The sequence below is a fragment of the Anastrepha obliqua genome, chromosome 1 (genome assembly GCF_027943255.1).
Source record: "Anastrepha obliqua isolate idAnaObli1 chromosome 1, idAnaObli1_1.0, whole genome shotgun sequence".
Classification (NCBI taxonomy): Eukaryota; Metazoa; Arthropoda; class Insecta; order Diptera; family Tephritidae; genus Anastrepha; species Anastrepha obliqua.
In genome coordinates, this window is record NC_072892.1 from 80,255,049 (window position 1) to 80,399,227 (window position 144,179).

The 144,179-nt window shown below is 36.2% G+C and overlaps 3 protein-coding genes and 1 long non-coding RNA gene across 4 annotated transcripts; 2 read left to right on the plus strand and 2 right to left on the minus strand.

Annotated features, from left to right (window-relative positions):
- Positions 1-41,031: 41,031 nt before the first annotated feature.
- On the plus strand, positions 41,032-101,989 carry LOC129235536 (homeotic protein proboscipedia). Its single transcript, XM_054869430.1, has 6 exons — positions 41,032-41,263; positions 94,350-94,507; positions 94,608-94,722; positions 99,781-99,912; positions 99,997-100,166; positions 100,246-101,989. The coding sequence occupies exons 1-6, from the start codon at positions 41,032-41,034 to the stop codon at positions 101,776-101,778; spliced, it is 2,340 nt and encodes a 779-aa protein (XP_054725405.1). The 3' UTR covers positions 101,779-101,989.
- Positions 101,990-131,564: 29,575 nt separating this feature from the next.
- Positions 131,565-132,084, minus strand: LOC129236375 (uncharacterized). Its single transcript, XR_008581661.1, has 2 exons — positions 131,959-132,084; positions 131,565-131,783 (listed from the first exon to the last, which is right to left on the minus strand). It is a non-coding gene; the product is annotated as an uncharacterized LOC129236375 (long non-coding RNA).
- Positions 132,085-135,583: 3,499 nt separating this feature from the next.
- LOC129245258 (larval cuticle protein A2B-like) lies at positions 135,584-136,256 on the minus strand. The gene is made up of 2 exons (XM_054883328.1): positions 136,197-136,256; positions 135,584-136,114 (listed from the first exon to the last, which is right to left on the minus strand). The coding sequence occupies exons 1-2, from the start codon at positions 136,206-136,208 to the stop codon at positions 135,584-135,586; spliced, it is 543 nt and encodes a 180-aa protein (XP_054739303.1). The 5' UTR covers positions 136,209-136,256.
- Positions 136,257-141,691: 5,435 nt separating this feature from the next.
- On the plus strand, positions 141,692-142,393 carry LOC129245247 (larval cuticle protein A2B). Its single transcript, XM_054883298.1, has 2 exons — positions 141,692-141,703; positions 141,797-142,393. Exons 1-2 carry the CDS (start codon positions 141,692-141,694, stop codon positions 142,391-142,393), a joined length of 609 nt encoding a protein of 202 aa, XP_054739273.1.
- The last annotated feature ends 1,786 nt before the right edge of the window (positions 142,394-144,179 follow it).

Consider the following 144,179-nt stretch of genomic DNA (forward strand, 5'->3'; position numbering starts at 1 on the left):
TTATTTTAACCGAAGATATTCAGCTTATCAAAACATTCCAGTACCAGTTGGGATGTAATTTGGAATGAGTTGAGCGCTGCGATTGGTGTCTGGCTGTCAGCAACACTTCTGTGGTGCTGCCGTGCTTCTGCTGTTAAGTGAGAGCATTTTTCTAGAGTTTTTCTCATTTCGTGTAAACTTTCTCTTGAAATATATTAGTTTGGGGAAAAAGAAATCCGTTACTTTTACGTAAAATTCTCACTCAAATGGTTTGGAACTGCTTTATTGTCAATCTTTAGTTCCTGGGCTACGCTGCGACCACTAACGTCAACTTGTTTGAACGGAATCAACGAAACGAAAGTTCTACGTAATTAGCCATTACAGTAACGGCTCCTTAAACAGCATTCACAATTTCAGCGGCTGCCTGGCTTGCTTTTAACAAAGAAAAACTGTAAAATATACTGAATTTTCTCTTTGTTGAATTCCATTCTTAAGGTAGTAGTCTGGTGACTTACATGTTTTTTGAGTCCATTTTTTGGAAGGGAAAATAAAATTCAATCGGTTTGATTTTCTGATATGTTATTAAAGGTATCAGAAGGTGTACAAAAAAAATATGTTTTTTTTTTTTTAATGTTTTGATACTATTTTTGTACACTGCAGCAAGCGGCAAAAAAACAGGTACAGTGGCTGGCCGGCGTGATTTCGTCACGTGTGGTCATCTGAAACAGAAAAAACAAATTCCTTATTAATCAGTGCGCTTGTCGTTCTGGTATTTATATAACGTTGAACAACGTCGAAATTTCGACGTATGGGCGATCTTAGTATTGTATATATATAATACAATTTGGAATAAAAATTTCACACCACTAAAGAAACAATACAAAACCGCAATGTCTATGAAATAGTTACATGATCTGTTACGATGCCAATCAGTGACAAATTGCAATGATTACGAAACTTATCTAAGAACTGAGTTAGGTAATGTAATTCGGAATGGCTGAGCTCTTATAAAATTCAAACTTTTACAGATATGTATGTGTTTAATTGTGTGTAAGGTATTATATATGTACATACATTTTTATTGTGTAACTGCTAACAGCTTACATTATAAAAAAATAATTATTAAATAAACTATATATAAGAAACGCAGCGCTAGCTACACAGGCTCTTGGCATACAATTTTTCTGTAGGTATATTTTAAAAATATTACGACGAAAACATGGAGAATAGTGTATCTCGCATTCTATAGATTCGATGTTTAAAGGTGCATAGTTTTCAACATAAAATACGTGTTTATTCCGTATGCTATTTGTGTGTAAACAATGACAAAGACCTTTAACAAATAGTCATTGGCAACGTCAGCAAGTGTTAAGATTATACAGTAATGCCTTTGGGCATACACACATTCACACATACGCATGTCTATTTTGCATAAACAAGTACATGTGACTACTGTATTTTCGCAACACACATACACATGCATTAGAAGTTTTTGCCTAAGAGATACAAGTTTGTTGGGTGATTTGCACATTCTAATATAATAGAAATTATAATATTTATGAATTATTGAAATGTCATCCATTCTACGCTACTCACTTTGCAAATTTTCGAAATAATCTTTATAAGCAAACTAAATAGGAGTGTTTATTGTCTAGCACAGCACACAGACTTTCAGAGCTTAAATTTTGAAATTGCAATCCATCATTTAAAAGTGAAGCTAAGTTAAAAAAAAAAAACGTTTGCCATCCTTAGATAACATATCCGTATAGATACTCATACGCATATACTTACATAAACTCGTAGGTATATGCATAAGTATATTTGTACGACTAAATATAAATATAAAAAATAATATTGTGCAGCAGTCACCAGAGGCCAATTCAATCATGTCATATATAATGAAATTTTGAATGCAAATCAATCAGCAACGACACAACGATTTGATGTATTGTTCTGACTTTCAAAGTTGCCGGTAAAAAATCTGCAGGCATGTGACATTTTTATCGATGACAAATTCATTTTTAACTCGCCTGACACCGAGAGTACAAATGTCAAGCAACGCCGAAGCAACACTGGTGCAAGAGAGGGCAAGGGCGAAGTTATAATATACGAGTATATACATACATATGTGAGGGGTAATTTTACATTTGTAAATACATAAATACTCGTACATCTCATTTATGCAACCAACTTGGCTTGGACACGTGGAAGCTCAACCTGAAACAGCGCTATGCGGAACACCCCAAAATACAACAAAATATACTGCATTACAAATATAAATATACATACATATACATATATTCATAAAGTTATAGGTCTGTACATTTGTGCAGTGTGCCAAATGATGTTCAGCTGGCAGTGCAGTCATTTAGTACGCAGACAATCTCTATATTACTATCTGACTTGTTGGTCATACCTCACATACGAGTACAAACAAAAATGCTTCAGAAGGTTCTTAGAAGAGCTTGTAATGCTGCTGAAAGATATGTTCATCCTTGGCATGCGCTTATTTAAATCTTAATTCGGCCTATTCCATGTTTGCTCACCAATAAGTAGATAAATATATACGTATGTGTAAAAAAAATGATACGTTTTTTATACAGGAGATAAATACCGAAAACCAAGATTCCTATTGCGCCAAAGCTTACAATTTTCTACATACATACATGCTTGTGTGCATATGTGCACGTGTGCATGTGTGGCAAATGTATGTGTGTGAAAAAAGGTCAAGTCCAGAATGATGGATGATGCTGTTTCGACATTTGATGTAAAGCAGACAGTATTCCAGACAGTATCAACGGATGTGAGAGCGTTGAAGATTTTGATGGTTTAGCAAAAGTGACAATGACGATGCCGATGTATCACGTTGAACGGTTGATCTTAGCCGATTTGGTTGAGTGACATCTATTTAGTATGCAATATTATTACATACACATATATACTACCTAGTATATGTATATTTCTGCATCCATGCAGAACTTTTCCTGTGAAGACTCGAAATTACACTTAAATGTCTTAGTCTTTGATGGAATTCTTCTCCATTTAGCAGTTATCAAAATTGGATATCACGCACTCATTGGCATAATCACATCATGTGGCATCGCCCCTTTTTCAAATGACTTTATGACTTTATGCACACTTCTGGCACAACACTATAGAAACTATGTCCCATTCCAGTCTATAGGAAAAAAAGTTGCTCAAAGAAATTCGCTGATTTGTTCACACGCGTCCTCAACGCATTCAAATATCACACAATCGCTCGCGGAAATATGATACCTTCGCACGAGCGACTATAAATTTCGTTAAACTTTCAACGCTCACTAATTCAAAACTACAAACACTTAAAATCCAGCGAAAATTTATGATCTCCGAATCACGTGCGAACCACGCGATTCGCCCCAGTCATATTGTTTCCGTGGTATGCACCTCAGATATGATGTATGACTCGGCAGAAAACTCATTCCCCGTTAGCCACAAAAAGCGCACATACACATCCGTTGGAACGGATGTTTTAAAATCTGTTTTCGAATTTGAATAAAAAATTCTTTATGCGGTTTCATGTTTGAATATAAAATAAGTAGCACCACAGTTAGGACATTTGTGTACGAGGTAGAGACGCAGTCACACAAAAACAAATATAGTTCTACTGCGAAACAAAGTCAAGGGATTCATTCGCTGAGCACGATGACAAACGGAAAATCCAAGCCATATTCACGTTCACATTAGAATCATTTGAAATGCACATAAACACTCAACCGAACACACTTGCTCAAAGGCACCAGGACAACCGCCGCATCGTCAATGTCGCTAGACATGTGTTTGCGGTGTTGTTGACTTTTCATGCTCTTTTAAGCAGCGATAAACGTTTTCACGATTCGAAAACTTTGCTTCATCCCTTTAGGTTGTATTTATTACACTTAAAAGTGTGTGCATTTGTTTGTGATTGAATTCTTTGCATGAAATAAGTGTGAAGGTTATGCATACGTACTTACATATGCATGCAAATTATAAATATTATTTCAGTGCTTTGAAATTAAGTAGGACGGCACATAAAATTTATAAATAAGAATCTAAAATTTGAAGAGCCAAGGCAGGTGATAGAGAAAAACTTAACAGTAATATGTACCTGCAACCTAATTATTGTAAGACATGGACTTATTGGGAAGTATCCACAATTGATTTGTTTCTCATTCAATTCTAAAGTGTGATCAGATTGGAGGTACTTTTTCACACGTGACTACTGTCAAACTAAATACATAATTGTATTCAGTATTCATTGACATTTCACCATGGAAAGATTTACGCCTGAACAACGTTTATAAATCGTAAAATTGTATTACAAACATCGAAGCTCTGCCCGTGCGGGAAACTTGTAACCCCCATCGGGCGCGTCCCCAGGTGGCGGATAAGGGAATGCTCATCGGCGGATTAGGCTACTACATAGTCTGCTGACCGAAGGGTAAGAGGCAAATAAAATACCTGTCGTGGACCAACAAGCAAAAGGTTTTCCTTTTTAAAAAATATTCGTTAGTCAGGCTAGCAACCTACTAATATGAAAAAATTGCTCATAGAACCACACAAAGCCTCGGATCGACGCTATGTGAAAAGTGTGCATCGTGCGCTCAGGGCAACTTAAGGTGTACAGCGATGAGGCCCATTTTTGGTGGTGGGCAAGTAAAACCGTTGTGCGACGCTTTATTGGCTGCAGGAGATCCCGATCATGTTTAATACGACGTAAAACACTCATATTAGAGACACACTAAGTTCAGATAATTAAAAAAAAAATTCTAAACGCGCACATTTCAAAAGCCTCAAGATTGAAAGACCTTTAACCTTTTGCACTGGAAATCAATTTCCGGTGACTGTATCGGGTAAACCAATATATGACGAGCTCTTGCTTAGAATAATTTCTATTAAAAAACACTCTGCTCGTTTAACAAATTCATATATACACAATATTTTAATTATTATAAATAAAATTAGTAATATTTTAAAGAATTTTACTAATAAGTTTTTACAGTGGGATATATCTCAAAAAAGTCAGGAAAGTGCAATGCAACAGGACATTTCTTACATTCGCATACAGTTTCACTGCGTTTATTCTGTTTCGAGTATACCTGACATCTTCGTTGAGGCTTTTGTTTACTTTGTGTAGGAGGATTTTTTCTTGGGAAATGTCCCACATGTTTTGCCTGCAAACGCAATGGTTTGGTATCTAACGAAGTTCTTCCGCGTGTTGGGTAAACAGGCATATTAACATTTCGCAGAATTTCTTCTGCAATGTCCAGCCGAAATTTTGAAAATGACTATTTCTTAAAAATTGGAATTTGTTTTGCTTTTCGAAATAAAAAAACATGCTTTTTTACACTTAATTCAGCAGGCGTACATTGCACGTCTTTCCAGCGCAAGAACTTAAAAAGAGATTAACGACGGAGTCATATAGAGATTGTGATGTTATTGCAGGCTAGCACTATATCTGAAACGTCGAGAATTAAAAAACAAATTTAATTAATTCCTATTTCGATTTAAAATTTACTTACGTACTTTGATATTATATTACTCAGTAAACATATATGTGCAATATATAATACAATATTGAAGACACAGTTGGCTTTTGAATGCTCTTAATTAAGTCTGATGTTATTTTTACAGTTCTTGTCGATGCTCAATTAAGATCCACGCATAAATTAAGAGCTATGAAATAGAATAACTGCTTGCACCCACTCCTATATTCGTAATTTTCTTCCATATATAAGTACATAAACAGAAGTCATTTATATGGAATAATATGCTCAACATGGTTTGCAAAAAATATCTCAAATCCATTCGACTTTTGAGCTGCTTCAAACTTACACTTTTCTTGTGCCAGAAATTTTCTAAAGATCCTGAATAGAAATAAAAATTTTTGATGACAATTTCGTAATATTCCTTAAATTTTTGTGAATTTTGTACGGAGTTGGGCACTTTGGTTCTGGTTATAAAACAAACAATATTTTTATTAAAAATTAATGAAAAAAATTAAAATCCTCTACTATCTAAAAACGGAAAATGATTTTTGTTAAATTCTCCCAGAATTTTACAATTTTTTTTATAAAAATTCGCTTGTGCATGTCCTCTCGGCATTAATGGCCACGAGTTTGGACATTTTTGTGAAATATGTCCAGAAAATTGTTTCTTAAAGCCACCTGTAAATCAAGTAAAGGCCAAGTATCTGATTAAGACTTTATAAGAACTTTTATGGGCAAGTTGTATAAAACGAACTTTGTGAATTGAAACAAAAAACAAAATTTAAGATTTTTCTGACCGACTTACCGGATAACATAAATAAATATAATTTTGTAGAAAACTAGCTAGGCAACGTGAACTGTCTGAAACGCAAAACGCTTTCTCATCCAGACTACAAAGCAAAAAAATGGGAATGCGGGAATTGAACAATGCCCGCAGTAGGCATTAAAAACGAAACTAATCGGTTACAAAAGCCGTCACCGTGTAATATTTTACATCTGATGGAATTTTTGTTTTGTTTGTGTTAATGTTTTCATGTGACATTTATTAAAGTATCAAATCCATTCACCTCTTCTTATAATCCTTTTATGACTCAGCTTTCTACTGACGAGGAATTTGTAGACCTTGGGTTCGTTTTTGATTCAGGGATTTCATTTTTAACCATTAGCTGCGTTACAGTTAGAATATACCTCATAACTTAGCTTTTCTCCAGCGCTATGCTAGGGACTTCGAAGATTTCTCTACTGGAAAAACGCTTTGCAATTAGTTAGGTCAAAGTTGGAATATGCATCGATAGTTTGAAATCCGAATTTTTCCACGCATTCTCATTCATTCATTTCGCCTGTCAACCTGTTCATTTTGTTGAACCTGCTCCCGGTGTATGTTCATAGATTTCAAGTCAGTTGCTACCACAAGTAAGATACTGTCCGTAATGTGTGATTACGATATTCTCTGATTGTTCTGTCCTTTTAGAGCAGATAAGCTTTAGCGTTCCTCGCAGAGCACTAACTTTTCTTTCTCCGTTTTATCTAAACGTTGCTAAATCAAGTTATTCTAATTTTTCTACCATTACAAGAGCTCCTAATGAGTTAAATAGAATCTCTAGAAGCATATGCTTTTTATCAGTAGTTCATGATTATACCTCTTAGCTTAGGTTAGGTTAGTCAAGTTTCTTGTTTAATGCAAGACACTCGGTGACACTATGGCCCATTGTGATACCTGCATTTGTTTTCCTCCCCCAAACTAAGTTGTTTAACCACTTAGATATTTTTAAGAAGATAACTAGTCCCTCTAGAGAGAAATTTCCCAGGTCATCAAAGAAACAATCGCCAAGATATTTGGCACGGCACGGCTTTTTTGAAGTGCAGGACATTCACAGGGGAGGTGTTGTACCGGCTCAATTTCTGCTTCATCTCCACAACTCCAGAGCGCTTTGCAGACCCTACAGTTAGTGGTTAGAGACCACCTTCTATTGGTATTCCTCTCAAGTCAATCGCAGTGTAGAACTCGTTTAGAGGAATGCTTATGTCCGCTACCACTCGGTGAAGGTTAAGCTCAGAGCCTTTCCCCGTACACTCATCCGCCCTTATTTTCCCCTCCACTCCACAGTAGCCGGGAACCCAACAAACTGTGGTGTTGTGTTGTTGGATGAGCGAGAGCGGCCTCCTGAATTTTTTAACACATCTTGAAATATTGCGCGTTGAGGCCAGTGCCTCGCTGCTTGACTATCAACAAAAATGGTAAGGTTTGTTGGAGGTAAGTCCATCAGCCTTATCGTTTTTGCTGCTTGGTCTATAGCGTAGATCTCAGCTTGGAAGACGCTACACCAGTCTGGGAGTCTAAATGAGCAATTTAAATATAACTGTTCCGAGTAAACTCCTGATCCAGTTTTATTAGCCATTTTGGAGCGGTTGGTATAAATATGGTGACCACTATCATCTGATATGACTCTGCTCTGTCAATCCTTTCTGTCGGATATTCGTATTTGTCGCATGCCTACTGCTTTAATCCTGGAATCAAGTTTGGCCGATATCCCTTGAACAATGGGTGGAATATGTAGGACCCTTCCAGCGTCGCCTGAGGTATCGATCGGAGCGCACCTGATATTCCAACGCAAACTAATTGTTGAACTTTTATGAGATTCTATAGGTGGGATTGTGTCTACACCGCCTCCACTAAAGTTCTTTAAATCAAAATGGGTCTGATAATAATATTGTACACCCAGTGGTTGATATACGGTTCCAGGCCCCATTTTTTGTCCAATGTCCTCTTACAGATAAAGAGAGATAAAGATAGCATTACAAGCTTGCTACATCGTTTCCTCCATTTACTCCATACATAGACGGTAACTGAAAACTCGGTATTTATATATCTTCTAGTGAACAGAACTAGTTCGGTCTTGGCTTGAGAGAAACTTCCCTGTCATCAGGATGACTACATTGTCCGCATAAGCAACTATCTTGATCCTTTTGTTGCTCATGGTAATTTTTTTTTTTAAGGAGGTTCAAATCAAAATGTCAGAAACATCTCAAAGGTGCCATCACACCAATGGTATGTGGGGCACGCTCCCACTAATACTATAACAATCCTCCACCTCGGCTAGTTCTACCGTGGGACCACAAAAGTATAACTTCTGGGTAGAGCCGCGTTTATGTCAGAAGAAACAACAGGTACCCGCGTCCAGGTTCCTCTCCTGAAGGGTATACACCGTCGATAGTCTCAATTACTCCCACTATGTTTATAGGTGGTCCAAAGTAAAGGAGGCATCGGAAAGCTTGCAGTAGTGTTATCTTAATTCACTACCGTCTTGTCTTCTGTATGATACTGTATTGTGTGTTTCACTTAAACGTCTGTGCTTGTTGTCGGTTCGTCAGAGGCTGTCCGCCTTCTCTGTTGCTGAAACGCTTTGCGTTCCCAAACAATATGGCGAAGTCGTGTCATAATCTTACTTGCAAACGTTTGCGTTGCCTCCCACTTACCGCTGGTTGCGCAAATATCTCGTATGAGGGTGCTGGAGGACGGTTGATGACCCAGGGATTGCTCCAGTATAGCTCATTTCTTTCTAAAGCGGTCGCAATAAAACATGACGTGTTCTGCGTTTTCGTCTGTATTCGGGCAGTTTGGACAGAAAGGGCTGTCTGCCAGCTTAAAACGGTGCAGGTTTTCCTGAAAACAGCCATGTCCGCTGACCAACTGTGAAAGGTGCTAGTCGATGTCTCCATGTTTTCTCAATAACCAATCATCAACACGTGGTATGAGTTTGTAGGTCCAACGTCCACCGGCCTATTGTCAGCAGTCGCTTCGCTGCTTTTTCTCCAGGTGTAGGCCGCGTTCCCTGTCTGTAATAGAGTCGAAACATTTCATCTGCCAAGAGATTTAGGGGTATCTCTCTCGCTATTACGCAGCAATAATAATAAGCAATTCATTTAAGACCAGAGCCCCTGTGGGGCTCCTACAGTAACTGCTTTCCTAGACTAGTGATGCCTGAGTTACTCTATTAGATAGCATATTGCCTATCCATCGAATAATATTTTCGTTCGTACCTATGTCCGTCAACACTGAATTTAACGATTTCGCATCAACATTGTTGAACGCTCCTTAGATATCCAGATTGTACCTCTAGTCTGTAAGACTTTGTAACCATAGACTCAAATAAATAAATAGATAATTTCCATATTAATAATAAAATCTATCCCAGGCAGTTAACCTTTCCTTCAGTATAAATGATAATGTATTTTAGGAACTCACTAAACTGATTCGAAAAATAGTTCTATTCGACACATAGGACCTTCCGTTTGTAGAAAATAATGCACCAGAGAACAAACAAGTATATTTGTCTATATATATGCAATATTTAGGAAAACTTTGCTTCAACCGCATTAAAAGAAAACTTTAAATTATCTTTTGGCACTTATATGTCTTATTAAAAACTAAATTGCGATAAAATTGAATTTGCATTCGAAATACATTAAACGCAGCAGTTGTCGACTGTAAAGAAAACTCAAAACTTTACTGCTGAGAGGCAATGACAGCAAAAATTACATTCAACTGGCAAAAAATTCCATGTCAATGGTTTCGCATGCAGCGCTGGCTTTGGCGCTTCAACTGGCACTCCCGCCACCGGAATCGGTCTCACCGCTCTACACCACCGTCAGATGTTGGTCGCCCTTGCCATGCCTTTAATGTGTTGACAAATTATTTTTCAATGCAAATTTGCACTATAGAAACGGGTGTGTTCGTAAACCACTCTCCACATCAGGCAGCTGCACCCGCAATTGAAGAGGCGACAGGAAGAACGCATTTGTATTATATCTTTGTATGTGTGCGCTTAAACGTTTTGCAAAATTCATTTAAAATTTTTAAAAACAAATCGTCTGAACACATAACAACAAAATTCTCTTTTTTATGCTAACTGAGGGCGCGCGAGCTAAAATGTGATTTTTTTTTATTTTTTGACTCGCTTCATCCAATATATTGTAATACAATATTAAAATTAATATTTCGCGCACATAATGCGAATAAAGTATGCAATATGGTGCCAAAAAAGAAAAGCTAAAGTTCTCCCCTTCAAAACGGGTATTTATTATTTTTACAAAAGATATTTATAATATTCACATTGATGCATTGATAAAGCATTAAATATTCACCATTCGCCTTAATTGCTATAAATATTTTAATCGTTGTTATTATGCACGCTCTGTATAATAGCTCCATAGTTACATATATACCATATATACTAGCTACATGTAGATAAAATTGAGCTTACATAGGTATTTGCATAAGTATTAACATTTGATGGTGTATGTGCTTAAATACATGCAGAGCGTTAAAACTTTTATTAAATTCAAATTGCACATCAATTTCACGCTTTTTAACAGTCAAGTGTATACTTTTCGTTTTGTTACGTGGTCATACTTTAAATCATACATACATACTTATATTAAATTTAAGTCATGTTTGTGCTTCATCGAGACATCAATACAATTAGAAAGCTCACACAAGCATGAAACCAGGCCCTTCTCTTCTCCCTATTTGTGTCTAATTGGGAAAAAACCAATGAGTAACTGGCAACCTCTCTCCCTTAGACCATACTCTCATGTTTACCATAAAGTACATAAACGTTACATTTGGGCCGAACACAGTTACAGGCAATACGACAAATCGTAAGCTATTGTTTTTTATTAAATTTTTAGTTGTTAGATACTCTACACATGTAAAATATCGAAACTAAAGAGTACTAAATGAAGTTTCTCTACACTCTTCTCTGATAAATCCCAAAGGTGATATTTGTGTTGACAGTACGTGTATAAGTGCTAACCCTTCTCTCATTTGCCGCTCTCTTGCTCCGAAGCATTTCATTTGCGGTAAATTGATATTCTGTCAGTGTTTAGGAAAATGTCTAAATTATGGTATTTATTGCATATTTTTCACAATTTAATTGCACAAGAGGAGCATTTATTTTGCCGGTATTGTAGTTCGTATGGTTGCAGTATTTAAAGCCATAATCATTAACGTTATTACACGGCAATTGTGTGTAATGGGCGGACATAACAACTATATTAGTTAAAAGTTTCATTTCGCATTGCAGCACATACATATGAACATATGGTACATATGTATGTAAAAATGAGCAGTACTTCAATATCTCGTCATCTAGGGATTTGCGAGAAGCAAGGTCGCACATTCGTTCATAATATTGGTTGATTCATGCTGCATATTGATATTTTATAACTCGCAATTTAAAACTCAATTAACTATTTTTTGTATTTGGTAAAAAAATGCGCTTTACCACAGTTAACATTTTTTGTTGTTGAAGAGCTTGAAATAGCTATTTCCATTTAAAGCTTAGTAAAAAAAATTGTAATATCACGAGAATCTTATGCTTTAAAAATATCAAAATCTAACAATTTATGCCGTTTTCCACCTACTTATATGGATCATTTAGGATATAAATATTATTAAGGACGTTTCAGCGAAAAACTAATCACAGAGAAATTTATTCGAATGGGAGCTTCCTGTCATAAATTAAGACTGAGTGAAAATCTTTTATCAAATATTTTAAACTGGATTTAGTTTATTAGTCAATATAGTGCTTTCACAAATCTATAATATTATAATATCATTTGACAAAAATTTATGTTTATAAACTTTCATTGAGATAGTTTTGTTCTCTTATTAACTTTGAAAGTATTAGAAATTTAGAATGGTAGCAAAGCAAATAGTAAGTAAATTTCGAAGAAAGTTTTGTATTTAATAATATTTCATTTATAAATTTATATCCCGTACTCACAATAATAGTAGTGGGAATGTTTTGACTATTTATTTAATTTTGTTTATTTTTTATAAAAATATAGTTATTGCATTTGATTTTTTAGGGAATTTTTTTTTTATATAAAAAAATATGCATCAATCTTCGACATGTCAATGATGCCAGATCCGGATTCAGGAATTCTGCTGGTGGGCCGCTCAGCACTGGCCATTGGCATCTACACTTGGGAAAAACTCCTTGCGTTTTAACTTTTCGCTATTATACCCGATTGTTAGTACACGGATTAAACCACCGCTGTGAGGATATTCATCCAATTCTAGTGCATAAGCGAGACGGTTGTCTGATATTGGTAATAAGCGTATATAAACGCGTGTTCAGCGGACATCGATAAGGTAATCGAGGAGTGCAAGTGCAAAACTTCAAAAGGAAATTTGAATGTACTACAGTAGTTAAACTTGGTATGAGTGAATCCGTAAGAATTCCATCTGTTGTGGCTCTGGTGTTCAAGTATGTCAACGGCATACGACCCACTGCTGAATTCAGGATTTTTCGAGTAAACTAAAATATATAATCCAAAATCGAAAAGTATATCACAAACCTTATCATGCATGCACGTAGAAAACATTTCTGGGCAAGAATTATGCGGTGCATCTGATCTAATAGCGACTCTGCATTAGCCAAACAATCCCTGCTTGACTGATACCAAGCGAGATTTCGGTGCTTTAAGAAGTGTTTTACTCATTACCTTTACTTCGACGAATATACCCGTTCAACATCCAGTAGCTCATCCGATTCTTTTTCGATATACTTTTCAAGCAAAGGTGTTTGCTTTGTTCCAACTGACATCATTTGTATTCGCCACTGAACCCCAACACTGGGCAAAGTATCCCGTGGTCAACTTTTGCTATTAGCTATTCGTTGCTCATCAGTCGTCAACCTTGGAAGTTCACACAATGCCTTCTCAACGTAATGAATAAGAGTTACGCTACCAAACCTTCTGTTTCGGTTGCAGCGATTCCGAGCCTCGCACAACCGTAGGATTGGATTTGGCTCTGATGTGTCGCCAAGTGGTCACATATGACTTCAATTGATGTTGCCCGAATAGTTGATTTTATGTATGCTACCTTATCAGTGACGTACTGTTATGTGCATAAAGGTTATGTGCTCTAACTGCAGATCAGAACGAATACTATTCATGACTGTAAGTAAAAGTTGCTAAAAGCTCCACACATAAGACGGTAAACTCCGTCAAAGGTGTCACCTTTGCGCAGGTGGTGTAAATCGAGGAAGTTCCCAGTGATCAATTACATATTTCTTCAAAAGCAATAAGTAAGTAGCTGTTCATAAGTTTATCCTCTTCAAATTTTAATATCATGCCGCAATATTTTTTTAGAGCTAGCGCTAAGGCTACTGCATACCGATGTAACCGGAGAAGTATGTCAAATAAGTTATCCTGCAATTGTGGTCCAGCGAATTGTGTGTATTTTCGTGAGACATGTTGTTTTTTTTAGTGAGGTGTGTTTTTGGAGAGGCATTGCGGAACCAATGCGGAACTGCTTCTGTTCTAAAAAAATATAAATAAATAATTGGCGCTTTTATAATTTTATAAATAAATAATTTGGTACACTTCTGTTAAGTGTTTGGCCAAGCTTCTACTCCTACCATATTTATGGTGTGCGTCTTGATGTTGTTCCACAAATGGAGGGATCTACAAATTTAAGCCCACTCGGAATAGCAGATATTTTCTATGATAAGCATTTCCATTGCAGAAATACACTCGGATTGCCTGTCGAGGGGCGACCGCTATTAGAAAACTGTTTATTTTCTGATATATCCTGTGATCTACCTAAGTAATATCCACCGCTTCCATGTAGCCTAGACTCAAGTCCCAAGTGTTCTCGCATACTTTTCTCTCATAGCAAAATCACATGTTTTCAAGTTTTCTCTTGCGCCTCTCTCCGATATAATTCTATTGCATGGCTATTTAAGCTCTAAGCACACTTGCAGAAATTAGTAGCATTATCTTCTTCAGATGCGACATTAATAAATGGGTTGAACCATGTGCTCGATCCTACTGAACCTTTTTCTATCCATTCTAATATATAAGCGTATTTAAGCATACAGTTAATTTTTGGTTTCGTCATTTGATATAAAGAACTGGCAGCTGGTTTTTATGAAAATATTATTTATGACAGGAATTCATTCAGAAGCTTGCCATTGCTTAACCAGAGACAACGGCTACTAACCATTTCACGCATATCTACTAAGTCGTTGATTTTTATTACGTACTCCTATTAAAACTTTTAGAAATATATAAATAGATAAATAAAATACACTATATGTATACCCTTACGCATATATACGCCAACGCAGGTACAAATTTATATGCCCTTAGTCTCGTATTTAAGTATACAAATGTATAATTTTCCTTGGAACTGGTCCTTGCGCTTGGCGCCACAGCTACAAAACATTCACCTCTGTGACCAATTCACATTTCACTCACCCAATGGCCGGTAGCTCAGACTCGTACCTAAGACCCAGGAAACCATTGTGGTGTGTCATACAAATGTCCTACAAGTTATTTTTGGACAAACACAAATACAGAATATATGTAATGCATACATACGCGTTTTACATACCTACACCAGTGCTTACCTTTAAATGCTTTAAGGCACTTGGTGGGCACAACCCACCAACTGTCTCTGCATTTTTATTTTATTTCGAAGTGCGCACGCCATAGCGGGAGGTGGGTGGAGAAGCTGTCAGAATGAATGAAAGGCAGAGACACACCCACTGCCAGTCAACGGCACACGATAAACTAAGCACTGAGCGTCAGGAGCGTTAAATGAGAAAAGTGGAAATGCGTCACATCTACTCACAAATACATATAGTATATATATGCATAAATATATACATATACACGCTCGAATATATACATTTTTTCTAAAAAAATTGACACTTTTAATTAAACCGTGGTGGCTTTGTCCATTAACATAAATTAAATTTCAAGCAAAACTTGTTCGGCAAATATTTGCCTTTATTATTGTTTAAGTATTAAAGCATTCCAAAAATTTGGCGAGAAACCAACCAGACAAATACTGTCTGTCATATTACTTCCTCAAACTTATTTAATAAATGCCCAGTCATTCCTTCCGAGGGTTACCAAATAAGCAGGAAATAGTTGCTAATCATTCGTCGAATTTATTTCACTTCTTTTGCTGAAATCGAATATCAATCCCATCTCCATATTGCCCTGCATTATTCTTATTACATTTATAATTTTGCCAGCAGACACTATTATTTCCATTAGCATGATTTTTGTTCACTTTCATGAACAAGGAAGAACAAGAGACTTCGAATCGAATGAGAGAAAAGAGCTAGAGCCAGCACTCTTGATTTACTTTTTATGCGCTGGATGATTACTCATGATATTTCACTTCAGCGCCTCCGACAGTAAATTTCTTTTTGGTTTTGCGCAAATAATGTTGTAGTTGTCGGACTAACAGACAGCGTCAAGGCAACGCTGAACAAACACCGACACTGCTATTAAAATAAGGTACTTTACTGCCATAGAGAAAGACAGCAACAACGATCAACATGCTTTTCTTACTCTGTACTTTTTAACGCAAAATAATACATATAGACAAAGGGTTCGAACTTTAGTTTACAGTGCATAAATAGTTTTCTGGGATATCTTCATCATATTCCACCAAGTTGGACAAGTTTTTGTTGTTGTGGCACAATATTCATAAAGTTCTACCAAACGAATTGAGCAAAAAACTATTGACCAATGTCCTTGTCGAAACATGTGGTCCACTTATGCACATATCTACGCTCACTTGCTCTTCAAAAATTGCTTCCGCGTCTTGGGTTAATGATTTTCTACGCAAAGGCCGGAGGTTGTCAAACTTTCAGTAAGCCATTTGTGCACTTCTTCGATAAACCTATGTACGGCACATTTTATGCACACTTGCCTTATGGGAAATAGAATGAGAAGTCTTACTCGTAAACAATAAACATGAGAACATATAGATTGAAACTAAAATTTGTATGTGTATACGAGTATGCAAGGATGTAGTCAATGGCGGAACAGGGCAAATCGTGAAGGTCTGAGTTATTGATAAGTTTATAAGTATTGAAACGTTTTTAATGATGAACGAAGAAGTTCACCATTTTTACTATTCGCGCATTTGAAAGATTTGTGTTAATAAAATAAATTTCGAAAGAGTAATAACTTCGAAATAGGGGAACTGGATTAGTTGGTAGAAATTTTTTGTAATACTTTAAACCTGAGGGTATAATCAAAAAATTATTAAAATATGTTTGTTTACTTAATAATTTAAGTACCTATAGAATTTGAGTGCTTAAACATTTTATTGAAATATGTTCCTTCATATTTTGCAAATATTTATTTTCGAAATTTCGTTTGTGTTTTGAAAAATAAATATTCAAAATTAAAATTTTTATGTAAGGGATGCAGATATTTTTGAAATTTCATGATTTGTACGAATTGACAGCGGCATTGCCATATTGGTAGTAACAAAATATAAATTATTTCGGGACGGAACTTTCAAGTACTTTCAATGGGTCGTAGCAAGGCGGGACTATAATTTTAACTTTTTTCATTCAAAATGGTCCATGAATTGTCATTTTTGTGCACACTTTATCCTCAAATGGCAAATTTTGTTCACCTCTTTCGATATTTTAGAGTACAAAACCAACCATACACGGTTTATTTTTGCTCGGCTACTGTGACTTGTTTATTATGATTTGAAGGTCGGCCCATTATAATAAAACCACACAATACATATGTATATGTAAAGGGTCTTTCAAAGCACTATTTTTATTCAAAATACGGCTCTTGATATTTTTTTGTTTTAACTCCATTTATTACATACAATCTGCCATAAATAATAACATTTAGTATTATTTATAGTTAAAGTTGAAAGAAATTTAGCTTTGCCCAAGAACACCCAGAGGAGTTCATTACATAATTCTGCACATTATAATGTACAATATAATACGAGACATATGTAGTTTTATACGTGTTTACACCATAATTCAGTGGGCATACATTTTTGCAATCTTCGTGAAGTGAAGTTGTCATTAAAAGGTTTAATTGCTCGAGGATTTGTATGAGTGGCAAACCGACTGCTGCATCGCTGACAGATTTTGCTGATTTCTTCGTAAATTGCCGTAGCATTTAGATTTCGGTACAGCTTCGTTTCGTGCGAACCATGGCGTACACTCCTTTGAGCGGAGTCTCTGCAATATTTCCAGACTAGATTTTGAGCCCGAATCCCATATTTCGACTCCGTATGCCCATAGGTTTGTAGGTGGTTTAATGATTGTTTTGAATATGAGGACTTTATTGTCCAAAATAAATGTTGATTTGTGGTCAAGTATTGGTGAACGGAGTTTCAGCCCAATTTTTTTTCGCTTCAACAATATTTGCGGTCGCTACTTGAGACGCCTTACTAGCAGAATACCTTAAGGGGTCCTGGTGGTCTACAGCTCGAAAATTTAGGGTATTTTCAGGAGTTTTTTACAATAAAAAATGCAAAATGATATTTAAATTTTGTAGGTTTTTTATTTAACTTCTTTGACATATGATACAAAAATGAAAAAAAAACATTGTTTCAAATTTTAAAAATAGTGCTGAAGTTGACCCTCTCGAATATTTGGACCTGGACGGTGTTGTCCATTTTGACTTTTCTATTTATCTGCAACACAAAAGCCAAAAAATATTATTAATTAGTATGAGTGTAGCTATATCCCGTACTACTCGTATTTAGAATAAAAAAAGGAATGACAAAATAGCACCGTTTTGAATTTGATACACTAGGAAGATTTTTTTGTTTCAGTTTTTTAATAAAAAAAATACAAAATAATTGAATTAATAAAATGATTCTAGTACGGGTGATAACCATTGATATTGTGAACAACACATTAAAATTTCAGACGATTCGGTTGAATAGTTTGTTTGGTTTTTGACAACATCAGACTGAACTGAGTAGTTTTGAGATGATTAAGTTTAAAGTTTTGAGAGTGGCCGCGTGACGAATCTGACTCTATCTGCTAAAACGGCTGTAGAATCGAAAATATTGGGAATATCCTTCCAACATTTTGACAGTATATTCTTAAAAGCCTTTACTTTCGAAATATAAAAGAAATCGATTTTTTGATTCTGAGGTATTCAATCCTTGTTTAGAGATACGGCAAGGCATGAGCCTTAGCGAAGCGTGAAAGTAATCTGCAAAGATTTGGTTTTGTTAGCTTTTATGCGCCAGGTTTTCATAACCAGGCGTGTAAAAATTATAATACACAATTTAAATGTCCACCATGAGCATGACAATAGGTAAAATCAGCCGAGATATCGATGTTGAAGGTTGTTCAACAACATTTTATCTACAGCAGCTATATTCTCAACAGAACGTCCCGTTTTCGGTCTGCCAGTCTTTTTCTATCTTTGAGAGATTCCGTTTCTTGAAATTTTATCAACGACGATCCTTTCAACCAAAAAAAATACGACTTTCGCCATTTTTGTTGGTCTTAAATATAAGCAATTTTCACAAAAGTTTTAATAATTTTAACGCGTTGTTCTATCGTGTAAAATTGCACGTCTGTCTACTTTAGAAATCCCAAAGATGGCATAAAAAAGATACCGTCTAGAATTTTATCTCTTCTCGCATCTAGTGGTTACCTTCAAAAGACCCTTTATAATAAATGCAAATCTTATATAAATAGAAAAATTTGGGTATGAAGAAGCTGATGATGTCAAAAATGATATATTCAAAAATATTTGGTTTAAATGTAACTCTTTCTAACTCAAGAACTCTTCAATAAAAGATAAAGAAGATTTTATTTGTTTACTTTGCATGCCTTCAACCATTTAATTATAATAGAAGAAAGCGTTGGATATTTGAAAAAGTTTAAACCCACAACCCATTCTTATTCTCCTTTTTTTCAAAGGGACTAATTTCTCTTGTTTATCTTTGGTTTTAAATTTATTCAAAACCATTTAGAAAGTTATTTATTTTTAGTACCTGATTGTGCCTCCATTTTGATGGCGAAGTCATAATGCCAGCAAACCTCAAATGGCGATCAAACTGAATGCGTCAATTAACGAATGACAAATTTTATTTTTCTATCAAAGTTTGTTCAAGGCTCTAAACTTTATACGCCCAAATATTATAAAAAAATCAATATTTTCCTTTTTAGGTAAAAAGAAACCAACAGTTTTTTATTACTTTGAAAGCAAAGTTTATTAAGGAATTGTAGCGTCATAATAACGCGCAGAGGTGGGTTAAAAAACTTTTTTTTCCATACTAGTGAATGTCTCACGCTAGATATTCTGAAGTGTTGTTAATTAATTCAAATCTAAAATTTTAAAAATATAGCATGATAAGAAAATCCGACCAACTTGATTTGGAAATACCTACGTTTTTTATTCTCTGCATATCAGACATAATTAAAACTGCGAAGTAGCTCAAACTTCAATACATAGATATATAGATAGATAGAGTTCTTTATTAAAACAAAACACTTTCATACACTTTAAACACTACACAAAACTTAATTAAAGAACATATGGCATTGACTCTAAGGTTGTTTGTCGGTAAACTAAATACAATTTCAATTTTATTACAACAAAGAGTTAACAAACTTCAATGGGCGAATTGTAATAAATTATAAAAAGAAGGGTTTTGTTGGCTATATTTATCACAGTTATCACATTTCGCATATTAAGTTATATCTCATATTCATTCAAAATCAGTTTTCTATAATCTGCATTATTTCCCGAAAACAACAACGGCAAAAATACTTCAATCCCCTGCAGATTTACTAATTCCTAAACGTTCGTCTGATTAATCGTACAGAAGAATATGTAAAACATATTTTTTTTTATTAAATACCCGCAATTTGAATTCATTTCACACATCTACACCTTACATTGATCCTGTCTTAACTTTTTTGAGCGGGCACTTCTCTTAACATTTTCAAAATAATACCAAACAGATGTCGTTAAGGTGAGTTGTCAAATGTTAAGATTTTCTATAGTCCTATAGAGATGCCCTTTATATATATACATATATTCCCGTAGTTTCTAGGTGGAACAGAGGGTCTCAAAGAGATGTCTTAATAGCAAAAGTTTGCGATCTGCTTCTGAAATTTCAGCTTTAACATACCTTTTTTAACATAACCCATAGAAGATGTAGATGTCGAGTATATTACTGAAAGTGGAACTGATGTTATCCACAAATTATGAGACCAAAGATAATATCCGAACTCAAGTACAAATTTTAAGGATTTTTTTGTTATTCCTTCAACTAATTTAATTACTTTAAATCCTCATTCAACGATTTAGTTAAACTCTTTGAATTAAACGAATCAAATTCCAACGCAAAAGAAACTATTCAAATCTCTATGTAATAAGATATGGCTCGGCAAATATATAAGAAGTATATAAGTATAAGCAGCCGCCGTTGCCGAGTGGGTTTGTGCGTGATTACCATTCGGAATTCACAGAGAGAACGTTGGTTCGAATCTCGTTGGTTCTAATAGCGGTCGCCCCTCGGCAGGCAATGGCAAACCTCCGAGTGTATTTCTGCCATGAAAAAAATCATAAAAAAATATCGGCCGTTCGGAGTCGGCTTGAAACTGTAGGTCCCTCCATTTGAGGAACAACATCAAGTCGCACACCACAAATAGTAGGAGGAGCTCGGCCAAACACTGTTCTGTTTATCTCGTCAATCGTAACGTAGCGTCGTCCTTTCATGGGCCTCTTCAGTTGCGGGTACAAGAAAAAGTAACAGGAGGCCAGATCTTGGAAATACGGTGGCTGTGGCATCATTAGTGTGCTGTTTTTGGTCAAAAAGTCGCGCATAGGCAATGATGTGTGAGCCGGGGCGTTATCGTGATGCAAGAGACTATTTTTGTTCTTCCACAAATCCGGGCGTTTCTGGTGCATTGCTTAGCGCAAATTGCGCATAACTTGCAGGTAATATTCCTTATTGGCGGTTTTACCCTAAGGCAAGAACTCGTGACGCACAGCGCCCCTGCAATCGAAAAAAACGGTAAGCAAAAATTTTACATTCGACCGAACTTGGCGTGCTTTTTTCGGTCTGTGTTCGTGCGGCAGCTTCCATTGAGATGATTGAGCTTTGGTTTCCACGTCATAACCATAAACCCACGATTCGTCACCAATTTTGACCCTCTGGAGCATATTTGGGTGGTCGCGGACAGAGTCCAACATCTCATTAGCAATGTTCATGCGATGCTGCTTTTGGTCGAAATTGAGCAGTTTTGGTACGAACTTTGCGGCGACCCGTCTCATGTCCAAATCATTGAAAAAAATCGAATGACACGAGCCAATTGATATGTCTAGATCTTCAGCAACTTCCCTAACGGTGATTCGACGATTGGCCAATACCATTTTCTTCGCTTTATCAATTTTTTCGTCTGTTATTGAGGTGCTCGGGCGTCCGGCATGCTTTTCGTCGTTCACATCTTCTCGGCCTTCTGAGAACATTTTGTACCACCGATAAACGTTGCTTTGGTCGAAAGTAGATTCTCCGTATGACACAGTCAATGCATTCGGAATGCATCCGCGCACTTAATTTCGTTTTTCACACAAAAGTTGATACAGGTTCTTTGCTCCATCTTTTTGAATAGGTAAAAATCGAAGACGAGCCGAAACACGTGCAAGTAAAGCAGCTGTCAACAATTAACTGAACATTCAAAATGGCCGAACTCGTCGGCATGAGTGAGAGACATGAGAACCAACATATCGCCACAAAAAAATCGATATTCGAACATACGTAGCCTGCGAAAATTTAAAATTTGCGATACATTTGGAACACACCTCGTATTTGTCAGATACATCCTTTTTGGTGTTTGACCGAGTGTCTACTCCAACCTGCGGTATATATCCTGATGATTTGTAGTACACTTTTGGTGGAACCCGGCTTGCCAATACCTGCCAAGGAGCGACAACAATTATTGCAGAACAACGTTTTCTATAATTTAATATAAACTATTTGCTGGCAATTTTGAAAAACAATTATTATTTAGAAGTATATAACACAAGACCTCTACCAAAAATGCCTTTTTTGTGCATTTTAACTTTTCATATTCCAAAACACAAAACTGTATACACGCTCACTAAAAAATGTGTGCAATATAAATATAAAACTGTTAGCCAAGCCCCTCCTTAAAGAGTTTCTTGGTGCGCCAGTGTATGAATATGCGTGTGTGTGTAACTGTTTATGTTCGTTCTTTAAGGTTCTCTTTTCACGATAGGCTCTCATCCCCTTAGCGACAAAGGAATTTATGTTTCACCCTAAAACAGCATCGCTTCCTCCAAGGAAACCTTTGCCGAAACGACAGGAAAAACGGAAATTCGTTTTTCTTCTCACTGACATTCCCTTCTTCTGCATATCTGAGCATTCTGAATATGTACTTACTGTGGCTGCGGTTGGAAGTTTACATTCTTGCACATTGCGTTACCGAAAGGATAGAAAGGTATTGTGCCACCTGCCTGATACTACTACATAAATATATATATGAATTTATACATACATACATATGAACGTAATTCTGTAAAAATTTATTTTGTATCAAAAGGTATACACAGTCATTTATATTTGAGCTTTAACATAAGGCGTTAAAAAAATAAAAATATTATCAAATATGTGTGTATGCAAAGAAGACTGCAAATTAAAAAAAATTGTTGAAAATAACATATTATAAATAGTTGGCGCACATTTTACAAACCGTAAGAAGTTGGTGTGTTTACTTTTCAATCCTTCTCACAAAACATATTTCTAAGAAAACATTTCAAGCATTTCTACTGCGAAATTGAAACATTATAACACTACCCACTGATTTTTGGGAAGTGTGAGAGTCTATAAAAAACAAAATTTATAGATTTCAGCAGCATTTTCGAATTCTAGATAAGAGGGAAATGTTGCTAACGGTGGTGTTGGGCTGGAAATGCTGATGGTATGCGGGAATCGCCGTTGGAAGGGTAGCGATGTTTGTGGGCGATAATTTTTGCCTCTAGCCGTGTCACCTGCAAGTGTTTATTAACTACTTTAAACGAATATGTTTGAATATAATTTGCGAGACCTTAAATTGAACTAAGCAGATACAAGCATAAATCTGTACGTATGTCTGTTTCAAAATATTATATTTAACTGAAAATGTTAAATTTATTTATTGTTAATATTTTTTTTTTTTTTCATTTCAGCCGATAATGCAATAAGTAAGTACATTTCACCATTTCACATTCAAAACTAATTGGCAAAAACAAATATAATTATATTTTATAAAAAATAAATTGCATTCATTTTTGGCGAAAAATTCTGTCTTCTGCAGCCTGTGTAGCTTGACAGAAAAATAAAAGCAATTTGCACGCCAGACTTTAGAGCGGTCGCAACATACAAACATACACGAATTTGTTATTTTAGATAATTGCAAAGTTGGCGAACGGAGCTTAACTGCGGTCAGTATATTTAATTTAACATTTTTGCCTTTCGTTTCTTTCTTACGCCATATTGCAATATTTATTTCTCTTTTTGACCAGCGTTTCTCTTCTCCATTCAGTATATTTAGTGCTTTTGCATGCATAAATAAGCAAATGCAGTAAGGGGAATAGTGCTAAAATAAGAGAGAACGATGTATGTACTCTGTAATTCGCATACAAGTATACCTATACTTTTTTTCTAATCTGCAGCCACCGAGTTTCCCATCTCTATTTGGATAATTTTGTTGAAGGATGGGCAGGGCTTTCCTTGATTCGGGTAAAAAAATAGCAATTTATTTTTGATCACGCTTGAAATAGTTCGTTTTCTGTTTTTCTGTCTGGTTAAATAATGTGACTTGGAAATTCGCGTGTTCTTGCGCGATAAGTGTATAATGGCATTGAAGGAGGAAAATAAACAAATTTAAAATACATAAATGTGATGGGTTTGCGTATTTTGTATGCTTCCTAAGTTTTTCTGGCCCCGCAAGGTGGCGCTGTAAACGATATATCTCTAGAAATCATATTTTTCATGCGATTAGTTTCATATTCAGAATATGTTTTTTTCAGAAAATGTTTTAACATACTACTTCAAATATTGAAGTTTTTTGCCCTCCTTCCACACACACAACCGTCCCTTCTTATTGAATTTGGGTAGCCTTTCAAAATTATTTCGTTAACTCACATAGTTACCAGTACTTCGTAAGGGTAAACTTTTTAAATGAACCAAGGCAAGCAAAAACAAAAAAAACACAAATGCTTCCCTCAGCTGTCAAGAAAGTGTTTCTACAAACAGATCCATTTTCGGCTTCTATTTCGGCAGCGTCAAGTTCGCAAAATACAACAGATTATATGTATTTTAGTCGAAGGCGCCACATACGTGCCATACATGAAGTAACACCTAATCACACATAATACATAATCTATTTTGCTCTCAGCCAAATGCCAGGAATGCAAAATATGAAATCGTAAATAAATCATAAGTAATGCAAAAATACATGAGGTTATTAAATTATACAATAGAAAAGAGTGTACAACAGTTATCAGAAATGTGTTATTTATAACGTAATAACTCGTACAATAACTAAAAATAGGCTGTAGCCAAAATCTTCAAGTGGAAGCCCACGAAAAATATCTGAGCGCGCCGAATGTATTTTGTTAAGAAAAGTTGGCGCAAACACTTAGATTTCGACAAGAAATCTGTCTAGTGAGCTTAGAGATCAGTGTGGGGTTCAGTTCCTTATAAAAGAACGCGCCAAGTTTTGCAAAAGTACAAATATACTTGCCGAAATGAAGTTACTTGAAAGAAGTCTTTGCCTTCTGCACAGCATATTGAAAAGCGGTTATCTACCGCTAGAACGTACCTAGTGCAACTAGATAGCTACTGGGATGATGGGATATTCGGCGATGAGACTGAAATCATACTGCATTACAACGATGGGCACAATAGAGTGTGGAGGCCATTTAAAGCATTGGAAAGGTGGAATATTATACCAACAGTGCAATTTTGAAATTCAGTCATTTTGGGAGGAGGCATATCGAACAAGGGAATGGCTGAATTGATATATATGCACGAAAATATTTCAATATTCTGCAATGCCATTTGTTATATAGTGCAACAAAATGTAGCTTTATTGTGACTAACAAACCTCAGTTTAAATTCTATCGAAGCAACGATTCAAAACATAGTACTCATATAGCCAAAATTTGTAAAAACACTCTCAAAAGATCGAACCGACATCAAATACCATAAAACTAATGTTCAAAAATGAATTAATTTTATAAGAATCAGCAGGCTACAAGGTGTTATAGATGCTCGGGGTAGTCATACGAAGTACTGGTTCAAATTTCATTTTTTAAAACATACATATGTATATCTTAAAGCTGTTAACTGCAAATGTAAAAACACTTTCTTGACAGCTGTGTTTTAAGTTTACTACTGTGGGCAAAAAGTAAGGTGAATTTGGTTGTAAAATGAAAAATCTTTATTTATTCTTGTAAATCAATTTCATCCCCTTCAAAATAATCCCCTCTCGATGAAATACACTTATGCCAACGATTTTTCCAATTCCCAAAACATTCCAAATAGTCCATTTCCGGTATAGCCATCAGCACCTTCTTCGATTCAGCTTTTATCTCCTCAATCGACTCGAAACGCGTTCCTCGGAGTGGTCTCTTGAGTTTTGGGAATAGCCAGAAGTCACACGGAGCCAAATCAGGCGAATACCAAGAGTTGTTGGCCCATAATTCTGGTCTTTTTAGACGAATTGCTTCACGTAAACGACGCATAACGCTCAAATAATATTCCTTATTAACAGTTTGGCCAGGTGGAAGGAATTCATAGTGCACCACACCACAAAAATCGAAAAAACTGAATTTCGCTAGATTAGTAAATAAATACCAAAACAATTTCTTGACAAACTGTATGGATATTAAATACATGGTTAGGTTAGGTTAGGTTGAAGCGGTTGTCTTATGGGACACACTCAGGCTCATAGCCCATTGTGATGCCGCGTGGGGGAGCTTTCCCTATTTCTCCTAAAACCATTGTGCGCTTTTCAAAAATTTTTGAAGATCTCCTATTTCTGTGGAACTGAGATCTTCCAATTCGTTAAAAAATTGTTTGCCTAGAATAGCAAATCTCCGTCTGGATAGAGCAGGACAATGGCACAGAAGGTGCAAGATTGTCTCCTCCTCTTCCTCATCGAGACAACTTCTACAGAAGTCGTGTGTTTGCACACCCATCCTTTGGGCGTGCCTACCTATTAGGCAATGTCCCGTTATGACTGAAATCAGTGTGCTAAGATTGTGTTTGTTTTGGCTTAGCAAAGATTCTGTGCGTTTAGCACTAAGAGTCGGCCACAGTTGACGGGCGATTTTGCAGGTGGCTTCATTGCGCCATCTCACGTTTGCTTTCCTTACGATTCCTTCGAGGATAAGTAGCTTACATGTTTGTAAGGGAATGCCTATGTCGTTGTCTATGCACTCATCGGTCAACTTGGTGCCGAGTCTCGCTAGTTCATCGGCTCTACAGTTACCCTCAATGTCGCGATGGCCAGGAACCCATATTATCCTTAGGCGAAATGACTCAGCCATCTCGTTAAGAGATGTGCGGCATTTCATGGCTACCTTGGAGGTTGTCGACTGTTTTGTGAGGGATTTTATCGCCGCCTGGCTGTCAGTGAAAATGTGGATGTCCTTTCCAGATATCGCATCACACTGTACCAGTGTCGCGGCTTTCGTTATTGCCATCAGTTCGGCCTGAAAGACACTACAGTAGTCGGGGAGCCGAAAACTGAAGGAGATCCCCAGATGCTCGGAGTATACACCTCCGCCCACCCTGCCCTCGAGCTTTGAGCCATCTGTGTATACATGGATAGACTCGCCCTGTCTTACATCGTCCCATTCCCACTCTTCCCTTGAGGGTAGGAGGGTCGTGAACGATGTAATGGCAAGTGTGGGCGGGAGTGCATAGTCCACCAACCCGGGAATCTCCGAAGTGCCAGCCAGGATTTTGCCGTGACCGTAGCTCTTATTTGACCACTTGCTTAAAGTGTTCAGCCTTATTGCCGTGCTGCGCGCGATATATTTTGCCTGCAAATCTACTGGCAGGAAGTTTAACGTCGCATATAATGCTTTCGATGGTGTTGTTGACATCGCGCCAGTTATGAGAACAGATGCTAGTCTTTGAACCTTGTCAAGTTTTTTGATGTTCACCCCCTTCTCAAGGGCATTCCACCATATTACAATGCCATAGTAGAGAATAGGCCTAACTACTGCTGTGTACAGCCAGTGTACCATTCTGGGTTCCAATCCCCATCTCTTCCCAATTAGCCTTCCGCAGGAGTACAACGCCATCATGGATTTGCGTACTCTATCTGCGACTGTGAGCCCCCAATTTAGCTTTCTATCCAGTATAAGTCCTAGATATTTCGCCTTTTCTGTTACTCTAAGTGGTTTCCCTCCTAGGAGTATGTGTTTTAGAGCAGGTGTTTTATGTTTCCTGCTAAATAGTATCAGATCCGTTTTCTCCGGATTTACTTCAAGTCCTCGACTTTTACACCAGAGTGATAGTCTATTGAGGGATCTTTGTTGAAGATCGCATAAAGTTGGAAGGTGCTTCCCCGAGATTGCTATAACAATATCATCGGCATATGAGATTATTTTCCCTCCCATTTTTTCAAGTTCTTGAAGAAGATTATTGACAGTTAAGTTCCACAAGAGTGGAGATATTACCCCACCTTGGGGTGTACCCCTGATCGGGAATTTCTTGGCGGATGTGTCACCCAACTTTGCGATTATTGTTCGCCCAGTTAGCATTCGTTCTATAAACGAGACTAGTGCCCTGTTTACACCCATTTCCGTTAGCGAAGTTGTAATAGCCTCCGGATGAATGTTATTGAAGGCACCCTCAATGTCCAGAAAGGCAGCGAGGGTGTATTCCTTATAGTGAAGTGATTTCTCAATCGTGTCGACTAGCGCGTGGAGCGCTGTTTCCACTGATTTGCCTTTGCTGTATGCGTGTTGGGACGGTGATAGCTTATTGCCAATTTCTCCTTTGATATGCATATCTAGTAAACGCTCTAGGGCTTTTAACAGAAAGGATGATAAGCTAATCGGCCTGAAGTCCTTCGGTTTCGTGTGTGTGGTTTTCCCTCCCTTGGGAATGAATACCACTTTTACTTCCGCCCATTTTTTGGGGATATAATTGAGTTGTATCGCCGCCTTGAAGATTAAGGCGAGTATAGGTGCGATCATATCTCTTGTATGTTGCAGATCAGCGGGGATGATTCCGTCTGGACCTGGCGATTTGTAAGGTCTGAAGCTGCCAATGGCGAAGTTTATGTTATCCTCCGTTATGAAATCTGTTGGGGGATTCCCGTTGTGAACTGTGGTTTGAGTTCTACTGTCTTTGTTGCAGAGACAACCCGGAAAGTGTGTCTGCATTAGTAATTCTAGTGTTTCTGCACTGCTAGTTGTCCAGTTGCCGTTCTCTTTTATGAGGTAGCTAGGGTTGCTTGGGCTCGTTGATAGGACTTTCCGGAGCCTGCTGGTCTCCGAAACACTTTCTATCTTTTGACAGAAATCTCTCCAAGACGTTGTTTTTGCTGCCCTTATGGCATACTTAAATCTACGTTGACATTCTTTGTATCTATCCCACGAGTTAGTTCTCTTCGCTTCGTTATACATAGTTCTACACTCCCTTCTAAGGTCTGCTATGTCAGTGGACCACCAAGGGGGTTTCGGTTTGCCTCTTCTTGTTCTCTGAGGACATGCTGCTTTCGCAGCTTGTTGAAATGCTGAGGTTATCTCGTCAACCGCTGTGTCGAGCTGTAGCTCGGAGCCAATTTGGTATGTCGCGCCAGAAAGTTTGCTGGCCAGTGTGGTTTCAAACACGCCCCAGTTTGTGAGTCTGCGGTTTATGACCGGCTTGCACTTCTTAGTTGGTAATGAAATATTGTACATTAGGTACCTATGATCTGAGAAGGAGTTGTCTTTAGACACTCTCCATTCTTGTAAGATTTGCGCCCCTTGTTCATTGACACAAGTGATGTCTAGAACTTCCCTTCTTGTAGTAGTTACAAAGGTAGGGGTATTGCCTATATTGCTGATGTAGAGATTGTTGCACATAATGAATTCAAAAATGTACTCACCGCGTGCATTTGTGTCTGAACTACCCCAGACATGATGATGTGCGTTTGCATCTGCTCCCAGTATGAATGGGGTACCGCATCTTGATGCTTGCTCAGTTGCACTTCTTATGAGCGGTGATGGAGGTGGTTGCTCCGCGTCATGTGCCATGTATGAGGAGGCAAGCCATATCGTCCTTCCGCAGGACTCCACCGATATGATGACGTTATCCGCATCGCTAAATTGTATTAGTAAATAAACATTAATACATTTCTTTGCTAGTATACACGACCTGGGTTTACCTTTGTCAGTGACATAGATCAATTTGTATTCTTTATTGCTCAAACCGCAAACCTGATCTTTTATGACCCATGGTTCTTGGATGAGCACTATATCCTCTTCTCTTTCTGCGAGACGGAGGATGAGTGCGGCCGAGGCCGCCTTACTGTGGTGAAGATTGATTTGAACAACCTTCACCATCGCTTGTATGCGTTATTGAAGGGCAGCCAACCACGGTTTGGTCGGCGTTCTCTTCATCGGATGTAGGGGGGAGAGACTCCTCATCCTCCATAGCGGAGAAGTCAGAGTACTCCCCCATATCCTCTAAGGTGACCCTTTCAAAGAGTTCACCAACCATGCCGGAGTTGGATGCCACCTCATCGTTGTCTGTGACTTCGCCCGCCTCTGCAGATGTGGTCGTATTTCCTGTGGGGGTGTTCTTATTAGCTACATCCTGTCTGTAGACATGGAGAGTTAATGATTGGAAGCCATAGTTTATCTTCCAGTTTCTTTTGGCGAGTGGGTCTAGTGATTCCTCGTTTAGGATTATCACTGCTAGTCTTCTTTTGCCGTCCACTTAGCCAATCTTTGCTACCTTCCAGTCGCTGGTAGGTAGCTCAGGATTGCCTAGTTTAATGTGTTCCAGTACTTCCTCTGTGTCAGTATGGAAGTCTGGTATCCAGGCTCTCGATCTTGGCCGGTTGGGAATGTCTTCTCGAGGAACGACATCAAGACGAGCCCCCGGCCAAGGTACCCCTATGCGATTAATCGCCAGGGTGTAGAGGTCTACGGATCGCTGATCAGCGCACCTTATTAGTTTGACGCGGGATTGAAACCATCCCGCATCCGAGCAGCTGGGTGGAGGTCCTGGATTCTCTTTCAGGATGTCCCTGTACACCTTCCAAAGACTCCTGTTTATCAGGTCCCAGTTTTCGTGAGAGATCGCACCATCATGGGAACTGCGATCAATCACCGCCCGTATGTAGCTTTCTTTCGCTATATCCGCGAAGGACTTCTTTGCCGTAACATTTATCGTCTGAGTGGCGAGCATCTTGGTTCTTTTGGCTACAGCCGATGCCCCTTCGCTCGATCGTTTGCGTTTGCCTTGCGCAGAGTCTATTTTGGCCTTCTCCCGGTGTTCGGTGATGAAAGCTTCAGCCCACGCCTTGGAGTCTGACTGTTCCTCAGTCAGGTCCTCTAGTTTGATGTCCTTCAGTCTCTCCAGGATTCTGAAGGCGGATCGCCTGGTACGATAGTACCTTTCTGAGGCACTTATTTGCTTCCGGGGGTGGGTACTACCCGGGGCAGTGATAGTGTCAGAAGGGCCGGCACCAGGAGCCATTGGCTGAGCCATGTGGTCCGGTGCTGCCGACGTTGCTGTGGGTGTTGCTCCTCCCGGAGCTCCCGTGTCACCTGGAGTGACAGGGACAGCAGGATCCGCTTGTCTTTTGACAGGGCAGATTTTGCTTCCCGAGAGTTGTGTTACGAGGGGGGGTCTACTGCTGGCACCAGACGTGGATGGAGTGTTATCCCCAACTTGTCTTATGACAGGGTTGGGGTTGTTGGTATGGAGGCCAGCAGGAGTCCTCGCTGCCGTGGAGGCAGTCCCTGAAGGGACGGAGCGGGAACTAGACCCTGGCTTAGCCAAAGGTTTCGCTCCGCTTGTGTAACTGGTCTTCTTTGTGGGAAGACCTGACCTTCCCGAGGGGTTAGGTTTTTGTTTGGTTGTGCCTTGGTTTTCCGAGGCTAGGTGTTTTTTATTCATTTTTAATATTCATAATCGTCCGCGCTGCTCGACGTGGCAAGCGTGGCGGACTAAGTTTTTTAGGGGGGAAAGGGGAAACGTCGACCATGGCAGTCCCCTCTACCATGGCAAGGTCATTTTGCCTCCTGAGGTGACCCAGTTTCAGGAGGGCGCCGTTCGAATACAGCCGGATACCCCTGGCTGCAAACCATCCATTGGGCACGGTGACGCGTAACACCCTGGATTAGGGGGGGGACAGGGGAAGGAAGTGATAGGATACCAGGCTAAGGAGTGGCAGTGGGATCGTCGGTACGGTCATCTCCGCATGGTGATTGAAGGGCCACCATCACCGTTTTAACGGATGGGTGGCTAGCCAATACCCATAGGGAGCTTCCCTCTTAGTTCGTGGTGGCTTATCCTCCATGAATATGGGAGTTAAACCAACACTTAAGCCTCATCCCCGCGGCAAGGAGACCAACATGATGAGGAATTAAATACATAAGACCAAATATTTTTACGAGAAAAAAACCTCCTTAAGAGGAATGCATATACATATGTATGTATACCAAACATATAGATATATGTATTCCAAATTGGTCAAATTGTTCTTATATCGGTTTAGTAGAGAAAAAATTAATCAGCTATCTTAAGCGAGAGATAGCACCAAAATGCGTTAACATTGCGATCAAACAGTCATCGAATTCTAGGTTCAGTACCTAAGTTAGTTTAAAAAGGTTGTTGGCTTAAACTTAGTTCTCCCATATTAATTGTGTACGTATTTATTGGCTAAGTGTGTTTGACCGAGTTTCTGCTACAATTTTTGGTGCCCACCTTGAAGTTCTACTCCACATCGTCCGATAGTTCAATGCCACCTCCAAATGGCGGTTGCTTATCGTGACCTATACCTGCCGAAGGGAGCTGTTAATCGAAACAACTTTTCCCACTATTTGATGCTTCATGTCCAGAGTAGGCAGCGAACCCGTGACCAACCAAATGGTAATCATAAATACGTGTGCCTGTTTACAAATTCAAATATGTATGTACAATCTAGATAGCTTAGTTTTCAAACTCATACTATGTGCGCCATTTTTATTTTCAACATATTTTTCCACCATTCCGTGTCTTAAGCTTATCATTTACCTGAATTGAATAGAGTACTGAAACAGAAAACACGTAACATTGTACATATGGCGCATATGTGTGTATTTATGTATGTACGCATATATTATTTATATGTTTGAGCATATGCATGTCTCAACGGGATATTTTTTAGCTCTTTTATGGGCTCAACCTGGCGTTTTTATCCAAAAAATGTATGTGTTTCTTTTAACTTTTATCGAGCAATGGAAGTGGTGGCAATAAAAGAGCTTAAAAACTTGTGTAAAAATAATATCAAAACACGCTAGAATCCTCCTTATCTACATAAGTATGTATGTATGTACACTCATTCGTTTGTTTGTATGCATAAACCATTCATTGTTTGTGTTTGTCTTTTGTTGGTAGTAGCTTTTGACGATTGTGGTTGCAGTGTTGTTGTTCGTGGCTATGGTGGTCGAGCTGTAGCGAAGTGGTTGAGGAACTAAGAGGAAATAATTACATGATTGAGGTACGAATAACAACAACATTTTACAAGTGTGATGCTTATTGTTGCTTTTCTGTGCACGCTGGTCAGGTTATTATTGTTGTTGCAGTATGTCAGTGGTGGACAGGCAGGCAATCCAAAAGAGCATATCCGCCGTCCCTGAATTCGCTACGACGTGAAGATGACGAAATTGTCGAACACCTATGTATGTATAAGTGTATATGTGAATACGTACATAATATGTATAGCATGAGAGCATTATTTCCCCGTGTGTCGGTCTCTACAAGCAATTGGTTGTTGTACTCTCCAATGAACAAACGTACGTCGTACACTTTGCTTCGGTTGCATGACACTCCGCGCTTTTTAGAAAATTCATGACGAAAAACACAATCGGAACGGCCACAACAAAAGGTTCACCAACAAAAAATAAAATAAAAAACACACTACAACAACAAATACTCGTATATTCAGTGGCAGTTGCAGGGCCGTCAACGACTTTGTCGTATGTTCTTTGTTGTTGGCGTTCTTGCCTTCGTTATAGTCGTGTAGTCGAGTGCTATGGTTAAGCCGGCCCCGATGTCAATGTGGTTAGCGATGACGCCGACGATGGCGATGGTGATGGCGACGATGATGGCAATGGCTACGGGCAATTATTGTATCATTTGCTGTAGGGCAGCACTTATGAGCGACATGGCGTGCAATGTGTGATTATGGTGCCGTGTTGTATGCGTAGATTCACGCCGATATCACCAGAACTCATATGTGAATTCTTGTTGTTGCCAACAACATAAATTTTGTTATTTGTTATTCTTGTTCTTGTATCCATTGTTGGTACTTTTCTTCCTTACAATTCACAACACAAACACGTACAACACGTATTCTTCTAAGTGTACTAAAATTATACTATACTACTTTTTATTTACATTAAATAAATAGTTTATTTGAAGCCACTCAAATGCATACACACACAACGTACTATTTGTAAATATTCACCGGCCTTACACCTTGTTTGCATTCTCATGAAATTCATATAAAATACAAAACTAACAAATATTTATGAATTTCCAAGCAAAAAGTGATTTAACATAAAGTAACTAAGTGCTGAATTCAGACCTGACCGAATTAATTTCTGGAATTAAACTAACGCATAGAAAATGGGAGTTATTACTTCTAGCATCAGTCGAAAACTTAGTCTTCACGTATAAAAGATTCATTCAGACCCAAATGAGGAGGAGAACAATGCGAGTGGCGAGTTTTATTAAGTCATTATCGAGATACACGCATTTATAGAAACATTGTTTTTAATTTTTAATTTGTCTTATTTCTTGATGTATTTCTTCGTTCGACGAACAGACAGACATAGCCAAATCGCCCTTCGCTCTATTCTGATCATTTAAGTGTATTGTATGTATGCGACTATAGACGCCTTTGATTCGCCACTTCTCTGCTCGCTTTGTTTGAGATCTGCTTGCTTGACAAAGAGTTTGGATGGGAAAGCAATAATAAAATTAGTAGTGTTGCCCATCATATTCCTATACCTTTCAATTGTTAGTTTTTGGTCTAAAGTCAATAACAATATTCATAAAAATGATTGAACACAAAGGATGTTGACAGGGTAAGAACATCTATGAACGCAGTCTTACTAATATTCATTGTGTTTCCAAAAAATTTTAACTTTTGGCAGCTCCTTTCAAGCGCTACCAAAATATGTTTATTTATTATCAAAAAGTATCGCGAATTTCGAAATTACGCAGGTTTTTTTGCGGCGAAATGTTGGTACTCATGGCTCTCACTCATGCCCACAAGATCGGCCATTTTGAATGTTCAGTTAATTGTTGACAGCTGCTTTGCTTGCACGTGTACCGGCTCGTCTTCGATTTTTACCTATTCAAAAAGATGGATCAAAGTATCAAAATTTGTGTGAAAAACGAAATTAAGTGCGCGGATGCATTCTGAATGTTGACTGTGTCATACGGAGAAGCTTCAACAATAGACGAAAATATTGATGAAGTGAAGAAAATGGTATTGGCCAATCGTCGAATCACCATTAGAGAAGTTGCTGAGAACCAAGACATATCAATTGGCTAGTGCCATTCGATTTTTTTCAATGATTTAGGCATGAGACGGTGAACTCTGCTAATGAGATGCTGAACTCTGTCCGCGACCACCCAAATTCGCTCCAGAGGGTCATAACTGGTAACGAATCGTGGGTTTATGGTTAATCTGAAAACCAAAGCTCAATTCTCTCAATGGAAGCTACCGCTTGAACCAAGACCGATAAAAGCACGCCAAGTTCGGTCGAATGTAAAAGTTTTGCTTACCGGTTTCTTCGATTGCAGAGGCGTTGTGCTTCACGAGTTCTTGCCACAGGTTAAAACCATCAATAAGGAATATTACCCGCAAGTTATGCGCAATTTGCGCTAAGCAATCCGCCAGAAACGCCCGGATTTGTGGAAGAACAAAAATAGTCTCTTGCAACACGATAACGTCCCTGCTCACACAACGTTGCTTCTGCGCGACTTTTTGGCCAAAAACAACACACTAATGATGCCACGGCCAGCGTATTCTCCAGATCTGGCCCCTGTGACTTTTTCTTGTACCCGGAACTGAAGAGGCCCATGAAAGGCCGACGCTACGCTACGATTGATGAGATAAAGACGGCATTGAAGGAGGAGCTGAAGAAGATAAAAAAAAAAAATTTTTTTAAGTGCTTCAAAGATTGGAAAAAACGTTGGCACAAGTTCATAATATCTCATGGGGACAAAATAGATAAATAATTTTTGAAAAAACACAAAATTCGCGATACTTTTTGAACACACCTCGTATTTGCCACTTACTAACGCTTGGCGGATCGAAGGTGCAGTATATCTACGCCGAATCCTTTGTGCTCTTACTCGTACATTCAACCATTATGTGAAAAAATTCGAATACATTTGTGCACAAGCGAGAGAGAATAAAAATATTGGAGAAAGTGGAGTTATAAGTGGCCTGGAGTACCTCCCTCCTTGACCAGCTGATTCTTACTTATTGTCACTTACGGCCACTTTAAGTTCATTCACTCGAAGATAATTTTGAATTACGAATATTACGACATCAAGTTCTTAGATTAGCCAGAATATAGGTACACTAAATATTTTTTAAATTTGTTAGTTGAAAACTTAATTGCTTTCCTTTCAAACGTTGAACCTGCTCACGCTTTGTTTATATATATAATTGGAGCGTACACTTCTGTTAGGTGTTTGGCCGAGCTCCTCCTCCTATTTGTGGTGTGCGTCTTGATGCTGTTCCACAAATGGAGGGACCTACAGTTTCAAACCGACTCCGAACGGCAGATATTTTTGTATGAAGCGCTTTTTCATGGCAGAAATACACTCGGAGGTTTGTTATTGCCTGCTGAGGGCGACCGCTATTAGAAAAATGTTTTTCTTAATTTTTTCTTGATGTTTCACCGAGATTCGAACCTACGTTCTCTCTGTGAATTCCGAATGGTAGTCACGCACCAACTCATTCGGCTACGGCGGCCGCTTTGTTTAGATGGCTTATTTTTCCGTCGCATTAGTTGCATTTTCGGGTTCGAAAGTTTAGAAATCTAGTCCATGGCTCGTACATGCCACAGGAGTGGTAAGTGCTATATGAAAGTAGATGTTCTTGTCAAAACAGTCATCACTTATGTACTGCCATCATATATATATTTATATATATAATTGGCGCTTACACTTTTTTGGGTGTTTGGCTGAGCTCCTCTTTTAATTTATGATGTGCGTCTTGATGGAGAGACCTACAGTTTTAAGCCTTCTCCGAACCGCAGAAATTTTTTATGAGGAGCTTTTTCATAGCGAAAATATACTCGGAGGTTTGCCAATGCCGGCCGAGGGGCGACCGCTATTAGAAACAAATGTTTTATTCATTTCGGAGAGATAACAATTTTTTCATTAATATCTATTTTGTCCCTTTCAAAGTAATCCCCATGAGGTATTATACCCTTGTGCCAACGTTTTTTCCGTCTTTATCTCGTCAATCGTAGCGTAGCGTCGTCCTTTCATGGGCCTCTTCAGTTTCGGGTACAATAAAAAGTCACAGGGGGCCAGATCTGGGGAATACGGTGACTGTAGCATCATTAGTGTGTTGTTTTTGGCCAAAAAGTGGCGCACAAGCAACAATGTGTGAGCAGGGGCGTTATCGTGATGCAAGAGACTATTTTTGTTCTTCCACAAATCCGGGCGTTTCTGGCGGATTGCTTAGCGCAAATTGCGCATAACTTGCGGGTAATATTCCTTATTGATGGTTTTAACCTGTGGCAAGAACTCGTGAAGCACAACGCCTCTGCAATCGAAGAAACCGGTAAGCAAAACTTTTACATTCGATCGAACTTGGCGTGCTTTTTTCGGTCTGGCTTCGTACGGCAGCTTCCATTGAGTATTGAGCTTTGGTATCCTCGTCATAACCATACCAGTTATGACCCTCTGGACAAATTTGGGTCGTCGCGGACAGAGTCCAACATCTCATTAGCAATGTTCAATGTCGAAACTGAGCAGTTTTGGTACGAACATTTTGTACCACCGATAAACGTTGCTTTGGACCAAAGTAGCTTCTCCGTATCACACAGCCAACATTCGGAATGCATCCGCGCACTTAATTTCGTTTTTCACACAAAATTTGATACAGGTTCTTTGATCCATCTTTTTGAATAGGTAAAAATGCCATTATATCTGTCGCTATTTACTCTAATTCTTACGCGATTTTGGCCGAATTTAGCAAAGCGCGCTAATCGTTTCTTTCTGGTGCTAACCGGCGCCAGTTGGACACACCAAGTGAAGTCAAGTATTTCTCTACCTTATCTTTCCAACGCCGAGGAGGCCTTCCTCTTCCTCTGCTTCCTCCAGCTGGTACTGCATCGAATACTTTTAGAGCTGGAGCGTTTGTATCCATTCGGAAAACATGACTCAGCGAACGTAGCCAAAATATTGTGAGAAAATATTCAAATTATATATACAAATTTAAGTTGAAAATAAAAAAATGTTTGTTTTGGGCCAAAAATTTTTGCACGTCACACACTGGGGATTTAGCGGAAGAAAGTCAAATTTGCAACATACCACCTACGCAATGTTTAATGGTATTTCTAAATTCCAGAATAGAACCAACAATAAAATCAAAAAGAATTACTAAACTGCGACTTACAGTTTTTTTTATATATATGTCAAAAGTATAATTTTTTTATAGTATTGAACTGACTAAGAAAAAACTTTAAAGCCCAAGGTGGTTTTTTTTTCCTTTTCCTTTTGCTTGAGCCAACTTCCAATTTTTTATTTTTCATTTAGGGTACGATATTTTTATATATTTTAGCCGGAAGAACAAAGGCTGTGAAGCATTTGATTATCTATTTATAATTAATTTTACAAAAACAAAAAAAAAAATCATATTCCTTCATATTCTTGGATCTGCAAGTTGAGCTACATTTACCTACGGTCAGAAACTAGTATCAACGTGTTGCTTAATAGCGTCTCTTTCAGTTTTAATCAATTGCAGGTGCCACCAGGCGCCACTGCCTTGTTTTTGGCAATGATAACACAGGGCAACAAAAAAAAAAAAAAATCTGCGGCAATAATTTTGTTAATGGTTTTCATTAGCACTATTAGCATCATTATATATATTGAGTATGAAATTACATTTTTTGAATTGACTCTGGTTCTTGAGATAAACGCAAAATTAAAAATTACTAAACAAATTTAAAGTGCCCTCCTACAGTTGCACTAATTTGATTAAACCTAACTACGGTTTCGTTATCTGTTTGCATATTTAGGTAAAACACTTTCTGCGGTTAGACTCAGAAGTTATCAGTTAGTGTCATTTTTCAGTTTTAAAGAAATTGTTGTCTCGAAAATATGAGTTCGTCACGAAAACCTTGTGTTAACGATTGCAACAGTTTTTGTTATATATGTGGCAAATTTTGTTCGCAAAAGCAAAGAAAACAGATCACAGAGTTTGTGAAAACAACCTACCAAGCATACTTTGGGATAAAGTATGTACAAAAGAATAAATATTAATAAATATTATTTTACGTATGCATCTAAAATGTATAACGGAAACAACAAAAAAACCGGTTTTCATGACAACAATTTACTCTTTTAATGATACTAAGATATTGCATGAAGTTTTTTTTAACATAACTATGATAATTCTTAGTGTTTGTAAGAAATAACAAGGTGTACTTAAACTTTATTGACTCACTGTACATGTATCCTGTGCGTAAATATTTGCTGGCTTATATATTATATATTAACCAGTTAACTGTGGCGCTCCCATTTAAAAGTGCGCACAGTTTTGTGTCGCCAGAATTGAGCTATGACGGCAGTCCATATAAAAATTTTCATATTTTTACAAATAACGCAGTAGTATATATTTCTATATGGAAAAAACATTGATTTTCAACATTTTTTTAAAACAGTTTTTAAACATTGTTTTAAATCATGTTCTTTCCATATATTTTTAAAAACAAAATTTATGAATTTTAAAAAACATGATTTTTTAAAATTTTTAAAAAAATTTTTTTTAAAAAATAGTTTTAAAAAATAATGTTTTTAAACATGTTCTTTTCATACACAAATATATACAACTTCGTTAGTAGTAAAAATGTAAATATTTTTTGGTATGTATACTTTTTTCCGCATCTCAGTACAAAAATCCCCAGTGTGCGTCAGCAGCGTCGGTGAAATTCGCAAGAACTTTTCCAAAGACTGGCTTTATAATATTAAATTATGTATAGTTTTAGGCCTTTTGGAGCTCTTGATTTGTACCAAATTAGAGCAATTTTCTTAATTTATAAAAGAGATGTCACATGGTACACTTTTTTGAAAATTACCGTTAAATGGCAGGGGGGCGCACTGTCTTCGAAGATCGCATTATCAGCCGAAATTCTGATATCGTTTGGCCGCCTCGGAGCTGCGATTTGACGCCGTTGGATTATTATCTTTGGGGTGCCGTCAAAGACCAGTGTTATGCCAACAAACCAGCAACATTTGATGCACTGAAGACCAACATACGCGATGTCATAGCTGAAATACAGCCGCATACAATCGAAAATGTGTTGAAAAATTGGACCGATCGTATGGGATGGTGCATGGCTAGCCGAGGCAGCCATATGAATGAAGTGGTGTTCCATCATTAACCGGAAGGATTGTACTTCAAAATAAAAAAAAAGTTTGGAAAAATATTGAGTAGTTTCTTTTTTATAGCATTTTTAATTCCGTAAAGTTATATGGCGGACCCTGTATAAGCTTTATTTAAATATACAATTTTTTCCTCGATTTACCGTGTGTACGGACGGACAGACATTTATCTAACTCGTGTTCATTCATTCATTGTAAGTGGGCGCGGGTGTAAAAACTGCAAAACATAAATTATAGAAAAGATTTTTGCAATTCTTTCGAATGCACCTCAATAAATGTATACTTAAATTTGAAAGACTTTTCGTTATTTCTACAATCGGGCAAATAATTGTGAATTAATGCTGTTGACCAATATTTTGACTATCTCATATTAGAAAAAATATATAATGCACATACGCATGTACATATTTATTGGATTAATCACTATGCTTATACTCGCACATACATGTGGATTAATTTCTAATTTCGAATAATACAGAAGCGAAGCAAAACGAGTTTATATTTCCTTCTTTACCTTCTTATGCTTTATCGATGGCAGGACATTGCGAGCGGAGGCGAGGGTTGCGGTTTAATTTACCTTGATAGAGAGAACTCCGCCTTCGCGTATCACCCACCTACAATTTGTTTGTTTGTCTGTACGGACATGTGCATGTGTGTGCATATGTATTGAAGCTCATCCACCCGTCGGTCAGCGCTAAGGTTATTTGTCCAGAAGTTTACATGTCGCCGGCTATTTCGAATGTGTTGTTATTTTCGTTTTGTACGAGTATTGCCTCAATCAGTTATATGTATATGTATATGTATGCATATAGTAGTATTTGGGTGCATCCACATAAGTATTTGTGCTGGCGTATGGACGCAGACGGTTCAAGCCCACATGTTAACATCATTAATCATGACATTTCAGGGCTGACAGCGGTGGCCGATCAGCGGCGCATCACTGAGACGTTGAAAGAAAAGCATTTTTTTGTTTTGAGTGCAACAATAGCCGAGTTTGCGGCAGCAACAGAGGCAATGACAGCGGCAACGGCAGCACACCACCAACAACAAGATAAATTTGCTCAACATCACAGTCCGCATTTAAGTAAAAGGTAGCGAACAACATTTGTCATGTGATTACTACAATTTCCGAAGATAAATTTAATTAGGCCGTATTGTGCTAGTAATAAGGTGTTGGTTCGAAGTGAGAGTAGAAATTGACTGAGAAAATTATTCACAAACGAAAACATGTAATTTTTGGCAGACTAGATCTGCAGACCTGGATGCGCTATTTAGATGCGCACGTCTAAAAATGGTTGCCTGCCCAATTATTCTTACATATCAATGTAGGAAGGAAGGGTATGTAGGTCAATCAGGATGGTGGTCACCCTTTTGTTGTATATTAAGAACATTCTTCAATTTCATATAATATTCGTCATAATTTAAAAGAACTTATATGGTTCCCTATATCGAGAATATAAAATGTCCTAAAAATAAGCACAAATAAGTTACAAATACAAGCGTCAGAAACGTGGGGTTTTTTATGATTATCGGACTATTGGAAGCGTAGTTCAGTTGCCTGAATGGAAAGAAAGTTTGTCAGCATCGATACTAAAGTGAATAAAAACAAATGGCCAAAATCATGAAAAAATAAGTTCAAAATTTGGGTGCAGATTTTAAAAGCTGATCGTACTTCATTTGGACCTTCTAAATTCAATGGCGCCTCCAGTATGTCCAGATTGACGAGAGTTTTCGAGGCAACAGTATTTGAAAACTTATTTAAATTTACACATGGGAATGGCTGAATATGAAAAAGCAATCTTCCGGTCCTGCATACTTTTTTCATCAATTCAAATGTTTCGGAAACCGTTTATCGATTTTAAAACAAATTTTAATATTAGTTCTTTGTTCGAAACTCATTTTTGTTCTGATGACACAAACATGCTCAGCTAGGGCTGTAACTTCTAACCCACAAACTCATTAAAAAGATGGCGCCACCAAAAACATTTTTATGACGCCAGTCTTGTTTATTTTGGACTTCACCTTGTATAATTGGCACGTACACCTATTTTGGGTGTTTGGCCGAGCTCTTCCTGCTATTTGCGGTGAGGGTCTTGATGCTTTCCATAAAGGGAAGTACCTACAGTTTTACACCACCTCTGAATGGCAGATAGTGTTTTATGAGGAGTTTTTTCAATTGGTGCTTCATACCGATGTTTCGAACCCGTGCACTTCGGAATGATAGTCACGCACTAACTTATTTGAATGCGGTAACCGCTATCAGATATATATAGATTCTATAGCAAAGACCATAATAAACCAAGTTTCAAACTTTGTACATGAATTATAAAATTTCATTAAAATTTCATAACGTTTTATTAGAATTAAAAAAAAATTGCGATTATAGCTAATAAAATTTTAATGGAACAAAGTGCAAGTCTCAAGTATGTGAAACTTGCGTTTACTTTTCAATACTTTTTGTGCTTTTTCCCCATGAATCCAACGCACGAAAAAATGATCAAAAATCAACCAAAATGTTTATAGTTTTATAATTTCGGAAGGTGTAATAAAAAATAGTATAAATAAATTAAAGGCGTTTGAGATGTGGTGCTATCGGCGGATGACTAAAACATCGTGGCCAGACAAAGTTAGTAACAAAAAAGTTAGAAAGCATAGAGAGCCGTTATTAACAATAAAGTGCCGCAAAACCGCATATTTTGGTCATATTGTGCGTGATCCTAAATATGAGTTTTTGCAACTGATTGTGCAAGGTAAAATCGAAGGCAAACGAGTAATTGGGAGGAAGCAAATGTCTGGGCTACGTAAAATAAGAGAGTGGACAGGATTAAGGACTATTGGGCAGTTGGTTGAAGCAGCCCGAAGCAGAGAAAATTACCATAATATTATATCTAATATTTTATAGTTTTGTTAAATGTAAAAAAGAAGAAGGAATTATTTATCAGTTGTGTACTAAAATTAGTCAGCAATTTATTACTGTGATCGCTTGCATTCGGTATTAAGAATTTGCAAATAAAGAAGAAGAATAAAAAATATTATCCCGAGAGCTTTATATCTGAACAATCAGGTGTATGTCGGCTGCAGCTTATAGTGAAGCGATTTAAAATAAATCGAAATAAAACAATCACAAGCAAAAGTTTAATCAAGTAATTTAAAACCTGAGCGAGTTATTTACAAAAAGGTAAAATTTAAGCATACTTCCAAGTACCGTTATATCAAAAAATAGAGCAAATCTGTAAAATCGGGTGACGCCATTGAATTAAGAATGCATTAATTTCAGTTATTATCAAAATCTTTTCCAAAAATAAAGTTCAAAGTCTGAGATCAGTGTATTTATTTTATTCATCATATTTGAGCTATCGAAACCCATGGCTATTTTCCGCGGTCAATTTAACTGTCAAACACTCCTCGTATTTATTTGAAATGACATCGTGCTACTTCTACAATACACACAACATTTTCCCAAAACTAATTATGTGTAATCTGGTATGAGCTTCTATGAAGCCAAGTGACACTGTTACAGCCGTACCACAAATAATAAATTGAATTGCTCCAAAAACGGCCACAACATTTTAAGAGGCAACATAAAGAGGTCCTTCTCGATGATGTATCTTCCCAGCTGCCAAAATTTGCGAAGGAAATTACAGAGGAGTAATCAGGAAGATGGGAGCAATCAGCCTCGTGTAAGCCGTAATCTTAGCTCCATCTGATTACACAAGATAAGAAATAATTAATATGTTTTTATCCAAGAACCAAACCACAACCAGATGACTTCCACTACGCCTCATTCGCTACCTTATTATGTCCGCACGGCACACTTTTGACGCCACCTTGTAACACTTTCCGCTACAGACGCTTAAAATCCGGCGCGAGATCTTATCCGAAAACTTAGCTTGTATTTTCTGATCAACGTATAAATCTAAACTCGAGGTGCTCTGGTATGTCGCATCATCTTCAGGTGTGAGCTGCATGTCTCAAAAATTGCGTATATTTTCGATCACTATAATCTTCCAACAGAGTCTGGAATAAAAAAGTTAATGGAACAATGTTTGCTCACTGATCAGAATAAGACATAAAAATAGCAGTGCACGTTTGACCCGACTATTTGGTGCATATAAGTGGTTTAATAGTGTTATTGGGTAATTTTTCTTCGAAAATGCAAGTGGAAATGCATATAGCCTTAACAAAAATGTTCACAACGTTGAAGAATATTCGAATATGTTCATTTTAATGAACAAACCTTTAATGATTTATAGGCAGTCTTCTTACATTTCAGTAACTTTTTACGTTTTAAACTTTTAAATCTGTCAAAAACCCATTTGTCCTTGTGCCAAAAAGGAAAATCCGCTAAATCTGGGTTGACTTATATACTTCCGTTTCCGACTAAAATACATACATTTTAAATTCACTTCGGTTTACAGCATTTTACCACCTCCACACTTACATAAACACACGCATACACACACACATGTTACGCACCCACAAAGCACAGGAGAGTACCTAAGCACACCGACAACACTGCAGAAAATTTAAGCAGATTTTTATGCAAATGTCCTAATCAAATTCACATTTCAAAGTTGAGCTTGTTATCCAATCTGCGCTGCGTCGGAGTCGCAGAAAAACCAGTTTGACGCAGAATATCGTCGCAGCAGCAAAGGATGGGAAAACTTTTTCAACTCAACAGCAGTTGCAGTGGCAAAGAGGAATATTCCATGAGCCTTCTATTCATGGTCATGTACATACACACACAAGCGTGCAGCATTCATATGCACATCGGTATCATTTTACGCGTAAGTATGTGTGTATGGATATTCTAGGTAATTGGTGGAAAAAAGTATCGACGACTAAGAAATTATAACCAAACTTAGGGGGAGAGGTGAATCTTGAATGCGCGTTATTCGCCTCTATAAGTAAATGGAATTCCACCCATTTTTAATTTATTCTCACTCAATACAAAAAAGAAAGGAAGTGGGGCTAAAACACATACACGCGCGTTGCTGGGATTGGTTGCTGATAAAAATGCTTGGCGAAGAAATTGCATCTCTTGTTTAGCCGTAAAGGTGTCCTCGCGATTCTATCACTCAGCGAAGCTTTGAAATCTTCTCCTATAGGCATCCACACCCAAGAATTATTGCTGCTACCCTATCTTATGGTGATTGAGATATGAAAAGCGGCACGCAGAACATCACTTGCAGGTCTGTCAGTAAACTTCCAATTATCATCGGTAGCACCAAACCAAGCTTCAACTCACACGATTCTACCAAGCAGAAGTATGCTTATGTACTCGTATTCGATGTGTACGCCGGGTCAGGAGTAACGAGAAATGCATAAATTCTTATTCTGTATTTTAATCAAAAAGCAGCCAGCGACGAGCTTAAGGACTTAAATCTGCATGTCGAAAGCGATTAAGCAATTGCGATTTCTCCCCATTCGGGTTTGTGGTTGGCGTTCTATTTGTTGTGGTTGACGTCAATTATTTTCGCTGGGCCACACATTAAACGCAAATGAAGAGCGGAAAAAACGGAAAACAGCACAGAGGAGGCTTTTTAGTGAACTCTTAATTTCAGTTAAATTGGCTGAGTTGCTGTAACGTGTTGGAATTACGAAATGAAAACAAAGCACAACGGTGTTTCTGTGAAAGGATAAAATTAGAGACCGCGGTGACAGTGTCTGCATAAGTGTCAACCGCATACTCGTAAAAGATGCTCACGGATAGCTCTATCCACCCGCCCATCCCTTTAGCTAATTCGGAGAGCATATTTTTTAGGATTGCTGCAGATACTCGCTGTTGTAATATATATTTGAGTTTTTTTGTATGAATCATGTGGAAAGTACAGTGCGGGACGAAGTCGCATAGAAATTCGTTTCGCCGTTCAGCAACAACTGTGTTGCTCTCTGGTGCAAGGTGATTAATGGCAATTTAAACGCTTTCAATTAAGCAATTTCGCATGTAGCTCCTGAAAGTGTAAAATGTATCTTAGGATTCGCGGCCAATGAAGAATTTCTAACAATAAATATTATATGTATGCCCAATGCAAAAGTAACAAATATGCATGAAAATAATAAGTTATGTTGAGAACATTAGCAACTATCATAACGGCAATTATGCGGCAAAAAGAAATAAATCAATATCTACTACGTTGCTTTTTGCCGATAAAATGAAATGTAATATTATTCTGAGAATTAAATTTGATAGCATTGTAAATTTCACAAAAATTAACCAAATTCAACAGGCTCGACATGTTCCATGTTCCCCGGCGGATGCGAAAACTTTGAAAACTGTAATTATGCTCTTCTGCACAGGATTATGAAATCACACAAAACCACGAGCACCTATACATCAATTTTATTAAATTATTAGCTGTGACTAAATAAATATTTTGCATGTAAAGTTTTTTTAACGTCTAGAAGCAGGAGCAATCAGCGTCAATCAGAAAATATTTGTGATAAAAGCTTTTAATGGAGCAGCAGCTTCAAGTGTGCAAAATACTTATTCCTATAATTTATTTATTTATTTTTCTGAAACTATTCATTATACATAGCTTTATACAAGCTAAGCTAATACAATTCAAAATGGGTTAACAAAAGAATAACTTTGTCATTATATTTTTTTAATAAAGGATAGCCTATACTGATTTCTTTTGAAAGAGCAAACATTCCCATAATTTATGGAACACGATTTCTTTCATGCGGCTGCCTTGGAAATTTTCGATGTTTGCTTTAGGGCCTAAATTATTGATGAATTGTTCGCATAACATCGGTTTTTCACAAACCTCCTAAACAAGGTCTAATCAAAGCTCCGATAACACGATTGCAGGACTTGGCGTGCAAAAGATCGATTGTGGCATGCGCGCTATCCTGTTGAAACCAAAGATCATCCAAGCCCATGTCTTAAATTTTTCGACCACAAAAAGTCATTTATCATATCTCTGTAGTGCTCACCGTTGACCAAAATGGAGTTTCCAGCAGCATTTTCAAAGGAAAATAAGCTAATGTGCCAGCACTCCAATATACGCACCAAACTGTCGCTCTCTGAGGATACATTGGTTTCCCTTCGATCACCTGCGAAACTGTTTCGATGGTGTAATCTAAGATGTAATTATGATAAATTGAATGTCGACAAGGCCATGCAATCCAATAAAGCACTCTGGAACAATTCAATTTTAAAAGCAAGCAAAGTCGTTTAAATTAACTATTGATGGTTTGCTTAGAAGACCTCTTAAAATGACAACCCCTTATGAGTCAATACTTTCTCCATTCAAAACTATATTCATAGACTGTGCATATACACTTTTGAAAATATTAATTTACAAAAGCTCCGCAGAATCATAATAACAAACGCTTGTTTCCTTCTTGCTTGAACGCATACGTATGCATGTAAAAATAGTTAGTTAATTCATATTTCAAGCCTAAGGTTATTGAAAAAATTATTATATTTTTCCTGGACTAGCTGATTTTACAGCGCGACTACGTCTAAGGCAGCTGGTCACCAACACACCCGCTAAGCATCTGTTTGTTCAAAATTGTTTCATATCTCAAAGTAAGGCGTTTTGAGCGCTCTGCCTAGCGACAACCATAAATAGTAATCCACAGCCAAGCGCAGTTGAGGGGCGTGGCCGGCATATCTATCTATGGCCGACAGTGGTGGCACTTTTAATTGCCGCTTGTGGCCGTAAAGCTTTAACAGTTGCGCTTACTCCAAACATGGAAACACCGATTGAGAAATGTTGGTAATTGAATTTTACTCAATTCGAGTTGAATTTCCATCCTCCTTTCACTGCGACTTGGCGGTGAATGTGTCCCCAAAAACTTGTTACAAGTGTTATTACAAACAGTAGATACTTAATGGCATTCACTCCGTTAGTTATCAAGCGTATATTTAGATATTGGACCATATAAATATATGTAAGTGAATATGAATGTATGGGCGAGTATGCGCTTTTGCCGTATGCTAATATTAACCCTCGAGCCCCCAAATCGTCAAACATAAATCATCTAAATCACTTAAACATGCATACTTGTAAAAATATATGTATGCGAGCATGTAACTATGTGCTTATGAATGTAAGCGAATGTGCCCGACTGCTACGACATTAAATAAATCGCTGCTTGCCAAATGTTTCACATGCGATTTTTCTTCGAATTTCCTTCTTCGAAGCCCCATTAACGAACTTACGAATTGTTGCACCGGTAGCTGTGAGTAGTTTTGTTTGCGACCCGTACATAACCAATATGTAGGTACCCAGCAGGAAAATACACAGGTTTTTATCTCATGTTCTTTCAGGAATTCAGAGGTTAGATTAACGCGCTTCATTTTTGGTACTTAGTGCTTAATATTGTATTTATAATTGGCACTTACGCCCTCTTTGCATCCTGATGTTGTTCTACAATTGGACAGGCACATAGTTTTAAGCCGAGCCCGAACGGCAATGGTTTTTATGAGGAGGTTTTTTATGGCTGAAATAAACTAGGAGGTTTGTCATTGTATGCCAAGGGGCGACAGCTATTCCAAAAACTTTTTCGATTATTTGGTGTTTCATGCGCGGAAATTCGAATTTGCGCGCTTCCGAAAGGTAGTTACGCACCAACCCCTTTGGCTACGACGGCCGAGATTTGTGGCCTAGGAATTCTCTACCGCAGATTAGTTGAAAAAAAAATTTTATTGTGAAAAGTTGTCTACTCTGTTTACAGGTGGCGATTTTTTCTTGAATAGGAATTAGGAATTAGGTATTTAGTATGTGAATCGTAGACAAAATACAGAATAATACTCTCAGCATAGCATAAATTTTGCGATACTGATTTTATTCATCTTAAAATGTATTATAATAATAACAATCGTAAACAAAGCTACTCACTACTACAATTTCGCCTTTAAAATGGATGCACTGCAGTGATGCCAGACATTCTTAATAAAACTTACCACGAAAATTGAAAAAATTCCCTCAATTACCTACAGAATTCATATATACAAAAGTAGATACGTATATATGTATATATTGTTTTATGGAATAAGCTTAACGCTGTTGCTCTTAGGTGAATCGAAAACTGCATTTGGATCTAAATACTGCAATTCTTCGAAAATGTCATCAAGACTTTAAGAAATGTCTCGAATGCGGTTTGTATTGATGTGCACATTAGTAATTGCCATCAAAGTATATTTCGAATAAAAATATTGATTCATACAATGCAATGAACGAATAACGATTATTCTAAGTTGAGTTCTGGTCACATGAGCATCGAGAATTTTCTTACAAGAAAATCCCATTAAATGTACTCGTACGGGTGAACGATATGAAGTTTTTCCAACTTCACACTGCTTGTAACTGTAAAAGAGCTCATGACATCAACGTCAAAATTGTTCTAATGACAGTTCAATATATTGTTTATAAGCCATCAAAAGCATTTGCGTCTCAGTTTTGTTGAATTTTTTTTTTCTGTGATGGAATTCAAACGTAATAGTGTGATTGCGTTATATTTGGCTGGAAAATCACAACCAGCCATTGTTCGTGAGCTCAGTCACCTCAAAGTGAATAAAATGTTTGTGTATCGCACTATAAAACGTTAGAATGATACTTGTAGCATTGCAAAAGGCTATGGAAGTGGACCAAAAAAAACCGCCACAACGCCAGAAATGGTTCGGAAAGTGAAGGCTCGACTTGAACGAAATCCACGTCGAAGTGGAAGAAAAATGGCCAAAGAACTGAAAATAACGCAAGACAGCATTCGACGCATATTGAAAAATGAGCTCAAGGTCAAGGCTTACAAGTTCCAAAGAGCACACGATCTTTTACCCTAGCAAAAAAAAATTCGGTGCGAAAGAGCATAGGAGTTGTTGCGCTTGCACGAACGTGGTGAATTTCCTAACATTGTGTTTTCTGATGAAAAAAATTTCCGAATTGAGCAGTTCATAAACACTCAAAACGATCGTGTTTACTTGACCGAAAGCTCATACGAGAATTTGAGCCTACGTATGGTCACTCGAAGCAATTTTCCATCGCAAGTAATGGTTTGGGCCGCAGTTTTTATCGAGCCTGGTGTCAAAGTGAATGCGACTTATTATCGGGAAAGTGTTTTAGAAGCTGCTTTAGAGCCGTGGACACGCAAACATTTCGGTCGTAGAACATGGACGTTCCAACAGGACTCGGCACCGTCTCATAAAGCTCGTGTGAACCAATAATGGTTAAAAAATCATGTTCCACACTTCATTTCGGCCACACAATGGCTTTCGAATTCGCCAGACGCAAATCCGATGGACTATTCCATCTGGTATATTTTGGAGAGCAAGGACTAAAGAATGGAAGTGGATGCGCTGAAAAAAGCGATTATACGAGAATGGGCCAAAATACCTCAAGATCACATTCATACAGCATGCAACTCATTTTTTGACCGTTTGAAGGCTATAGTCAAGACAAAAGGTGATCATATCCAGCTAAAGTGAATAAATTTTAAAATTGTAATTATTTTTGAACAATTTTGTTTTTGAAGTGAATAAAAACTAATTTCACTCAAAAAAGTTATGGTGTTTTGAATAGGTAACACTTCATATCGTTCACCCTGTAGAAATGCCCCATTTTCCCTCTTAATACTTTTTTTTAAAGAATGTCTATCAAATAGGGAAATTCCCCACAATCTGGTGCCACTGCGCATTTGCACTACAAAATGTAAAAAAACCCGCAGTCACTCGAAGAAAAAATTGAATGGTTCAAATTTGGCTGGCGACTTTGTTGACAGCGATTAGTTTGCACCGCCGATTTTTGCTTTCAACTAAAAGTTGCCTGCATAATCCCCTTAAGTAAACATCCCATAACTTTATAATATAGATTATTTTCTATCTTCGATAGCGTAGCTGGGATTAATAATAGAATTATTAGTTTCTGACAAGTAAAAACTATCTAAAGAAAATTTAATTTGTGCTTTTACATTGAATATATATGTAGTTTCAATCTTGTCTACACTTTAGAGTCAAAACCTCTCGCAGTATGTCCAGTGCTTACATGGCTTGTATAAAATAACGCTCCGCTACATTTGTTGTTAGCGAGTCTAAACATTTAGCTACAGATAGGCCAACATGTATGATTTTCCTTCTGAGATGACACTTTGAAGAGCTCACACGCGTTCGCTCTAATAACTACTTCATATTATTTTAATGTATTGCATACAAAGAAGTTAAATATGTGCTTATAGCGTCAGAGTTTCTTTCGACAAACACAGAATCACAAAAGATTAAAAAGAAAGAAATGGATCCGAATTTATGTATAGACATGTAATTATTTTATTTATTAAAGTATTTATTTAATTAATATTATTAAATATTATATACACTAGGAACTCAACTCGCTGGCTCAATTTTCCCTGCAAGGTTTGTTCAGCTCAAGTTAAACAGGAAGATAAAATTGGCCTAAGACTTTGGTAAGAATAAGTTTTTAGCCGGCCGTTACGTACAGATGGCACATGCAAAATGTCAATGGCAAAGCAAGCTGGTGATATGAGAGCATATCATGCAATATGTAAATTTCTAAGTTCTTGGAATAATTTATGAGCACTTTCTATTGGGCGGATTTAAAACTAATATGTATATGTATGCATTATAAATTAAAAAACGCCAGCATATGAGGTGTGGCAATTTTCCTAGTTATAACTAAATATCCCTATTTAAAAAACGACTGCATGCACATGTGTATGCATGTATAAAAATTTACAGCATTTTTATGCAGAGTGTACCCTTAAGTAAAAATCGCATATTCTGTATTCTAATCAAGGTAACTCCGTTTTTATTCGAAAAATTGTGATGTTTTTAATACATAGGATTCAGAAATGGAGTAGAAGTTGGTAATTTTGCGAAATTTTCGATAACATTCTAGCTTAGGGCCAACTCATCTCATCATCAGTCAGTACAGAAATTCTCATAAATAGACGACATCGACAGTTTCCTCCGGCATAGCTTGGCGCACCGACATTTATCATCAATGATTCAGTGGTACTGTGTTGTCTACCACCATTTCGCAAACTCGACTAATGCATTATTATTATTTTTATTTATTAGAGAAATATAAAATATTGCACTAACAATTTTAACACACTGGCTACATTGGCCTTCGGTCGAATGTAGTTTCAGTATTTATTACCTTATCTCACCTCGTTGTGGTGATCATGACAGGATGCGTTCCCTGGTGAGCAGAATGATTTCTGGTCGTTCACCTACCAGCCAACGCTTCGCATAACTTTGTTAAGCTTTAGCTGTGCCAACTGTGTGCTACGTGCTGTTACAATAACGATAAAAGTAACATGGAACGTGCTCCGACGTTTTCATGCGTATCGTTCTAGAGGTCCCTGTACTGCTCTACAGTTATTCGTTTTTTACACTGTCCCTGCGTTGACTCTTTATCTTTTTATTTGACTTTAAATATTTTCAGCAGAAATGGAGTAACACTACATTACATTTTATTGCATCGGGTATATCGCTCCATATGACAGAGTTAAAAGCATTCTTAACAGCTACAATCACCTCGGATATGGCGATGAATTTTCACAAGACAATGTTCACTCCGCGGCTCATCTCCAAAAACCGGCTCATCTCCAGTTGACCGAAAGTACTTGATTTCCTAAACACTAATATTAACGGCCGCCGTAGCCGAATGGATTAAAGCATAACTGACATTCGTACGTGCACATGTTCGAATCCCCGGACGTGAAACCCCAAATGATAGAATGAGTTCAATCTTATAGAGGTTGGTCCTCGGCAGACAATGGCAAGCCTCCGAGTAGATTTCTGTCATGAAAAAGCTCCCATCGCAAACCATCTGCCATTCGAAGGCGACATAAAACTTTATGTTCTTCCATTTGTGGAATAATATCAAGACGCACACCCAAGAAGTAATACCTAGTAACACTTAACGGAGCAACAGCGCAGATTTTCAGGTAGAGGCAATAGGCCGCTCTCCCTCCCAGAATTAATACTTAATGGAAATTAATTACCAAGCTGCGACGTGCTGAACATCACCAAACATTTCATGAAGAGGCAATAGGCCTCCCCCTCCCGTGAAGTATTACCTAACGGTCGTCCAGCCGGAGGGAAACGGAGCTGGGGAGGGGTTTTAGTGGGTGAGTCAAAAGACAAGTCCCACACTTTTCGGCTTTCAATGCTGTTTGCCACCTCCAAAAAAAAAAAACAACCATCTTCTCGACATCGTTTACGGTCATTGACTAAATAAATTGTGTTATGTAAAATGAATGTTGTCGTTTGGGGGTTAGTGTTATTTACGCAATTGACACCCAGGCATAACTGCATGGATTTTAGAGTTAGCAAACTACAGCAAGCAGTGCCATTGATCTTGTGCTGTACACTATAATGGCAGTGTCTGCTCTATAATCAAGTAGTCTGGGCTTACATTTTTACTCATTTTATTATATTTTTGTATTTTTTGTTATCATTATTATTATTATTGTTTGCATTATTATTATGTATCTTTACCGTGGCCTATTGTGCTTGGCACATCCGATAAAGTTTACTTCGGGTTCGATGACCACTGACGAACCACGGATGACGGACAATAGCATCAAGTGATTTTTTTCCTAATAATGGTCGAAACTCGGCAGGCAATGGTGAACCTACGAAGGCCACACTAAATTTCAGTGCAACTCCCCCAAACGCCTAGCAAAGGATGTACAAATGAAAAAAGAAACACGTTTAATTTTATTTACAAACATACATACATGAAAAAATGTAACTATGAATATGTAAATACTAGAGTTTAAATGAAATTAAACGTGTTTCTTTTCCTCTCTAAATATCCATTCCTTGATCAACAACAGCAAAAAAATTGTTTTTCAGCTCGATTACGTTTCCATTAACAAATATTTGATTTGCAAGTAATATGGCTAGCAGAAAATTCACAATCACAGAATTCAAATTTTTAATGGTAGGAAAGCGAGAAACGCCACATCATTCTATAAAAAGTTCTACAAAATAAAAAACTGCAAATGACTGAGTTGAAAATACCTACAATTTTGTTTTATGCCCATTGCGGTAATACCTTACTCTCCCTTTTACTTGTGAAGTTACTTCCCATCGTCTGTAGCTGGAACGAGTGGTCCTCCGACTTGTTAGTATAGCAGCTTCATTACAAAAGTTCCATTGAAGAAATGCTTAAGGCGAAACTCAATAGAAATAAATAAAAATATAAACGCCCGTAAACTCAAGAAAAAATGCAGAAAATCCCCTCAAAGAAGATGGTGTAAAATTCTCAACTTACCATACCATAAAAAAGAATAAATGCTTCATCTTTTCTTATCGCATGCAATAAACTAAAATAAACGCTTCATTTCCATTTGTCTCGCTACAAATTCGCCTTCAGACATTCACGTCAACCCAAGTGCGTAGTGCTGAATAAGGACCGTCTGTGTTAACTGAGAGGCAGTTGGCCCTTAAAGCGTGCACGCAGCTTTGCAACGTCACTCTGCCATTCAGCGGCCTCAAACAGTGCCATCGATGCCGGTGAATGTTACGTTGCCGTTCAAGATTCTAAAAACTCGTTGCCGCAAAGGCGGTCATGGTATAAACTGTTGGGGAATGCAGCGGAGGAGATGTTGAAAGACCAAGAAAAGTTATAAGGCAAAACAGGGGAGAAGGCCCACCCAGCTCGGACAGCAGCGAGCGAGAGACCACGCGATTGGACTGGCCAGGGGCCATATCTTATGCCTAGAAGTCGCATCATCACGCAAAATAAAAAATGCAAAACGTTTCACCTTAACCTTTCTACTTATTTATTATTTTTCTTGAGAATATACTGCGGTTTTGATTTTATTTTAAATAAGTATGCATGTACGTACGGCAATAAGGGAAGGAAAATAACAGCAACTAGCAGCAACAATTATATCAGCAGTCATAAAAATAAACTGAAAAAAAAACAAAGCGTCATTTCCGGCGATGAACGGACAGAAGAAAAAATTAGTGAGCTAGACAACTTTAAACAAAGTTCCGACTTTTAATTTGACAAAAAATGTGTGTGCTTTATTACGTAATATGGTTTGAGGGAAGATTAGATACATACAAAAAGTGCGCTTTAAATTTGAAATAAATATTTGTACATTTTTCTGATTTTCATACATTGGATTTAATGCGAAATTTTCGACACCAGGATTTCTGTTAATCATAAGCGAATACAGTTTTTAGTGCGGCCTCCGTAACTGAGTGCATTTGTTTGTGACTACAATTCGGTGGGACCGAGTTCGAAGCTTTTTTGGACATGATTAAAGAGGAGTTTTCTAAGCCTTTAAGGCTAGTACTGACTCCACCGAAATTTTTCCAACAAAATGCATTTTATTTGAAATGGTGCTAGCAACATTGATAATCAAATGAAAAGAAATAATAATTATAATATAATAAAAGATAAAGCGCTTGGCAAAATAGTAATTATTATCATAGTTTCCGATTATGTGGGGCATAGTGCAAAATTTATAATTTCCACTTATTTCTCTTACAAAACAAATTATAACTGGGGGAAACCTGAGTGTATGAGTTAATCATACATACAACAAAATTAAGAACTCGAGTATTTTGAAATGAAACCGAATTCCTTCTGAGGAGCAAACTATGAATATGCATTGTTGGCGCTACTAACTTTTTCATTAGGTGTACATGTATCGGGTGTTTTTTAGCTGTGTTGGCACACCTTTCTGTTCAGTAAAGTTTGACAAGTCATCATGAATCGTTCGAGGCCAGAACAACGCTTCCAAATTGTGGAATTTTCCTTTGAAAAAATAAATAAATCTGTTCCTGAAGTTCGCGCTCGTTTAACGTGCGGTTCAAACGCTGTCGGCATCATCGGTCCTTATTCGTGTCATTACGGCAACTGCTATTGAGCCATGTTGACTGAATTTTTGTTTCCAAAAATTAATCAGCTAAACATCGACGATATTTGGTTCCAACAAGACTACGCAACTTGCCATACAGCGTGCTTAACAATCGATTTATTGAACTGATCGAATTGGCCACGTAACTCATAGCTGCGGCGGACGTACATATAACTAGTACACATGCGGGATATCATATTCAAAAAATAAATTCCATGCAATTATCTACCAAATTATGATATATATTAATAAAAAATTCTCACTACAACAATATTTCTGTTTTGTAGAATATTATTATTTAAAGTTCTCAAGTTCTTAAAAAAACACCCGATATATTGCACTTACATTTGTCAGCATGTAAAAAAATACGTATGTATACGCTCGTAGATATTCATTCGTAAGATTGTTTACGAGATACTGTAGAAAAGCGCCCACAGAAGTTAAGCTGCTACTTTGAATGAAGTCATAACAAAAGGAATGTGAGCACAAAACTTGAGCATCAATCGCTCATAAACGCAAATACGAGTATAAAAAACACCCTGCAGCACCTGCGGCTGCCTCAGCGTAAGCGACAAATGTTAAGCGGCACCTGAAAAAAACGAAGAGATATTGAAGCGGGCCAAATCAAAAACTGATCATTAATTATTTTCAACATTTTTAACATCCAAGTTAAAAAATACCAACAACTATGCATATGTATATGTATAGGATTGTATGCTTTCACCATTGTACTCGTAATACATATTTTCTATGCGTGCATGTGGGCACATGAATGCGCAATTGTTAAATTGCTGTCAACGCCTGTAGGTCTGTCAAATAATGCTATACAAAATGATAAAAAAACGTTTACATCGCTTGCATTTCTCTTATGTCTAAGAGTGATAAATTTATAATAGTTCTTTGAAAAGTTTTTGTTTTGCTTCGTAGTGAGCTGTTATTGCTCGGACATTACTAACTATTCATAACTGGAAAGCAACGCGTTGGTTATTTTGCCTTTAAAATGTGAGTAGTGGACCATAGATCTACTTTGTAAGCTACAATACTGTTATTGTTAGTTGGAGTCATGCTCGGCAGCGAGCTCAACTTTGTTTAACTATGTATGTCGCAACAACAGCAAGCACTAGACATGCCTTCAATAGCATTAACAAACGCCAATCCCTGCGTGCTGCTATAGGATGCCAAAATTGTGGCCGAACTCCAAGGCAAAGCTATATTAGGAAGTAAGCTTCTTCAGACGATACCGCATCTTTTCATGAGTATTATTTTTAAGCTCATTGCTTTGTAGACCTTGACAGTAGATTGCTTGCGATCATTTTTCGTCAGCTTCCCAACCACAATTCAAACCTCCACAAATAATCGATTTCGCAGCGTATCAGGCGTGTCTTCGCGTTCCGCAATTGTCAATTTCAATTGTTGTTCAACTTTATTAAAAATATGCTTTACTAAAACACAGATGGTAAGGCACATATGTGACCTTCCTATAGCGCTGCTAGTGACAGTGTGATAATAACTCCTTAGAAGCGACTCCAATCGCTTTGGCCGTAATCGCATTCAACCGTTGAAGTCAAAGATACGTACGAAATTCAAAAGTAACCATTTCAAATGGTTGTCATTCCGCTTGACGTACTTTTGACGAATTAGCGAATGACTAAGCAAACACGCGCTCCAAATTTGCCAAGTATTGACACTGAAGAAGGTTACTGAACATTTTTTTTTTATAAACTACCGCAATAAAAAAGGGTTTGTTACATTTCATTGGTTGGCCGAAGATCACTAATTTCAGAATGAAATATAACATAATGAGAATAATAGTTCAGAATCATAAAAATTAAACAGCTACACAAAACAAAAAGAAGTGATCAGACTTAATTTATGTATTTTGAAGAAGAACAACATCAAGACTCACACCGCAAATTGGAGGAGGAGCTTGGGCAAACACCCAACAAAGAATTCGCACCATTTATGTATGTGCATATATATATAAAATTATGAATTTAATGTCAGATTTTTAAAATTAAAAATAACGGCCGACATAATTGTTGGGTTTCAATAAAACTTATTATCTAAACGGAGCACCGCGGTGCTACGATAAATTTTACTTTTTTGATGAGATAGAAAAAATTGAATTCGATTTGAGATTTAACGCATAGTTCGAACGTCCGCCGCGGCTATGCATGGTAGCACGAATCCAAGAAGTGCAGTTTTCAATGACTGCCTCATAAATCATACGGAATTTTAACAGTAGCTTATGTTATTTGGACAAACCCTGGCGACATCGGTTGGTGGCGGCTTATTGGCATGGACCTTCGAGTTCCGAAAACTATATGAAAAGAATTCTAGACGGTCAAATCACAACTTCAAGACTCCTCCAAATCATATTTTTATTTTTCGCAAAAACTGAAAATTTCCAAATAAAAATGTATTTTCGCCCAAAAAACTATAGTTTCTTAAAGCGAAGATTTTTTTTTGAAAACTAGGCTGTTTTAATTTTATGAAACATAAATAACAAAAGACAATTAATTTAAAATAAAATAACATAAACAATTTAACTTAAACTTAACTAAACAAAAATATTCTTTATAAACAAGAATATTTAAATTAATTCACATTTAATTCGCAATTCAAAAAAAAAATTAAAAAAATTTTACGATAGTTGATTTTATTCATTCAAATCAGAAATTCCTGAAAAATTGTAATTTGTACAGTAGCGTAATTTATGAAAATCGCATGCTTGTCTCAAAAAAAATATTTAAAGTAAAACTGTGAAAAAAGTTTTCCTCCACGAGAGAGGTCTGTGTTGTTTAATATTTTTCCAGATAGAGTTTACCCCATCTTCTTGCACGGCACCTAGACAACCCAGTGACGACGGGTTCTGATGCTCATTAATAAGAATCACGGCATAGATGCCGTCATGACAGGCAGAGGGGAAAAACATTTATGGGAGAGCGTGAGTGAGAGTGAGAAAACCTGGACTACAGGCCAGATCATCATCTGACCGCAGCTTTACTTTTGTTCAGATTATAATGTTTTTTGTTACACTTGCCACAAATGGAGCTTTGAATGAAATGTTTAGTTTGGAAATGGATTCCTAAATCATCTGTAACAGTTTCAGAAAGATACTGAATCGGCGAAAAGATCAGAGTAGAAAATATATCCAGCAATCTGTGGCAAAGGTTTGGGAATGTGCTTACCATAAACATGGTTCTTTTTTTTGCTCAAATAAATGTCGAATAAAAATGTCCGATAAAAATCGAAAAATCAGATAGTTTATACCAATAATAACCCCTAGTTTTTACTCCACAATTACAAACAGAGTTTGGCCTTGTGCATGAGGGCTACGAAGGTTTGAATTAAATAATACTTGGCATATCTAGAGATTATTCTGATATGTTTGCTTCATTTTTTCATTTCCGTTTAAAAAACTTAAAAGTGAGTTAAAATGGTAAATCCCAGCTCCTTTAGTCTACTTTATTGCCATGCAGGAAGAATTGTAAAATGTGAGTCTGCTGTTGCAAAAATTAGTCACAATTCAATGGCATATTCGTAAAAAATTAAAAATATTGAAAAAAAGTGAAACACGCTTTGAATTCATAAATCATCCTTATAATTATTGCTTGAGCAACAGTAGAGATCGTGGAAATCATTATAACAACAAGTTACTAAAATCATCGCTCACATATTGAAGTTTTTAGGAACTGTAACTAAAATTCTGGAAGTTTGGCTAACGAAGCAGTTTGTAACAGCGATTGATAAAAATCGGCAATTTTTTCAATATATCGTAAAACAGTTGCGGTATCTCTCTGAGCTCAGAAGTGAAAGAAGGAATATTCAACAGACAAAATCAGAAATGCGTTTAAGGATAAGTGAATTTGAAAAAGAAGCTTGGCTTAATTTTAAGTAGCGACACTCTTTTTTTGGGGAATACGAAGTGTTCTGTATATACCTATTCAAATCGAATTTAGAATCGGTATTTTTCATTCCCATCTTGATAAATCTCCCTACTATGTTGAGCATTTTAACACAGGGCAAGAAGAAGGACTCCGCCTAGATTTCAATATATTGAAATCTTATTGCCATGAGATATGAAACCGGATTTTGGTTAGATGCCGAAGAAAGCCAATGAGAAATATGATAGAAAGTGCAAGCAAAACCCCTTGTTGATTGAAAAGTAATGAGCATTCCCGCGCGGAGCGTCTGTACGTCCAGGAAGCACTGTATACGCGGCATTTTACAAAGAAGTGCTCCTTCGGCTGAAAAACCGTGTCGCCCGGGCTCGACCCGACCTCGTCAACAATTGGACCCTTCCTCACGACAATGCGCCGGCGCACACCGCCTTCCTCTGCACCTGGGCATTGGCCAAGATGAGGTTTCCGGTGCTTCCTCACCCTCCCTACAGCCCAGACCTGTCCACTCCGGACTTCTTCTTCTTCTCGCGCCTGAAAAGAAAGCTGAAGGGGAGGCGTTTCGACTCCATCGAGGCGTTCCAAATAACTGTGACAGCCGAATTGAACGCGATTCCGGCGAATGAGTTTAAAAATGTTTCCTGCAGTGGAAGACCGCAACCAGCGGTGTATTGACGCTCAAGGGTCCTATTTTGAAGAATATTACTTGTATAAGCCAAAGGTTTAATAAAACTACTTAACAAAAATAAGGCTCATTACTTTTCAGTCAAACACTGTAGTTCTTTGTTATTTATTTTTTAAACAACTTCCGCTTACATTAATTCCCACCTGTAAGTATGCAGCAAGTTGCATTTTTGTTCATAATTTCATTTGCCGAAAAATTTGCTGCGTCTCTCAAGGGCTTATAAAATGGTTAACTTATAGCATAAACTGCGTGCATATTACACAAGGATAATAGATTTGATCATTTGGCCATCCGAAGCAAACTTGTGAGACTAGTTTCGGCAGCCCCGTCATTAAGGATTAATCAGTTCAATCAGATTTTTTCTTTTATCACCAACCGCCGTCACATCCCAAGTGACATCAGCAAATCAGCTGGTGCCTTAAAATTCGCTAAGAGCCAGTTAAAGGTCTGATGTTGGACACACCTTCTGAATTATTATCACTGTGACTTTACGACTCACTCAGCCACAAGACTTAATAATTTACCCGAGGCTGTTAGCCGCACCTAACTTGGTTCTCCCACTCTCACTAATACTAAACATTTATAATTAAAGCAGTTATTACTCAAAGTTATGGATGAAATAGTTGTATGTTTAACGTTTTAGAATAAAACAAACTTTGGATTCGATTTCAGTGACTCCGGGAATGACTCCAGGTACCAAATTCCGTACAAATCAAGCGGTAGTTTTAAATCTGTTTTTAATCTTCCTCTTTGAATTTCAAAATCTGGCTCTAGATTTATAGTAGAAAAGAATTCTGAAGTGAAGGAGCAAAAACAAACTACAGTACCCCTTTCTGTAAGAAAATTTCATGCACACTACTCGATTGATCAAGAAAAAGTCTTTTTGTAACCTTTGTAATCATTAAACTGTGAAACAATGAGAAAATCGGTGTGCCAATCGACAAGCACCGTATGAAATGGAATCGACAATTGTTTGTGGCAACATTGAGAAAAAATAAGCACGAAACCAAAATGTGTATACAGAAATTTTAATACTGATAAATAACTATTGATTTGAATGGAAGAAAGGCTATATGGAATTCCATTTCATAATAATAATTATTGAGTATATTTACAATTCATATTTAAAATTTAATAAAGCATGATTTTTATTGATTACAACAATAAACAGTCAGTATATGTAGTTCCTTGATTACAAACTCTTTTTAAGACTTTTTTATAAAATATTCGCTATGTATAATATTCAAACATATGTATTTCATAGATGTATATTAGCACCAAGTTTAATTTAATCTACGTTTAACGTATGTAAATATTATTGTAAGTAAATAATAGAAATAATTTGCACTTCAAAGGTATCATGAAATACAGAAAAAATTAATTTTAATTAAATGTGTGTTGCCCCCACCCTCAGGCCAAATGAGAATAATGATCGACACCACTTCACTACATTTCGTTACAGAAACTCTTTCAATCGAGTGTTTGTACTGAAATGGAGTGAAACATTTTAGTTGACTACCATGGTTGTCGATTTTTTACAGAAGCACACAAGTGAGTGTGAAGGCACATCGACTATTTTAATAGAGAATAGTTGAAGCATCGATCTACAGATCTATATTCGGTGCACCAAAATGCATAAGGAAAGATAGTCTGCTCCCAGGGCTCCAACACTTTAGTTTTGTATGGCTTTGTTACTTACTCTGTAGCTTTTAATTTCGGGATTTTCAAATCGACTAATTAAAAAGTAACTGCTAAAGAAAATTGCATACTTGGAATTTTAGAAGAAATTGTGCATTTTTGTTTTAATCCGATAAAAAGTGAATAGTAGTAAAATTTACCTATAATTCCTGTTCCGTATAATCGAAATATTAAAAAATTCTGTATTTCATATATTTTTGAATTAAAAATAAAATAATGCACAAATTTCTTGCAAAGAAAAAAGGTTTATATGATACATGGGAGTAGATATTCTATCTGTTGGCAACACTGCTTCTTTTTGTGGTGAGCGTCTTGGGTTGTTACACAAATGGGGGGACCTTCAGCTTTAAGCCGACTACGAACGGCAAATATTTTTTATGAGGAGCTTTTTCATGGCAGAAATACACTCAGTGGTTTGCCATTGCCTGCCGAGGAGCGACCGCTATTAACTTTTTCTATCATTTGGTGCTCCATGCACCGAAATTCGAACCTGTGCACTTCCAAATGGTAGTCTATAAGTATATTATATAAGACTGAAAAACAAAAGAAAAAAGAAAGTAATTTATAGAATCGACTAAAAACATATGAATTGGATGAAAATAAGTTTCTCATTTCAAACAACTTTAATTTGTTTATTGTGTTGTAAACCTATTTCAAGTTCCTATTAATTTTATAACAAATGTTTCTAGACATTTTATTGACTCAATTTTCTGCAAAACTTGTATAAAATATAGGAAAAGTTACATCGTTGCTGTATTCACTCGCTCCAGAACTAATATTCGAATATTCGAAACAGCTCTTTTTCACCAACACCTGCAGGGCTTGTAAAACTTAGAAAATGTGGCTACTTCGTTTACGAAGGTATTTTAATATATATATGTAATTGGCGCGTACACCCTTTTTGGGTGTTTGGCCGAGCTCCTCCTCCTATTTGTGGTGTGCGTCTTGATGTTGTTCCACAAATGGAGGGACCTACAGTTTCAAGCCGACTCCGAACGGCAGATATTTTTATGAGGAGCTTTTTCATGCTTTTGCCTGCCGAGGGGCGACCGCTATTAGAAAAATGTTTTTATTAATTTTGGTTTCACCGAGATTCTTTTTTTTTTTTTTTTGTAAGTATTTTATTTGCAATCTATCTTAAAATAATGATATTCAGCAAATTAGGTCTTATTATCTAATAGCAGCGGTAGTATTTGCACAAATGCAAAACTACTTATAAAATTGCGATATTTGTTCTAATATTTGAAGCACAAAAATAGTCGTTTGCATCACGATAACGCCCCGGCTCACACGTCATTGCCTATGATGACTTGATGTTGTTCCTCAAATGGAGGGACCTACAGTTTCAAGCCGACTTCGAATGGCAAATACTTTTTTATGAGGAGCTTTTTCATGGCAGAAATACACTCGGAGGTTTGCCATTGCCTGCCGAGGGGCGGCCGCTATTAGAAAAATGTGTTTATTAATTTTGCTTTCACCGAGATTCGAACCAACGTTCTCTCTGTGAATTCCGAATGGTAAACACGCACCAACCCATTCGGCTATGCCTTGAATTGTGATATCTGTTTTTATTAAGTGTTATTAAGTTCTTAAATTACCGCCAAAACACTGTCACTAAACAATATTTTTAAAACGAATTCGAGAAAACTATTGAATTTCACACGGTACGGCTATTTTGTATTTTGACATTCAAAAATCGTCACAGTAAATTCTAAGGGGTTTATATTTCTCGGGTTAAATAATTTTATTTTTTCTTTTAGAAGCATCAGTCTTATTAAATTTAAAAAACTAGTATTAATTGTTCAATATAAAAAACGATCTTCTCCTTGTGTCTTATGCAAAATATTTACTTGCATGAACGACGATTTTCATTTTCCTTTTTCATGTTTCTGCGAATTGAAATTCAACCACCCCAAAGTGGAGTGTCTCCCTTAAACAAAGTTGAATGCAAATTTTCTTACACAACCACACATTTATATTAGCATATGTATGTGTATATATTTATATATATATATTTACTCATAAAAACGTATAGGTAAAGTTTCCCTCATTTTGATTGACAGCTCAGCATCCATCCCTGATGGATTTCATATTTTTATACCAACCCGTCAATCTGAAAGCCATGCCAAAGTGACAGCGTCAAATATGGATGAAAAAAATTCGAAAATAAAGAGACAATATAAGCTGGGTCTTTGAGCTGCGAAATTCTTTTTCTATCGTTTCTGTCATAATTTTAAAGGCAAGTAAATGCATACACAAGTGTTCGTGTTGGTATGTATACGAGTATATATGCCCCAATAAATAAATATATAAGTACATACAAATATTTGCATCTGAATTTCTAAGTCGCTTCATACACACTTACTCATACATACATATATATATGTACACATATCATATAGACTGTTTGTTAGCAACTTTTGCAATTTTATAAGATTTCAAGTTGTGCCATTCGCTTTAAGTTTTATAACTTTAAATCCATGTTTTAATGGAAAAAACATTAAATAAAATGTGTTGTGGTTTGAACAAGTTTATAGAAATTTAATAAAAGCAAAAACTACATTAAGCCAGGCTTTATTTTGGGAAAGTATCCAATAAGGTGGGCCGTGGAGATTTGAGTTGCTTTCCTCGTTTATTTTTACAGCTTTGAGTGTATGCACATACGTACACATGACAGTCACCACCAAAGCGCCGCAACCCACTTAATGGTTTTTTAATAAAACACAGAAAATGACTTTGAGACAATGACAACATCTACTTATATTTAATCGCAATTTTTTGCAGAATTTAAACTTTTGGTCAAATTTGAAAGTGGAGAAAAAAATACATTGCAATGGTTAACGAGTAATTCGCAACTATACAAATTTTAATTGCATGCAATATATGTAAATTTATAAGTATGTACCAGAGAAAATATAATTGGCGCTTGCATCCCTTGTTGAGTGCTGCGAAAATATTCCTTTCAAATAAAGTGCTGCTTACAATGTTTTCTACTTATTAACTTATACCGCTGTTGTTGTTTAATGATTACCGTTTTAAACCTCATTCGCTATAAATACTTAATTGCATCAGATATAATCACTCAGATACAAATCTACCATTTTTAAAATTATTTAAACGACTATAATATTTTGTTTTATTTCTCGAAAGCTAAATCACATGCAGTGAAAGAGGAGGAAAAGTCGAATTCTCAGACTCCAATTGAAGATTTTTTGTATCCAAGATAACAGTGTAGAAAATAATGCTGCAGCTAATTATTTATTTTATGAAATTTGTATTGATCATAACACATTAACTCTAAATGTAGAGTTCATTTAATAACCTCAGAGTTGCAAATTCGTTAAGAAAGCTGCGATTGCTTAATAAAGAACTCCACAGAAATAAATCAATGAAAATGTCATGATTATTGAAGGGCATTTATTTATGAGAAGATGCAATATCTGTGCGAGTGTATGCAAGTGTAATTTTCGTTGTTTAATTCCCCGACGTCAGTATCAAAAACTTTTCAAATTTTTGTATGTCTTGGCCGCACTGCAAATGTAATTGCATTCCGAGTGCTCCAAAGAATTTTTGTTAAGAATCTATTTTCTACCCTTTTAATTAAGGAACTGGCAATGAATTCTCAAAGCTTAACTGTGTCAAGAATAGTTTATATACAAAGCTTGGTTGAGATATATGGTATTTTCCTCAAATTATTGTGTGAATGGACGGTCAGACAGACGCTCCATTAATTATTTTGAGCAACTTGGATTACATTATGATATATTGTCTGCCAAATAAATATAGCACAGGGACAGAATTTGTTTGTTTTATGTGTAATTTAATTAGTTTTTTAATGAAAATATAGTACATTGTCCTACAAAAACCAATATAAATCGAAGTTCCAACTTTGCGCAGATTAAAAAAATGTTTAAAATAAAAATTAAAAGAAATTGTAATCAGAATTTTTAGAAAAATTTTGGGGCATGCAATTTTTTAATCCATTCGATTTTAGTATACAAAAGTGCAAGATTGAAGCGGCTCAAACTAGCATTTATTTTTGGCAGCTATTTTTTTGGGCTGGCGGTCTTATGCACTTTCTCCATATAAAGAACGCTCGATATATTTTATATAAACAAAAAAAAAACACCCAATTTGATTATACTTAAATACTTTAAAATTCCGTGGCCGAAATTTTTCTGAAGATTTTTATTAAAGAGTTTGAAATTTTGATGAACATTTTTTAATTTTGTTCTGTTTTTTTCTTCGCATAAACTTTGAAATTCAAAGGTTTTTTGTAGAAGAATTTACTATATTTCCATAAAAAACAAAATAAAATTACATGACAAACAAATAAATTGCCAAAATTCGTCAATAGGTCCCTACGCTATAGTTGTTTATCAAAATGTAACACATAGGGCGAAAAGTTCCGGGTCTAACACATAGATGGCACTAGTTTTACAAGTATTACATTCAACTATTTTTCAGTTAGTAGTAACCTTAAAAAGACACCTGTTAAAATTTTATGATATTCTATTCATTAGTTCAAGAGTTATTATAAAGTGGGCGCTGCGTTTGCTCACTGTTGACCAAAAACAAGAAAGTCACAAGCCAATCAAAACAATAGCAAAACTACATGAATTGAACTTCGAATTGCTCCCACATCCACCTGATTTGCCAGACTTGGCTCCTAGCGACTACAGGCTGTTCGCAGGCCTAAAAAAATTGCTTGCAGTTAAGAAATTTCGGTCGAATGAGAAAAGATAAATCGGCGCTGGAAAAACTGCGTTATTCTTGATGGAAATTACGTTGATAAATAGAGCTAATTTTGAACAAAAAAAGAGAAACGTGTTTTCGTTGTAAGGCCCAGGAATTTTTCAGCCCATGTGTTATGTGCAGATATTCTCAAACATTTCTATATTAAGTTTAGCGCAGCTTAAGAAACCAAACGATTTCGTAAATAAAATTGTTTGTTTTTTTGAATTAACATTAAACGTAATGTTTTTAATTAAAGCTCGATTTCCGAAAGAAATAATTAATTTAAAAAATCTACACGAAACTTTATTAAACCTAAGACTAGAAAAAACATATTAACGGGTACGTGGTTCATAATGCAATAAAATTTTTTGCAAGTTTAAAATGTAATAAGTTACTTTTTGTTAGACACTGAATATGAACAAAAATATTGATTTGATTTATATTATGTTTATATAAGCAAGTATTTGTTTTGTTTTTGTTTTTTGTTAAAATAAAATTTTAAAGGATTTATGTATGTTTACTCGTATATGCATGTACACATCTATTTACATACATATGTACATATATTAACTGTTTTATACTCGTATATGGGTGTATCTGCTCTGAGCAGCGTTCGAGCCTGGAGTTTTCGTATTTAAAAAATTTCATATATATTAAAAACACAAACAACTTTTGAACCCATAATCGCACTTCATATACCTCAATACACACATACAAACATACGAGTGCAGATGATTAAATCGCAGTTCTTTGAGGCCAAGCATGTCAATGAATTCAAAGCCCGATGAAAAAGTGCAACAGCATTTTAATTTGTAATGCACTCTGGCACGACATGCAACGCATCGTATTTTCCGTACCCACAAATGGAAATGTGCATGCAGACTTTAGTAAATGCTAGTGTACATACATACGTATGTATGCATATCTGCTCGAACATGGAGCATGGAGATTATGCAGCCAAGAAGTAAGTGCATTAAATTGCAAGTTACCTTTCTGACGGCTTAGAACACGCAAGATTTTAATTTAATAACAGCAAAGCCACGCTGATAAATTGCCGAGTTCCTTTTAAATAAAAAGCATACTTTGCATTACTTGCGGCTATAAAATGCACAATTACATGTCAGAATTAAACTATTTATTTTATGCACATCTATGCAGGTATATGTGCGTACATTTGTTTTGGTGCTTCATAGCCCATATATGTAGGTATGTATACATGTAAATATGTATGGAAGCAAGAAAATTATTTATTTTTATTATTAGTTATGTACTTAAAACTTTATGTTTTTGAAACTGGAATTAAAGTAAAAGTTGTTTTGCAGTTATACCTCAATTTGTACATTGGCAGTTGCAAATATAAAAGTACGGTTTATTAATATTCATATTTATGTACAAACATGGCTACGTGGGCATGTACGTACATATGTACATTGTATACCCCAAATTTATTATTATCTCTTCGGGGCCATTAACTTAAGAGCGCTTATAGACATTCACAAACTATTTCTTGAAAATTATGTAAACATTTTGTAAATAAAATTTAACATGCTACTGATTGTGGCAATGAGCGACTGTGTTGGGCTGATAGACTTGCAGACTGGAGTGGTGCCACTTCGACTGCACCGCCGCTGACGAACATTAATCATAATTTTTTCACACTGCTTTCATGTTCACGCTGATTTACATACTCGCATGAGCTAAGGTTCATTTGGCTAAAAATGTTTTTCATTTTTGTAATGGTTCCGTTGACATTTGTCGAACAACATTTACAGGTCAGCCAAAGTTGTTAGTCTCATTAGAAATGCTGAAACAAGCACAGCAATTCCATCAAAATATTTAAATTTTATGTAAGAGCATATTTTGGTATACATATATTTAAGTATGTCTTGTTAAGTTTGTCCTTTTCAAAGTTGTTGAGAAAATCAACATAAATACATAGATACATAGTATGTATATGTATAAGTAGTTTTACATACTTAGTTCAGCTTGAGCTCCTCTGCAGTAGAGACGGGTCGACAGTCAAGTATATCATATAATTTCTATGTCTGCATAAACATTTTCGGTTTCTGTATTACATTATTGAGTAAAGGGTGCGTGATACACATTGTAGGGCATACAGAAAATACTTTGCTCATAAATGTCAACCAACTACCACAAATTAAATGATTGAAGACATATTTCACACAAAAGTGTTAATCCAACCACTCAGACTTTTATTAAACTTAATCCATCAGCGAGGAAGCCCTACGAAGAATTGCACAATATCCTCCATTTGCTGAAAGAGTACCTAAATTGTAATTAGGAACATGAATTTGTATCAACTGTCTCAATCTTACTTGTTGAAAGATTAAAAAGGGTTAAGGGATGATTCTTGTTATCCACAAACGAAGCAATTTTCCTTGGAAGGTAACACAAGTATACAACAATGTTGCATGAGTAAGCTTTTGTATCCATCTTCCTTGAAATGAATTAAATTATTTTAAATTAAAATATGATTATGTATAGGACACCCAAAAGTCGTCGACGTCAAATCAGTAATAACTTGCCGACTTGGAATTCGCTTCTATTTCTACGGAAATTTATTTAAACGGAAGATCTAAAACACTGTTTTAGCCGGGAAAGTACAACCAATCATCATAGGAGAATTACTTTTTTAATATTTTCAACACCGAAAGAAAAGGTATTTCAATAGACGCGCGTTTTAAAGTAAAACATGTAAAAATTTAAATTCTTTCAGTTCACTATTATTATTCAAAATGTGACTCTTAACAATCATATGTGAAAAATTGCATCATTTAATGAGGACGTCTACAGGTAAATTCAGTCGATTCATGAATGCCTAATTGTTGCGAACGTCAACATTTTGTCTACAGCAGCAATATTCTCAACAGAACATCCCGATTTTAACCTGCCAGTCCATCTGCCTTTTTGTAGTCTCGACAGAACCAGTTCTTGATATTTTTTCAACAACCTTTGAATTGTCGACTAATTTAGGCGATTATTTCCACTAAAAAAATCACGAATTTTGCGATGTGCCGTTCTTAAAGACCGGCCATTTTCATTACAAGTTTCAATAATTTTACCCGTGATTCTATGGTTTAAAAATGTACAACTGTCTACTGGACAAATGGAAAACAAATGAATAATTTATATGCTATGTTCATATCAAAAGTTTTCTGGAAGAAATTCATTATCCGCAAAACAAAAAAATTGAGAAAACCGGTCTTAAACTGCTCAGTGCTGTGTTAAAATAAATACAAAGTGGAGCAAAACTAATCACCCTATGCAAGATTTCTAGTTTTCCAAATGGCATCCTACGTTAATCATATTTGACTTTTATGAAGTAAACAGTTGTAGTATACAAACGGACAAGCTATTGAGTGCGTTAAGGTCAAATAAAGATTTCCATCACTCAAAGCAGTTTTTTTATTTAGTAAAAAAGTTATTGAGAAAAAAATTCAATGAATAATTTTGCGCCACCTTGTACATATTTTCTTCCTAAAAGGTAATCGGTGTCAATTTTTACTAAGCATAAGAAAAAGTATGGCTTTACCTTTTCGGTAAATAGAAGGTAAATTTGGAAATATTGGAAAATTCCACAATTGTCAGTTTCATTACACAATTCTCGGTTTAATTACACAGATAACCGCTTTTGAATTAATTAAGTATTTTGTGCAATTACAATTAATTAGACAGCAAGGCGCATTAAAAAGAATTTCACGTGTACATATTTATAACCTTATAAGCTTTCTTTCAGATCCTCAGCACCTTCATATGTATACTTCTAATTAGAATGTGCATGATTTATTGCCGCACAAAGGCCACCTCCAAAGAGCAACTTGTTTTTGCTGAGCAGAGTTTGTATTATATAACAAAAATATACTCTGAGGTGCTAAAAAGTGCTTTGTCATGATGTTTTTGCTTACGAAATCAAAAATGACTATTTCACTTAAAATGAGAATCAGGCAAAATTCATGAAAGATCACATTTTCAAAGCACAGATTTGTTTACTTATGGCATTTTCTGAAATTAAGAGGTACCCCAAATGAAATGAACTATTTTTCTTACGTTTCTTTCCAAGAATGATAGAATAGAATGTAGCACCCTGAGACTAGTTCCGATGTCAGAAAGGAAACAGTAAGAATAGGAAGTAAAGAAGAAGTGTCAAATATTCTCAACACAAAGTCCAGTTTTTTGTCTGTCCGTTCTTTATTTATCCTCGAGAGAAACAGTTTTTTGAGATTTTTTCACCAGCCATTGAAACTATTACTTTCCCCGAAAAAGCCATCCGTCTAGGATTTTTTCACTACTAACACCGGTGAAATACCCTTTAAATGAAAGAATGAAATAAATGATAAACAAATTTGCGATCGTTTTTGTAAAATTGCAAAATAAGCAATATTTATTAGTTCATGATGAAAGAATAGTAGTAACTCAACTTTAATTAAAAGTAATAAGAATTTGGCTAAGTTTAAAGCAAAGCAATGGGCCGAAATATCTTAGTAAAAGCGAAGAGGCTTTGCGTATTTTCCTTGCGTTTCTGATTTCACGTTCAAGGAAGCGGCTATCAAACTCAAATAGAAAAAGATAGCGGAATGTTGATGGCGTAATCTTCATTTCTATAATTTTTGGTATCTTTTTTACTAAGGATCAATCACGATATGTCTTGCATAAAAACTGGGTTCCAAAGACCGCTTGTAGAAATATCCCTCTCAAAATGATTGTAAAGGCTCAAAATGTCTGCGTAATTTTTTAAAAACTCATAATCAAATCAACTTTTTTTAAATTTTCATTTATTCATTGTATTTAAATATAAAAATAAGTAATTCAGTTCGGTTAAATTACACAGGCCGACAAAATTTAACGAACATTCAGACCCAGAAACCAGACTATATATTTCCGAAGGTTTATGATGCGCTGAATCCAAATCTGGCTTCAGAATTGCTCTATCAGCTCTGGTTTTCGAGATATCCTAACCTAAAAGTGCAAAAAACCCCATTTTTGCCCATATTTGAGGTTATGTAGCCTTGCCGATGTTTTCTTTCACCAAAATTAAAGGATGGCATCTTTAAATACAATCCTTTTTTTTTTCAAATGGCGTTTTGTTTGCTCAAATATCATTTTTTTTCGCTGAGATATCGCATTTTGAAATTTTCATGGGCAAAAATGGTGTTTTTTGCACTTTTAGGTTAGGATATCTCGAAAACCTGAGCTGATAGAGCAATTCTGAGGCCAGATTTGGATTCAGCGCATCATAAACCTTCGGAAATATATAGTCTGGTTTCTGGGTCTGAATGTTGGTTAAATTTTGTCGGCCTAGTTCCATTAAACACGAAAGATACGATTATCGTAAAAACTCAAACTAATAAATTAATTTTAGTTATTAATCCGAATTTTGCATGGACAGAGAAGCAGATATTAGTTTAAATTATTTCGGATACTTTTCCTTGTAGACTAGTGTTATTTGCTCACGATTTCTCTTATTATTTCTTCCAGACACTAATTTTTTTATTCCTTGATGATATACATATATTTTTATATGACGTTTTCAATAAGAATTAAAGATTTTTAGTACTATAGAAAAAACACCAATCTGCACATATTGTCGCTCCTAGTTGGAGCATTTCACCCTATACAAAGGCCCACCAACGATTATTATGACTAATTTCGTTCCAAGTACCGGTGGAAGAACTCTCATTTAGGATTGTCCACATCACATTTTGTCTTGTGGGTTCCATTGAAAAGCCATTTTGGCAACATTGCCGTCTTCTCTACGGAAAGTACATTCAATACAATTCCATATCCACTTTTTAATTTCTCGATTGATCAGACAGCTACTAGTGAGGAAAAAGACAGTATTGGAGACCGTTGTTGGCCTAAAAATACGGCATATAATCCTAAGGCATTTGTTGACAAAGTTTTGAAGGCGTCTGCTTATCTGCTCAGAGCGAAGTCTCAGATACACATAGCAAGGCCGATTTTACGCTAGTATTGAAAACTCTAACTGACAGGATAGGAGAGTGCCACGCTCGGTTTAGCTTATGAAACGCAGTAAATATCCGCCAGTCCATAAGTTCGTGCGTTTTTTAAAGGTGGTTTTAAAATTATAATATAAAAAATAAAAAAGATGTTTAAAGTTTTTATTAATCAATAATATATTTTCCGTCTTCCCAACGTTTAGGCAAATTTTTAATTCCCGGCTCAAAAAATGTGTTGTCCTTGTAGCCAAAATACGCTTCCATATCCCTTTTATAGCTTCTCTTGAGGAGTAGTTCTTGTTACTCATATGGGATTGAAGTCCACGGAAAATGTGATAATCATAAGGTGCAATATCTGGAGAGTATGGTGGATGCGGCATTAGATCCCATCCGAGCTCGTTCAGCTTGCCTAATCTTTGCCTTGCGGTATGAGGTCTTGAGTTGTCGTGGTGAAACAAAACTTTGCGTCTATTCACTAAAAACGGTCGATTTTTTTTAAGTGAATCATTCAGGTTTGATAGCTGATGGGAATAATAATCAGCAGTTATCGTCTGGTTTGGTTGCAGAAGTTCATAATAAACAATATCGGCCATATCCCACCAAATAGACAGGAGAATCTTCTTGGGGTGAAGGCCATCTCTAGGGGTCGGTTTTGGTGTTTCATCTTTATCTAACCATTGGCGTTTGCGAACAAGATTATTGTGAAGCACCCATTTTTCATAACCAGTAACGAGACGGTTCAAAAAACTTTCATTTTCGAGCCGTTGCAGCAGCTGAGAACACACATTCACTCTCTGCTGAAGGTTGGCGACGGAAAGTCTATGCGGAACCCATTTTTCCAGCTTTGAAACCTTTCCCAACTGAACCAGATGCCTGTGAACTGTTCCATGCGATGAATTTAACCTCTGAGCTATCATATCGACTGTCAAATTTGTCTCAGCTTCCACGAGTTCGAGCAAGGCGTCGGAGTCAAAAACGTCAGGACGACCAGTACGCGGAGCATCCTCCACGTCGCAGTTACCACTTCGGAATTTTGAAAACCACTTTTACGCAGTTCTCACACTCACGGTATCTTCTCCATGAACAGTGTTTATTTCTGAAATAGCAGTTGTTGCATTTTTACCACTTTTATAAAAAAAATACAAAATATGCCTCTTATACGCGTTCGAAGATTCCATTTTATTTTTTAACAACACGTGCTTCTATCCGCGATTAAATAGTTCCGTTATATTCCGCGAATAATTTTTTGTATGCAAAAATCGTACAAAAGTGAAATTATGGGTAAAATGCGCACGAACTTATGGACTGACCTGACTTCATAAATACGTGCGGCCACATCAGACACAGCTACACGATCTTTTGTTATTTCACTACCCTCGAAACAAAACTCATCCATATCTTCAATAATGATATCATTTCCGCTTGCAATAAGTTTCTTCGGGGATATGTTTGCTGTTTGTATTCTCATAGGCTTAGTTTTTGCCAGTTATCTTGGCATGGAGTTAATAAGAAATTTGATATACATTTGATCTGATCTATTTTGTATTGCTAATTTGAGTTCTCTTACATCCTAAAACTGAGAGCCATGACAGAAAACTCTTGATGATAACAGGCTGCAAAGGTTCTCGATGGGGTTCAAGTCAGTACTGCGTGCTGGTAAATCGGACGTTAGGATTCCTCGAGATTCCAGGAACTCTTTAATCTCCCTCTTTGCTCTATCAATAAACAGTGGTGTCCTCCCGGATCGCTTCCTGGAACCATAAGGTCACCTTGTTTATTAAATTATCGATGCCACAGCTAGACCTTCCCAATCGTCTTGCAATTCAACAGTTGGACAGCCCTTCTGTAATTTTTAATATCTGGTGTTTTCCTTACATGCATAAAAACTATCGATATTGATAACTATGGTGTGACAGGTGAGATTTGCAAACTGTGTTGACGTTTTTGTTCAAAAAGGTTTGACAAGTAATTATTGATCGTTTAACGCCAGAGCAACGGTTCCAAATTGTGGAAATTTACTTTGAAAAAATTAAATTTGTTCGCGAAGTTCACAGAGCACTGACGGCATCATCGGATCTTTCGAAATGAGGAACGAGCTGCCGTTATGTTGAATGACGAGCGTTATCGAGCCATACTGATTGAATTTTTGTTTCCAAACTTTTGAATCCAACAAGACGGCGCGACTTTCCAGTGCGCTTACAATCGATTCAATATTCAACCCACCATTGGCGCCATACTGTTAGATTTATTGGAAAAAGTAGACGTGAGATTATTCGGCCATCAAATTTTTCGCGCAAAATAGCCATTGTTTCGTTAGCTGTGTGACAAGTGGCACCGTCCTGTTGAAATCACATATCGTCCACATCCATATCGTCCAATTCGGGCCATAAAAAGTTCGTTATCATCTCACGATAGCGAACACTATTCACAATAGCTGCCTGACTGGCCTTATTTTGGAAAAAATACGGCCCAATGATGCCGCCGGCCCATAAACCGCACCAAACAGTCACTCTTTGTGGGTGCATTGGTTTTTCGGCAATCACTCTTGGAGTATCATTCGCCCACTGAGGTGAAAATGTGCCTCATCACTGAAGATGATTTTCTTCGAAAATTGGTCATTCACTGTTGCCCGTTTTCATAATAAGCCTGAATAACCGTAACGCGTTGCTCGATTATGTATCTTTTCATGGTTTAAATTGAATTAGTCTGAAATTGAAAAATGTCAAATGAAATGCAGAAAAAGCTTGACGTTTAGGTGTGGTTCACATTCAACATCAGCCCTTGAAATTTAACCATTCATTAACGGGTCGGGTCCCGGTGGTCTAGAGCACGAGAATTTAGGGCATTTCCAGGATTTTTTTACAATACAAAAAAGAAAAACGATATTTAAATTTTTAGGCCTTTTATTTAACTTCTTTTATATACAAAAGTGAATTTTTTTTTTTTTAATTTCAATAATTTTAAAAATGGCGCTGAAGTCGAGCCTCCCGAAAAATTGGACCTGGACGGTGTTGTCCATTTTGGCTCTTCTATTTATCTGAAACACGAAAACCAAAAAAATTATTAATCAGTATGACTGTAGCTACGTCCCGTTACTAGAATAAAAACAAATTTGACAAAATGGCGCGATTTTGAATTTGACACTCTAAAAATCGGAGTTTTTCAGTCTTTTAATAAAAAAATACGAAATAATTGAAATAATAATAGGATTCTAGTACGGGCAATAACCATTTCGGACGATCCGGTTGAATATTTTTTTTTTTTGTTTTGACAACACCAGGCAGAAGAAAGTCGTTTCGAGATAAACGAGTTTAAAGTTTGAGGTACAGGAGCGCGCGGACCCTACCTAGTTAACGGGCTGTAGAAACTATAATATTGGGAATTCCGCATGAAAATTTCACAGTATATTCTTAACCCTCCGTCGGGCGCACCCGATCTGTGAAGCACAGCTCACACTTTTTTTTGTCTCACTCTATTATTTTTTACCGTTTACTACTCTTTTGCTCAATAGCTGCTTCTTATGGTGTGCTCTTTATATCAAATCAACTCAGTTTGTGTTTTCCCTTCCCAAAGTGAAGTTATACGCACTTTGATCGGAGAAGCTCATTGCGCCCTAACTTACCACATTTTTTAAAGTAAGTATTTTCAAAATTACTGATTTCAAATTAACTACTGCCCCATTTTAATACTAAATAATTTATTAATATTTAATAGTTAGTTGAAAATAACCTGATTTATTGATGTGGCCTGCAGGGCACATTGCGCCCAAACTCGTTACAAAGGTTTTATGCTTTAATTTGCTTTATATTCTTGATAGAAATACTTCAATTTAAATGAGTCCAAAGACGTGGAAGAAGTTATAAATTTGCTGGTGGCTGATGAAAATTCCGAGGCAGAGCAGGATGATGAGTCCGACCTAGATGATGAAAATTCTGGAGACATACATTTTTTTCTAGGAAAAGATAAGATCAGTAAGTGGAATCAAAATCCACCTCTGCGAAGTGCATGCAGAGGACCTCACAACATAATTACTCACTTACCTGGAGTAAAAGGGAATGCAAGAAATGCTAGTACTGCTGTTGATATAGGGAATAATATTTTTACCGACGAAATATTAAACATAATAGTAACATACAACAACCAATACATTGAGACCAGTTCGAGACATTTTCGAGAAATTCATAAGAAGTTGCCAAAATAGTTACATTCCTGGGGAAAATATGACTATAGACGAAATGCTACCCGGTTTTCGTGGGAACTGTCCCTTTAGGCAGTATATACCATCTAAGCCAAATAAATATGGCATCAAATGTTTTGCTCTCGTCGACGCGAAAATGAATTACGTATACAACATGAAAATCTATGCTGGAAGGCAACCAGAGGGGCCCTTTTCTATTAGCAACAGGCCAAGGGACGTAGTTTTGAGAATGTCTGAGCCTCTTTTTGGCACTGGACGCAATATAACAGGCGATAACTGGTTTACTGATATGGATCTAGTTGAGGAACTGAAACAAAAAAAACTATCCCATGTTGGAACCGTAAGAAAAAATAAAAGACAATTGCCGCCTGACTTTGTAGCTACTAAGGGAAGACAACAATTCACAAGTTTGTTTGGGTTCAATGACGGAAAAACTTTGGCTTCATATGTTTCACGTTCTAAAAGGAATGTTATTCTCGTAGCGACTCTTCATGACAACAAGAACATTGATCTCGATTCCAAGGAAAATAAACCAGAAATCATCTCGTTTTATAATTCAACGAAAGGTGGCGTTGATACTGTAGATAAAATGTGCGCAACGTACAATGTATCACGAAATATCAAACGCTAGCCAATGGTTATATTTTTACAATGCTGAATGTCGCTGGTATTAACTCTCAAGTGATATACCTCAGTAATAACCTAGAACCACTGCGCAGAAGGCTTTTCTTGAAAAAGTTGGCTCATGAACTGACAATCGAGGAGATACGTCGAAGAAGTTTGAAAACCCACGGAATACCGTTCAGTCTTCAAATAAGGTTAAAAAAATATCGACCTTCACTTCCAAATGAACGAAGCCCTTCTCCGCCCCCTAAACGAAGACGATGCTCAACTTGCACTAGCGAAACTGCTTTGAGAAGACTGACGAATCACGAATGCAAGAAATGTAAATCACCACTTTGTTTATCCCGTACGTATATGATGTGTGAACGGTGTTATACTCCAGAGGACGAAAATACTCTATCCGAAGAGACCTAAAACAAGCGCAATAAAAGGATTGTTTGAGTTTTATATTTTTATTGTACCTCTAATTAATTAGTTTTCTTGATCATTATATTTACAACAAATTGAATTTTTATTGGATTCTTTCATTTTTTGTAAACTATTTTCGGTTGACTGTTTTAACTTTTTATTTTCAACCTTAATTTACGACTATCTTTTGTAACTGATAAATTTTTGTCAAATAAACGGATTTTTATGAAAATATTTAGATTTATTTCTTATTCATATCCCTTAATGCTACTTGTGTATTTCCCATGTGTATAAACTATGCAATTATACTTTTATTATGTGTTTTTTAAAGTGTGCCACTTAGGCACATTGCGCCCGAAGTTCACAGCCTGATAGTTGCGCCTGACGGAAGGTTAAGATACTTAACTTTCGAAATATCGAAAAAACAAAAACTAGATTTTTTGAAATTTCGAGACCACCTAAGTATGTACATAAAAATTGCCCTAAATTTTAAAAGCATGAAATAATTTTCTTTTTATAATTATTTCAGGTGGTGCACACATGTTTCAAAACCCACTGAAAAGTGACCAAATTATTCAGAGCACGAAAACTGAGTATTTAAAATTTGTTTGCTTCTTTTATGTATTTAAACATGTTTGTGTGGGAGATAAAAATAAATAGTTAATCTATGGAGTCGGAGAATATACGTATATACAAGTTTCAACTCAATTTAAATTTGCTTTCTAATTCTAATGCTGCACGCCACATTTTTATAATATAAATTGTTTAGTCTAATTTTCTTATTAAAAACCTTATTTCTCCAAAAGCCCATATTTTGGAGAGCCAGAAAGCCGGGGCTCGAAAATTGTTAGTATTCGATCACCCTAATATGTATGTACGTATATATGTTAATGTGTTTAACTTCAAAGTTAAAACAAAAGTTAAATGGCAAAGAGGTATCAAAAAACCTCAGACAATCCAAGAAAATCCAATTTGATACGTTTTGGTTTGGTTGATTCTGTTGATTCTGCTTCCTGACGGTAGCACCATACAAAAGCATAACAACAAAGCCGCTAACAACGTATACGAATACAAACATTAGAAAACACCCATCTATACATAAATATACTCGCATTATACACAAACAATTATACTTGCATACATACTTTGAGCAGCAAACATTTTCATGAGAAATCGACTTTTACCCCAAAGCGTATGATTAATGATTTTTCTCGTGTTTGCCGCTTCAGTGCGAGTCACACTCTTATAGTCGTATGTATGTATTCCTATACTCAAACTGAGTGGTGGCACGCGGGGCGGGTAGCTGCAGTTTTGTTTTTTCTGCTGTTTCTTTCAGCGATGATAGATCCTTGATGGAAATTCCAGTGCAACGAATCTGTCCGTCACATTGTATTGCAATCTCACTCAAAACGCCAGCGCGAGCAATACAAAACAAAGCCAAGTTAAGCAGCTTGGAGTGGCAGCAATGGTGGTAGACGGGATTATGCTGTGCCACCTACGAGTGTAGTAAGCAGAAGCAGCTGTAAGTTGCTACATCCGCTACAGCATTCGATCACAATGTGGCGCGCAGTGCAGCAATGAATGGTAGGACGATAAACAAGTGGAGGTATCTCATTGGCATTGCAAAAGCGGTGCCACTTGTTTTCAATTTCTGTCCTTACGGCAATTCAATTCTATGTGCCTTCACACAAAATGCACAAGCTTACATGTTTTTGTTATATAATATAACGAATAACGCGTTTTTTGATGCTGCGTTGTATTGAATTCTACTATTTTTTTAGAACTCGTTGTGTTACTTATATCGGTGTTTGCTTTTGCTGGCATCAGTTGGGTTTGAATTAATCAATCGTCAATCAAGACTACGGAATTTTTTCTACTATATTTTATTCATTGAAACTGCTGACAGTTTTATTTTATACCAATTCCCTTTAAATTTAGCAAACTTAAAACATTTAATTAATTCCGAAGATGGAATTTAAATCTGCTAACAGTATTATATAAGGGTGATACCGAAGTAAACCTTCAAACTGCTGCCGTTGCTTTGTTGCTTCCTCGGTCTGTCTGCCATCATTTAAATTATTGTCAACAGGGTTATTTTCTAAACCACAATGTTAAGCATAATTTAAACCATAATAACAAATTTCCCTCATCAGCACACCGATGGCAGTAAGTGGACAGTCTGCCGGACAATTACAAATAAAATACATACGCAAATCTACTAACGTGGCAACCAGTGCTGATTTTTTTTCTTTTTGTGTTTATTTTTTTTTTTCTTTTTTGCTTAGAAACGCATAATGGTAAGTTGGGTAAAAAAATTAGAAGATAAATTGGGGTCATATCTTGTATGTTCAAGGTGTGGCTACTACTTTGACACTGTTACAACTACAAAGTGTCCGCTTTGTTTACCCACATTACACACACACACACACAATACACTTAAGTGAGGTCAGTCTAGTGCAGTGCTCATTGAGTCGATGCCACCTCCTTGTCGTCTGATGACCGCACACACGCATATATTCCGCACATGTCCTTAATGTGAGGTTTCTCGGTCCTTTTTGCGGCGCTGGCTTCAACTTTAACTGCCCGCTGCTGTTGCATGTGCTTTTTGTTTTGTAATGAGTGTTAACAGAATTACAGCCCACATTAAAATTATGTTGAAGATGGTGTTGGGGTTAGTAAATGTTGTTGGAGAATAGGAGTTTGGCTTATCCGATGTTAAGGGTGCCGTTACATGCATTTCAATATCGGGCAAAAGGTTCCAGAACATAACATGCTATTTTTTGCCACAAAAGATTCATACTTTATGCAATTTTTTGCATTTATTTATTGCTGAATTTTCACGTGTAGTCAAGTGGCGTTCATGTACGATTAAGTAGCCGGTAAAATTTACACAGTTTTTGGTTTATTTTACATAGATGGAAAGCGTTTAAGCTTGTAAAAAACGTTAAGCAACTACCAACTCCACATTTAAGTATTCAAATTTAGGCGAAAGTAATTTTTGGGTACTTTTTAGTACTCATAGATAAAAAAGGTCAACGTGACGAGTGTTTTCAAGTGTTAATATGTGAATTAGCGCCCCGTTACTCGCTTACCCTGTAGGAAAACTAAACTAATCAAGTCAAACACCAGTTCACGTCTATTGCTATTTGGTTTGACCACAAAATAAAACAGTCAGATCCCTGAATTTTACCAGTTGAAAATACAAACGATTATTAAATCTTTACTCTTTCTGAAAACTATATGTGTACATATAATATCTTCGGTTGTTTGAGCTATATTATGCCATGAAGCTTTTCCTTCGTTCGTCGAGTAGATTTACTTGTATTAGTTTTCTAAAAACTGAATGTGAATTTGTAGATTTTAACATAGAACCAATAAGAGGGTTGCCTTTTATATATTGCACCCAATTATGAAAACGCAGTAAAATAACCAATTTTCAAAGCCCTCTTGCCACCTCCAAGACGAGATATTAAAGGGCTTTAATAGCTTCTTGATAGCTTCTTAATAGCCGTTGATCTCGCGTTTTATTCTTGATGTTCGTCAACATTAGAAATCATTAGGTGCCAAAAATCTTAAGTTAGCCGATGCGTGAGAGCTCGCATTGCCGTGTTGAGGGAGGATTCGTGTTTGGTTTTCATAATTTTCCGAAAACTTTTGACAAACAAATGGTTGTGTACCACAGGCGATCATTTGCTGTGAGCTCATCTTGAAACATCCCTACTGTCGATTGCTGTCATTCATCAGACAAATCATTTTTTGGGTGAGAACAAATCTTCTTGACGACCAAATGAATAATGAATATACGATGGTCCCATTAATGCCTCGATCTTGCGAAATGTCACATGACGATCTTGCGTTGCCAATGGACGCATAGCATCTATTATTTCCGGCACAACAACCGTTTTTGGACAGCCTTCACGATATTCAACCTGCAAAGAACTACGGCCCCGTTGGAATTCGTTGTACCAGCGCTTTGTAGTGGCTAAGTATGGTACTTCAAAGTCAAAAATCGAAGAATGTTAATCAATGCACACTTGTCTGGATAATTAACGTCGAAAATCATAATAAATCATCGCACGAAAAATGTCAAGAGTTGATTCCACCTTTGGGTCGAGGTGAATTTCTCAACTCACTGAAAAAAGAACAAATAAAACTCATAAGTGAAAACGTTAACTCTAAACTTGTGCTAAAAATACCAAACTTTTCGATAAAAATATCGAATTACAGCTCAGCATAAATAATGTAGCAAGGTCGCAAAATATAAAAGGCAGCCCTCGTAATATGTGAATATATGACAAATCAATGTATGTTAAATTACAAATATCTGAATGATATTGAGAATTAAGACAGGAGTGACCGTATAATTTGCAACTATCAAAATATTGTTACAGGGGAAAGACAAATTGGCACTTTATAAGGTAGCCCAGTCTACAACAAAATTACTCTTATTGTCATTCCCCATTCATCAACAGCGCGTAAATAGTAAGGTTTTCCTTTCTACGACCACAAGGGAAACCAAGTTACGTGCAAGTTTTTTCGAATTTATTTTTATCTAATTTTGAGACGCGAAAGTTTTTTTAAACTTGGTCGGTCATGGTAGTGGAGCCAGAGTGAAGAGCTTGTAATATTTTTTAGAGCATCAATGGAGTATTGTTTCTACATCTGCACATATACATACTATGTATATAAATTCATACACGGCTGAATATTTGGCGTATTCTATAATACTAAATATTTGCCTCAAGGATATTAAACAGAAGGAGATACCGCATCGAAATTAAAATCTGAGCATAATAAATAATATTTTAACAAACCACCCATTTTTTTAGTGATTTAATTCGCGCAGTGCTTCTGAAATCTTAATAAAATATATTCCAAATAACTTGTTTTATTTTTTTTCCAATAGACTAGAGACAAAGACACTCATAAAATTTAGCTCACTCAATTGGTGTTTGTAGCAGATTTTACTTGTGAAGAATTCAGCTTGAAGAAAAACTTGACTTTAAAACGAATTTAATTATTTTATAATAGATACATATATTGAAGTTTTTAGTCAATGCAATCGAGTTTTGATTACAGCTTGGCTTTATTCAGAAAAAAAAAAATAACTTGCCAAGTCTTTAAAGTTTATAGAGGCAACAGCTATTGCTCCTTGCAACATCGCAAAAAATGCAGCTAAAAGGTCAGTGGGGAATGAAAAGAAATAAAGTTTTTTTCCAATCTATCACGTTTCCCTTATTATAAACTCCACACTGTTGTTTTTTTGTTTTTTTTTTTTTGTTGAGGTCAATTTCAATTGGATTCTTCCGCGGCTCACGGAGCTCATCCACTCGCTCTTCCCATAAGTCAAGTATAGCGTCATCACCGTTTTCACACCATCCTAGTCTCTTCCTTCGGAACCGCTTAGAATGGAACTTTATATTCCCGGGAAATGCTTTTAGTGAAATGTCAAAGTTTTACGACGTGTTCCAATAAAAAACAAGCAAATTAAGTTACGAGAAAAATTGTATTATCAACCTTCACAATAAATAGTCTTCTAACTCTACGCAATAATTCCAATGATCCGCACAGTGGTTCAGTTTTCATCGAATGCGTGGACATTTTCGTATAACGAGATGTTATGATTCCATCGATATATAAATCGTGGTTTTTCTTATTGGAATACATTTTTTATAAATGAGTAAGGCAAACATTTGCACAAAACAACAATTCTCAAAAATTATATTTTTATATAGACTGAAAGTAAATGACAGTAAACGAAGTAACAAAAACAAGACATAAATAACACAGGCCGACAAAATTTAACTAACATTCAGACCCAGAAACCAGACTATATATTTCCGAAGGTTTGTGATGCGCTGAATCCAAATCTGGCCTCAGAATTGCTCTATCAGCTCTGGTTTTCGAGATATCCTAACCTAAAACTACAAAAAACACCGTTTTTGCCCATATTTGAGGTTATGTAGCCTTGCAGATGTTGCCTTCTAGTTGTTTATGATTTCTATCGTCTTATTTTTTAAATTGTGTTGAATTATTTTTGTTTTAGTCGACGGTTTTATATTTGTTTTAGTGTATTTCGTTTTAATTTTTTAATTAAATATCATTTGATTTTTCGTATGTTTTTATGTTGTTCAGGAAGTAAAAGTATATATTTTTTAAAGGAATTTTCTTGTAATTTTTGTTTTATTAATTTCGTTACTGTCTCATTAGATAGATTGGTTTGTATGTAGGTATAACTAGTAGTTTATTTTTATTGTATCTGATAGGTCTATATGACCTTAAAAGGGGGAAGTTATTTTGTGTATAGCATCGATTCCATATCGCTTTTAAGTAACTTGCGATATAAACAAAGCTTTGCTCAAAAGCCACAGATGTTTTCTGGGAATATGGTTCTTATTTCTGTAAATGACAAAACTGCGAGGCATTAGGTTTAATTTTTTCATTTTTAGATGCTCATTCCCGTTAGTTAAATTTCGAGGCACTTTAAGGCATCAACTCTTTTATTAGTATATTGTTAAAAGTGAACCTTGGGAGGTCAATCTTGTCTGCTATTGGCCGAAAGCTATTGAATATCATACAATTTTTTGTAGTCAAATTAGTTTTTAAAAAGTTCTTATCAAATTAGTCGTAAATTTTACACAAGATCTTGCCCTTGATGTAAACTATGTTGTAAACTAATTGAACCTGTGGTATATATATAGTAACTAGTCAATTATCGGCATAGAATTGTAGAGTTCTGTTCAATTTTAATTTTAAAATAGGTTTGATCCCAAAGGCACTGCTGGTCTAGTTTTTGTGTGAAACGTTTTGTCCTATTTGTTCAAACATATTGCTTCATATTTATCAAAAACTTACAAAAACTCTTAAATTATTACCGCATATTCCCAATCCTGCCTGCTTTCTAATCATTATTTCTAAGTTTACTGAAATGAATACCTTTGATAAAAAAAACGGTACAAGTTACTAAGGTGTTAGAACTTCGATAAAACTGAACTGATTCTTATAAATAATTGGATTGCCTTTAGGAAAACTATCAATTAGTTGAGAAAATACGTTTCTCAGAGAAAATATCGAAATGAATTTCAAATATATTTATACAATATATACTTATTTGTATGTAAATATTGACTTTAGATGTGGGCAATTTAAAAAATCAACGACGTCTTGAAATTTCCGGGCGGCAACGTCAAATACAGCGCACGCTCGATAACGTGAACTAATTCAAACCAAGGCAGTTCACGTTAACAAAAGTGTTCACGTTTTGGAATGCCCAAAAAGACTAAGTAAATATATTTTTTCACATTTAAATTCACATTTTATTCTTGTTTTCATTACATATTAATTGAAAATTAAGTCATACGATGGTTTTATTTAAAAAAAATCAGTAATCTTTTTTGTATTTTCTTTTTTTTTTTTTCTAAAACTTGAAGAACAGTTTCTCCCTTAACCGTCTTAGCACACTCATATCATTTTGATCGACGTCTTCATGACCAGTCCATATTAACGCCTTGTTGAGAATTTCAACTGCTTCAGTCGGCTTAATTTTCTCCAGTTGCTCTGATACGCTGTCATCATCGGATTCGTCCTCTTGTTGATGATCGTCATCTGCATTGCCCTCCTCCATATCTTCGTTCCACTAATGAATGGCTGGTAACGTGAATTCAATCTGAAATTTTTATAAAAAAAAGTTTTTTCAATAACACACATACATATCTTTGAGCATATCTGCGAACACGAACGAACCTCAGGATTTAAACTACTAAGGAGGTCGACGGTGTTCCTCTTCAAGGTGCGAAGTTCAGCTTCCCATTTTTCTTTTAAAACCGCCAACGGAACATTATATTCGGGATCATCATTGCTTACCGCAAAATGTAATATACTGTTCCAGCACTTAGCTAATGTTGCTTCACCAACACGAAACCAAGCCGCATCCAAAAGATTTATAGCTGAAAGTTTGAAAGTTAATTTTTTCAACGACACGAGCAAATCAGACTTTGTCGCTGCTATTGAAGCTAAAAGGCTGTTTCTGTAATGCAACTTAGTGATTTTTATTGCATTCTGATCCATCGGTTGAATGAGGGGAGTAAAGTTTGGTGGCATAAACATTGCCGAAATTTGCCCATTCTCCGTTGTCAGTTCAGCTTCATTTGGGTGAGAAGGAGCGTTGTCGATTAGGAAGAGAGCTTTAATTGGTAAGGCTTTCTCCTTTACAAACGATGTAACCTGAAAAACAACCAGTTAACCTTAAAAATCTGACAAAACTTAAAAGGAATATTCACCTGTGGAACAAATGACTCATGAAACCATTGCTTGACAAGAGCCGACGTCATCCAGGTGGATTTCGAGCTCTTACAATCGGTGGGACACTGAAAGTTTTTACAGCAGCGTGGATTCTTCGCCTTTCCAATTACCAAAAGCTAAAGATTGTAGGATCCAGTGGCGTTTGAACAGCATATAAACGTGATTCGCTGCTTCCCGGACTTTACCCCTGGGGCTCCAAACTTGACGCGTACGTTTTCTCTGGCAAAAGTCTCCAGAATAACCCCGACTCATCAGCATTATATAACTGATCGTTGCACAACTCCAATTCGGCCATTTTAGCTTTAAGTTTTTCTTTAAACGGATCCGCTAGCTGAGGTTGCGAAGACAGTTTTTCGCCTGATATTTTAAGAAGACGAATACCGTACCTCTTCTTGAATCTTTGGAGCCATCCATCACTAGCGAAGAAATTTGCTTCATTTTCTCTAAATTTTGCATGGAGTGTTTTTGTCTTTTCTTTCAACATTAGAGCACTTACTGGCAAGTTTTTATCTCGCATTCGGATAAACCAACGATAAAGAGCTCCATTTTGAACAACTCTGAAGAACGCAGTGGTTTTTTATTTCCAGGTCGCTTTAATGTTACAAGTTTTTGATTTAACAACATTAGATTTCTTTGCAAAAATCGTCACAGACGAGCCTTTTTTTAAAAAATCTTTTGTTTTAATGTCAATCACACGGGTTTTTAGAACTCATTTTCACCAGAAAACATAAGACGAAACACTCTTCGCAAAACCAAAACCGCGTCTGAAATATTTTACTCCTTACATGCAATTACAAATAAAATGCCTATTTTATAATTAGGAGATTCCCCAATTTCCGAATTACTTGAGAGCAATGTAGACTACATTCAAATAATTGTAACGTTTATTCTTCATGTTATAGAGCTTTTTGGGTTTGTTCACATTTTAGAGTAGTCAATGCACGAAAATGTCTGTTCACGCTGTAGAGCGTTCACGTTATCGAGCGTGTGCTGTACTTATACAATATTTTCTCTGTTAACTGCCATATTTAAATGGACTATTGCAATGTTTTGAGAAAGCAATTGTTTTTAGATTCATGTATTTCGGGGAAAAGTATCGATTTATTTGGAAATGACAAAAGGGTAGGGAGACACTCGGACTAACTATTTCAGGCCGAAAGGAGTGTAAGTAAAAAAATACAAAGCAATTTATACAAGAATTAAATTTTTTATTCGAAAAGTTTAGATATATCAAATTGTTCTCATAGTTACTACAAAGAGGACGCTACGATTAAACCTATTTAAATAGAAAAAAGACATGAGGTAGCTGGCAAACAGAGCTCGTACTAGCTCGTACTAGAAGACTATATAAATATTAAAAACTAAGCTTTGAAATTGGCGTATGTTGCCAACATAACTAAAAGTTTACTAGACATTTTTTTCAAATTTAATCAATATATACACACTTGCGTCTTTTTTAGTATTGCAAATATATATAAAATAAAATATGAAATACATTATATTATTATATTATTATTTGTACCGTGGGACAGAGTAAATAATTGAGAGTGATCAGATATAATTTGATACCATTTTTCCAGTATTGATATTTTCCGTGAGCACTGTGCAGCAATGTTGCTTCCACGATTAAAACCATCCTTGGTAATTTAACCCGCTCAGCACTGCGGCTACAACTTCCTTGACTTGCTATACGCCACCTAGTTGAGGTGCGATTTCATTTAAGAAAATAAGAAAAGTATCAAGGGACGATATCGGGGCTATAATGCTGCTGCACAATGAACGAGGAATTGACCGGCGGACAGTGCTTCCCTTCCATATAAAATTTGGGTAAAAATATTGTAGAATTATGAACGAATTTAAATTAAAGTTAAAGTTAGTTAAGTTAAAGTTGAAAAAATTTTTATATTTCAATTTCTTAATAACTTCCATATTTTCACAGTAAATACAGTTTAAATTTAAAATTTTTGTTGTGTAGCATTTAAGTATATTTTAATTAAAAACCAAATTTAATAAAGAAAAGTGTATTCTAAAATCAATGTCACTCAAACTATTTTAGTTCAAAAATCTTAATTGCATTCCATTAGGTAAATGAATTTATTAATGCATTCATCATCGTGCATATTTATTCAAAATTGACTTTCCGTTGGCAAAGGATCTGATGAAATTAGTAAATAATTTAGTAATTTTTTATTGTATTCGTAATACTTCCGTGAAGCTGTCCGGGTATGAGACAAACGCCGTTCTCAAATTCCCAATTTGTTTTGTTATTTGACTATATTCTGCTAAGATTTTATCGGCGTTTTCTTTTGGAAAAACAAACTCATTAGGTCCCCAATATAATGATAAAGAACTATTACTATTGAGCCATATATCTTCTGTGATGATAAATGAACCATTCTATATATAAAGTCTTACATACTAGTGTAATAGTAATACCATATATCTTCGTCGTTATTAAACCTCTGCTCTCGACTGTCTGAGCTTCCATCCATTCCTCATTTTAAAATCAAGACAGATTTGCTTATTTCATCAATTAAATCGCTTATTTCTAAAATTTCTTGGGCAGTTTCATACAAAAAAATTGCTTAGACTCATTTCTGTAATCAGAGTAGTGATGAACGGCAAACATTTTTGGAATTTATGATCTTCACACCTATGAAAACTGTTTATATTCTGATGTGAAATGTTGTATTTCCGTTCCGACAGATCCAAATCAATATATAAAATTAACGCTCCAGAAGGAGCAATCCTACGTAATCATTTATGCGTCCATCAGAACATCGTCTGATTTTTGATTTCTTGGCTGCAAAGTTAATATTTTCTGCAGAATGTTTTACAAGTAAATTGCCTATTTTACGAGTTTTTCTTTTACATATGTGAAGCGTGATCGAACTGGCCTTCCACGCTTAGCACTTGTACGTAAGTTTAACCAACAGTTAAATTTGTACATATATAATTAGTGTTTACACCCCTTATTAGTTGTTTGGCCGAGCTTCTCCTCCTATAATTTGGTGTGCATCTTGATGTTTTTCCACAAATCGAGAGAGCAAAATTTTATGTCACCTCCGACCGGCAGAGGTTTTTTATGATGAGCTTTTTTATGGCAGAAATACCTCAGAGGTTTTGCATTATCTGCAGAGGAGCGATTGCTATTAGAAAAAATGTGTATCATTTGGTATTTAATGACCGAGATTTCGTACCCAGGCACTACCGAATGGTATTCACGCACTTCGTCTACCATAGTTAACTACTAGTAATCTCATTTTTTAAATCATTAATTAATCTTTAATATATGTCTATATATGTCTGCTAATTAAAATTGGGTTTTGCAAAATATTCCTTTCGACATCCACTTGCTTTGTATTTTTTTTCATCCCACTATTAAAAAATACGACCTTGTTATGAAACTTGCATAAAATTGGAATTCTGCTACTTTAATCCCACCGGATTGTGATTAGATGAACTCAAAGTCATACTAGTACCAAGTTTATGTTAAATTGGGCACATTTACTGCAAGCAGATTGTGCCACGTTCGTTTTCCAAAGTTTTTAAATAAACCTTATATAAACTTGAGTAATTTATCTTCATTAGTTAGAAAGATATGGTACTTTAACAAGTTTAAAATATATCGTTATATGACAGGTGTATATATGTATTGCATTGTGCTTGTTACAAAAGGTCGAGTCTTCCTTAAAACAAAATCAAAGAGTGTTCGAATAAATAAATTATTTTGGTTAGTTTCTATTTAAAGCATCGACCCCATATAAGAAATATCGCTATTAATAATCCATCGTTTCTGCTAAAGATAGGTTTAAATGATAATCCTGGTGCACAAATGGTAATCCTAGTGCCTCTACTCCTATCAGTCTACATAAATGACCGATAGCTCACATTTCCAAACTTTCATCCTGATGGTGTTTGCCTGTTTAGGTACTACACAAAAATCCTTGTATCTATGCAGACTTACGTTCACATCCCAAGACAGCATTGTGATAGAGATTAATGATCAAAATGTAGTTCAAAGTTGAACGGTCGGGCTTTAATTATCGTTGAAAACGTAGATAATTTGGTGCTATGCGTACATGCGGATGAGGATGTGGAGGCGACCTTTTCAATACCTTTTTTTAGTTGACCATGTTTTCCTTGATTTTACTAAGGGAAATGCACAAAAAATAAAATTTTCAAATTTAGTATAATAAATTAAGGAGGTTTATTTTCTGTGTAAAGGTATGTATTTCTTGTTTTCGAGAAAAGTATTTCGCAAGGGGCAGAATGGTTCACTCTTTTTTATATATTTTACACGCCACAAATTTATTTTAGTCAACTTTTTCGAAAGTTTTCCAAGCGAAAGACATTGGAGCCATTGCAATATCTCAATATTATGAAATTTACATGGGTATTTTGAGGAATATGGAATGAATTTATGATTAAAGGGATAGCTTTGCAATATAGCAAATATTACAAAAAACATCGATACAAACACCAAACTCGAAAAAAGCTTCTAGTATAAAAATTACTTCCTTCGAGGAGAAAGAGTCTTGTACTTATACACAGTGAAGTGATAACAGATTGTGGAAAATTTAAATTTTTGGGGGATGTTTTGGAACAGGAATTATTTAAAGGGGAAAAGGGGCATTCTTATATTTACATTTGCATTTTACATTTTCTCGTGATACAATTATCGATGCTCAAGTGATTAGAATTCAACTTAGAATAATCGTTCCTTTTACATAATTAATACATATTTCACTATGCTCACTCGTACTTGATGTCAGTAAAACATATAAAGGGTCCGCCATATAACTTTACGGAATTAAAAATGCTATAAAAAAGAAACTACTCAATATTTTTCCAAACTGTTTTTTTTATTTTGAAGTACAATCCTTCCGGTCCAATCCTTCCGGCTGCCTCGGTTAGCCATGCACCATCCCATACGATCGGTCCAATTTTTCAACACATTTTCGATTGTATGTGGCTGTATTTCAGCTATAACATCGCGTATGTTGGTCTTCAGTGCATCAATTGTTTCTGGTTTGTTGGCATAACACTGGTCTTTGACGGCACCCCAAAGATAATAATCCAACGGCGTCAAATCGCAGCTCCGAGGCGGCCAAACGATATCAAAATTTCGGCTGATAATGCGATATTCGAAGGCAGTGCGCAAAAGATTGATCGTAGCATTCGCTGTGTGGCAATTTTCGTACACATTCTGCAACATTACCATGATTTTCAAAGTAATGTCGCAATATTTCCCAGCGTTCTTTGAGCGTATACACAACCATTTTCGTTCAGCGGAAGAATAAAACTAATTTTCTGAACAGCAAAAGATTTTTTTTAGTGTGAAATGTCACCTTGACAACGAGCATAAACTTTAAACTGTTTGATCAATACTTTACGAGATATCGATCACTGCAGCCATCTACCGAGAAAATAATGGATTTCTTTATATATATGTATATATATAATTGGCGCGTACACCCCCTTTAGGTGTTTGGCCGAGCTCCTCCTCGTATTTGTGGTGTGCGTCTTGATGTTGTTCCACAAATAAAGGGACCTACAGTTTCAAGCCGACTCCGAGCAACAAATATTTTTATGAGGAACGGCAAATATTTTTATGAGGAGCTTTTTTATGGCAGAAATACACTCGGAGGTTTGCCATTGCCTGCCGAGGGGCGACCGCTATTAGAAAAATGTTTTTCTTAATTTTAATTTCTTAAATAATACTTTTATTATCATTCGGTATTTCTTACCCAGGACGGCCAATTGCCTATCGCAAAGATAGTAAATAGAAAGACTTAAAATTGCCATTGATTGGAGGTTGACGCACTTTTGAAAAAGAAGTGCAGTATCACCCTGCGCTATTCTGGTGTAAAGCGAGTAATTTCGTTCCACGGAATGGATTGACTTTGAGTGTCCACCGATTTCTAGCGGCAAAGAAAGTCAAAGTCATAACAAACTACAAATCAAAAAGAAACTTGTATAAATATGGGACACAAAATATATTAAACCCATCATGATAGCAGTGTCCTTCCTTTTTTAAGTTTGGACGCAGAAACTTTAATAAAGTCCATTACACGCCTTTTAAATACTTCTGAAGCCAAGTAGAAGCAGATGGATACCAATGCAATATAATACAACACGCATCAACTTTACGGAAAACAAACTCATTTACATACTTATGTACATTCATATGTACGTACTTATACGAGTATTCAAACGTAAGTTTAATCCACCAGCCATGGAATTGCAAGGCCGTAAATTTCAAGCTTTCAATAAGCTTGCAGTTGTGATAAGTTTCACTTACGTCCATCCGGTACTCCTTCCGTGATGGCACTTTGCAACGTTTGCAAATATTGCGTTGGCATATGTATGAAATTTATTTTCTCAATTTTCAATTACTAAGCCCAGTACGGTAGCACACATATGTATGTACTATAGCTTGTAAACTTAACGGCCTAACTACACTCCGCAAGAAGATGTGACTAAATGCAAGTCGACTTATTTTGCCCAGTGTGTTTAGCGTACAAATCATTTACTTTTCATTCCGCACACTCCAGTTACTACTGATGCGGTTTAGTACTCCTTCCATAATTTCACAACATGCCAGGTGAATCCTTGCCATTGTCCCGGAAAATATGTACTTCCTTTTAGGTTGTGCATTCTCTACTTTACAAAACTCAAGCTTCATTCGTTCGAACGACGTGCCTTGCTACTCAGAGGCATATTTAGAAAATTATCTTTTCACTCGTCGCCGAAAAGGAAATCATATTTTCTGCTTTTGTGCGCTTCACCTTTTTGGTTTGCGAGATGACGGGAGGTTTGATGCTGCTAAGCTTGTTACATATATAAGTGGATTGTTGTATGCACAAGTACGTTTGTGCCAATGTGTGGGTAAATTGATTATACATAAATGCGTCTGTATGCAATGGGGGCACGTGATGACTTCGGGCTTGTTCAAAACTATTTATGTGTACTATGTAAATTCCGGCAGCAGAGAACACTTCTAGCAGACATTTAGCTGTATATCAAAACTGAATGTGTGCAGAGATGTGTGTTAAAACTGCCAGACATAGTTTATGGTATTTGCTCTTTCGATTTGGAAGTTCATTTGGAACCATTCTATAATACAAACCCTATTTAACTATTGAGCCATTTTCAGTCATTTTCGATACTTCTTGCAACAAGCCGGCTTCGCTTCCTTTGTTTTAAGGCGTAATTGATTATTTGTTCTTATTTTTAAGGCTCAATTACCGTAAAAGTGAAGTGTCATCTCACACTATAAAAAAAGATTCTTCAGGCAATTGCTTACAGAAAAATTTCAACAACCCATAAAGCTGCTCTGAGAAAACTGCTCTGTTTGGCAGTTACTTGACAACTTCTGATTGATTGATTAGAATTTCGTTAATTAATTTTCGGTGGAAGTTGGGCGCAACTTACAACTTACTCAACAACTGTAAGTATTTGCGGATGCTCCTGGGTTTACGTTCGCAGAGCACCAAAGTATCTATTCGTGAAAATGATGTAAAATTATTCAGTTTTGTTAAAAGTGCATGTAGTTGTATTTAGTTGGGTAACACTCAACAGTTCGTTAATGAATTACATATAAAATCATAACTAGCCTAAGCAAGAAATTGCGTACATATATAAAATTTAATTCGCTTAAAAATGAATGCAAAATATATTTTTTAGAAAGCATTTCAGCTCTGTTTCTATGCTGACAGAACTGTAATTACACTCAATTCAAAATCACATTTACTCAAATATCAAGAAAATGCAATTTTCAATTGCAGCTGAATTCGTTCCAGAAAATGGCCTCCCCCGACGTCTGCGCACTGCCTATACCAATACACAACTGCTGGAACTCGAAAAAGAGTTTCATTTCAATAAGTATTTATGCCGGCCCCGGCGTATTGAAATTGCAGCGAGCCTAGACCTGACCGAACGACAGGTGAGCACATTTTGAAAATGTTAGAGAACGCCATAACAAAAGTGTCATTCACTTAAACAATAAAAACATGTACTTATATATTAAAACTATTTATTTATAGGTCAAGGTGTGGTTTCAAAATCGCCGTATGAAGCATAAGCGTCAAACTCTTTCCAAGACCGATGATGAAGACAACAAAGACAGTCTAAAAGGTGATGATGATCAGTCTGATAGTAGTAAGTGCCGTATTCTTAATTTCTCTTTAGGATAGTCCGTTTTGTACTTTATTTGGCACTTAAATCCTATGTACATTCAATGTTTTGTAGCCGTCTCTGAAATTGTTTTTTTTTTTAAAGCAGATTTACATAGCTCTTAATGCACGTGAAATTCTTCAAAGCAGAAAAGTACAATATTCACGCTTTTCCATCAACTACTTGCAAGAAATTAGGTAAAGTGATAAAAAAAGTCTTATCAATCATTGTCAATGGTTTCGCGGCTTGTTTTGCGCTGTTGACACCCCAATGTTGTACACCATAATCACATTCAAGATAATCCCTTCTGTATATTACAACCCTTCCAGCGAAACAAGATATAGTACATTTGTAATTCATGGTTATAAGCATCCATACGTACATCCCATACATACTTCGGAAGTGTGTTGCACACATACACATACACATATGCTATGTGGTTTTTATTTGCGTTCCAGTTACTTATGGCCTATCTCAGCACAAACTAAATGGCATACCTATACTCGTACTTGTATTATTACATTAAATCTTCAGAAATGCCACCACTGCACCTGCTAATCATTTGATTATATCAAAAAGTTTTTTTTTTATTGAGTAAGTCATCATTACCTTCCCTTGTGAATTAATGTTTTATTTAGCCGACGAGTCACTATTTCACCTTTTTCATAAAAAAGTATATATTTAACTAATTCTATTGACTTGTCTTCCGGGACATCTTAAAGTATTAAATTTTAAGTACAAACCAGTAATGAGTACATATATATGTACATACATACATATATATCCACACACCTTTTAGTAGAACTTTACCTGAGTTGGCTGTTAATTTTTGGAATCTTACAAACTCATACACAATGAGGCTAATAAGGAAATGTATTCTTAACTTATAGAAAAGTGGTTGTAGTTTTATTCGATCTCAATGCCTCTTTTGAAGGATCTTTATTGCGGGGCCTACACTAACATGCGGAGAGTTTTTTTAAGTCGTTATTGAGATACACGTATTTACCCAAAAGTAGGCATAGCATCACCCATTTTTCAAAATTGTATTGCATCGGATATCTTTTCTTGGGTTTATTATTATTGGTACAACGAATTGGAGCAATTTTTCTTCATATATAAATGATATCACGATATTTATTTTTTGAAAATTAGCATTTTATAGCAGGTGGGCTACGAGAGCGCACAGTGCGACCGATTCCCGAAAAGCTGGCCAAAACTCAAAAAATTAAGTAATTGATTCAAAATTTTTTACTCGGAGGTTGTCGGGGTCGCTGATTACGAATTTGATCTTAAAATTTTGAAAATCCACCCCCTTCCACCCCTATTGGCCACCCCCTCACGTGAAATAGCGTATATTCTAGAACATAATCAAGATGCATGTAAATTTATATGTTTTCGGGGTCGCAAGGTAGCAAGTGGTAGCAGCTGAATCTTGTTTTATTCAGTAACCATTACTTTTTTGAGTAACCTTTAATAGGTTTCAAAGCAGCATATGACGGCGTTGTATTACTATACAGTTTGAAAACTCAAATTTTATAAAAAAAATTGCAAAAAATGTATCTACGTATTGCTGCAGCTAAAAATTTTGTGTCGAGGTATTGATATGTACTAAAGATTTCTCGTATTTTACTAACCTTCCGAAGATGATTCCATTTGGTTTTGTTCAATTTACTCCATTACAAAATCTTTCAAATCTGTACAACTTTCACTATTCATCGACAGTAATACGATGCTCAAACGAAGGCCACGTTGCGACTGAAAATACAGAGGATACTTAGGGTACAGGACGTTGCTATGAACGGTTTTCACTACTCAAGGCATTACTGTAGCCAACCCAAAGACAAAAAAGCTCTATCTAGAAACTTTTTTTTCGACTTTTGGCCAGCTTTTTGGGAATCGGCCGCACTGTGGAGCGGTTCAATAAGAACCCGTGTTTGATGACAGAAGACATTCCTGAGGGAAGTTGGTGTTAGCATCGTGTGCTGCATCTATCAAAACAAATTTCAGACTGATTTAGTTAGTTTGGATTTGGCAGCTATTCGAGTAAGACGTGTTTCGAGATTTTCGCTAAAATGGGAAAAGAGAATCGTTCGGTAATTCGCTTTTTGTTTTTGGATGGGAAAAAATACTAGGAGATGAAAGCAAAGTTTGATGTTGCCTATGGGGACGCTTTGCCTTTTATGACCACAGTTAAATATTGGTTCAAAAACTTTTAACGTGGGCGAATATCCGTTTTTGATGAGGAGCGATGTCCTACAGACGAGGTTACCGAGGAAATCATTCAAAAAGTCCACAACATGATTCTCGCTGATCGACGACTGAAACTGCGCGAAGTAACAGAGGCCATAGGTGTGTCGACAGGTATGGCAATTAATATTTTGCATGAAAAGTTGGGGATGAAAAAACTATCGACCCGATGGGTGCCTCGATTATTCACAAGCAACAACAAGTGGGTGAGACTATTACCTTCGAAGCAATGTTTGAAGCAATTTAAGCGAGATCCGCAGAAATTTTTGCGTCGAGTGGTTAGCGTTGATGAAACCTGAAGCAACAATCAAAACAATGGATTTCTGCCGGTGAATCTGCTCCAAAAAAGGCGAATACGGTCCCATCGACCGCAAAGGTCATGGTGACGATTTCTTGATATGCAACGATGTCATCCTCATAGACTTTTTAGAAAAAGGAAGAACGATCACTGGAGAATACTACAGTGAGTTACTGAACCGCTTTCACAAAAAATTGAAGGAGACATGACCGCATTTGGCGAAACGAAGTTGCTGTTTCACCACGATAACGCACCAGCACATTAATCCGGAATTGTCGCCGCCAAACTACATGAATCGCGTTCTGAATTGCTGCCGCCCCCCACGTTCTCACCTGATCTGGCTCCCTTCGACTTTTTCTTGTTCCGTAACATGAAGAAATGACTCCCGGGGAAAAAAATTAGTTCAAACGAGGAAGACATCGCCGAGACAGAGGCATATTTTGGAATCAGATCAGATAACGTTCGTGATGTCCTGCTTAGTCAGATCATTTAGAACAGCTCTGCACTCTCTTACTTCCTATGATCGTAAAGTGCTGGCTAAAATTGTGCGGTCATGTTCGCCTTGCTTCCCACAACCGTAACAAATAATCAGTGACTGTTTTTTATCACTAAAAAAATTTAACTACAAAAACAGAGTCAAATTTACAACCTAAAGTTAAAAATCGCGTTTCTTTTTCAAAAGTGGATAATCTAAGTAGGAGATAAATTCGTAGTAACAGTAATTAACAAAGTTAGTAACAAAGTTACTGCTACAACAACAAGAACAACAACAACAAGCTCGTACTTCAACACCTTATGATTTTCATTTCTCGAGGGTCGTTTGAAAAGTCCGTGAAAAAATAAAAACTACTTAATGGTTTGGGGTAAACCTTTTTAATTTTTCGACATAGTCTCATTTAAGCTAATGCGCTTCGTCCAACTCTGTTCTAGTTTCCTGATCCCTTCCGAGTAATACGATTCGTCCAATCTGAAAAATAGGCATTCGTTTCTGCAATCACCTCCTGAGACACCACAACTGCTGAGGTACAAGCTGGTGCGTTGTCGTGATGGAAAAGGAAAATCACTCGGCTTCCCCCATTCAAACGCATGCCAAACACAAAGAAATTTACCAATCTTTCTGCCCTTATACGGACAAAAGGCGCATGATCTCACACCAAAGCAGCAAAAAGTCAGACATGAGAAAGCGAAGGAGTTGCTTCGGTTGGCCGAAAGCGGTCAATTTCCGAACATTATGTTTTCTGATGAGACAATTTTTCATCTTGAGCAATTCGTAAACTCCCGAATTGGGTGGCTGAAACACAGATTCGCGCTCTCCAATCGTTTTCATCGTGCCTGGCGTCAAGGTAAATGCGGTTGCTTTGAAGCCGTGGGCAGACAAACATTTAGGTGGCAGACCATGGACGTTTCAACGGGACTCGACACCGTCGCACAAAGATCGAGTGCACCAAGAATGGCTAAAGCACAACGTTCCGAACTTCATAACGTCCACACAACGGCTCTCAAATTCACCAGACGCGAATCCGATGGATTATTCTCATTGAGCCATTTTGGAGAGCAAGGTCAGAACTAAAAGATTCACCAGTCTCCGCAGCTGGATCAAAATACCTGCAAGTCACATTTGGGCAGCTTGCAATTTGTTTCTGGACCGTTTCAAGGCCATAGTCAAGGCAAAAGGTAGTCATATCGAGCAAAAATAAATTGATTCGTAATTTGTATTATTTTCATACATTTTTTACTTTGAATTGAATAAAAGTAATTTTCAAACTAAATTTATGGCCTTTTTAATTGGTTACACTTCGGGTGCTGAACCCTATAAATTTAATCTTCCTTTATTGAAAATCAAGTCCAGAAAAAAAAATAGTGGCCCTGTTATTTTCAGTGTATTTATAAAATAAGTTTCACTCAAAATGGAAATAAAGTATGAGATTGGTTGGTGCCTATGCACTATTCCGCACATTTCAATATCCACTGTGGACGTGAAATATCAAAATAAATAAGTTGACTTAGAGAGGGCAAAAACAAACCTCCAAGTATATTTCTGCGAATTTAGGTATCCTATTTGAAAAAGAAATTCGACCACGGGCTCATCTCACGGCGAGCGTTCATCAATTGTTTTCTCGATTATTTTCTCTGAAGTCAGGTCAAGTTCTTAGTCTACGCTAAACAGCCCACCATTTCGACATGCTCGATCGGTGATTTTATCTTTCAGGTGTTATAAATCTAGCTTCAAAATAAAACTAGTATCAATTTGATATCTCCCATCGTTGTTATTTTCGTTTTGTTCCTATCGCTCGTATATTATCGCTATTTATTATATATACGTGCATATGTATATTGTGAATCAAAATTTGATATTAGAAGAAAGTAAATGAAAAAAATATTTCCTAACCCGAACACCCTGGATATCTACTCGTATTGCCTTTCTCTAGTTTAATTTACACTTTCTTTCCGTTTTATTTCATTGCTTCCCTTTCCATTCCTTTTACAACTTCAAATAGACTCCAACTCAAAGAAATCATGTCAAGGCTGTGAACTGCCATCAGATGATATACCAGATTCCACCTCGAATTCACGAGGGCACAACAACAACACACCGAGTGCGACCAACAACAATGCGAGCGCAGGAAGTTGTAAGTAACTGATTACAAATAATGTGAAGCAAAACAAAAGAAGTTAAAAATCTGTTTTCTAATTTGGAATTATTTATTCCACAGTAACGCCTAACTCCACCCTTGAATCAGGTATTTCATCGAATCTCCTCGGTAGCTCAACGGTGTCTGCCTCGAATTTAATAAGTGCCGATTCAAGTGTGGCTTCCAGTGTCAGCTTCGAAGAAGACCTCGACGAGAGTCCCATTAAAGTGAAGAAAAAAGATGACAGTCAAGTATGTGCTAAACAATTAAATTGAAAATACATTTAGTGATTCATTTGTTCATCATTGTTTGCACTAATTATTTATGTAGGTTGTCAAAAAAGAAGCAGTTTCCACGTCCACCAAAGCATCACCGTTCTCTTATGATTCTCCTACGGGGGTCAGCAATGCAAATGGCGGAAATAACAACAATGCCATTATGTCGGCTGGTGGTGGTGGATACCGTCGGAACTCAGACACCTCGTCACACAACAGCCAAACGACAGCGAATTCGAATAGTGGCCCCAATAGTGAAGGTGGTCCGCGGAGAAAACGATTCCAAAATGTCAACAATGCGAACGCGGCAAATATTAACGATGCCGGCGGTCGAGCTGGAATGGCCACATATTTTCATGGGGGCTACTATCCGAAGCATAGCCTTCAACCAGAGCAGCGACCCCACCTTCATCATCAGCTACAGCAACATCAACAACCACAAATGCAGCAACAATCCCAGGCGCAAGTTCAGTTAACGCAAACTCAGTCGCCACACAACTACTACGGCAAATATGACACTGAATTCGCCGCATCGGGGTCTCCACAGCATCGACAAAATCTGACATTGCCAATGCCACCACAACACAAGCTACAGCAAATGCCTAATAACAACCAATTAAACCATCAACAGCATCAGCCGAATGGTGAATATCGAAGTCCCAAACCGGATTTCATCAGCAAACTTTCACCAGACATGCACAATGTTAAACTTCAACACGAGTTCCAGGCTGCGAAACCAACGGCAACTAATGCATTCCACCTTCCGCAAACACATCAGCAATCACACGCACCACCACATCAGCAAGCTTTCTACAGTCATGGTGGTGAACCCGGCCCGCCGCCAGGTGTCGCTGGGCACTACATGAATTATAATCACCATGCGGTGGACAATGGTAGCGGTTACATGCATCCTCAGCACCATGATGGGGAATTTGAGGTGACTTCTCTGAATACAGGGAGCAGCTATTACGAAGCCAAGACTCAAACCGCAAGTTATTATGACCACTTGAACTTCCAACAGCAACAACATCAGCAATCAATTCATTCCGAGTTTCACCAGCATCAAGCGCAACAAGCGCATGACACTCATCAACTCCAACAACAACACCATCCGCATATAGGTGGCATAGCTGCAGAATACATGGCCGATGGCTCGCCACACGTGAAGATAGGAGTGGCGGCAGAGCCGACAACGGCAGCGGCAGATATGTACATCCCGCCAAATGCCAGCGCTCTAGGTGTACAAATGGAAAACTGCGACGGCAGCTATGGTAGCTTCGCCAGCTATTACGAGAATGGACCGCCACAAATGCAGCCGGAACCGACCATGCCACCGCACCACCATCCACATCTGCACCCGCATCACCAGCCGCCAACAACGCATATGAACATAGGCGCCAATAACTTTCCCATTAACGGGAGCACGCCAGCTAATGCTCCAGCATATCCAATGACCGGCAATGGTGGACCCGGCACTGGTACTGGCGGCAATCTCACCGGCATGGAGAACTCAAACAGCTCATCGGACTTTAACTTCCTCAGCAATCTGGCTAATGATTTTGCACCTGAATACTATCAGTTAAGTTAGTTCATCTAAAGCGGTTGAAAGGCAATTTTAGAACGGCTACACTACACATTCATAAGTGCATACATACATATGTACACATATACGTGTGTGTGAATGTATATGCTGTGTATTTATATGCGGGGTAAGATTTCCTCACGCTAACTCGAAAGTATCTAAACTCCAAAAATTAAGAAGTGGCAAAAAGGTGTTTAACATCTACAAGCGAAACGATGTAGAGTCTACATGTCGTACTAAAATATAATAAACGCCCAGCTCTTCTAAGCTTTCATCTAGACAACTTCTTTAAAAGAAGAGAAATTGTTTGTATAAATGACTAATTTCCACGTGTTAATGCTGAATTTATTTACTTTTAAAAAGTTATTTAAAAATCTTAAAATTCGTTTAGAAGCAGCAAAATGAGATGAGAAAGTTTAATATAATTGTAAATCACGTTCAAAAAAGATCTAAAAAGTGCGAATTTAATTTCATCATTTAATGGGAAAAATAAAATGATTATTTATGTTACCTCAGGACAACGTTTTCAGCGAAGATTAGACGGTTAGATTGGCTAGTTTTTAAATTAAGTCTAACCCTACAGAATTGGTCATATAAACTTAGTTTAACTGGAAACCAGGGTTCAGCCTGTACTGAAATCTTGTATCTCAAGGTGCAGGCAGACGTGGAAGAGAAAGTGTTTTTTCGACTCGTTTTACTGTGAAAGATCTTTACCTCCCGACATCTATAAAGTCGATTGAGAAAGCTCTTTTAAACGTTTCGGTTACCAAATTCCAAGGGGAAACTTTCACCGTCCGACTACGTGATCATCTCAATACAAATCAACTTGAAGAAGTTGGCAATATAAATACTACACCTGTCTCACTGTATTTCTGAAAAACGCAAATGTATTTCAAAAAAGTAAAAATATATTTAAGAAAAAAAAAACAAATGCAAAGGTATTTCAATAGGCGCGCCTATATGTTGTTTTAAAATAGACCATGTAAAAATTTACATTCCTTCAGGTTTCACTATTTATATTCAAAACATGATTCTTAACATGATTCAAACATATATGATTCTTTACTATACATATATGCGAAAAATTACATCATGTAAATGTTCACCCCGAGCACGTCAACAGGTAAACTCCGCCAAATTCAATTCATGAATAATGAGGCATTCAAGATAACGTCGAGAACGAGATATCGATGTTGAAGGTTGTTCAGCAACATTTTGCTTACAGCAACAATATTCTCAACAGAACGTCCAATTCACCAACCTTTGAATTGTCGACACATTCCGATGAATTTTTCCACCAAAAAAACACTCATGTTTGGTATGTTCTTCTTAAAGATCGACCATTTTCATATTAAATTGTTCTATCGTGTAAAAGGGTCTATCTGTCTACCTAACAAATGTCAAAGACGACATAAAAAAGTTACCATCTAAGAATTATCCCCTACTAACATATAAGCGTCACTTTTGAAAGATGCTTTACTTCAGGAAAATGTTTCTTATCTGATAAAATGATAAAAAAAGACCAACAGACATACACTGTAAGACAAAACCATGTGTAAAAATATAAACGGGTGTTGAATAGAAAAAAGCCAGTTGCGCTTATAGCCCTCTCACAGATGCTTTGTTTTTCTTTTTTTGTTTTTTTGTCGGGACAACTAGCAAGTGCAGCACTCAGACATTAATTAAGTCCATTGTACTACACTTGGATTCCCTTTTAATTTTCTTTAAATCTACCCGATCTCCGAAGAAATCTGAGTAGATCTTGTGGTGCCAAGGAGCCAAGATGGTCGCTTCTTAACACATCAGTGCCAAAGACCTCAAACCTGATTCGAGCGAAGGCGGGGCAGACACCCAGAAAGTGGTCCGCCGTCTCATCCTCCTCTTCACAAGCTGGGCAGAGTGCACTGCCTGAGATGCCCAACCTTTCCATGTGCTTTGCCCACAGAAAGTGGCCCGTCATCAGTCCAACCAGCCGTCTGCACTCCCCTCTGCTTAATGACAGAAGGGCTTGCGACAGTCGATCGAACATGACAGGTACCATCAGTTTAGTCCATCTGCAGCGTCTCTCAGCCTGCCAAGCTCGCTTGTGGTTGGTAGTTACCCATTTGCTAACCGTGGATGTGATGGTCGCAGAAGGGAGTGGCAAAACGTCTTTGCTAAGGAGTCAGAGGTCTCGTTACCCGCGATACCCACGTGTCCCGGGACCCATGTTAGCATCAGGCTATTATGTCTACCGACATAGTTCATCCTAGATTTACAGGACTTGACTACCCCTGATGTAGTTGGAGGGCTGTCTAAGGCCATAAGCGCAGCTTGGCTGTCGCTGCAGACACATATAGATCTGCCTCTCCATCGTTCTTCCACAACAAAGTTCATCGCTTCTTGAACTGCATACACCTCCGCTTGAAACGCAGATGCATGCATTCCAAGAGCAAAGTGCAGTTTTGTCCCGCTGGATTCCACGTAGACCCCACAGCCGGAGCCATGCTCGGTCCTGGAGCAACAGATGGCCACAGTGCGTTGTAGTCTCGATAAAATCCTCCTGAATCCACTGGAGAGAGTCTACGCATCCAGACCACTGATGCATAGGTGATAATGGGTCTTATCATAGCCGTGTAGATCCATATGACCTTGCTAGGAGAGAGACCCCACGTTTTCCCAAAGACACCTTTGCACTGCCAGAAAGCTGTCAGTGCTTTGGATGCCTTTGTTTCAACGTGTGATTTCCATAGGAACTTACTATCACAAATGCTTACTACTTACGTTCCAGATCGAGCGCATATACTTGCTCCATCCCAAAACGTAATAAATTTCTATTAAATCTCATCTGCTACCTGTATATACATATGTTTCCCTGTGTAGACGATTTGTCTGCCTTTCGGCATATGAGCACTTAAACTTGTACCCAACTCTGTCCTATTTTGTTTACTTTCCAGCGTGTGCTTTGTTGCTGGCATATGGTGGACGCTTTTTAAAGTGAAATTAGTGCAAATATTATAATTTGCTGCAGTTGATGTTGGAATTTCCTTGCGGTATTCCATTTCCATTTTGGAGAATAAATGTTTTAGAGTCACAACCTACTTTCATACAAAAAATCATAGTCGCATACCGTTCGAGTGTAATAAATGTCCACATGGATGCAAACGCATTACTGATTGCCTGCGCAATCAGTCCTATACAGTTATCTTACAGTTACATTTTTTACATTACATTTTTTTAATTAACTAAGTGACTAAGAAGTGTTATCAAATATATGAATAATTATTTTCCAGAGCCTTCCACGCCTGAATTTGTGATTTTTATTTAAACTACAAACGCACAGATTTTTTAAATACATACACACATTCGTAATTTTTTGAAACCAATTTGTGTTTTTCTGAAATACGGTTGGAAAATGTGTAGACTGGTACTGCAAGCTTTTTCTTATTCCGGGAAGTGATGTCAAAACATTCAATTATTGTCGCGGAAAAATGTTGCCGAATTTATGTCGAATATTAAAAATTTCCTGGCTAAAATATTAACAATATATTTCATGATAATATTTTTCCATTACCAGACATTTAGTGTTTTTAAATTTTTTGATATGATTTGTACAGAACTCAGTAGTGATGTGCATAATGGTACAACCCCTTCTCTCACTGTGGCACGTAGTTGTAACTCTGACTAAGTTGTAACGGTGCAATTTGTTATTAAATTATGTAATTATTATTGTTAACATTTTATATTTGAAACAAGCTAAATGGAGTAAAGTGTTTAGTGTAATACTTTCTTCTTGTTTATTGGCGCGATAACCGCTTACGCGATTTTGGCCTAGTTGCAACTTTCTATTTACTTCTACATAAATGTCCGATCACACTCTCGCCATTGAATTTCAAAGTTTCTAAAGAAAAGTATTGACTATCGCAAGGCGGTAAGCTAAAAAATAGTTAGAGAAAATTAGTCCTGTGGCAGAGATTTAACTTTTGAAAAGCACTGTACACGCAAAGTATGCTCCCAGGGCTTGTCATATCTGTTGGCACTAGCAGCGTTTAATATTTTATACAGTGTGATTTTCCAGCAAGAAACCCGAACAAAGTTGTTGGAGTTAAAACGGCTTAGAGCTTAGCGTGTGTTATGCAATATCTTCCTGAAGGTATGCACATATTTATGTGTCGTTAACAAGAATAATAAAATGTTATCACACAACTTTTTGCCATTGCTTTTTGTTTGTACCACGTTGTCATATACATAGGTATGTACATTAAGGAGGAGCGATAGTATGTGGGCATTTTTTTTAATCTATTTTTTGTTTTTGTAATGATATCCATGAAATGCTGCCTTTATAAGAGTGTTAATAAAAATTAGAAGCTATTACATTCATAGGATAACGTTTTCAGTTGGCCCTTTCCTAAACAAATTTGGAAAAATGAATGCAATTTTGCACAGCTATTAATAAACTTCATATATCTAAGATTTTACGTTTTATGTTTGCAACTTGTTTTTACTGAAGTAAAATAACACTAAAAACAAATAATAAATCTAGCACAACTCATCACACGCAATACAAGCTCGTCACCCTTTTAACGTACGATGGGCCAAATAATAATTTAAACTCTTACTTCTGGTATAAGCCAACTTTCAGTAGATCTGCCGAAAGAGACAAAAAAATTCACTCCACCCTAATGCACAATACATACATAGATTAAGGGTGCCCAATTGAGGCCTCCTATTTTGAAATTAAAAAAAAAAACATGTTTTTATTTGAACAGTTCTGTTGTTTTTCTTGAGTCGGTTAATTCAATTTCCTCACGAAATCTTCTTGGGTTATAAGCATTTATCTTTCTTTTGAAACAAGAAAAATAACACCAAAAAAAGAAATCAGATGGCTTCGCATGATCTTAGTAGCCAATTTTATAATCCAACAAAAAAACATGGAGCTAATTTCAAAATAGGCAGCCAATACACCCAATAGGTACATAAAAATCAAATTATGTTGGGAGAATTGTTCACTTCTATCCCTACAGCTATATACACATATAAACATACTCGTATGACTCGTATGTGCATAATGAGTGTGAAGCTATTAACTACATAGAAAAAGATAAATAAATCTCGCTTGTGGACGAAAAATTCATGTGGATGTATGGTCCAGGTGTGAGTTACAATGCACTGCGTTAAATAACTGTGGCGCAGAGATTTATTGCTAAGTTTCGGCAATTTATTTGTTTCTTATTTAATTTTTATGGAAATATAATATATTATGTAATTTAAAATATAGCATAATGCTGAGCATTTGTTATAAGAGGGGAATGCGTAAGACCGCCAATAAGCAAAAATTTAAAAAAATCAGCACGATTTTCAAGCTACTTGAAACTTACATTTTATTACATGTACCAAAATTCAATCTGCTAAAAAACTACGTATTGAAATTTTTCTAGTAATTTATATTGAGAGCTGGATTCTTACGATTTTTGTACATAAATTGTCCAAACTTGTCCATAAGTCTTTGTGCTATAATTATTTAAGGGAGTGTATGTTTAAATATCAAAATTTAGTTAGAATCTCTAAATTATTGTTTTGCTCAAATAAAGGTAATAAACCATGTGTATATATGTAAATATATATATGTACGTATATGTTAAGATCCGATTATCAAATTGTTGTTAGTTTTAAGTTATATACTAAGCAATCAACAACCATTCAGAGCGAATTTGTATCTAATTGTGTACGAGCTCTTGAATTTGTAGGTGCGAGGTGTGCTTGCGTATCGCTCATTTACTGCAAGAAGGTCATAATCCAAGTAAAAGTTTCAAAGTTTTCAATTTACTAGAAGTAAAGAAATATTTTATGCTAGTGAGGTTCCTTATGATACGAGTATCTGATGCATCATCATGAAATTTTCATACAACTTAAAACAGGAGTTGGTACTTGTTTTTTGTGGATTATTACACTTTTGCAGCAAACTACCGATATATAGTAGATATTAGCATATTTAGTACATATGTATGTGTATGTAAATCCAAATAGTGTGGTGTATAGCATCCCGAAAACTTTGAATCAAGTTGCGCAAATGGTCCGAATGCCAAATGGTCCCCCACAGTGTAAACAAATTTGCATATGTATAAATAATAATTAAATTTGAAGTTAGAATTGAATGTAACTGTAGTGTGCATAATTTAACTTTTCGAAATTTTAAGCCACTGGAGATACTTTCCCTGACATTCTTCTTATTTTTCTTTTCGATCGGAGCCAATAATTTGTTTCCCAACAAATATTTTCTTTATGTCCCTAAGCAACATTAATGAATTATTACTTAAATATAACCTAAAAAGCTTTCGACACGGCGAAAACGGCGCAAAAAGATAAAAAGTAAACTGTTCTTAAAACATCAAAGAAGGTCTTGTTGCTGACTTGGACTAGATAGTAAACGGAATGATCAAGAGATTCCAGATCAAACAGAATGGGTTTCTTCTTCATGAGAATCTGAAGACTCCGCATCTATTTCTGTCAGATTTTCTGTATCACACGTATATGTGCCAATAACCAAGTGCATAGAATCTGGCACCCGTTGAGTGAGAAAGATTGGTTTACTCAAAAATTAGTAACTGCATTAGTTAGATGCCAGCTTATCATAAAAGACTCTGTATTTATTATTGAAACTGCAATCGAAGTACTTGACTTGACACTGATGAAATTTCTGTCAGTAAATCTTCAATTCGGAGAAAAACGAAAAGAACGCACGAAAGCAATAAATATGGATTTTAAAAATTATGCCCCAGATGTGGGAAAGTAAGCTATTTCACGCACTCGACACCCAAAGTTCCAAAGAAGAACGTTTTCAATTTCAGACTAGAGCCTGAAAGAAAGGATGCAGATACTCTGCTGCAAGGATGATAAATTACCAGGTTTGCTATAGAGAAAAAGAAAATTGTGAAGGACACTTTGGCTGTGACATCAATTGGTGATTCGGCAGCCGAATTCTGCACAATCATTTCGCACATATTCACACATTCGTCTAATCAGTCGTTGTTCAGACGGCAACGCATTGTCTGTGGTTGATTTTGTCATATATAGTATCACTAACACAATTTAATTTTTATTGTAAACACACCTCAAGTGACGTCAGACCATCAGCTGATTCTGTCAAATTCGCTCATAGTCGAATAACGGATTGCTAAAGAGCTCAGGTTTGAAATATTTTCACCATGGGATGGATATACTAATTTTTAAAAAATTTAGAGATGGCTGGAGAAAAGGAAATGCTACACAGCAAAGGTGAAATGGTGTGTCGATGTTGTAGGAATAGGAAAATGGTTTGAAAGTTACAGCTGCAAACTTAACCAAATCATTTAAAAAGATGACTGTAGGGACTTTAAGAGTTAGTTATTTTTACGAGGAGTTGAGGAGTAACAATTTTTAATCAGACCTTTCGGTGCCATGCATCAAGCTCGCTATCCCAAAATAAGAGTAATAGTTTTAAATCTGAAGTCCACTTAAGTAACCTAACTTAAGATAGGAATTCAATACAAAATCTTCCCACATAGACAACATAGACAACAGCTAAAGTTGAGAGAAGATTTACAAATTTAAAAAAATGTAGAAAAAGCTTTATTGTTTGTATTGTTCACTTCTCTAAAGTTAACTGTTTTTAACTTTCATGAATTGAATTGCAAATTAAAATATTTTAAAATTGCTAACATCGAGAAAATAAATACTTGCTGAATCAATAAGCTGAATCTAAAAGTTTAACAAGTTTAAACTTTTTTGGGCACTTGACGCAATCGAGTTTAGTAGTTATAAGGATTAACACACACTTACGCACAGATTTACTGCTGAAAATGCTTGTTAGTAGCAGTTTGTGGCTCATACGAAAAACTTGCTTAGTGAACCTTTGCGGGTTCATAAGCAAAAAACAAAATCAGACAACGTTAAAAGTTCTTCAAACGGACAATACATAAACCGGAAATTTTTCTGTATATTGCTTCTGGCACTTTTCTTGAACTAATTTTGTTCACTTTTAAGAAATCCATTAACCGGCGGTTTATATCCAGAATTTACTGTATACCTCAAAGCATTGTTGACTGACTATTGACGGAATAATATTATAAAATCATGACCTGCAGGCACAAGCTGACAAAAGAACAAATATTAACTTAATTTCAAGTTAAACTTATCTTTTTAATTTGCCCTGCCGTTTATTGGATCAATAGCTGCATAATAGTAAACCACCTCATTATCATTGGATTTTTACTTAATTACATACATAGTTGCTGATATTTCAACTTCTGGGATACATATGTGCATACCTATGTACTTATATATGAAAACTTAAAAGTAAGTGGTTTCTAAAGGCGATCCATTCTCGCACTCTTCAAATGCATTTCGGTCGTAGAAGTTCTTGCATAAAAACTCTCTCCCATTGAACATGGAGAAAAGTCAAAGCACATGACAGATTGGGAACGATATTTGAGTTGTAATTTCCAAAGTTAGTATGCACCACACTATTACTATTAAGTTGTATATAAAATAAAGTGCTCATATTGGCAGACATTGTATAAAAAAATATACGAAAAATATGAAAAAAATTATTAATTTAATTAAGTTGATGAATTTATTAATATGAAGACGATAATAGTTTAGGTATATATAGATGTGTTTGTGTCTTTATAAATGTTAATGACGAGTGCGAAAACTTAGAAAATAATTAATAGACCGTATAACGAATATAAAAATGCGAAATCCTGTAAAAATAACATTTATTAATGCATTACTTATATGGATTAGAATCACACATTATTTGCCTATGACTAATAATAGTGAATAATTTATTAATAATGAATGTATTATGTACGATATCGGGCGAACATATTATGAAATTTCGTGAGTCTTTTCGTTTTGTGTTTTTAACTGCATATAATAATTTTGTTGAAATCGCTAAATAAAAACTTAATATTGTAATAAAATGTAAAATACGTATGTCATGCAATTTTAGTGGTTAACAAATAATTTACAGTTGAATCCGTTCCGATTCAAGTGCAATTTTTAATATTAAATATTTAATTAATTATAAAAAAGTTTAAAACGAAAACATAAAGATAAATTATTTCAAAATACTTTTTGTGTGTGTGTGTATGAGCATACGCCAGAGCCGTAAAAGGATTAAATCAATGAAATTTTAAATCACAGATATATCATTTCAAAAATGTAACTGTTTGATTGTATGTAAATATTATGTATGTGACCACCTTCAATCTCTATAGGTGTAAGTGAATAAAGGAAAATCACGCAGTAGGGATTATGAATGTCACTGAAATGAATGTGAATTTGGTTGAAGTGAATGCAATCACTCTCATACATATGCCATTCGATGCTCATTCAGTGTTACAAATGTTTATTTCATCATTCTTAATTTTTTATTCCTTCATTGAAAGCATTGATCCGTGATTTCATATTTCATTTAAGTGGGTACATAATTTATTTTTCACTTTTTCCTTTTATTTTAATCAAAATTATAAATCGAATAAAATTACCAATCCCAAATACATTCATATTTAATTAGTGACTTCGAACTGCAAATGATTTGACACTTTTACAGATCTGGTACATGCTTGCATATGTATGCATAAGAAAGTAGTTATAATTAAAAGTGTATACGTAAGAATTTTACAATTATGTGCTATGTATAGACTAAGCTAACTGCAAATCGACAGTCAATAAACTTAAACGTGCAAATTGAACCCAAAAGGTAGTTTCCATATTATCTTTATATACAATATTTATGATTGCACAAGGTGGCGCAAAATTAATCTTTTTTAACAACTTTTTGACTTAATAAAATCAAGTTATTTCGAGTTATAGAAATCTTTATTTTGATCTTTCTGAGATCCATTGCTTTTCTGTTTGTATACTGCAGCTGTTCACTATTCCACAAGTGTCAAATATGGCGTCATTTGCAAAAATGTATATGCATATTATACATGAGTTAAACCTCCATTATTTATGATCGTTCGTCGTCAGTTAAAACGAAAAATAAAAATTATTTATAAGCTTTACTTCTTAGCCATATAAAAACTCAAAAACTTTAATTTGAAACCCGTCCCAAAAAACACCCTAATGCGTATTGAAAATGTTTATACATATTATAAACATAAAAAATTTTATTTCAGGGTTCATAGTGGTGTGCCAGTAAAAACTTATAAAGATATATATTTATTGCACATGCCACTGCCGCAACAACAACAATGATAATAACAACAACACTAATATTAATATCTCTGAAAAAAGTACAGTAAAAGGAAACGCGGATATTCTATAGAAGAGAAAAACAAATTTCCGTCCTTTTCGTCGAAAATTTTGACTGACAGCTAAAAGATGGATGACTCCTAACGTCAACGCCTGTGAACGCGTATGTATCTCACAATGCCGGGTAGTGAGCATTCAATGCTACATTCACGAATATATACATATATGTATATGTACGTATGTCCGTTCAACAAAGCCCGTTGTGCTATTGGTGAATTTATATAGGAGTCCTAGTATCCTAATTTAAGTCAACAGCGGGAGATCAGTACTCGTACAAAGCTGAATTCATAGAATATTGAAGTCCTCTTCAAATCTCTGCAGCATTTCATTCAGCATGAATTAAGAAATCAGTACATGCAGATACGCATACATATGTATGTATACATACATATTACCTACGACCAAATATGTGAATAAATTTTTATGAATAGGGCACTGAAAAGTGTTACAAAAACGGATGTAACATTTTCTTTTGCATTGAGCGAAGAAGAAAGAGTCCAGAAGTGAGTAATTTTGACTGAAATATGTGGTTACTATTATTTTCTCGTTGACAAATTAAAAAGCAAACAGAATAAACAGTTTTCAATTCGTAGCTTCCGTTTACATTTTCTATTAGATCGATAGAAGCTTGTATGTGGAAAAATTTGGTATGGCTTTGATAATTATAAGTATAATCCCAGGTGTTTACACTCTTTACTGAGTGCTTGGCAGAGTTTCTCCTCCTACTTGTGGTGTGCGTCGTTTGATGTTGTTTTATAAATGGAGGTACCTACAGTTTTAGTTTTAAGCCGACTCCGAACGGCCAACGGTTTTTTATGAGGAGCCTTTTCACGGCAGAAATACACTCGGAGGCTTAACCATTTTCGAGATATTGGATTTTAAAGATTATTAAAAATATATATACATACATGTATATATACATACATGTATATATTATTTGATTCAAGCGTCCAATTTCTTTTCTGAGAATGCTAATTAATAATAATCATCAATAAAATTTAAACTCTACCCTGACATCTAAGAATGGCTGCTTGATAAAGTTTTGAATTTTAGATTTATCACTAAGTGTTTATTACTTCACATCATAAAAAAAATTTTGTGTGAAAACTTTTCCGAAAATATTATTTTAGAAACTGGTATGTCTTTTCAGCTATTCAAAAAGGTGCACTAAATAGATAAATTAAAGATTTCTGCTTATAATATTTAGTTTGTTTTGTGATTTGCTCGGCAAATGAAATCATAACCAAAGCTACTACAGACGGAAAGGTAGTTGAACGGGGGTATTTTACCCATACATATGTTTGTATGTATATATATAAAACATTTTTAAAAAAAATAATTTTCTGATATGAAATTCCAAAATGAAATTACCAAAAAAGTAAGGTTAAATATGTGACATCAAGTTCTCACTTTATTTACAAGTTCTCACTTTGTATATAAATAATTTGCGCTTACACCCGTTTGGAGGAGGAGAATTTATGGTGTGCGTCTTGATATTTTTTCATAAATGGAGGGACCTACAGTTTTAGTTTTAAGCCGACTCGAACCATGCTTCGATATAATTTTTTTTGCTTAGTTTGAATAAAATGTCTCTAAATATTTACTATTATTATTATTATTATTTTTCCTTTATTCCTGTTAGAGCATAGAGAGTCCAAAAATATCACACAAAAGTAAAACATATGGCAACGCGTCAAAGCATATACAGGGTGGGCCAAATAAGACCCACAAATGTTAAGCACAAATAACTCTTTTATTTTTTGACATATTTATTTTTCTCTTTTTGTAGGTTATAATAGAATTGTTGGAAATTTATTACAGTACAACACAACGCGTTAATTATCGAGTTTTTCTATTCTTACACAATTAGCCACACTAATTGATTTTTTAAATAATGTTTTGATGTCGGATGAAGCGCCTTTCCATTTAAATGGTTAGGTCAACAAAAAAAACTGTAGATTGTGGGGCTCTGAAAATCCAAGGGCAACACACCAACATCAGTTGCACCCATCTAAATGTATTGTTTGGTGCGGTGTTATGGTCACTACAGTTATCGGTTCATATTTCTTCGAAAATGAGGATGAAACGCCGGAATTGATTTCAGGAGCTTCTTACAGAACATTGATTGAAAACTTTTTGCGGCCAATGGCGAAGCAGTATCCTAATTTGTGGTTTCAACAAGATGGAGCAACTGCGCATACTGCTAAGCAGTAGTCTTAAGTCATTAGTAGGTCTTATTTGGCCCACCCTGTATAAAGGCGAATGGGAAAGAAAGCAAATAAGCCAAGCAACACACTGCAAATATGGACGAAGAGAAATATCGTTGTTGCAAGCGTGATGACTTGCAAGCTTCTACGAAAACTAAGTTAAATCTGAGTGTTGGCTAACTACTAACTAATGAAGAAACCCGGATAGGTTCATTTTTTACATGTCTGCTTTTTTCACTTTGAAGATATTTAAAGCTATTTCTTTCCGTTCGTTTCCATATAACTTTAGAGAATCGCGATATTTTTAATTTTTCCAAATTTCCAAACCAAATTTAGCAAGCAGCCATTCCCTCTATACATATGTATTTCTGTATCACCGTAGGGCGCACCGTTCCTATTAAGCGAAATAATACATTGATGGCTGGCGGCTACCGGCTGCTCGACGCCGGCTGCATTTCCTAACCATTCGGTCCAACTGATTACATCTATTCTTACTTTGGCTGAGCCATCGAAACCAATATTCAATTTTACTTTGTATTATATACACACTCGTAGATATATAAACGTACTACAACACTCATCTTCACTTTCGGAAATGCTGACAGAAGCGGTGAAAATTTAAGATTGATCACCCATAAGGGTGTTCAACGAAATTGGTTTATGTGGGCTACGAGTGTGTGACTAAAACAGGAACAATGTCAAAAATGTTTTGGACTTTTCAACAAATGCTTGTTCTGTCCGCCAATTCCCCATTGAGTGGTGTGTTGAAACGCAACAAACGCATCAAAAACGGAATGAGTCTAACTTGGGCAGCCAAGAAGCGAATGGTCCGATAAAACAATGTAATATGTACATATGTACATACACACAAGCATATTTATAAATATTATATATAACGTACATATGTACATATATATATAGGAATATACATACACACATACGTAGCTGAGTATGGATTTGTTGAATTCATTGTGGTAGCACGGAAATTATGACAGTAAATTAATTAAATTATGGCTGAAAAAATTTGAGAAGAATTTTGGCTAAAATAAGGTAATTCTAAAATTAAAAGTAAAGAAATGTGAAATGTGAAATGCTTCAAGCAAAGAGTATATTAAGAAAAGAAAGTGGAAGTCCTGGCCGGGAACTATTATTTGCACAAGCCTATTTTTGTTTTTTTAATTGGTTAAATCTTTGCCAGCCAATTACGGTTCTAGAAGTTGAATCATTTTTCAATATTCACAGGAGATCTCCACTTAATTACTTATACGAGTATATTTATGTAATAAAGGGTTTTCCAATAACAGGTGTTATTTTGAAATGGATTACGCAATCGAGAGATGATTAACGATTTTTTATGGCCGGAATTGGCCAACGGAACCATTGATCTTTTACGGGAAAAGTTTCCGGATTGTCTCTCGTAGAGGTGATCACAATTGGCCAGTGAGATCTTGTGATTTAACACCTTGTGACTTTTGTCTTTGGGGCCACGTGAAAGAGAAGATCTATGCCAAAAGCCCAGGGTCGATTCAAGACCTCAAAGATGGAATTCGTAAGGCTATCGACGTCATAGGGCAGCCACTTTGCAATTCGGATATGGAAAATTTCATGAAAAAGATATTGTGCTGTAAGCGTGATCGTGGTTGCCTGATGTTATTTTCCACTATTATCGTCATACCTTCTTCTTTATAATGAAATAAACATCAGATCATTTATATTAAAAAATAGCATTTTTCTTTGAATATCAAAATAACCCCTCTTATTGGAAAATCCTAAACATAAAAATAAATATATAATATATATGTGAAGTTTTGACTATTTTTTTATTTTTATTTTTTTTTTTAGTTCTTGTTTTTATAAAAATATAGTACATAATACAGCAAAAACCATATAATCAAAGATATAAACTTTGTAGAAAATTAAAAAAATCTCATTAAAATTTAACAGTTTTTGGCAGAAGTTTTAGAAAAATGTGGAGTATGCATAGTTGTAGCCCATGAAATTTTGGCTCAGAATTTACGTTTTTGTAATTTTTTTCCCCTGACGTTGCTGACCATGTTCTCCACATAACGAAACATTGTTTTATAAAGAGAAAATACCCAACACCGCCAGGAAAACAAATTATCAAAAATCAACGCATTTTTAAGCCACTTTACACAAATTCCAAGGGCTACAAAACTGCATATTCTAATTTTTCTAAAAATTTGTTGAATTCTTTGAAATGTTGTAGTAACTTGGAAACTTTAAGTTATATGATGTTTTCTGTGGTATGAATTATACACTGTTGGGCTTAGGTTAGACGCACCATCGTTTTTTTTAAACAAAATCAATTATTTATTATCATGCTTGTTCTAATTGTCCAAAATGCTTTTCTTATCAAAGTGCGAATCTTGTTCAAAAAAAAAAAAAAAATGCTGACAGCTGGTTGATTTGCGAAAAAATAATTGTACATTCGGAGATAATAGAATTTTCTATGGCAATCACACATGTTTTCGGTTGGTCATTGAATTAGACGCAGCTTAAATTTCTTCGTATTGCGTGGACAAGTGTAAACTTTCGTATTGAAAAAATATCAAAAATAAACAAATAAAGTGTTTTCGAGCTACATTTGAAGAAAAAAATGGGAAAAGCTGCTGTTATGAGCTTATTGGAACGTCAAAAAGTAGACTTTCTTCACTCGCAAGGACTGTCCAATCTGAACATTGCCAAACAAATAAATCGCAGCTCCAGAACTGTTGACAGATATTTGAAGGATCCAGAGGCATATGGAAATAACTTCAAAGGGGGAAAAAAGGCGCTATCAAAACAAGCAGTACGCCAAATTGTTAGAATTGCTTCGAATTCGACTAAATCTGCTGCTAAGATCAAGGAATTGGCCGGAGTAAAAGCAAGCTTATCAACTGTTCAGCGTACGGTCAGAAATGCAGAACACCTGAAGCTTCTAAAAATCAAGAAAAAACCCCCTTTGAATGCAATACGCAAAGAAAACCGGCTTCAATTCGCGAAAGAATACATGACGTGGACTGTCCAATCTGACACTCGACTAAATGATTGGCGTTCAGTTGTATTTACTGATGAAAAACGTTTTAATTTAGATGGCCCTGATGGATTTCAATATTATTATCACGATTTGCGGAAAGATGAGCTATATTTAAGCCGCCACCATAGCCGAGAAGCGGGAATAATGGTGTGGGGTGCTATCACGTTTTATGGAGCAATTGACTTGATTTTTATCGATCAAAAGATGAAAGGTGATCGCTTCAAAACATTGTTGGAGTCCGTATTTCCAAAATTAATAGGAATATGAATAAGTTCGTGCGGTTTTACAACAGATGGCGTAACTTGATTATTGTTCCATCGATCCACATTTCCAAACATTCATTGGAGAGCTACTGTCGTAAGGCACAAACGTCAGTATAAGTTTTTTATTTGAAGCGTAAACAACAATATTTTTACCACACTTGAAAATGTCGAATTTCGTGCCAAATAATGTGTTTTTGCGGGGAATTCTTCTTCATTATTTTAATATGAAGAAAAAAGCAGCCGAAAGTCATCGTATCTTGGTGGAAGTTTATGGTGAGCATGCTCTAGCTGAGCGAACGTGCCAGAAGTGGTTTGCACGCTTTAAAAGTGGTGATTTTGGCTTGGAAGACGAAGAACGCGAGGGTGCGCCGCCAAAGTTCATGGATACCGAATTGGAGGAATTGCTCGATCAAGATCCGGCTCAAACGCAAGAAGAGGTTGCAAAAACTTTGGGAGTTGATCAATCAACCATTTCCAAACGTTTAAAAGCCATGGGAATGATCCGAAAGGTAGGCCATTGGGTGCCGTATGAATTGAAGCCAAGAGACGTTGAACGCCGTTTTATGGCATGCGAACAACTGCTTCAACGGCACAAAAGAAAGGGTTTTTTGCATCGAATTGTGACTGGCGATGAAAAGTGGGTCCATTACGACAATCCAAAACGTCGGGCAACGTATGGATACCCTGGCCATGCTTCAACATCGACGTCGGCGCAGAATATTCATGGCCTGAAGGTTATGCTGTGTATCTGGTGGGACCAGCTGGGTGTTGTGTATTATGAGCTACTGAAACCGAATGAAACGATTACGGGGGATGTCTACCGACGACAATTGATGCGTTTGAGCCGAGCACTGCGAGAAAAACGGCCGCAATACGCCGATAGACACGACAAAGTTATTTTGCAACATGACAATGCTCGGCCACATGTTGCACAAGTGGTCAAAACATACTTAGAAACGCTCAAATGGGATGTCCTACCCCACCCGCCGTATAGTCCAGACCTTGCGCCATCCGATTACTATCTCTTCCGATCGATGCAACATGGCCTGGCTGACCAGCACTTCCGTAATTACGATGAAGTCAAAAAATGGATCGATTCGTGGATTGCGGCAAAACCGACCGAATTTTTCACAAAGGGAATCCGTGAATTGCCAGAAAGATGGGAAAAAGTAGTAGCAAGCGATGGACAATACTATGAATATTAAATTTGTAACCATTTTACGTCAATAAAGTTTCAAATTTCGAAAAAAAACCGCACGAACTTATTCTTTGGACCAATTCCTTGGTTTTTTCAACAAGACAATGCTCCTATTCATAACTCCCGAGTAGTAAAATCTTTTATTTCGAGTCAAAACGTTAATATCATGACCTGGCCACCATATTCTCCAGATCTTAACGTAATTGAAAATGTTTGGGGCTGGCTAACACGGAAGGTATACGAAGGAGGAAAGCAATACGAAGATAAGGAAACATTAACTGCAGATATTAAAAGTGCTTGGAGAGAGATTTCCTTGAACTACATACATAGATTCCTTTTATCATTCTATGAAGGACCGGATTTATGAAGTTATTACTAACAAAGGAGACAGTACTCATTACTGAAATTATTTTATTTTTTTATTTCAAATAAATCAAATAGTAATTTAAGTTAAAATCCAAATACTTTTCTTATAAAAATTAAAAAGCCAAAGTGCGTCTATTCTAATGACCAAGAAAAATTCGCCTTATTTTGAGTAGCTTTGAGAAAATGTTTGAAAAACACAATTTTGTTAAATATGTATAATCATTTGAATATTATATTTAAAGTATCATTAAATAAGAAATGTTTTTGCATATCAACTTCTTTTCTATCGTCCTTTAATAAATAAGTATGAAGGAAAGTTGTATGCAACTAAACGTGCGTCTAACCTTAGACCAGCAGTGTATATACAATATAAAAATAAAAAAATTAAATGCAATACATCGCGCTGCTATTATTGCGAACACAGGTGAACATGCGTTAACACTCTTGTTAAACTAACGTAATTTGTGTATTCTTATAAGCAGCAGGTGGAGGCGCATTCGCAAGCAATAAATATGCATTTGTATGTACATCTATTCCTACATACCTATTCACTTCGAGCTATGGCAATGACCTTCGTCTAAGTGATTGTACATACGTATGAGATTTATTGTATGGAATTCGCTATAATAATTAATTGATCAGCAATTGAAATCAGAATCGAACAAATAGAAAAAAAAACCCAAAAATTCATAAAGGTCATCGACCAACCCACGATAAAGGCGTTAAAAGTAAAAGGTACAGACAATGACTGTCTTTTACGATACCTCATTATTGATATTTTGAGATAAATTGATATTGGGAACATTTACCGAAGCACGTAATTTCAAAACCAGGAACTCATGAAAAGATATTAGTGAATTTCGGTGTGGCTAATGTAGATAAAATGAAATGTAAAATTGACTTCAACAGAATTATTTTCTTATTAATATTATTTGGGTGTACATTAGGGTGTCCCAGGTTACAAGGGGGAATTTTTTTTTCGGAATTTCAATACGCACACCCTTTATTTTTTTTCCATTTGACTCTAAAAACTTAAATATAAAATATTATTGAGATCGGATGTCATTAACCCGTGCCGACTTGATGTTAAACTTTGAGTTTAAAAGTTAGTATGAAAGCTATAGGCTCACAATAGAGAAAGAATTAATTGAATTTTTAGATTAATTAAATAAATAAATATAAAACACATATTTCGTATTTATTTTCTTTTTATTATAAAACATCGAATTTTCTTTTCAAAGTTTGCTTTTTACAGTCGGGATATACCTGTCGGTGTTCTTGTACGCAACGTAATAAAAATTGCTTTTGCTCCTCTTGAACAGTGATCAAACCATGGAAGTCTTGCATTAACTTAACCGCTCTTTCTGCCGTATCATTAACTGCTTTCAGTCCTAGCAGCTTCTTTTTAGCCTGTAGAAACGAATCATCATTTGACCACGAAGAGGGGCACTTGTTCAGAAAACTGTCGGCAATCTGGAGTCGATTAAACAGGAACTTGCTTTTGACAGAGACGAAGTCATCAATGTTTCTCTCTGAAATTAAAACAGATAGATCAGTTATCAATTATACCTATTAGCAAACTTAGTCATAGAACAAAATCAAACCTTAATTAACGTACCAAAAAGTGGGCCACAGAGTTCTTCTTTGGATGCAATGTAGCCTTTATTGTGGGCTGTTGGGTTTCCTCTAGTTAAGTTAGCAATCATTCTTACTTTAGTTTCTAGATCGACATCATCATCAAATAAAGCCAGAATAGATACTTCATCTGTCAAATACCACAAATGCTGGCAAAACTTCTGCAAAGCTGTTTTTGAAATGCTTTTGTCTACTGTTTCGTAATTTTTCATGGCCTTCAAAAAACACAAATCCTGATACGGCGCCTTTACTGCTAAAATACATTGGAGCCAGGGTTTTACGTAGGATGTCACGATGAACAGACATACGTCCAACAGAGCTGCCTTATCCTTGTTTGAAATTCTGAATTGAGAGCTAAGTAACGATATTTTTAATGAATAAATGGCTCTCGCCATCCATCGAGCCTGGTGCATAGCACCTGGAGGCCGAATCTTATATTTCTTTTCTGAATCTCCGCCAAGAAATATAATTGAAAGCTGAATTAATTCGCGATAGTCATCTCTAACGATTTCTTTGGTTAATTCAGTTTTGTAGAATTCTAGCAGCTTGTCAATTTCCGAAACATTAAAACAAGATAGCTTTTCTGTACAGCTTTGTTTTTTCTCAGGATCGATATTTTTCCAGTTTTCTCGGAATTTCTTGAATAATGGGATGTCTGGGCTTGTAGTTATATGACTGATTTTCGCTTCAAACACGCCTTTAAGTACTAATTCGTAAACGTGATGACGGCAAGCAAAAATAAGCACTTCTCTACCCAGTTTTTGTTCGAGAAGCACACATGCTCCATTTATGCGGCCTATGTTAGAAGCAGTGGTATCACAACAGAGAATCTGCGCTTTGTCTTCAAGGTTCCAGTTCGTAATAGCATCCCAAACTGCGTCTGCCTGCCCTCTTCCTGTCGAGCTATCCAATTTAGGAACAGCAATAATTTGTTCTTTATAATCGTACGTAATAACTACCGGTAGGCGTTCTTCTTTACTTTTACGTGAATCTAGAGCTGGCAACAGTTTTCCGTCCCAGTGGACAGTTACCGTGTCCGGGACCTTGTTTTGAAAATCAATTTTTATAGCTTCAGCCCGTTCTTTTCGCATTTCCGTACGAACTCTATGGATGGAGGACTTGCTTATAGGGAATTCATCCGTATTGTGACCCAGAGCCTCAATAGTAGCTTCAATTATAAAGACAGAATCCCTCACACTTAATTGACACCTGTCTAATGCGGCAACTAACTTGGGAGTTATAATATTTTTCCGCATAGAAGTTTTATCGGGCTGAGAGGAGGCTTCTCTTGCGCTGGGCCTATTTTCTTCTAATTCTATTATTTCAGAGTCAGAAGATGACTTTTCTAGTGGTGGTTCGCAAGATAATGTTGATGGTGCTAAGGATGAAAAATTTTTAGCACGTCGCTTTTCCTCCTTGATGATTCTAAGGCGCGTCCTTTCCTCTTTTTTTGTTAGTTTTTTGTCCACTCCGGCTAAGTGACCGAGCCGACCTGGTTCTCTTTGGCGCTGCAAGAAGATCTTATCTTCATTTATTTTAATCGATTGAAGAGCATTGGCATGTGCGATGTCAAACAAATTGTTTAAGTTTGAAACAAACTCCTGTCGACGTTGTTCAAACACTTCTTGAGTTTTTTTCGCATTTTTTTGCAATTCTCTCCAAACTTGGTATAAGTTAACTAGTTTCTTAACACAGTGAGATATTGATCTGGTCGGTATACGTGCCTTTTCCCAATAAATAATACACTCACGAATTGTGAGATTTGCACTTTCATTGACACTCAAGTTCACTTCACGAATATTATAGAACAAAACTGCCAGTACTTGCCCGTTAGAGGGAAGTTTAGAACCGGTAATTTGATGTTTTACGTCCCCTATTAAAAATATCTCCTTTTTGGAACTTCGTAACTCCACCGACATGTTGACTACACGAAAAACCCGCGATTACTAATAAAACAAACAAGTAATTACACGCAATCAATCCGACAGTTCGCGCGCGCCGTACGTTACAAGTACCGTTAGGTTTCCGCGCAACTCGGCACGGGTTGCCGTGATTCTAAATAGACGAAACTTTATTTTTAGATGTTTTGAGACCATTCGAACAAAATAAGAGGGTGTGCGTTAAAAAAAAAAACACTTTAATTTTTTTGGGACACCCTAGTGTACATGGAGATAGTGCTTTATTGCATTTTTTCTATGTTTTGTCATTGTTTGCCGAGGGATCATTAATAGGAAAAACATTCAAACCCGGACCAACTAAATGGTAGTCAAGAAAAATATGATATGAAATAGATAGATAGATGTGAAAAATATATTTACATTATATGATACTATGTGCAATGTACAGTGAACACCGTATACTATGAACACCCCATTTATATGAATGCCTACATATCAAAATACATATGCAGTGTCTCCCCTAATGAACACCTCCCAAAGCGGGCACTTTTTCAGTACGTGCCAAAAATCTTTAAGAATATTTAAAATTTCCACCAAATAGTCAATTTATGAATGCCTAAGTGTTCAGAACGAGAACGAGATATCGATGTTGAAGGTTGTTCGGCAACACTTTGCGCTAAAATAGCAATATTCTCATAAGAACATACCGTCTAGGAGTTATTCACTACTGACATCTAGGCCCCCACTTTTGCAAGACTCTTCACAAGGTTGCGCAAAATGAATAACTCAATTCTTTTTGAATAGGTTGTTTACTAAATATCTTTATTTAAATCTTTATTTGGACCGCCAACACTCCGTTGCCTGTCTGTTTGTATACTGCAGCTGTCTTGTTCACAAGTTTCAAATATGACTGATGTACGACGCTATTTTCGCGCCACCTCGTGCATCAAATTTTCGAATTTTTCAGCTCGGGAAGTACCGCATTATTGAGAAATAGGCGTGTTTGACTTATAAATTACAAGTTGTCGCACATTCAAGTCATACAAATTAATGCTGCAAACGGGACGTATCGATGTCCCTTACCGTAGCCCCTAGAGAGCACAAAATTCAGCAAAACTCATACCGTAGAGAACAACTGCGTTCTTTTAGTTACATATTTACACAATACATCGGTTTGTGTGTGTGTATGTTTGGTTGTATCTACACAATGTTGCCATTGATATTTTTGCTTACACACTTTTTCACTCATCCGCGTTATAAGTTACAATTTTTTATTGTTCAATAAACCAAAGCCAAAAACCAACAAATGCAAATAGTTCATTTGTCTATAATTAACATTATTCAGCATTGTTTTTAAGTTATTTTAACAAAAATTAAAATTGTCCAAATTTATTTTGTAAATGATTTCGAAATGTACTGTTTGGCAACACTGTGTGGTGAGAGAGCAATCAGCTGACACGGCTCTACGGGAATTTTCAAAAATCCTGCGATAAAATCTACGATACGGAAGGGAAGTAACTTTCCATTTACATGGGGCTCTCGTTAATTTGATCGTAATAGCTGACAAGGGACTGGGTCGACGTAAACGACTGTTTGCAGCATAATTCATACGCATTTAGTTCGGACACAGAACTGTTTGATTTTTGCTTAGAGCTCCAAAGAGCTTTTACGATTATTTATTTATTTATGGGTTTGTTGCCGCTTGTGTGTTTAACCCTTTAGCCTATAGCCACGAGTCTGACTCGTGGTAAAGAATTTGTGCCATAAGCGAAAACAACGAGTCTGACTCGTGGTAAAGACTTTGTGATCAATTGATTATGATTACTTCCTAGACATCTTAAAATTACTATTTGTACCTAAACATTGTTTATTATTTCACAATTCCTTTCGTTGCATTGAAATATATATGTTACGAAAAGTATACACTTTGCGCCAGTTCGGGTACACGGCTGAACAGTTGAATGGCACGGCGCACAGTGGTTCTAAATCGACGAAAGGCGGAAACAATTCAATATCTTGCAAACGGATAGTCCGAATGAGCTGAAAATTGGTACACTGAAAATTCATAAAATGTCTAAGCTAAAACTAGAAAAAAATTTGGACATTCTAAATAGTTTTGAAAAACTACGGAATTGAAAATAATATTTTACAAAAACTTGTCCTTTTTCTATTATGAATAAGAATAAAAACGGATTTCAAACTCGTAAAAATAAATTGTTAACCCTTCTAACTGCTTATTTGTCAGGGTTGAAGTGACCCAAAGGTCGTTTAATTGCTAAAAATAAATAAAACTCAATTGCATTATTGTTTTTTATGTTTTAACTTATGTACTAAATCTAGTCGCAGTAGAAAAGTTTAAAGAAAATCATAATTTCAAAAATTAAGTTTAATTTCAAATGGTTTTAGTAAATATGGCGTTAATTAGCACTACTAATATTTTTTTGTTTTTGTGTTTTATTTTAAAAAGATTTTTTTATAAAGATAGTTATTATTATTCCTTAAGAAAAAGGAAAGTTATTATTATTCCTTAAGAAAAAAACTAATATTATTACTTTATTCGTTATTGTTAATATCGCGTAACAAGTTTTTTGCCTCATCACTTAAAATAAGAAATTTCTTTTTTGGAGTCGGTCTTAATTTGTTGATAAAAGGGTCAGATGATAGCAGCATCATGTGCATAACATCTTCATTTGTTGAAACCCTATCACACTTTCTTGTATGCAGATTCCGATAGCGTTTATAATCCTTGTTTCTACATTCTTGAGCTTCTTCAGAAAGCGCGCCAACAGAAAATGTACAGTTTTCAATTATTTGCTTACCATGCAATAATACTTTATGTACTGATGATGGCATGTTATAACATCCATAGTTGGCGACTAACATTTTTGCAGTATCATATGCATAATTATCAAATTTACAACTATACACCGGTTCTGTGCAGGTTATTGCTTCTAAAATCACAGCACATCTATTAATTATTTCTTCTTTAACACCTGTTATTTCAGAAGCTAACGCAGGATTGGCAAAAAATCTCCTGGATGTGTTGCCATCATTGGTAGTTCCCTTACCTTGCTTTACCATATCTAATCTAAGTCCAGTTTTCTCCGCAAATTCATTCTGAATTTGTGCTTTTCGCTTTTCTTTTATTGAACGCGTTTCGGCATTCGTTTTCCAGCACATTATTGTAAGTTATATGCTATATGTAAAATGTATTCCATAAATTCGATACGCGCGTGTAAAGGAGACATACCAAATTTGATAGCTTCAGGATTTATAGGCCGAGCTTTAATTTTTTCTAAGCAATTCATTTGAGATGTGGTTGCGAGACATATGAAGCAAGAAGAAGATGCAGGAGTTTCGGTTACAGCTTGAGCCGTTTTGCCATCCAACATTGTAAAGAAAAACTCATGCCAAACTTTAAAAACTCGATTTCGTATATCAACAACTGAATCTTGTATTTGTGCGATTTCCGCATCTACTCTATTTTTTTCAGCTCGAATCTTTTCAGGGGTTTCCTTTGCGAATTGAAATTGGATACATCGACAATATCTCGTAGAAGAAGGACGTTCGTTTTTCCATACTACGTTGTTGTTTATTCGACAGGACAAATTTATTGGCACTATTGATGTCATAAATAGATTAGAATCACATCTTTATCACCAAGTTTTTGGCTGTATTCGCATTGTCCAGACGCACCATCACAACGCCATTTAGAATACATTATTAATGATTCATCGTCAATTTCAGCGATTTCATCCTCAGTCATCGAATGAAGCAGCCGCTTTGCTGTGTGGTCTATAAGTTCTTGTAAATCAATAGACGCTGAAGTATCCGTAATTGTCATGCTTTCAGGATAACACCTTTTCTTCGCATCCAAAATCTTACTATAAGGAGGAAGAATGTCGTGGCCCTCTTTTTTTAAACCTTGTCTCAAAACTTGGTATTGGTATTTCGACATTTCCGTTTGTATAAATATAGCAAGTGCTTTGTCAGCGTCGATATGGTGCATTTTTGGAGCCTTTGTGCGTGATTTAGCAGCACTTTTAATTTGCTAATCGGAATATAATGAACGAACTTGTCTTATTTTATATCGTTTAGCACGCGTACAGCAATTCTCAAACTTTTTTTGAGGTCTACCGACTCTTTTTGTAATTTTTTTTGAAACAGAAGCACACTCTACATCTAAATTGAAGTGAAAAACTCCTTCAAGCCAACTACTATACTTAGCTTCAAATTTGGCTTTTGTCCTGCTACAAGTATTCCATTTTTTATTGAAGTGTGGTAAAAATCGCTGTTTTATTTGAAATAAAACTTTTTGAATTTGAGAATCGCTGACGTTAGGGTAAGTATTTTTAAAGAATAACTGTATTTTATCAAGATCGCGATTATTATCAATGATCTTTTTATACAAAATTTTATAAGAAATCGAAAAATTTTCCATTTCAATAAAGTAATTCAATAAATTCTAATTATTTAAATAAGTATACTCGTATAGAATCTACGGAATGTTTGGTTTGTAAGAAGGAGCGAGTATTTTCCTAGTAAGTGCAGTATGTCAATGAACTTACACAAAAAAAGATGGCATCAAAGTAAATCCAACTGCATTAATCAGAGACTGAACCCATTACAAAATGTTGTCTAAAAAGCTAAAAATTAATGTCAGGGTTGAAACTTTGATAAGATAGAAAATATTTATTCATTAACCAGTACACAATATACTTGTAAAATAAATTATTTAAATGAAATATGAAATTAAGCAAAATGCAATTAGAAGAATGTTTTCTTGCTAATTTCGAATAAAGGCAGCTAAATTATATTTGTCGAACTCTCCAAGATAACGCTGCGAATCGCCGGTGGCTACCCTTTTTAATGACATTTATTTCAACTCCTTGACTTTATTCTCAAAAACATTTTTTTATTATTCCAAATGCTACTTCGACCAGTATTTGTATTTCATCAACAAGTGCTTTTACACAGTACATAACACAATTGATTTCATCAAGATTTTGAGCTAATACGAACATTTAAAGACCTCAAACGGCCAAGGTGGCAGCTGGTGGCAGCTGATTTTACATCTATCTGATTGCGCAGAATGTACTTAATACTAAAATATAGTACTCAGCTTGGAGAAGAGTGGAGCTTTTTTTATAGACCTCCTAATCGCATACTCTTTTACATATTTTCTTTCGATTAACTGATTTATGTTCTACTAAGACCATGATAACTGGAGGAACGATATTATATATTCTATCTAAGGAACTATCCATACCTAATATAAAAATCATAAAAGATTTTAAATATTGTTCATCCAGCTAAGGAACTTATTAATCAACCTTTTATGAACAATATTCAGAAAAACCTGCTGCCAGCAATAGTACAACTTTGGCGATTTTTCCTGCGCAGCACATATCATATAAATAAACGAATTTCTTTTTTTCAGAAACCTCATTAAATTAGCTATTCAGAAAAATTTTTTTAAAATATTTTTGTTAATTTTCATCATTTGGAATTTTTTCCGCCCAGAAACCACTGTGCGGCGCGCGAACGAATTTCTTGCGTATTATAGCTCGCGCAATTGGTAGATATCGTGTAGGCTAAGGGGTTAAGCGCAAACACCAGCCGAAATACTTGCCCTATTCCTTCCAAATATCATAACCTAAACCCGTTTCGAACTCATCTCTCGCGCCGTGTTTGTTTTAGGTTTACATGTATTTTAATATCATATTAAATGGTGGCAATAGTGTTCATTTACTTGATGTTCTCTCTGTTTTTATTACATTAATATCGAAACATGGCAACAATTTTTTGCAGCTTGTAAGCATCGAGAAAATTTCATTGATTGCAGGTGTCTAATACTTATATATGTATATAAAGCGTTTTTCAGTAAGAGCGCTTCAACTTTTTTTTTGAATAAAACACAAACGGTTTGACTTTTTTTACTAATTTTTTTTTATTATCGAGTTTGAACATATACATTTAAGTATGAAATTCGATTTCTTTTGCATGACCACCGCGTGAACGTTTTACGAAGTCCAATCGTTGAACCCAATGTTCGACCACTCTTTTGCATAAATCGGCCGAAATTCCAGCAATTTCGCGTTCAATATTGGCTCTGAGCTCACAAATCGTCGCCGGCTTGTTACTGTGGACCAATGACTTCACATAACCCCAAAGAAAATAGTCTAGAGGCGTCAAATCACACGAGCGCGGCGGCCATTCGACCGGTCCATTTCTGGAAATAATGCGCTCATCGAACTTACTCTTCAACAAATCAATTGTAGCGTGTGCTGTGTGGCTTGTGGCTCCGTCCTGTTGAAACCACATGTCGTCTAAGTCCATACCATTCAATTGCGGCCAAAAATAATCGTCTATCATGTCGCGGTATCGATTTCCATTCACAGTAACGTGGCGATCGTTCTCGTCAACGAAAAAATATGGGCCAATTACGCCGCCGGCATGTAAACCGCACCAAACAGTGATTTTTTCGGGATGCAACGGTGCCTCATGAATCACGTGTGGATTGCTTTCTGCCCAGTAACGCATATTTTGCTTGGTGACAAAGCCATTGAGCCAAAAGTGAGCTTTTTGATGATGATTTTTTGGCTGTAATGCTCTTAAAGTAGCAGTAACAGAATGATTATTTTCATAAAAAATTTGCACGATTTGCAATCGTTGCTCAAGTGTGTAGCGTTCCATGATGAAATGTATACTAATGAAGTTTACAATGACAACCGAAAAATAAAAAATATTGCGTCGTTCGCCCTCCCTATCGGAAAAAAGTTGAAGCGCACCTATTGAAAAACGCTTTATACATGCATACAAACGAATTACAGTTTAAACGCTGTTGTTTCAGTCTTTAAAAAGGAAAAAGAAGCAGAGAAATAACACATTTCATTCGTGTGAGTTTTACTGAAAGAACTTTATTTTTTAAAAAGTATATTTCTGTATTCGGCTTCTTATTGAATAGATTCATTACATTTTGTTTCAAAAATGTAAATTTCCATATTAAAATTCATAATTGGGATAAAATGGGTATATTTTTTGCCTTAAGTTTTGACAATCTCAAAAGTGAATAAATTCGCAACTGTGAAAGCGTTTGGTTTGATTAGTTCACATCATCGAGCGTGCACTGCATGTACTTTCGGCGATCTTTTCTCTGTAACGGACGAAGAAATGTTGTATTCAATTTGTTTTTGTGCGAACATATTTTTGCACATATTTATGTATTATCCTTTGAGTTTAGACATTTTCGCAATCTTTTAATCTTTGAAAAATCAAAATTTTTAAGTATCAAAAATAATTGCAGTAAGATGACATGGTGGGTACGCAAGGTTGGTGCGTCAATACCATTCGTTGGTTACTTGGGGCATGAAACACCAAATGATAGAAGAAGTTTCTAAAAGAGGTTGCCCTTTGGCAGGAAATGGCAAACCTCCGATTTTATTTCTGCCAAGAAAAAGCTTTTCATAAAAAACCATCTGCAGTTCGGAGGCGGCATGAATTGTAGGTCTCTCCGTTTATAGAAAAACATCAAGCCGCACATGACAAATAGGTCAAGCACATAGCGCAGCGAATAAAGATCCAGCGGCTGCGTTGGCTGGGACATGCCGTCCTCTACATTGGAAAAATCAGGTGGAGAAGGACTTGGCTTCACTTGGTGTTTCCAGCTGGCGCCGGTTAGCACGAGAAAGAAACGAGTGGTGCGCTTGGTTATATCAGGAATTTCATACATACATATATGTACGTAAGTTAATTTTTTGCCGAATAATAAGGTGGCTGATTTTTTAAAGAAAGAAAAAACATTAATGCATTTAGGTTTTCTATTTTCCCACTTATTACATGGCAGATTGACCGGTTTATAAAAAATTTAACGGCGTTAAAGTAGATCATTAATTAATATGTTAAGCCACGCATTCCTTTTTCTTTTTCATTTTCATTCAATCCATATGACTCATACGCGTATATGTGCATATGTACATATGTACGAGTAGGTGCATATGTGCTTATGTGCCATATGAGAATAAAACTTGCAACTCATTGCTTTTATTAGGCATATTAAGTATGTGTTCAACAAATCTTAAATAGCCTTGAAATCCCGAATAGCACTCATTTGTATGTGCATATCTATTTACATATGTATGTATGTGCATAGTAGGTACATCAAAGCATACATATTAGTATGTGTGAGTATTCGTCGTCAGACAATACTTAATTATCTTTTTATAAAACTCTAACCGAATAATGCACAAATGCGGCTTTACTGTGAATATTTTAACTGAAAGTAGCAATGAACGATTATGTTTATGAATGCAACAAATTGAGTAATCAGCTAAATAGTTTCGGTTGTGATATACAAAACCGAAATGAAATGCAACAATGGCACTTCGCTATTGTCACCACGAATATTGTAAGTAAACACGAGCACCGTGTACACTTGTTTACAATCAAGTTACCAGTTTCATGGAGCATTTGAAAAAGCGATACGAGTATTGCAAATGTACATACGCTTTCGAGGCTGCTAATGCCTCAAAGATTGGCAATAGCAATAACTGCATCGAGGCAACTATATACAAACATACATACACACATATGTTTGTACACATGCACGTGCATATATGTCAGTATTTAGATAAACTCGCTTGTAAAAATGTCATTGATAAATGTGATTTGCTAAAAATAGTGTTTAGCGACGAATGTGAGTGAAATAGGTTTGGATGAAAGAGTGAGAAACTCATTTAAGTTTGTACTGTTTGCACACTTTACAAATTGTTCCCACTGCACAAATAACTCAGTAATAACTTTAACTTAAAGATGTTTGCGCAAAGTCTGAATGCATTGCAATACTGATCCAAGCAATGAAAGCGTCTCCATAGACCCCAAAATGTATTCAAACTCAGTAAGCAAATATTGTCTATTGTGCTTTTTATTCGTTGAACCTAAACTATGAAAAATCACAATTTTGTCCAATGGCCGAAACTGCGTTTGAGGTCTTCCAACGTTTTTTTGGCGATTCAATGTTAGATGATGAGTGCCAAAGGAGCTTAATGAATCCAATTGGTGTCAGATGTAGGATGAATAAGGTGCAAAACGTGATCTACGGTTCCATGTCCGAGCATTTATATTTGCCTGAAATTGACACAGAAATATGCAAATGAGTATTTGCTGGTAAAAATTACTTCCAAAAAATTGGTTTTCGACAAGTCGATAAGTAAAGATTGCGAATTACAGCTTTCTTATATTTTCTATTTTTTATATAGGTACATACATATGTATGTATTTATGTATTTAATATTCTCCTTACCTTGATTGGAAAACATGCACACTAATTATTTCACAAAATGCTGTTGCTCGGACAGGACTCTCTAAGATTTTATTGAATTTGGATGGAAGACTTAATACTGAATTTAAAAGTACTTCATCGAACTCCTCAGACTCAACACAAAACACTGAATAAAGGAATATTTGTGTTAACTCATATTTATATCCGCGGCACTGTTCGCAGTGTTCTTTTAAATGGATTTTTATGCCTGTGTGCGTAAATATATGTATGTATAACCCACACATATGTATACATATAAGCAGCAATACAGTTGGCTTTAGAGCAAATATACATACATATATGTAAATACACTTACGCAAAGGTATTATTTGTATACCCTTTTATACAAGCACACACACACACACTACCGCAAATCTCTCCCTTTCTCACTTTTTAGCTGGTTTAGCTATTTTTTGCGCGACCGTCTGGTTCTTCTCGTCCAGATTTGTTTTTTTATCCTTCTGACTTATGATGCAATACAATTGAAGGGACGCTGCTGGTTTCCTTTATTCTCATCGCCAAAGAGAAGACTCTGTGCATTTTGCTTTAAGCATAAAATCTTAGTATGTTTTCGTAAATGCATGTAATATAGATTTATTTAAGAAAAACAAACATGCATATGTTTGTCATTAAACCTGATATCTTGTAAGAGTAAATGCCCTTAGTACCAGTGGGAAATTGGAAACAGAACAATTAAATAATTTCATTGCTAGATATGAATGATATGAAACGAAAATATAAAACTTTGTCTACTAACTTCTATTGATAACATGCCGGTATAAAATGCGAGGCACTACCATTAATTTACTATACAGATTACGTATAATGGAAGCTTTGTGGAAAATCTGAAACCAGCGGCCGCAGTAAATATGCTCTTTATTATTTTTGTTATCATGCCGCCCGTTTTATGCCGCCTCCTAAGTGTAGATGGTTTTTCACGAGGAGCCTTTCACGGCAGAAATACACTCCGAGGTTTGCCATGTCTGCCGAGGGGCGACCGCTATTAGAGCAAACTTTTTGTACCATTTGGTGTTTAATGCTCGGAATTTCGAACCCGAGTCACCCCATCGGCTACAGTGGTCGCCATTATTTTTATTATTCGGCCATAATGCACTTCGACCTCTGATGTGGTCCATTGCGTTTTACCTCAAATCTAAAATTTGAGACTTTTGATGGATTTGAGTACCTTTTCAGGCTTTTTGTTTCATAACAATAATGGATATAGCTTCAACCACCTATTATTCGTCTTACGAGACCTTCAAATTCGCAGAGAATGCACGCTGGAGTTCCATCATCCAGTTAACAAAAACGGCAGGCGCTTGATACGTCCTGAAATGATAGCGAAGACTAGAATGACCCTTATAGTATCCAGTGCAAGTTCGTTGACCATCTGTATCCAGGTTTAAGAGCCTATTTGGTGCTTTTCTGGAGGGAAGGATACATTGTTTAATCCTCCTCTGTCCTAGACTCTCCATTCAGTGTCTTCTGATCTCCCATTGTTAAATTGTTTTATGTAGGCTTTGGTGATCCCAAAATATGCACATAGTTTTAGATAGTTCACATGCTTTGCAAGAAGCTTACACCGAACCGGCATCTATAAGTTGGGGACATTTAATTCGAAAATTGGTGTTAAATTGAAAATTTTCTCGGTGCATTCAGCCAGTTTAGTTAAACATATTTGTATATTTCGCATGGGAAGCAACGCGAAATCACAAGTGACTCTTTAATCGTAACATGTCAGCTTGGAACCAACTTTTGATGACTAAATTATTTCAAGAAATTGACTTGTCAGTATGAATATGGATTTTCCTATGGCATTGCTAACGGGTGCCGCAATCAACACTTTCACGACTATAGCCGACTATAGAAGTTGTAAGTACAAATTAATTACAAAAAAAAACAAGTGTCATGAATCGATTGAAGCCATTCCAGCCGCTTTTACCGTCGTCGTAAAAGAAATTCCTTAAGGACATAGATAACCCGTTTTATAATTTGTAAGGGCGTGTAAATTGTGTATTGAAGTAAAAAGTTCAGTTCTGCTTTGGAAGAGAGAATACGTTATATTTTCCCAGCAAATGCTAAGATTCATTTCCCTTTCAGATACCACCGTGTGAAATACATCAATAGGCTGCGGTAAAATAGAAATAAACTATTTTCAATAATTTGAAAATGTTCGCACGCTTTTTCCTGCAGGGTTTCACGAAACATATGTTCCACTGAAAGAAATATAAAACAAGCCCAGGTGCGCGAAAAGTAAACGAACTATTTTAAATTCTCTGAAAACAAAAGCAAAAGCAAACGTTATTGGGATTGTAAGAATTTTGCACTGACCTTGGAATAATTCCCCAATGAAATCGAAACCCTTTCGGGACATTTACAAGCATAAATCAGGCACATACCTCACATACATATATATTATATGCACTGCGATATACATACATATGTAGCTTCCAAAACCACAAATACGCTTGTTTACGAAAAGTGGAGGCTGCAAATATGTGAGCAGCAGGTGTTTCAGAAGAGAATATTTGGTTAAAACGGCTAGGTTTATTTGCGATCGTTTAGGCACAGATTAAAAACACTAACTGCTCCTTTATATATACTTATATATTATCTCACACTTTGTACATACAAATGTATATGAGTCCAATCTTTAGTAGCTAATATATCTTGCGAAGTGCATGGGTACACAATAAATTGAAAGCATTTCCTTGGTGTTTGATTTCAATACAAATAAATATTTTTTTTTATTTTTATGAATCTTAATGGACAAAAAAACTCGTCTGGAAGGGTTGTTTCGAGTAGCCGTGCCGGTCATTGCACTTTTCATAAGCTTTCAACAGTTTGTAATAGGCATTTTGCCGCTTCTAAAGGATCAAAACAATTTATCAACATAATGCAGACAAGCCGCTAAAAACAGGTCAGCCGCATGATCATAAACAAGAATTTCTATGCACTCTGTTAAGTTCAACCAAGTCGCTGAAATTGCACAATAGATAATATCCAAACAATCGCACGCAGTTATGCACTTTACGGAATTGAATAGAAGTTGGTCAGAAAGAGGAATTCCAAATCCTTTTGTATTGATCAGCAACTCAAAACAGCAACGCAGAACTTACTGAAAAGAATTGTCTTCTTCGCTATAAGTACTCGTACTGTAAAGGTTATATTAAGGTGGCAAGATACACGGAACTATCTTCATGTACAGCTTGGCATATATCGACTTGTATATACATGCATGTATACATACCATATGTGCATTTTTACGTTTCGAAATGATGCTTTTGTAACCCCTTATCCCATCTTAATTTAAATTCAAACGGTTTGTGAAAACACCTTTCTGATGCTTTCCATTTCAATTCAACCGGGCTACTCGGGACATGTTCTTCGATTTCGATGTAACTCAAATATACATACATACATCTTCGGTTTTTTTGTACTAGGACCAAATGTGTTTGAAACACTCTGAATAACAGCCAATTTCATTTAAATATTTCTTTATTTTTCGTCAGTATAAATAAGAATAAAATTATCAACAATTGGCTATACACTTTGTATATATTCGTTCATTTAAATTCGTATTTGAAAGTCTTCGCTACTCAAGGATTTAATGATGGTAGTTGACTACAGCTGGCGCAGCGTATGGAGCGTAATGGGCAGCTGGGGCGGCATAATGGGCAGCTGGGGCGGCGTAATGGGCTACTGGAGCGGCATAGTGAGCAACTGGGGCCACTGTCTTTACAACTGGAGCGACAGCAACAGCCTTCACAAGTGGTTCACGGTTTACGACAGCATTGAAACCATTTACAGGATCCGAAGTGTATTGGACAGTACGTTTGTATCCATCAGCGTCGATGAGCGAGTATTCACCACGAACTACATCACCATCACGTTCCTCCACTTGGCTCTTGGAATCACCAGTCAGTTTGTCGTCAACGCCATACGAGAATTTGTACTGTGGATGAGGATCGTATTCCTCTGATTTGACCACAACCTTTTGAGCGACGGCAACAGGTGCGGCATGGTATGCAACAGAGGCTGGTGCTGCGTGGTACGCAACAGGGGCAACAGGTGCTGCGTGGTATACCGGTGCGTAACCTGCGCTGGCCACGGCAACGAAAGCGAGTGCGAATACAAACTGCGAAAGAAAATTATTGGATTGAAAACAAGAAAAAAAAGTTAACTTTATTCCAGTGAGGCTCGGTTGTGACTGTGCTTACCTTGAAAGCCATATTTCGTGGTTTGGTTGGTTATTGGTTTAGTTATTTGCAAAAGCGAACACGAGAAGTGAATGATACATATCTGTCAATTCGTTGTCACTTTTATAGTAAACGGTTGATACGAGATTGTTTTTTACATCATGGCATTTGATTATAATTTTTGTTTTTCTAAAACCTGTTGAGCTATATTTGGTTATAGCTTTGATTTTTACGCTCTTTTAATTCTTCGAGGGCGCTCTGCTTGTTAAAGATAAAAAATCCGGAGTATATAAAATATGGCTAAGAGAATGCAAAGCTGCTTAAAGAAAAAAATTTCAACACAACGCATTCAATCGATTTTATGTTGATGTGACACTTGAATTGTGAGAGTAAGGCAACAATAATGCCAGACACTAAATTTGTGTGTGTTTTTTGTTTACAACGAAGTCGTTTAATACAATTTTGTGTATAGAAAGCCATGCAAAAGTTCCTTTAACAGGGACATACAACAATAATTTAAAGATAGTTTCACTTCTTCTTCTTGACCGCCATTGTCCCCATTTAACATAAACTCTGATTTTGGCTTTTCCTTTCGAGTTGATGAAAAACGTATTCGTTTTAAAAAAAAAATTAAATAAAAAAAAAACTATTCCAGCTTAAGCGAGCCTACCTTTATTTAATATGTACTAAGTGGCGACGAAAACCAGTTGATAAAAAAGTTTTCTTTTAAAGGCAGTCTCTCTTTGGCAGGCAATGGCAAACTTTCTCATAAAAACTATTAGCCGTTCGGAAGGGCCGTAAAACTGTAGGTCCCTATATTTGTGGAACAACATCAAGACTTACACCACAAATAGAAGAAGCTTAGCTAAACACTCAAAAACTGTATAAGCGCCAATTAGATATATTATATATGTAAAATATTACAATGTTTAATGCACTTAAATAATGCCTTTACTTTTGTCGTTGCTCAGTGAGATAAGTCGCAGGAGTAGAGTGAGTATCTTAACTATCATATCTAAAGGGCGAACTCTATACCATATCTTATCTAAAATGCAAAATTTATTTTCAGACACCAAACCAAGGTATAATATCTTGATGAATGTAGATTGCTGATATTTTTGCATATTGAAAAAGTTAAGGATTATTAGTATATAACTATTATATACTATATAAAATATTGAAATTTGCAAAGCAATAATTTGTTGAGGTGGCAAGGTGCCACTTGACCAATTTACGATAATAGTAAGCGGGGACAACCATGTACAAATTGGTAAATGCTGTGATTAACGGGACATTGCACGTGCTTTTTTATTTCGCTTTAACAGCTTATCCTGGAATAAAAAATTAATCGAAAAATTTTAATTGACTCTTTCGGTGCAAAATATTAAAACACTAAAACATGTTCGTCTCGATGTTTTGGTACTCATTGTGGCTTAGTGGTGTTATTGAGTAATTTTTCTTCGAAAATGCACTTAGAAATGCGCTTACTGTCAATAGATTTCGCTCTCAAGTTATGTTAGCAAAGATCTTTGTTGACAATAGGCCTCTTCTATTCGCCACTTCTCTGCTCGCTGTCTCTCTGCTCGGCGCACATGACGAAAAATTTGCATGTGAAAACCAAGTTATCGAGAAGGGTTCGCCGCTAGCGAGTATGTCTCTGTAGCTCATTAGACTGGTATAAGTCACTATCTTACAAACAAATGTAGTTTTAGGCTGCTCGAGTCCGGCGATACCAAGAAATGTTTATTTATATTAGTTGCTTCATCTATTCACAATTAAGTGCACCTAACACGGCAACACGACTAAATGTATGTACATATTGTACATATATACATACATAAGTACAAGAATGATGAATTCTGTCCTGTCTGCCTGTTCTGTCTGAGTATCCAAAATTATTATCAGACGAGTTTCGTATTGTTGAAGCTAAAAAATGTCTTTTTAATATATCATATAACATTGATATTAGATCCGGCTATAAGTGCCGGGATACGGCGAAAAATGTGACAAAGCGGGCCTACGCTCGGCTATTTTTTTTTTCGAAATAGCCTTGCAGAAATACTTTAGACTCAGGTTTGTACGCTGAACTTTCTTCATGTATGACGGTACGGTCTAATGAACAATACTTATGTACATATGTATATAAGTATATGCTTCCAACTTGAAAATTTAAAGCTTACGCCAATTACTTACCAAAACGTATACTAATTCGAATTGAAAAAAAATATTCTCATTTCCCCTTTCGACTTTAAATAACTTCGATAGTTTTTAAATATGAAAAGTAGGCATCTCGAAAGCAAATTAAATGCTCTGCCAACCCGTGGGAATTCATCGGCAAAATTTAATACGTAATTAATCTTTCTAGATCCGAAATAACAAATAAAACGTAAATGGGATTGCTCATCAATTTGGTGGAAGACCACCCTGAAATAGCGCGTGAATTTTTAAAAGTGTGAGAACGAGGCTAAATTTTGGCAGAAAGTGGAGCTGGAGCTTAACGCAACGGAGCCACCCATCAATCAGCTTTGAATATACCAAATGTGAGATTATGTATTGCTTTTGCACCACAATGGATAAAAATGTTCAACTTTTAGAATTTAACGGATAATGCATAATACCGTCTACAGTGGCTTTGTAAGTGGAACCATTTATTAAATATATTTATAAATCTCTAATCTTCAAATTCTATTTTTAGGAATGGGCCGGCCAGAAAAAGTGTGCCCGGCAGAAGTCGTCGGAAAACTTAAAAAATCGTAAAGGAATTCGCCATAATATGAAATGAGACTCTCTTCAGCCGAAAGAGTCATATTTAAATTAATTGTAAAAGTGCAATCGCGATCGTGGAAGCTCATGTACATAATTGCATAGCGAGTTGGCCCATTGTGATTATGATGGCCCAACAATATCCTTTAGAAAAACGAGCGCCATCAAGGAAACGTTCACCTCACTGCCGAAACAGCAAAAAAGCTGCTGTATCTGATCTGAGAGAAGGAATTGAAATTCAAAATATTAAACAGCGAAACGACGAATGAGAAAAATGAGCGAAATAAAAAAATAAATGAGCTGAAAAATCGATATCCACTTAATTAAGTATTAATTTTTATTTCAATACAGAAAAAGGGTAATGAAATAATTTCGTACTACAGACTAGAAGAAGAAACATTTCACAGAAGTTGAGATGCCAGTGAAAAGAGTGGGGGTATTTAAGCAGCAAAATTTAGAAGAAATAAAAATACGTAACCACTTACTAAAGAAATGCAAAAAAGAACTAAAAGACAAAGTTAAATGTTGTTGTGCATATGTAAATACTTGGCCCTCAAAAATAGTTTTCAAAAGAATTTCTGTATTTTTTAAGATAAATAATAATATATACATACATATATATATATATATATATATAATTCGGCTGAGCTCCTCCTCCTATTTGTGGTGTGCGTCTTGATGTTGTTCCACACATGGAGGGACCTACAGTTTCAAGCCGACTCCGAACGGCAAATATTTTTATGAGGAGCTTTTTAATGGCAGAAATACACTCGGAGGTTTGCCATTGCCTTCCGACGGGCGACCGCTATTAGAAAAATGTTTTTCTTAATTTTGGTGTTTCACCGAGATTCGAACCTACGTTCTCTTTGTGAATTCCGAATGGTAGTCACGCACCAACCCAATCGGCTACGGCGGCCTGAACCAAAAGCATTTACTAATCTAAATTGAACTAAAATACATATACATATATTTGATGTCTATGTAGGGCAATGCAAAGAAGAAGTTATTTTCTAACTATTACATATTATATATTCCCACAACAACTTGCGTGAATGAAAGAAAGGTGTTTCCGAATGTAAAACCATTTGAAGATAAAATTTCCTTAGCTCATGCGACTAAAGCAGTCTGCCCAATTTCTACATTAAATAACTTTATGAATATATTCCAAATCGCACTTGTAAATATAAAGAGTGATGGTCGTTCACATTATTAAATAAAACAAATAAAAGATTACAACCAAACGTCTTTTTATCATAACATTTTCCTCGAACGCCTCAATTAGAGAATTACAAATGATCACTTGTCGATGTAGTATATGTTTTAATTTACAACTACCATCGAGAGAAGGTTTTTTAGTAATCTTTTCTCAGAACATAATTAAATTATTGACAGAAACATTTTTCACTTTTTTTTGACGGCACTGAAAAGGAGTTTGACACAAAAATAAATGGAAATATTTGGTCTTAATCAAGTGAAAGGAAGTGTATTTAAGAAGTACGAGGCCACAAAAGCGGTTAAGTAGGACAGCACATCTTAATATCTATAGAGACTTAGGTCCCGCGGTGGAAAAAATTTTCAATAAAACAGTTTTGCAAAAAAATGCCTGCTGCTTTGAGAATCTTATGAATATTTGTAAATATTGCAGAGAAGCAGCGCACAAAGTTCGTTACACCAAGAATTCACTGTATTTGAACTTTTTTTCCGGAGCACAACTTTACTACTTTCTCTGCGTGTTGTCTGATATGCGCATTTATAGGTTTCATTTTAAGATGTGTAGGAGGTTCGTTGTATCGAGTGTCCTTGGTATTTGTGTTTGGTTCCTCAAACACAAACTTTAGTGCTTCCTAAGTATATTCTTTTGTATCCGAGTTGCAAAACGAACAACCGAATATAGATATAGGCAATATGTTACATTTAAAAAATTGGACATTCTTCTGCTGTCATCTAGAGAAATGCGCCTCTGTTTTATGTGTGTATGCAGCAGTTTGGCATTTAGCTGGAATTTCCCAAGTACTTTCCAGCGGCCCATACACATCAGTCTCTTTTTTTTAATTTACGACACTAGAGATTAGGTCGGATATTTAGTTTTCGCTTTCAACTCAAACCGGTTATATCAAGTAAAGTAGATTAAAGATTTTTTTGAGTGGCTGTTTTCCACGTAATTCGGTAAAACTTCTAGTGTAATATCACAGGTCAGATTCAAAAAGAATGCAGCTATTGGACAAGTGGAGGACGCACATAAACACTAAAATTAGAGTACCTTACCCCCAAGATTTTCGGGTATCCCAATCCTGAACTTTATACCAGAGATCTTTTACTTTTTTCAATAAAATACAGTAATATTTTTACAGTGGCGTAGCAGCAAATATATTTACTGACGCCGGGTTAATTTAGTATTTATCAAACTGTAAATCTTTTTATCACCTAATATTAGAAAATGTTTAATGGCAGTACATGAAATTAATGAAACGGTAACAGAAGAAACTATTGTATCAGTTTAAAGTACTTCAATGACCAAATGAGTTGACCGGTTAAGGTAAATTTCAGAAACATATCCAAACACACCTACAGTCATATTCGTACTCATATTCAATTAATCAAAATGCATACAAAGAAAATTGCTGTCCATTAGTTCGGAAGGTGAACAGTATAAAATGGTCCGCGGACGGATATTTGGTATCATTCACTTCTTGCTATCGCAACGACAAAGAACCTCCTTTTAGTTACGAAACTATTCAACACATATCCGAAATATGGCATTCAAGGTAAAGTTCACGCTTGCAACGAATTTATATAACGTGCTCCAATTGCTTGTCAGTACTTATAGTAATGAACCTAATTTGTTTTTTTCTCTACAGTTTGTATTCGCACTCGCTTTCGTCGCTGTTGCCAGCGCTGGATACGCACCCATTGCGCCGGTTTACCACGCAGCACCAGCCTCTGTTGCATATCATGCCGCACCTGTTGCCGTCGCTCAAAAGGTTGTGGTCAAATCGGAGGAATACGATCCTCATCCACAATACAAATTTTCTTATGGCGTTGACGACAAACTGACTGGTGATTCCAAGAGCCAAGTGGAGGAACGTGATGGTGACGTAGTGCGTGGTGAATACTCGCTCATCGACGCTGATGGATACAAACGTACTGTCCAATACACTTCGGATTCAGTGAATGGTTTCAATGCTGTCGTAAATCGTGAACCACTTGTGAAGGCTGTTGCTGTCGCTCCAGTTGTAAAGACTGTTGCCCCAGTTGCTCACTATGCCGCTCCAGTTGCTCACTACGCCGCTCCAGTTGTTCACCATGCCGCTCCAGCTGTGGTGAAGACTGTTGCCCCAGTTGCTCACTATGCCGCTCCTGTAGCTCACTACAGTGCCCCAGTGGCTCATTACTCTGCTCCAGCCGCACATTACACATCGTATGCCGCACCAGCCGTATTAAAGTACCACCATTAAAAACTAGAACCGTTATGAATATTTATCTAAATGAATGAACGATTGTATGAAATAGTTAATTGATGTTATTCTTATTTATGTATTACGAATATATTTTGAAATCAAACAGAAAAAAATGTTACATATTTTGTTATTCTTTCTAAATGCAGTACGTCTCGATAAAGCAAAACGAGCCGGATTGTTATTATCCTGCATAAAACGAAGAAGAATATTTTTTGTAGTGGAATATTTTAACTATTATTAATACAAGATGGCACAAAATTAATCATCCAATTTTGTTTTTGAGTAACTTTCTTAATAAATAAAAGAGTTATTTTAAGTAATGGATATTTTTATTTCGACATTTACGCACTCCATTTCTTGTCTGACAGTATAGTTTACAAGTGTACAAACAGAAGTATAAGATATTTTCCTTCTTAGCGATAACCATGATAGCGAATGCGACTTGAATGTAATTGGTCCCGGGTGATAGTAAAAGTTATTTTGAGTAGCAGTTGCGCCACTGCAGACAAAAAATATGGTGCTTGCGCCTGGTGTTCGTCCGATAATAGTAAATACTCTATACTACATTAAAGTACTTCTTCGAGTCCTTCACACAAAAACACAAGTGGGTATTGAGTACGCAGTTAAAATACTTCTTCGAGTCCTTCTTTCAAGAATTTCTGTTGTGAAATTACCTACAGAATAACCACATGCAGTGGTTAGGCAATACTTGTACATCGGAGCTGAAACTACGATTTTGTCAAGTAGGGATACATAGAACCATTGATATAGCAACAACCAACAATTCAAACATTTTCACTTAAAAAAATGTCCAAACGGATAGATAGCTTGTTGAACCACCGAGGGAGGTCTCGTGCTTGGCAGAAAAAGATCTTGAAGGATTTTTGTTATATTACAATATACTCGTATAGCGGCACCAATCGCGGAAAAGCAGAAGGCTTTCTTTCATCTTATTAATTTTAGATTCGGTAAAGGTTGCTGATGGTTTGTTTTTAATCTACCGATCTTAGTAAAGCGTGGTCACGGCGTTCGTCTGTATGTTTAATATGCTTCATAGAGACATTTTCGGAGTATGGGAATTGTTTGTGTGGACTGTCTATAAAATATATTCAGTTTTTGTGCCCAATTCTAGGTAGAGGATACATTTAAGCATTAACATGACAGGGTCTGCTGTTCAGCTAGAATTCAGGCTTCCATGAATCGTTAAAGGATTATTATGGCTTTAAGTGTTTTTTTTATAGTTTTCAAGATATATTTGAAAAGTATAGCGTGTTTCGGTCAAAATTAATCGTGCTTCTTTGACAACATTTTCATACACTCGGATGCTTTTATGTTCAGCGACCTACACCTACACAATTAATTTCTGTTTTCTTTTTTTATTTTGGATTCTTGATGATCAGGTATCTGATTTTCGTTGTGAGTGGGTTGATATATATAAATATTGTGTAAAGTATTGACTGTTAGTGCTGGAATGCTGTCTGTGTAGATGACGGATTTGCCTTTGTTGTGTTGAGATTGCTCAGTTGCTTTGTACATTCCCATTGCTTCCGCAACGAAAACGGAACAGTATTTGGGCAATTTGGGTAAGCCTGTGATGAGGCTTTCATCTTGATTCATTACGTCAAATATTGTGGGATAATTTGACTTTCAACTTTCAGTACAGTGTTAGGAAATGAAATTTTCGAAATTGTATCAGGTACTTTTCGTCATAAAATTGTACTAATTTTTGTTTATGTTACTAGTTAATATCCTCATTAGAAAATTGGTTTTCTTTTCTATTTAA

Coding starts and splice junctions, on each gene's coding strand:
- LOC129235536 (XM_054869430.1), top strand. CDS start 41,032: ATGGACGCAGACGGTTCAAGCCCACATGTTAACATCATTAATCATGAC. Junction 94,723..99,780: donor TGATGATCAGTCTGATAGTA/GTAAGTGCCGTA, acceptor AACTTCAAATAG/ACTCCAACTCAAAGAAATCA. Junction 99,913..99,996: donor CAATGCGAGCGCAGGAAGTT/GTAAGTAACTGA, acceptor TTTATTCCACAG/TAACGCCTAACTCCACCCTT.